General features: G+C 37.7%; 14 protein-coding genes across 17 annotated transcripts; 6 read left to right on the forward strand and 8 right to left on the reverse strand.

Annotated features, from left to right (window-relative positions):
* Positions 1-1,159: 1,159 nt before the first annotated feature.
* On the reverse strand, positions 1,160-11,241 carry LOC137953291 (ADP-ribosylation factor-like protein 8a). Its single transcript, XM_068800619.1, has 6 exons — positions 10,918-11,241; positions 10,329-10,410; positions 10,197-10,229; positions 9,958-10,079; positions 2,285-2,446; positions 1,160-1,592 (listed from the first exon to the last, which is right to left on the reverse strand). Exons 1-6 carry the CDS (start codon positions 10,953-10,955, stop codon positions 1,475-1,477), a joined length of 555 nt encoding a protein of 184 aa, XP_068656720.1. The 5' UTR covers positions 10,956-11,241; the 3' UTR covers positions 1,160-1,474.
* A 4,838-nt stretch (positions 11,242-16,079) lies between these two features.
* On the forward strand, positions 16,080-17,676 carry LOC137953617 (anaphase-promoting complex subunit 11). The gene is made up of 3 exons (XM_068801059.1): positions 16,080-16,105; positions 16,675-16,793; positions 17,418-17,676. The coding sequence occupies exons 1-3, from the start codon at positions 16,080-16,082 to the stop codon at positions 17,531-17,533; spliced, it is 261 nt and encodes an 86-aa protein (XP_068657160.1). The 3' UTR covers positions 17,534-17,676.
* A 1,182-nt stretch (positions 17,677-18,858) lies between these two features.
* On the forward strand, positions 18,859-20,120 carry LOC137953317 (uncharacterized). The gene has a single exon (XM_068800658.1). It carries the CDS (start codon positions 18,982-18,984, stop codon positions 19,867-19,869), a length of 888 nt encoding a protein of 295 aa, XP_068656759.1. The 5' UTR covers positions 18,859-18,981; the 3' UTR covers positions 19,870-20,120.
* Positions 20,121-26,682: 6,562 nt separating this feature from the next.
* LOC137953983 (uncharacterized) lies at positions 26,683-27,548 on the forward strand. Its single transcript, XM_068801558.1, has one exon. It carries the CDS (start codon positions 26,687-26,689, stop codon positions 27,443-27,445), a length of 759 nt encoding a protein of 252 aa, XP_068657659.1. The 5' UTR covers positions 26,683-26,686; the 3' UTR covers positions 27,446-27,548.
* A 1,549-nt stretch (positions 27,549-29,097) lies between these two features.
* On the reverse strand, positions 29,098-35,169 carry LOC137953364 (pentatricopeptide repeat-containing protein At5g67570, chloroplastic). Its single transcript, XM_068800733.1, has 9 exons — positions 34,578-35,169; positions 33,876-34,067; positions 32,836-32,917; positions 32,391-32,582; positions 32,195-32,308; positions 31,103-31,196; positions 30,855-31,012; positions 30,368-30,784; positions 29,098-30,193 (listed from the first exon to the last, which is right to left on the reverse strand). The coding sequence occupies exons 1-9, from the start codon at positions 35,135-35,137 to the stop codon at positions 29,414-29,416; spliced, it is 2,589 nt and encodes an 862-aa protein (XP_068656834.1). The 5' UTR covers positions 35,138-35,169; the 3' UTR covers positions 29,098-29,413.
* A 2,036-nt stretch (positions 35,170-37,205) lies between these two features.
* LOC137953082 (protein NPGR1-like) lies at positions 37,206-41,583 on the reverse strand. The gene is made up of 5 exons (XM_068800293.1): positions 40,339-41,583; positions 39,966-40,224; positions 38,601-39,817; positions 38,369-38,516; positions 37,206-37,788 (listed from the first exon to the last, which is right to left on the reverse strand). The coding sequence occupies exons 1-5, from the start codon at positions 40,534-40,536 to the stop codon at positions 37,478-37,480; spliced, it is 2,133 nt and encodes a 710-aa protein (XP_068656394.1). The 5' UTR covers positions 40,537-41,583; the 3' UTR covers positions 37,206-37,477.
* Positions 41,584-43,145: 1,562 nt separating this feature from the next.
* On the reverse strand, positions 43,146-45,792 carry LOC137953186 (small ribosomal subunit protein eS12-like). The gene is made up of 5 exons (XM_068800446.1): positions 45,728-45,792; positions 45,547-45,597; positions 43,759-44,044; positions 43,514-43,579; positions 43,146-43,400 (listed from the first exon to the last, which is right to left on the reverse strand). Exons 2-5 carry the CDS (start codon positions 45,552-45,554, stop codon positions 43,341-43,343), a joined length of 420 nt encoding a protein of 139 aa, XP_068656547.1. The 5' UTR covers positions 45,555-45,597; positions 45,728-45,792; the 3' UTR covers positions 43,146-43,340.
* Positions 45,793-49,701: 3,909 nt separating this feature from the next.
* LOC137953744 (surfeit locus protein 1) lies at positions 49,702-53,122 on the reverse strand. Of its 2 annotated transcripts, none has more exons than XM_068801240.1 (6): positions 52,933-53,122; positions 52,675-52,772; positions 52,238-52,476; positions 51,904-52,078; positions 51,522-51,805; positions 49,702-50,182 (listed from the first exon to the last, which is right to left on the reverse strand). In XM_068801240.1, exons 1-6 carry the CDS (start codon positions 53,081-53,083, stop codon positions 50,113-50,115), a joined length of 1,017 nt encoding a protein of 338 aa, XP_068657341.1. In that variant the 5' UTR covers positions 53,084-53,122; the 3' UTR covers positions 49,702-50,112. The 2 variants fall into 2 exon arrangements, with proteins under 2 accessions (XP_068657341.1, XP_068657339.1); XM_068801238.1 differs by having other exon boundaries at positions 52,675-52,781.
* Positions 53,123-60,819: 7,697 nt separating this feature from the next.
* On the forward strand, positions 60,820-62,357 carry LOC137953618 (galactomannan galactosyltransferase 1-like). Its single transcript, XM_068801060.1, has one exon. The coding sequence runs from the start codon at positions 60,820-60,822 to the stop codon at positions 62,212-62,214; it is 1,395 nt and encodes a 464-aa protein (XP_068657161.1). The 3' UTR covers positions 62,215-62,357.
* Positions 62,358-65,073: 2,716 nt separating this feature from the next.
* On the reverse strand, positions 65,074-76,171 carry LOC137953702 (UDP-glycosyltransferase TURAN-like). Its single transcript, XM_068801178.1, has 16 exons — positions 75,741-76,171; positions 75,586-75,619; positions 75,287-75,342; positions 75,053-75,187; positions 74,505-74,653; positions 74,281-74,370; positions 74,110-74,176; positions 73,972-74,035; positions 73,775-73,892; positions 71,998-72,164; positions 71,796-71,906; positions 71,643-71,704; positions 66,003-66,055; positions 65,837-65,912; positions 65,555-65,683; positions 65,074-65,373 (listed from the first exon to the last, which is right to left on the reverse strand). The coding sequence occupies exons 1-16, from the start codon at positions 75,906-75,908 to the stop codon at positions 65,350-65,352; spliced, it is 1,503 nt and encodes a 500-aa protein (XP_068657279.1). The 5' UTR covers positions 75,909-76,171; the 3' UTR covers positions 65,074-65,349.
* Positions 76,172-79,229: 3,058 nt separating this feature from the next.
* Positions 79,230-80,708, forward strand: LOC137953714 (cysteine-rich and transmembrane domain-containing protein WIH2-like). The gene is made up of 3 exons (XM_068801193.1): positions 79,230-79,537; positions 79,633-79,786; positions 80,451-80,708. Exons 1-3 carry the CDS (start codon positions 79,486-79,488, stop codon positions 80,494-80,496), a joined length of 252 nt encoding a protein of 83 aa, XP_068657294.1. The 5' UTR covers positions 79,230-79,485; the 3' UTR covers positions 80,497-80,708.
* Positions 80,709-81,323: 615 nt separating this feature from the next.
* On the reverse strand, positions 81,324-87,955 carry LOC137953057 (small ribosomal subunit protein uS8z/uS8w-like). Of its 3 annotated transcripts, XM_068800252.1 has the most exons (5): positions 87,846-87,953; positions 86,642-86,753; positions 82,173-82,310; positions 81,927-82,087; positions 81,324-81,761 (listed from the first exon to the last, which is right to left on the reverse strand). In XM_068800252.1, exons 3-5 carry the CDS (start codon positions 82,303-82,305, stop codon positions 81,663-81,665), a joined length of 393 nt encoding a protein of 130 aa, XP_068656353.1. In that variant the 5' UTR covers positions 82,306-82,310; positions 86,642-86,753; positions 87,846-87,953; the 3' UTR covers positions 81,324-81,662. The 3 variants fall into 3 exon arrangements, with proteins under 3 accessions (XP_068656353.1, XP_068656352.1, XP_068656354.1); XM_068800251.1 differs by lacking the exon at positions 86,642-86,753 and having other exon boundaries at positions 87,846-87,955; XM_068800253.1 differs by lacking the exons at positions 86,642-86,753; positions 87,846-87,953 and adding an exon at positions 86,549-86,636.
* An 812-nt stretch (positions 87,956-88,767) lies between these two features.
* On the reverse strand, positions 88,768-96,403 carry LOC137953191 (probable amino-acid acetyltransferase NAGS2, chloroplastic). The gene is made up of 10 exons (XM_068800457.1): positions 95,804-96,403; positions 95,152-95,239; positions 94,217-94,425; positions 93,625-93,776; positions 92,377-92,791; positions 91,176-91,273; positions 90,611-90,722; positions 90,250-90,409; positions 89,842-89,914; positions 88,768-89,098 (listed from the first exon to the last, which is right to left on the reverse strand). Exons 1-10 carry the CDS (start codon positions 96,182-96,184, stop codon positions 88,960-88,962), a joined length of 1,827 nt encoding a protein of 608 aa, XP_068656558.1. The 5' UTR covers positions 96,185-96,403; the 3' UTR covers positions 88,768-88,959.
* Positions 96,404-97,453: 1,050 nt separating this feature from the next.
* On the forward strand, positions 97,454-98,440 carry LOC137953619 (uncharacterized). Its single transcript, XM_068801061.1, has one exon. The coding sequence runs from the start codon at positions 97,454-97,456 to the stop codon at positions 98,438-98,440; it is 987 nt and encodes a 328-aa protein (XP_068657162.1).
* Positions 98,441-142,149: the final 43,709 nt, after the last annotated feature.

Consider the following 142,149-nt stretch of genomic DNA (forward strand, 5'->3'; position numbering starts at 1 on the left):
TGAACGTGGAATTTGTAACTGAAGGTGGTGCAGAAGACAGCAGGAAAACAAGAGCGAATTTTACTGGCTTCCTCAGAAAGTTAAGGATAGCTTGTGGCCGCGGCATGGGTTTCTCTTTTTTGTTTTATTTCTCTCAAATCGTACTCTTCCCGGTGGTGAAGATTCAGGACAGACCGAGTATTCAGCTTTGGAGGATGCTAATTCAGGTTTTCTGGCTACGAGAGGCTTTAAATTATGTCTATGGAACTCATCAAATTTTAACAACCATTGAATAGTACTTTGAGCTGGATTGAGAAATGGCCCATTCTCCTGAAGTTAGTTTTTTTCATTTCATGCTAGAAAAATGAGAAATCGGTAATTATTTTTCTCAAAAATAGTTAGTGAAAAAGATAATTCGATCGTTATTTATTTTTATTAATTATTTTTTATAATAATAATGATCAAATTCTTATTTTCTTTTTTTTCTAGGGTTCTAAATGACAGCCCCAATCCCCCACACAAAAGGAGGGGGGAGCCCTACCCACCCCCACATCTAGGCTTACATAAATGGACAATAGGCATGAGAAATGGATAGCATCATTGGGGACCAAATACCAGCCCCTACTCTCCTTTGTGCTACCTCTTACTTAATTTAAGAACCAAATTGGCCCAAATCTCTATACTAATTACCCAGTTTACTACCCTTACATATTAAATTATTAAACTGCTCTTGGAGATGGCTCATAACAAGTAGCTTCCTGTTAGTGAATGGGTGTATTGAAGGTAGTTTACAATTAATATATGTTAATTATTATGATTCAGACTTGCTCACTTGATTATGTTTTTACCTTTTCTCTGTAGATTTCAAACCTCTGTATCTTGAAATTCAACTTTACTTAACAATCTGGTTTGGCAATATTTCTTTCTGACAATAGGTTTGGCTCGATTTCGCTGAAATGATTCTGATGAGCACCCGATTCAGTTTGATCATTTAATCTATATCATTCAGGGATAAATTAAAACATCAATTCAAGTGACTCGATCTACAGTTCATCTTTTTGCTCATTTTATTACACCCTACCAAATCAATTTATTATCTTGGAAAGATTCAGAAAACTTGACACTATGAAAATCTCAAACTACACGACTGGATGAATAGAGAGAGAGAGAGACAAAATCATGACACAAATTTCACAACATGCACTATTAAAAATGTCATTACACAAAATCAGTGTGTAATATCATTGATACATAAACCCAAATCATCTTCAAGCTCCAATATAGAGCCAAACTGTACAGGCCCCCCACAGGTGTCTCCCTAATCCAAAGCTCAGAATTATTTCACAATAATAGGCCATGGACAAGCTAATCAGAGGAAATGAAGATAATCGATCAGAGAAACAAAGCAGACCAGTTAGCCAACGAGAGCAGCAGATTACAAACCACCAGCTAACATCACAGAACTCCTGAAGTTCTACCTAAGAAACTAAGCTGTTCAACTTTTTGACTTAGAATGCTTCACAAGCCAATCGATCACAGAGTCAATATTGGTTGAGTTCTTGCAAGAGATCATGAAGCAACATACTTCCCTATCTGTGATTGACTTGAGACCCCTGCAAAACCAAATCAGAATGGTTCAAAAAGGAAATCTGAAGATGACATTGCTGCTGAGAGGCTTACACTGAAATTTGAAGATGACACTTGCTCTAAACAATGAAATTTTGGTTTCCACTACCATGCAAATCGTGTACAAGGATTTAGATACAGACCCCCTTCAAGAGGGTCATCTATATACACCACCAAGAAAATCCTCATTGTAAGACCCTTCCCAACCATGTCAGGGTTTCATGCCTTAAAAAACTGTTAATCATCCTTTTTTAAGAAGGTGAACTGCTGCTAATCATCTTATCATCCCTAGGTTGGATGATGGGAAAAGACTCTTCTCAAAGTAAACCATTTCCATTTTCTAGATAACTTGATTATAAATGTTTGTTTTGACAGTTTGAACTGTGAAGGATGATTTACCATTCTCTAGTAAATGGTCCTTAGATAACAGGTTCATGTCAGTGTATCAGTTTCAGAAAAGGTATTTTGTAAATGGCTACATGAAGGATTTTTTTGTGAGGGGTGAGCATGACTTGTTTCATTTTCTGGGTTTTCTTTGTAAATGGATACATGAAGGATTACCAAAAATCTGCTACTTCCATGGTGGTGTCTAGGGTGGTGTATATAGATGCTACAAGTACGTAAACTAGTCATAGTTGAAAACAAGACTAGCGCTCAAGATGCAACTGTACTAACTTACATTTGATCCATCAACCCTTGTTTTGAAAGAGCTTCTGGCTTGTCTACTTTGTTTCCCAGTACCAGCAATGGGATTCCACTCAATGAGGGCTTGTTCAATAGGTCATGCAGCTCACTCTTGGAGATGGGAACGTTGTCACGATCTGCTGCATCAACGACATAACTACCAGAAGGGCAGGTAGTCAGACCATCTTTCTGCTAATGTAGACTAGATTAAGGTAATTGAACAGAACAGAACTCAAGAACCACTATCAGCACGAAATTATAAGTTACCATTATCATCATAACAGCATACTAGCATTGTATTCCATATAAACATTATGAAAGAAGTGAAGACAAGAATCACAATGCAGAATCATGTCATCCTCAATGAGCAGACCAAGTGCTGATCGTGAAGGCAAGATAATATGGGAAACACAAATTGCTGCACTTTACAGTCGATGTGCAATTTATTCAGAGTATATAGCAAGATTCAGTTATCCTAAATGGATCAATGTTCTAATAACCAAAGTTCCTATAACTCTAGCATGGAATTATGCTTGCTGTTCCTCATCAAATTGTATTAGGGGAGCACACATGGAAAAGAAAAACAAAGAAGAAGCTCTCGTCAGTGCCAACTAACATAATACCACTTTAGAAAACAACAACAAGATTTTTCACACAAGTTTGCAAGTTCCATCTTATATAGCACAAAAGAAAGAGTCTCACTCTTGAAATGAGAGTAAGAAACAGTAGACAGAGAGAATTGCAATATAAGTTATAAACTGCCTCATCCAACTCAACCAATTATCATTGAACATTCTGTTTTCGACTTTATGACAATAGTCCTCATGATTCTGGGGTTAATATTTATTCCTTTCTTTCTCCTTTTTATGAGGCAATTGTCCACACCTTTCTAGCCTAGTCCCCTGCTGCTTCCTCTACTGCTTCGTTGAAATAGTTTAGGCAGTATAACTAGATCTAGTGGACCCATAAGAACAATCCCACAAAACCAGGTTGTTTTTCAATAAACAAACAAGGTTTATAAGCCTTATAAGCTAAAAGAAAAAGAGGGATGGGCTGCACATCTTCGAGATGAGGAGCTTTATTTTCCATCCCATGCTGGAAAACACAATCTGTGGAAGAATTGGAGCAAGTTTATCAGTTTTGAAAGAGTATCCAAGTCTGTCACAGTTCCAAAAGATTTGACTCCAGACTAAGGTCCTGCATCAGATTCATTCTTAAATAGACGAAGGGGAGTAAGAAAAAGAAAAAGAAACAAAGAGGTTAATAAAATCGTGCATAGTATTCATACTGATCAAGATGACCATCTCATTTAATCAGTACATAGCCACGACTCTATAAAACAAATCATCATTGAGCACCATGGAAATTGAAATTCTAAAGAGACCATAGAATATAGCTTAAAACATTAGAGTTAGATATGATTACAAACCCATGAAACTAAAATAATTACAAGTAACCATTTAAAATATACAAAAAACGACACTTTATTTTCACAAACACAGAAGAACTGAAAATTGCCATTCATGAAAAGCAAGAAAAACACATACTGAAAATAAATGAGAATAATTTCAAAATTGAACGAAATAAGTAGAAAATTATGTGTGGTAAGAAAATAAGGAGAAAGCCAATAAAGCTCAATAGCAAAATGAAACTAGATATACATCAACCAAAAATTCAAAGATTGCTCAAGAAGACACGAATAAATTGAAAGTAAGACCTTTGGTACTAGTTTAAAGGGGGGCAAAAGAGGAAACAAGAACATCAGATGGTAGAATCTTTGGTTACGTCCTCCAAATAACTATCTGCACTTGACACTGCTAGATCATTTCCAAAATAGCGCTAGTGCCAGTTGAGAAAATCTAGGGCAAATCAGGAAAATAGGAAAGATAAACTAAAAATAATATAAAATAAAATAAATGGGATTATAAAAATAACTAATTTCAACAATAATTGGTGGGTCCATTGGAGCCAAATGGGTATACTGGTGTCTCCACCAAGTTTCATTATAGTAATTTCCTCTAAAGTGGCAGTCATAGAACACAATTCATTTTTATCAAGTGCTTAAACAAGAAGAATCAATGTTTGTTTATCAAAATTTAATGGTCAAGATGTAAGAGATCTCAAGGGAAAAGCAACTTCAACATTTTATCCACAATTCCCATCTCAACACTCTGAGATGGGTAAATTGCAACAAAAAAAAAGCAGTAATATTAGAAAATATTTTTATTTAAGAAAAGTATCAGAAAAAATATTTTTTTCTGAAAACCTATATCAGGAATATCTTATTTACCAACCTAAGGTTAAATTATTCAAAATAAATAAAAGAATAATTGGAAAACTGCACCAAGTATACAATGTGCTTAAAACCAATATCTCAGTTTCATCAGTTTCTAAACTGTTGAGTACTATGGAGTCTGGTCCACATCGCTCGAGTAGACGGGCCATTGTCAGAGAGGTGGGCCCAAGGGACCCGGAGGACATTCTTTCCTCGTTAGCGTGTGCTGAACTCAACCTCTCTCTCGATGATTTTTTTCTTCTCTCGGGACTTATAGAGAGGGGAACTTGCTCTCGGGATTTTGCATCTATGTCGTTGTGAGCTGCAGGAAGACGAAGGAGTGAAAAGCTTCGGTCTCGCCAGGAAGACGAAGCAGTGAAAAGCTTCGGTCTTGCCAGAAAGACGAAGCAATGAGAATCTTCGGTCTCGCCAGGAAGAAGAAGCAGTGAGAAGTTCGGTCACGCCAGGCCTCGACGCTGGCAGAGGAGCTCACGGTACTCATCATTGTTGTAACACAGAGACACTGTGTGACTTGTTGACGCTGTTGAACAGAGAGGGTTCGAGGCTCTCTCTATTGTATTGTGATTCTTCACAAAATAAAATCCTCTGCAGCTCCCGTGGACGTAGGCAATTTGCCGAACCACGTAAATCTTTTGTGTTTACCTTTTACATGATTGTCATCGTTTTCATAACAATTGTCCGAGCTGAGGTTCGGGTCTGAGGGAAAATGATGGCTGGAGACGAAGTGAAGGTATAGGGGATCGAGAAGTTCGATGGCACGGATTTTGGATACTGGAGGATGCAGATAGAGAACTACCTCTATGGGAAGAAACTCCATCTTCCACTGTTGGGGAAGAAATCGGAAAAAATGGAGGAGGCTGATTGGAATCTATGGGATCGACAGGTTCTAGGGATTATTTGGCTAACCCTGTCGAGATCCGTTGCACACAACAACAGCAAGGTGAAGACGACTGCGGATCTCATAGAGGCTTTGTCAGGTATGTATGAAAAGCCTTTAGCGAATAACAAGGTATATTTAATGAAAAAGTTATTCAATTTGAAGATGGCAGATGGTACGTCTATTGCACAACATCTGAATGATTTTAATACTATCACAAATCAATTGTCGTCTATTGAAATTGAATTTGATGATGAGACACGTGCACTGATACTATTGGCTTCATTGCCAAATAGTTGGGAAGCCATGAGAATGGCTGTCAGTAATTCTGTCGGTAAATCAAAGTTGAAATATGATGATATTCGTGATTTAATTTTGGTTGAAGAGGTGCGCACGAGGGATTCAGGCGAGACCTCGCATTCGAATTCAGCATTGAATGTTGATTCTCGGGGGAGATCACATGACAAGAACTCAAACAGAGACAGATCAAAATCAAAGAACAGGGGCAAGAACAAGTCAAGGCCTGGTCAGCAGGCAACTTGCTGGAATTGTGGCAAAGCTGGCCACATAAAGAACTGTAACAACCCTAAGAAGACTGAGAATTATAGTGCTAATGTGGTAACTGAAGAAGTACAGGATGCACTATTGTTTGCAGTTCATAGTCCAGTTGATGACTGGATACTGGATTCAGGGGCTTCCTTCCATACATCTTACCATCGGGAGATAGTGCAAAACTATGTTGCAGGTGACTTTGGGAAGGTGTACCTAGCTGATGGAGAGGCTGTGAACATGGTGGGGATGGGAGACATTGACATTGCACTCCCCAACAAGAACAAATGGACCTTGCAAAAGGTCAGGCACATTCCTGAGTTGAAGAAGAACCTCATTTCTGTTGGGCAACTTGATGATTGTAGTTATTCAGTGGTGTTCTCAAATAGCACCTGTAAGGTCACCAAAGGGGCATTGGTACTGGCTCGGGGTAAGAAAATTGGTACACTCTATTCGACTACTGGTTTGAATAACACTATTGCTACTACCATTGCAGAAAACACAACAAATTTGTGGCATTGCAGGCTTGGCCATATGAGTCAGAAGAGCATGAAAGTACTTCTGTCCAAAGGCAAGCTACCAGAACTGAAATCAGTTGATCTCAGTATATGTGAAAGTTGCATTCTAGGGAAACAAAAAGAAGGTCAGTTTCTTGAAAAGTGGCAAAACACTGAAGGCAGAAAAACTGGGCCTTGTGCACACAAATGTGTGGGGACCTTCCCCAGCATGCTAGAAGTATGAGGCTGCACTCTGAATTACCACCCACTTTCTGGGCAAATGCAGTCAGTACTGCAATCTATTTGATAAACAAAGGGTCATCAATTCCGTTGGATTGTGGATTGCATGAGGAGGCCTGGAGCGGGAAAGAGGTCAAATTTTCTCACCTTAAAACTTTTGGTTGTTTTTCTTATATTCTTGTTGATTCTGATGCTCGTAGTAAACTTGAGGCTAAGTCAAAGAAATGTTATTTCATTGGCTATGGAGACAAGGCATTTGGCTATCGTTTTTGGGATGATCAAGGTCAGAAGATTATAAGAAGTAGGAATGTGATTTTCAATGAGAAGATTGTGTACAAGGACAAATCCAATACAATTGCTAAAGCAGCTCCTCAGGAGTCCGAGTTCGCGAGATTGGATGACCTACCAGAGGCCACCGTGCAATGCAAAGATGCGAGTGACGGGGAGAGTGGGTCTAGTGTACCCATTCCTACGATTCCGCAGTCAGATCCAGAGTCGTCCACTTCTGCAGCTATAGTTCGCATGTCAGTTAGGACTATTTGGCCTCCACAACGTTTTTCACCTACTCTGAATTATATTCTGTTCACAGATGGTGGAGAACCGTAGAGTTACGAAGAAACCTTGCAAGATGAAAATTCTAGCAAGGGGAGCTGGCCATGAAGGATGAGATGGATTCCCTGTTAGGGAATCAGACATGGGAGTTGATAGAACTTCCACTAGGGAAGAAGGCATTGCACAACAAGTGGGTATACCGGGTGAAAACTATGCAAGATGGCAGTAAGAGGTACAAGGCTAGACTTGTTGTAAAGGGCTTTCAGCAGAAGCAGGGTATTGATTACTCTGAGATTTTCTCTCCTGTGGTGAAAATCACAACCATCAGGTTAGTACTGTCCATGGTTGCTACTGAAGATTTATTTCTTGAGCAGTTAGATGTGAAGACAACATTTCTTCATGGAGACCTTGAAGAAGACATCTACATGCACCAACCTGAGGGGTTTGCAGTACAGGGAAATGAAAGTTCAGTTTGCAGACTGAAGAAGAGCTTGTATGGCCTAAAGCAAGCTTCTAGACAGTGGTACAAGAAATTTGACAGCTTCATGTGCAGTGCTGGGTACATCAGATGTCAGGCAGATCACTGTTGCTATGTCAGGTATTTTGACAAGTCTTACATTATTCTATCGCTGTATGTGGATGACATGCTTATTGCAGGGGCTAGTAATGATGAGATCAATAATCTGAAGAAGCCGATGTCAGAGCACTTTGCAATGAAGGGTTTGGGAGTTGCGAAGCAAATTCTTGGTATGAGAATTGTCAGAGACAGAGTCAGAGGCGTTGAGACTCTCGTAGGCTGAGTATGTGAACAGGGTACTCAACAGGTTCAATATGGACAAGGCCAAACCGGTTGGCACACCCTTGGGCAGTCACTTCAGACTTAGCAAGGATCAGTCACCCAAGTCAGAGGAGGAACAAGATTACATGAGTAAGGTTCCTTATGCCTCAGCCATTGGTTTACTTATGTATGCTATGGTTTGCACTAGACCTGATATTGCCTATGCAATGGGAGTTGTGAGTAGATACATGAATAACCCAGGAAAACAATATTGGGAAGCAGTGAAGTGGATTCTGAGGTACTTAAAAGGCTCTTCAGAAACGTGCTTGTGTTTCTCAGGAGAGACCTTAGAGGTGAGGGGCTATGTTGATGCTGATCTAGCTGGAGATATTGTCTACAGAAAACAATTTCTTTGTCTACTACAGAAGCTGAGTACATTGCAGTATTAGAAGTTGCAAAGGAGATGATCTGGCTACAAGGTTTCTTGGAGGAATTGGGCAAAAAGAATCAGAAGGGCACTCTCTACAGCGATAGCCAGAGTGCCATATTCCTTGCCAAGAACCCAACATTTCATTCCAGAACTAAGCATATTCAGATCAGGTATCACTTTATACAATCATTGTTAGATGACGGACATTTGTTACTTGAGAAAATTTGTGGAAGTAAGAACCCTGCTGATATGTTAACAAAGGGTGTTACCTTTGAGAAACTGAAGTTGTGCGCAACTTCAGTTGGTCTTCTAGAATGAAGACAGGGGCAGTGAGTTGCAGAGGTGGAGGATATCATGTTTGAGGAAGAGGGCGATACAGTGGGTATACCAGTCTCCAAGTGGGAGAATTGTTGAGTACTGTGAAGTCTGGCCCACATCGCTCGAGTAGACGGGCCATTGTCAGAGAGGTGGGCCCAAGGGACCCGAAGGACATTCTTTCCTCATTAGCGTGTGCTGTACTCAAGCTCTCTCTTGAGGATTTTTTTCTTCTCTCAAGAGGGGAACTTTCTCTTGGGATTTTGCATCTGCATCGTTGTGAGCTGCAGGAAGACGAAGCTTCGGTCTCGCCAGGACTTGACGCTGGCAGAGGAGCTCTCTGTACTCGTCATTGCTGTAACACAGAGACACTGTGTGACTTGTTGACGCTGTTGAACAGAGAGGGTTTGAGGCTCTCTCTATTGTATTGTGATTCCTCACATAATAAAATCCTCTGCAGCTCCTGTGGATGTAGGCAATTTGCCGAACCACGTAAATCTTTTGTGTTTACCTTTTACATTATTGTCATCGTTTTCATAACACTAAACTTGACAGAATCAAGTCCTGGCCACAGAAGTAAAGAAAAAATTATACTTAAGCAAAAGAATATGGAGGAAAATGGACAGAAATGACATTATGAAGGCAATCTGCATTTTTAAGCAGAGGACTTTTATATGATGCTTCACACCATTCACTTCTCAACAGTGATGTAAATGACTGATGAGCAGTCAAATTCAGCCACTATAATGCAACCATATGGCAGAATTTTAATGTTGCTATATTACTTACTGATGCATGATTCAGAGAAGGCTAACTTAATGTTTTTATCACCCATAAAAGAATAAACCATATCATGCTGATATGATGTCAAGCATTCTTTTGCATAATTATTGAGGAACCAGTGCCCCATATCACATGAATTGACAATGGCTCAAAAAATGTAAATGTCTAGTTAACTTGGGCTCTATTAAGCCACAAGCACCTATTTCCGTTATTCTAATGTCGCTTAAACCAACTTCCGGGCCAACATTTAACATCTATCAATAAAAATAATTGATAACAGAAATACCATAAAAGGCAACACAGTTAAGAGTAATAAGCAAGTTTAGCAGAGTAAGGCATTATGGTGCATACACAATAGCCGACACCGCACGACAATATCGCTCCCACATGCTACGGAATCTGGGTTGACCACCAAGATCCCACAACTTTATTGTAACATTGCCTTTAGTTACCTTCCGCATATTGAAACCTACCTGCAGACCACCACCAGCATATCACATGAGCAATTTTCAGGTACTTTGTTAAGATAGGGTATCAATGGGAGTAAATACTAGTTCTAGCTAGAGATATAATGTAAAGAGATCACTCACTGTAGGAATCATGTCCTCACTATATCCACCAGTCTACATAGAAATTCAGAAGTAACGCTTTAGTATTTTGAGATTTTCAAATGGAATATAAAAATAACAATAATAGCTAAGACATAGGGAATTTGTACATACTGCAATGACATTAACCAGCGAGGTTTTCCCAGCATTCTGAAGTCCTATCAATGATAGTTCCATCTCTTGCTTGAAAAAGAGGCTGGTATGACAAAGGATATAATAAATTCACTGGTAAACATCACATCAACAAGAACGAGCAAAAGAGAAGAAATCAAACCAAAAGGGAGAAAATCTAGAATACGAGTGTATCTGGTTTGCCGACCACTCCATTGTGCACCAAATAAATTAATCACGATTTCACAACAATATAGAAGCAAATAACAAATCGGCACATGGCAAACTCTAGCTTCATAATGTCAAGTCACCTCTCACCAGCTTTGAATTTCGACAAAGTAAACAATCACAGGAGACAACGCCAGCTAATAACAAAACGCATGAATCCTCACAGCAATAAAAAAAAAAAAAAGTAGATTGTGAAGTTAACACAAATAAATTTACATATTTATGCTGAACATAAATAAATTTTCTTTCAAAGAAAAAAAGGAAACCCATCGAATTCCAAACTGCAAGCGAAACAACAACCCCCGCACGCAATTCGAACGAAAATACCAAAACACAGAGGGAGTAGCGACCATTGCGCTATTACCTTCGCAGCCAATTGAGAAAAGCCTCCCACAGCCCCATTGCAGAATCAGGATCGGAAGCAAAATCTGTAAGAAAAGACAAATTAGGAGCCGGAAGAGACAAAAAAACTGCAGAGGAGGAGGGAGAGCGGAAACGCAGGGTCGGGTGGATTCACGGATCCGCACAGCAATCCCCTCCCCCCTGTCACGAATTTGTGCGGCGAAGGCTGGCTTTGGATGCCGGCAATAATGACTCAAAAAATTTGTCCTTGTTTGTATAGGAAACTTCCACTACAAAACAGCCTGGTCTTAAATCTTAGAGAGAGAGAGCTGATACTGGAAAAGGAAAGCGGTAGGCATTGATTGATTGATGGGCTTGAATCGTGGGTGGAAAAGGTTACCTACGAACGTCAAAGAGCTCTTGCGGCTTCAGATTATTCCTAGCGGTGGGCCCTCAGTATTTTCAGAATAATTTGTTCTCAATTATTTTGAACTGGGATTAGGTATTGCCGTTTTTGGGTATCGCCAACTCAGACTTTGTAGAATTCTACTCCACCTGGCATCTTACGTGGAATCTTACGTGGATATTTTTCCTGGAACAATTAAAAATAGGTAAAATATATTCCATTATCCTACCTGATTGGAGTCATGGGCCAGTGATGCAACTGGCAAGGATTAGGGTCAGAGAAGCTTTCCGGTTCGACTATCAAGTCAGGGCAGGGTTAGGTTTTTAATAACCTCTCTCGAACCCAACCCAACCATTTTTTCACCTTCCTCCCTGATCTCGAGCACTCTCTGTCTCGGATCTCCATCTCATTTTCTCCGTCCTCGTTGTCGCCACTCTCTCCCTGCCCCTGCACTAGAAAGCGAATCATCCTCTCCTGAGTCTGATGCGTGGAGAAGAGATATTTTCAGGCAAGCTCTGCGCTCTCCCTGTGATTGCCTTGAAGGTACGCCTGATTCCCCCTTTTTAACCTTACTTCCTGTCATTCTTCCATAGGATATATTTCTCTCTTTCATCGCTTGAGTCGAATGATAATACTTAGATTTGATTATCGGCTTTATTTTACTTATCGTTTACAATATGACATTTTCCCCCCAGTGTTAGAAATACAGTATGATATTTCCGTTTATGTTTGGCCACTGCAACTTTAAAGGGGGCTTAAATAGTTTCATAATGTAATTGAGATGATCCAGTATGTTAGTCTGCATGTCAGTTAGTAATAACATTGTTCCAAGTCTACCGATAACATATTACATTATGATTATTTAACTTAAGTTTCTTGTATGCAAATAACATGGCAGCGTTCATGATTACTGTTAGCATAGGTCTAAGTTAAACAATAACACAGAAAATTGTCCCTTTGTAACCTACTTGTAATTTAGGTCTAGGTTAAATTATAACTTAGTTCATTACGACTCTTTAACCTTATACCATGTTTGTGAGTAACATAAACATACTAGTATGTGTTTAATCTGATGGCCATAGAGAGCATAACAGGGTTCATGATTACTGTTAGCATATGTCTAAGTTGAACAATTACACAGAAAATTGTCGCTTTGTAACCTAGTTGTAATTTAGGTCTAGGTTAAATTATAGTTTAGTTCATTACGACTCTTTAACCTAATACCATGTTTGTGAGTAACATAAACATACTAGTATATGTTTAATCAGACAGCCACACAGAACCCAGCGCATGGCAGCATACAATGGGGGTTGTTCTACTATTAACTAATGGTTTCGTAAAACCCTAAGTGTCATCCCTCTTTCTCTTCCCAGCGGCAACCTCTCCCCCTCCCCAGAGCTCGAGGTTTCTCTCTATTTCTTCCCTCCCCAGTGGTAAACCCCATTTCCTTCTTCCAAATCTTCCCATCCACAACTGTTTAATGGCTTTCCACACAGTCACAATCATCTTACAACTATTCTCTCATTTTCCCCCTTTTCTGATGGAGTCCTTCTCCCTTCATTTTAGTCCCTATCCTCCGACTTTCCTCACCATCACAGTCACCTCTGATCTTCTTTCTCTTCATCCACACAGTTTATTAGCACTACCTATTTCGGGATTCTGGACCACTTTGAAGGACTCTATGTATCTTAATCCCAAGAACACAAGATACTTTGAATATTAACTTACTCAAGAGGCAATCTTTGCCTGGGGATTTGCAATTTGGGCAACAACCATCAAAGGCTATATGGTATATTCCACATCTTTAATCTTATGCATCCCACTCCAAGAAGCCTCAACATGCCACCTAAAAATTTGTCACCAGAATTTAAAAAATGAAAGGAAAAGAAGTATAATTGTAATAAGAGATCGTATAAGAATAAATAATAAATCAAATTTTGAGTGAAAATTTTGACAACAATATGAGCTAACTGGAAATAATCTGTAACTGGAATTGAAGTTTAGAAAGATAGAGAGGTCCTATGCTCAAATTCCACAATGTATTTTGAAGAAAACTAGGATAAGAAAGACAAGTTCAGGATAGATGTTGTGACAATTTGGAGCTACTAAGTCATGCGGCCTTGAAGTACTAACGAATCATTAAGTACAAAAGAAGTAGGTATCATGTAACAACAGTAATTTCCACATCTACAAAAATGACAATGTAAATTAAAAAAATAATGGAAAGCCAATGGCAAGGATATAAAGAATTTTAATTTTTACCTTTCTTCCTGCACAAAAAATCTATATCCCTCGGTTCAATAATGGACCAACATCACTTAAAAATGCAAAGATTTGCTTTTTATTTCAAAAAAAGACATAGTCACATTCTGTCTAGATATATGCATTCAGATATGCTGCACTTGATTTTAAAGTAACCATTTTGCTTATGTATTTGCATACTACATAAAGCAAGCAAAATCTAATCAGCCTAGATTTTAATAGTTTATCTTCAAGTCCATATAATCCACAAGGATGGAAACAAGATTGCAATTGCAACTCATTATAATAAACTTGGAAAATTGATAAAAGAAGTGTGTATAGTTGGTTGTGGGTTGCCAACTTGAAAGAGATTCACAGTCCCCAATCAAGTGCGTGAGTTTAGTATTTATCTATATCAACTATTGCAACAGATGTTTCTCTACAAGTTCAATTTCAAGATGTTGAAATATACCTAATAATACCTATCTTCCCTATTGGCCAACTATATCAGTGTAACTATATAGCCATGAAATCCTTAAATCAAACCTTTGCAGACCTCACTGAATTAGACCATGATTCTATTCCATAATGGGAGATTTATGAACTTGTGGTTCACTCTGACACCTTCCGTCAGCAAATATCCTTATTTAGAATCAATATATTGACAGTGACATAAATTTCTACCATAATTCTTCTAGATAAATAAATAAAATAGTAATAAAAAAGAAGGAATAAGCCTAGACCATTAACAATAAAAAGATATTAACTATCTAACTTCAACATTGAAACTTGGTGGTCCATAAGAAGCTAGCAAAAAATGAATTAATGCAAACATAATTCAAGAGAAACAAATTGATTCATAATGTTTCGGATCTCTGCCATTTATCCATAAAAAAAAAAAAAGAGGAAGAAAGGAGGTCAAAAATGAAAATAGGTACCTCTGATCCTTTTCCTTGCTTTGTAGTGGTTTTCTTTAAAAAAAGATTTGTACCACTAGATTATTCTCCTTCTTGTTTTGTATGCAAATCAAATTTTGGGAGAGAAAGTATTAAGAAACCCTCTTCTATGTGGTCAAACAGAGTTACGTACTGTAATTGTCCAGGTTCAGTTTTCTTATAGGTGAGTTTGGCTTGAACTTGTGTCTAATTGGTTCTAACTGCAACCTTGATGAGTGTAGCATGGATTTTGTGATACACTACGTTGACCAAGATTCAGGTGGGTTGAGTCAGATCCTCCAATTTTCTGTAGTTCAGGTCACAGGAGCTCCTAAACAACATTCTTCATCATTGTTATTCGTCACAAAAATCATTGAGAAGCTGGTCAAAGAAGCTTCTTATATAAGTCAAAATTAAGAATTATAAGAACCAACTATTGTTTGCTTCCTCTTTAGACTACCAAAAAATAAAATTTAATTTTTTTAAGCAAGTTCTAAACTTCTCAACCATCACCTATACACCATGTTGTTCCAAGCTGGCAAGTTGACTCACAACTCGATTGGGTTGACTCAGTTTTTGGAAAGGGTGGGTTGAATTGGGGGGTTAAGACTCACGCCTTCTATTCTGGGCAAGTACTCCCTGACTCACCCTGAGTTTGCTCGAGTCTCATTTTGGTGTGGAATTTCAAGGATCTGAGTTTGGCTCTGGCTTGTAACACCATGATATATACATCAAGGATTTAGTGTGACACGGTTAGACACAAGTCCAAGCTAGTATAATCCATCATCAAAATTGAACTTGACCATTACCACAGGTATCTTTATTTGGCTCATAATCAATTGAGTCCAGAACATTGTTACATCACATTAGTCCAAGTTCGGGAATCTCAGGGCCAACACCACTTTTTGTCTTCTCATTTTCGTTTCTGTAAAAAGGGGTTTTTTCCCTCTCAAATTTTGATTTTCATACAAATGAGAAGGTTAAGGATCCTGAACTACTAATCTTGCTAAGAAAAGTGTTTCAGTGCCGGAGAAACAAATAGAGGTACCAGTTATTCTCTCTCTCTCTCTCTCTCTCTCTAATCAATCGCTATAGGTTAATAGCAGAGATTAGAGTTTTTGTGAATCTATCTGTTTCTCTTTAATTGTGTTTGCATTAGTTTTTTTTTCCAGATTTTTATGGACCAGCAAGTAGTGTTGAATTTAGACACTTACATATGGTAATCTTTATTGGTCTAGGTTTATTCCATCATTTATTTATTTTTGGATTGTTTCGAGTTTAGATACATTGGTGATTTACTGATGGAAGGTAAGGAAGTGAACTAGAACTAGAAGTTAATATATCTTCCATTCTGGAAGAGACCCATTGTGTAATTTAGTGACACCTACTGGGGCTTGATTTAAGGATTTCTCTGCTTTATCTTTCCACTGTATTGTTGGCCACAAGGGGATGATAGGTGTTGTTAGGGATACTTTGATATCCTGAAATTGAGTATAGAGAAAAATTTGGTGCAGTTATTGATATAGATAAATATTTCGAACTGATGTCACCATTTAATACATAGGCTTTTTTATACTGTTACTGACACAATATAATGTAGAGATGCCTTCTATGGAAATGCTTTTCATGTGTCTGTTGATTTTTGCTTGTTTTGTTTAGGATGTGAACATATGAGGAGAATGAGATACTTTGAAATTAGATGATGCATATCTGAATGCTTGTATTTTAACGTGCGAATGTCTATTCTATACATGAAGACCAAGTCTTTGCATTTTTTAGTAATACTATCCACCTGTTGAAACTAGATTTATTGATTTTTGTGCAGGAAAGAAGATGAAGGTTAAAATTCTCCGTATCCTTGCCATTATTTATCCACTTGTTTCTGTTAATTTTTGTAGCTTAGTAATCACTATTTGTGATGTTGTACCTTTTTTTTTGTACTAAATGATTCCTTAGTAACTTCAAGCAGAGACTTAGAAGTTCCAAATTTGTGACAACAATTATCTTGAACTTGTTTTTCTTAACCTAGTGGCCTTCAAAACACTTTATGGAATTTGAACAGAGTACGTCCTATCTCTCTCTCTCTCTCTCTCAACTTCAATTTTAATTACTGATTATTTCTTGCTAGGTTATATTGCTGTCAATTTTTTTTTTTTATTGTTTACAGTGTAACAAAATTTTGGTGACAATTGTCTAGGTGGCATGCTGTGGCTTCATGGACATGGGATGCACAAGATGAGACATGTGGAATTTGCAGAATGGCCTTTGATGGTTGTTGCCCAGATTGCAAATTCCCAGGCGACGATTGCCCTCTAAGTAAGTTAATATACTAAGTATCTTGTGCTTTATCTGGGCATATATACATTATCGTAAATTCTTTACTGAAAGTAGATCCCCATTGAGATCAATTTTGTTGGCCATTAGATTCCACTATTTAGATTCCAATTCTAAGCTATTTTTTTACCAGACAATATTGGGTGAAGTGTCAACAAAGTTTCATTTGCAAATTTATAGCTTGGTGTTTGAAGCAACCTAACAAGTTTAAAAAACTAGGCTCTATGTTTCTTTCAGTTGAAAATTTTCGTATTAGGAATCCGTTACTTCTAAAGCTTAAATGAATAAGGCAAACAAGATGTTATTTGATCTTTTTAGCTAACTCTTTCTCTTTCATTCCATAACCTGCTATCTCAATATGGTAATTGCACTTCTTTTAAATATTGAGCTTCCTAACAGCAGCAATAGTTTTGTCATTCTGTGTAAAAAATTTATTATCTTCATTTATTTAATTGTTTTTGGGAACAATCTCTAATGCACTCAGTTATACATATGCCTTGAGGACTCCTACTCAAATGCTATGATGTAACCATGTCTTTCATTTTTTATTTTTTCTTTTCTCATCCCAAGTTTTACAATAGTTGAACATGTCACTGCTTTTTGCAGTTTGGGGAGCTTGTAACCATGCATTCCATCTCCACTGCATACTGAAATGGGTTAATTCACAGACTCCACAGCCGCATTGCCCTATGTGTCGCAGAGAATGGCAATTCAAAGGATAAAGATTCCCGTTCTGTCTTAATGAATGTGTTGAATGCTAGATTATTACCGCAAAGGAGGCATATGAGATATGCATCCGCTGTGAGATATAAACCTATGAACTTGATGATCCTCTTGTTTGCTTTCTATTGCACTTTTAGATTCATTCTTCAGTGTCTTCCTAGACTATTTGCTTTTGCTGAAAACATCTCTTCAGATGAATAAAAGTAGGATAAGGATGATCTATAAGGGAGCGTAGAATGGCGATGGTTCGGCAGAGAGAGCCCGAAATAATAAGACAACCATGTAAAAACTAGCTTACGCTCAAAGCTTAGGAAGAGGAAATAACCTGTCATCTGTGGTATCTGCCATCAGACAATTTCTCTTCCAATAGGTCAAAAAGTTAGATAGCTACGTACAGAAAAGAAAAGAAATCGATTGTTGGTTATGTTTGCTTCAACGGTATCTCAGAAACAAAGTACGCATACTTGAATAGCATCGACGAATTTTCAGAAAAATCAAAACAAAGAAAATGAAAGCAATTAAGCACATATATTGAGAGGATCTATGATCTTTTGTTTCTACATTCCAACCAAACCTCAATAGAACTTCGAACTTCTTGTAACTGACGGAGAAAAAAATCTTTCGGAAACGAAGTACACTTTAAAGAAAAACATCGACGAATTTTCAAGAAATAGAAAACAAAAGAAATTACGCGCAGACATTGAAAGGATCTCAGCTTTCTGCAAATCCAACCAAACATCTACAGAACTTCAAATTTCTTGTAACCGACTTCCGCAGAAACTATGAACGCATCAAAGGAGGACATCGACGATCTTTCAGGAAAGACATATGAAAGCAACCAAGTACTCACACAGATGAAAAAAGAAAACAAGAACTAAAAAAGATAGCGTCTCGAGATAAAAAAAAAAATCTAACATGAACAGCAGTAGTACCTTGCGTCCAAACTTCAGAAACACTCCAAGAGGCGTGGAGGTCGCGATGCTGTCCGACATCTTTTCGAGAAATTGTTGACGAGCACCAAAAGAGCAATCCAGAAACAGAGAGACTAGAAGGACCACGATCGACGAGAAGGACGAGCCAGTGATCCGTTATATAGGAATGAAAGAGCCACGTGGCGGACTCCAGATGGCGCGATGCTTGTGGCGCTTTGACGTCGTGATCCTCGTAGACAAATTTTGCTTTTTAATGGAGACAGCTAGGACAGATAATGGATTCGTGCGACCCGTGTGAGCAACGCTAGAAGGATTTTCGCACGTGCAGACGATTCCTGTCAAATTGAAGAGTGCGGTCCGAATTCGGAGCTAGTTACAATTCCGAGGTTGGATATCAGAAAATTCCGAAGAAGAATTTAGGGTTCCAGCTGCTTGTGTGCCGCAGGTCTTAAGGGTTTTGGTTTTTTTCACAATTTCCTACTGCATTGAAGTTTCGGTTCAACCATCTAGCGAGGATGGCTCGAAACGAGGAGAAAGCTCAGTCCATGCTCAACAGATTCATCACTTTGAAGCAGGAAGAAAAGAAAAAACCCAAAGAACGCCGTCCCTTCCTAGCCTCTGAATGCCGAGATCTCGCCGAAGCCGACAAATGGAGGCAGCAAATAATGCGGGAGATTGGTCGGAAAGTGGCCGAAATCCAAAACGAAGGACTTGGGGAACATCGCCTCCGAGACCTCAACGATGAGATCAACAAATTGATCAGGGAAAAGGGCCATTGGGAGCGTCGTATCATCGAACTGGGTGGTCCGAATTACACAAAACATGGAGCCAAGATGACGGATCTGGAGGGGAATATCGTTGATGTCCCCAATCCCAGTGGCCGTGGCCCCGGCTACCGCTACTTCGGTGCCGCCAAAAAACTTCCGGGTGTCCGTGAATTGTTTGAGAAGCCGCCTGAGTTGAAGAAACGGCGGTCCCGATATGACATATTTAAACGAATAGATGCGAGCTATTACGGGTATAGAGATGATGAGGATGGGATACTGGAGAAAGTTGAGGGTCCCGCAGAACTGGAGATGCGGGAGCGGGCGGTGAAGGAGTGGGAGAGATTAGAGGAGATAAAGAGAGAGGCAAAGAAGTCTGTGAAAAGCGGGGACGTGGCACGTGCGACGTCCATACTGTACGAGGAAGAGGAGGATGTGGTTGCAGAGGAGAGGAGAGTGCAAGAGATGGAGAGTAAGATGGAAGAGGAATTTGTTGCGCATGTGCCACTTCCCGATGAGAAGGAAATTGAGAAGATGGTTGTGGAAAAGAAAAAGATGGAGCTTTTGAGTAAATACACAAGTGAAGACTTATTGCGAGAGCAGCTCGAAGCGAAGACCATGCTTAATGTTCAAAAATAGTCCAAATTATATCGGTATGCTTGATAAGCTTAAATTTGATTGGCATCTAGTTCTAATGCTTTAGATAGAGAAAAAAAAGTTCATAATCTTATTACAATTAGAATCATTTGCCACATGGGGTTCTAGTTCTTGGTTCATATATGTAAGAGGCTGCTTCTTGGGAGTTTAGGCTTGTAATGACACCGGTAGGGGCAATCTCTCTAAATTCATATGCAGTAAAGTATTTGTTTCCTGTTCTTGCAAAGTAACAATCCCATATCTTCACACTGTTTTTGACGGGAAACATTCTAGCTGATGAAAGTGTTGTTGATCGGAACTCAAAATTGTTTGTTGATGACATGTTAAAGTGAAGCCTTGGTTTTCTACTTGGCTTGTAGGACCCGACTCAGACCATGAAAATTTGAGTTGGGTCGGCCGAGTCAGATTAGTACTTGCAGATCTGGTGGCTGGACTTGGGGCAAGTTGGAGGGGACTCAGCCAAAAGAGAAGGGTGGACTCCAACCCCTAGATTTAGCTCGCCCAGTTCCAAATCTGATCCAACTCGGTTGAGTCACAAGTCCACTCGGGGATTTGGAAAACCACGAGGAAAGCTTGTGTCTAGTAATTTTCTGTCAGTTTAATAAATAAAACCATGAACCATCTATGGAAGATATCTCTTAAGTCTAGATCCTGCCTCTTTTTTATTTGTTTCTATGTGCAGCTTAACTTTACTTTGCAGCATTTGCTGGAATTTGGCAGTGTCTCCAAGGACATTTAACTCTGTCATGTATTATTTTCAGAAATTTATGTTAGCATTAATTTGTTGGAGGAAAGTTTCTTACACCAATGAAGCTGCAAAGATGAAAAGAAATCTTTAAGAATGAGCTGTAGAACAAGCAAACTTTGAATTTCCTTCTCTCATTTAGTGTGCAGCATACTATAGGTTTCCTTTGCAAATGACTGCTATTTTTCGGGTTCTGAACCTTGATATCCAGTGGATGCTGATTGGTGAGAGCATTATGATCTCCCTTGTTTATTGATTATGCTGTGTCTATTGTAGGATTTTTCTAGATTTGCTGTTCTTCCAAATATTCAGTTTTCCCCAGATCGTTAGCCTCCCGTTAAATTTATTAATGATTGATGCATCCATAATAGCATTTGCACTCCTCAATGTCATCAAGAAATTAGGTTTTCATCATTATTAATCTTTTTTTTTTCTTCTTTCTGATGTCTTTAAAAGTTGGCTCTTCCTTTTCTCAGCAAAATTTGTAGACACCAGCATACCTGAACAAATATAGGCTGCAAATTTTGAATTGTAACAAACTTAAACGATGTGCTGCATGACAGAGATTTAAGATGCTGGCGGCATTTTTATTTTTATTCTTTCTTCTCTGGCTACATTCTAACTAGAGACTTTTTGACCTATAAATTACTGAATTGAGTGGGAAAAGAGTCTTACAGTTGTGAAGCCATTGTGATGTGTTGTGAAACCTTAACAGTTGTGAAACCAATGTAATGTTTTGTGAAACCAATGTAATGTTTTGTGAAACCAAGTAGTCTTATGTGTCTGCTGCCACCAATGTTGTAAATGAGCAGGTCAGGGAAGAAGTGGAGTGTGCTTGTACTAAATTAGTCCATGCTCAGCTGATTGGAAGGTCTGCTACTATGACTCGCATTAATAAACTTGCCAATGATGTACATCGTGGTTTCTGATATTTGCCTGAGATGAAACTAAATGAGCTAGAAAACTGGAAAGTTGACTAATGGTTTGCTAATTTGCCCTTTTGCACTTGTAAATTTTATAAATTGTTTGCTCTCCTTCCACAGTACATATTTAGAGATTATATACCTGATTTGATGCACAAATAAGCGAGGTTTAGCAGTATTGGTTGAGGGACTGACAAGAAACACTGGGAGGCCAAAGTTGACATGGATTGAAGTGATGATGAAAAACTTACCCGGCTTGAAACTAGAGCAGAAGTGATAAGGAGGATTTGTGTACCTGATCTCAACATAGTTGGACAATGCTCCAATGCTGTGATCAATCTTCCATCAAGTCTTGATCACTTTCATCCATTCTGTTCTTTCTCTATCTCTTGTTAGGATTTCAGCTTGCCTCCGAAAGATCCTTCTCGCAGGTGAGCAACTTCCATGTAACATGGCAAAACATTCTTAGAAATTCTTGTTTTTTTTTTTATATTATCCTTCATTGATGATTAATTTGATCGCCACTATCTGACTTCGCTATTGAAGTCGAACTCCGCGGCACCACTCCTCGATCCCCGGGCTTGATTCTTCGCCCATTGTCGGTCATCGTTGTCTTTGCTCCCTATTGTCTGCAAGGACCATGCACCCCGTCCACGCCTGTATCTCCCTCCTCTTCGACTGTGTCTCTCGTCACCGATTTCCCGTCGTAATCACTCCACCTCAACGATCTCATGCTTGAATATCTCTCCAGAGTTACTTCCTCGTCCTTCTGTCGGTTGCACTCGTCTATCGCCTGTTGGTCTTAGTTTGTCGCTTCCCAAACATTCTACTCTCTACGCCGCGCAAGACTTTCCTCCATTCTATAGCCTTGACCGTCATGCCACGTTCCTGTCACTTACATGGAATCTCGATGGTCGTCCCTTCTGGTTATTCTTCCCCACCCACCTTCCACCCTTCTGGTTATTCTCCCTCACCCACCTTCCACAACTTTTCTTCAGACAATGTGATTTTGTCTGCCCTAGCCGCTACCAGTGCAAATACCCTTCCACTTCTCTTCTTTAGACAATGCAATTTTGTCCACCCCTAATGCTACCGGTATCGTTGATCTTTCATGTTTTCACTGGACAATGTGATTCTATTCGACCCAGCTGATACCAGTGCCACGTCTTTTCCATCTTTCACTAGATGATGTGATTTTGTCCACCCTAACCGCTACCAATGTCACTGCTCTTCCACATCTCTTCATTAGACGATGCATTGTCTCCAACTTTATCCGCCCCAAATGCTATTAGTGTCGTTGATCTTCCATCTTTTCACCGGACGATGCAATTTCGTCCACCCCAACCAATATCAATGCCATTACTCTTTTACATCTCTTCACCAAACGATGCGTTCTCTCTGACTCTATCCGCCCCAACCACTACCAGTGTCATTGATCTTCCATCTTTTCATCGGACAATGTGATTCCGTTCGCCCCAGCCGCTAATAGTGCCACTGTTTTTCCATCTCTTCACCGGATGATGCGATTCCGTCTACCCCTACAGTTACTAGTATTGTTGCTTTTCCACATCTCTTCACCAGACGATGCATTCTCTCCGATTATTCGTGCCAACTACCACCAGTGTTGTTGTTCTTCCTGTCCTTTAGCTTATACGAATACAGTTCATCTTCTTAAAGACCAAGATTGGATCTCCTCTCATAGCTTTATCTTACGAGGGCAAGATAGAGATAAGGATAATGATTGAAATACAAGTACCAAATAGATTCAAACTCAACCTCTAAAGACCTATAATCTCTATAGTCACGTTGTTATTCTATAAATATCTGTCTCCTCACCAATAAAAATCATTGCAAATATTATTTACAATTCCTAAATTGTAAATAATATTTGCAACAAAAGGAACTCCTACTAGTGATGGGAGGAGCCTCCCCTCCCCAAGCGCAAGACTTAAGAGGATAAGAGTGAAGAACACATTCCCTTTCTTGTCGAGAAAAAAAGCTCCATTTTTAAATTATCCCTAGTTTTAATTGACTACGTTCACTGGTACAAAAACAGAGTATCGGCTATTACCTCATGGCCGACATTTTCAATGAGCTAATCATTTTCAGCCAAAATTACTGCGTTTTGAACAGAAATCTTGTTTGAACTTGAATTCAATGTCTGCGTTTGGGGTTGGATTGGATGGAATAACGAAACCCCATTATCGCGTTTAGTGACAGAATCGTTTCACGCATCTCACTAATCCGCATTCGATAAACTTTCCAAATTCTACACGAAATCTCACGTCGTTAATGATCATGAACTTTGAAAATCTCACCACGATAATTTTTCAAACAATATCTATCACTAAGATGACTCTAATGGTTGATTAAAACGTTGGTTTTTGTCATCGTTATCGTAAACTACTTGGTTTAAGAGTCGTTCTTTCGACCGATTATTAAAATCTGTGTTTCAAACTTCTTTGTTCAGTTTTCCTGCACTCCATTGTTTTACTGGTTTCAAGAACTTGACATGATTACAGTTCATTAAGTTAAGCTCGAGTCCACCTCAAACAAGACTTGACTCTCACGATAAAACATGAGAAACGGAAGTCTGAACACGGCGATCAAATCCCAAATTTGGAATTTTTCGTGGAACACCCGTTTCAATGTCAGCCATGGAAATAAGAATATTAACATCTACTCGATTTTCAGCTCTTTATTTTATAATACTATATGAAAGACATTTGACACGCAAGATTATATTATCATAAGTAAATAAAAAATTATAATAATATCCTTAAATAATCACTAATTAAGTAAACGGGTATAGAATAGGTATTATTCGATTCTTTTTTCTTAATAAACGGGTAAATAAATAAAATTACCCGATTAAATATGCGAGTAAGATTTTTTATATATATATATATATATATATATATCTATTTTGTTTACTAAATGGCGAACGAAAAATCAGATATTTAGTCGTACTTTGAGACCGACTCGAAAAAACCACAACCCAAAAAAATACAAATGATTTAAGGTATGATCTACCCTAAGAATAATTGAAAGTTTGCATTGGTCAAGGTAGTGAATGTGATACGAAACTCATGGTCAATTTCTTCAACCAAACGAAACCTAAACCACCAAATTGTTTTAAAAAGGCGAAAATTTAATAATTATTCAAAAAGGTATGATAAATGTAAGTATAAAAAAAATAGGAAGTTGAATGTAATTTTCTTATTTTCTAAATTTTTCTCATATTTTAGTCATATAACAAAATTTGCTAAACCACTTATTTGGATCAACTTTTGAGTATTTATAATCGTTTTTCCGCTTTTTTTTTTAAATTCTCATTTAAAGAAGACCCTAATTTTTTTTTTGCATTTTTGTACTTAAATAATTATAATAATATCCTTAAATAATCACTAATTAAGTAAACGGGTATATAATAGGTATTACTCGATTCTTTTTTCTTAATAAACGGGTAAATAAATAAAATTACCTGATTACATATGCGAGTAAGATTTTTTTTATATATATATATCTATTTTGTTTACTAAATGGCGCACGAAAAATCAGATATTTAGTCGTATTTGAGACCGACTCGAAAAAACCACCACCCAAAAAAATACAAATGATTTAAGGTATGATATACCCTAAGAATGATTGAAAGTTTGCATTGGTCAAGGTAATGAATGTGATACGAAACTCATAGTCAATTTCTTCAACCAAACAAAACCTGAACCACCAAAATGTTTTAAAAAGGTGAAATTTTAATAATTATTAAAAAAGGTATGATAAATGTAAGCATAAGAAAACATTAGGAGGTTGAATGTAGTTTTCTTATTTTCTAAATTTTTCTCATATTTTAGTCATATAACTAACATTTGGCAGGGGATCGACAAAATTTGCTAAACCACTTATTTGGATCGACTTTTTAGTATTTATAATTTTTTTCCGCTTTTTTTAAAAAAATCTCATTTAAAGAAGACCCTAATTTTTTTTATTTTTTTTTTTGCATTTTTTTACAACGAATCGAGAATGTTTTACTCACAACTACATACCATATCATGTATGTATTGAATGACACATTTTAAATTTGGAGGTGGGTAATACTAATATATAATTTAACCATTTAATTTAAATTAAATTACTTTAAAATTAATTTCTTCATATTTTATATTTATTTCTTATCTCATATATTTATTATTAGCATTCATTTTAGATTTTTATTATTTTTTAAATAATAAAATTAAGATAAAAATATTGTTTTAAATAGTATGAATATTTATAAGAATTAGATAACTGACAGGATTTAAGGTGCCTGAAAATGACTCTAAAAATCAACAAAAAGGGGCCTCAGAAATCCTTAGAATTCATCCACTGTCTATAGAAAGACAAGTTTGAGCAGCAACTAGAAGTAATACTTTTCTTGGAGAAGAAATGACAAATCAGACAAGGACAATCTCTTAAATGAGGAATTAGGTAGTTGATAAGCCATTAATGTAAAGAGATTCGGTGCTCAAATTCAACGGTTAATCTTCAAACTTGTCTCTGTTGGATTGATATTGAGGACAGTGATGATAAGTACGAGTCATGAATTGCCTAATTTCTCCTGTCCGCCATAGAATTATTGATTATGTGACATCAACCGTCTAGAAGTTTTGACGGTAATGAGGAAACTGATCTTCATCTCTCTCATCGGACGAGTGTTTCTCTTTTTTTCGACTAGGAATCTGTCTGGTTCTGGAAAACTGGAAAAGAAGTTTTGGGTTTTCCAGAAGATGATAAACTACGTTTTGGCTTCCTAAGTTATTTCGACGATTTTAGAAAAAAAAAAAAAAACTCATAAACAATTTGCAGAATAGATTCGGAACACCGGTTCAAACTAAGGAGTTGCAGCCTCTTCTCCACGTTGATGCAGAGAGAGAAAGTTATGAATAGAGAAGACAAGTCAAAGCGTGTATAACATGATCAATGGAAGCTTCTCTTGTTGGATTGGTTCCCCAGCTGTCTCTCTCCCGACTTTGACTAAAACCATCCTTTTGATCAGGTCATGTGAGGTAAACCCCTTTATAAGCTTCTTAATCTGCTAAAATCGTCCACATATTCGAAGACCCATCTCTTTTCTGCTGCTCAAAATCCAGTTATGTTGTGTGGAAGTCGAAGCTTTTCTCATGTAGACGAAGGTCCCTGGTCGCCTGAAGCTCCAAGGAGGTCAAGGAAGAAAGGGAACCACAACCCGTACTCCAATCGGGGCCTCGACAAGTTTTCGATCGTTCTGGCGGAGCTCGAAAACAGACGAGAGAAGATCATGTCTCAGATGGGTCCCCATGAAGTCCCCCTGGTGAGGTTCGTCTACTCGAAATCGGAGGATTGGGTCCCCATCGTCGTGAAGCTGAGGCACCCGAAAGAGGAGAAGAAGAGTACTGGACCTGCCAAACCCAGAACCCAAGTTCGATCGGCTTCAGCTCGTTTTCTATCAAATTCAGAAGCTACCCAGAAATCTGTTAATGGGTTTTCAGACAAGAATGAAGCTGCTGCCCCACTGACGATGACGACGACGACGACGACAGCAGCGTCAGATCACAAAAAAATGAAGAAGTGCTTCTCATGGAGACTGAAACAGGGTGGGATGGGTATAACGAGATGGAGGTCTGCTTATTGCTGGCCTCTGATTTTGATACTGATTCTGCTCTGTTTGGCCATGTTTGGGCGCTCCTTCGCCATCATCTGCACTTCAGTTTGGTGGTACACCGTGCCCATTTTGAAAGGGGAGAATGAGGATTTCAGAAAGTCCCTGAAGAAGGATTACGGAAGAAGGATGAGTGGGCAGAAGCTCGCAGGCGACTCCAGAACTGCTCAATCCAAATCTTCTTCACCCAGATCCCATGTCAATGGAAGATGAACTCCTTTTTTTTTCTTCTGTTTTTGATCTTCTTTTTTCTAATTTATTTCTTGGGTCAAATTTGTGTTCATAGATGTACATTTGTTAATCGAGCCAGATTGGAAAAACCCATCTCTTGATCTGTGTTCAATAATGTAAATAGAGTGGATGCTTAGATTGAAAACAAGAAAAATCATCAAATCTTGATTGAAGGGAAAGAACATAACCTGCTGTTTCATTCAATTAAACTCTACTCTTCCTCGATGTCATCAAATGTAATAAATTGCATGACTTGATATTTCAGAAATGATCTCACATCCAAAAATATACTATTTCAAATTCCTAATTAACTAGGGCAGCTTGAAAGTACTTTTCAGAGTACCTTAATCCGCAAAACTTGGCGTATGAAAGTGCGTAATCGAAATCGAGAGGGAGAAGGAGAGGGTAAGGCAGCTGCTCGGAAGAGGTGGAATGGCGTCGTGCTTCGCCTGCTTTGGCGGAGAAGCCAAGAAGCAGAGAAGAGAAGAAGAGCGATTGGCATCCGAGGAAGCTCGTACGAAAGCTGCCCAGAGGAGGTCAACCCCTGCTTCTTACTTCAGTTATCTTTCATGTATACTACTGTTAGCATACTCGTTTCCCGGATTTGATTAAATGCGTAATCCGTCATCTATATTCGATATGAATGTAGATTTTTTTGTTTTTTGCTGTTGCATGCAAATTATTTGCTTTGCTGGATTAAGATTTGTCTAATTCGAGATAAACAAGCTGTCTAAAACATTACTTAGGCCATCGAAATTTAGATATATTGGAGCTGGTTCGTGCAAACAGGAGAATTCGATAAGGAAGAAGAAGCTTTATGTTGCTCTGAGTGATCTGTTTGTTTTGTGGAAAGAGTGGAATTAGTGAGGAGTACACTACTGTTCTCAAGCTCCAACTCAGAAAGGTGAGTGACACAAATGGTGAATTGTCTTAATTCCTGATGCCTGGGCAGTGCTCTCGTCTCGTGAAACTGGGCACCAAGAACTGAATGATTCTATCTACTTCTAGCCTGTCATCTGTTCAACTTGTCATAAGAAAGATGAAATTGCTAGTCTCAATAGTGAAACAAATGCAGGCAAAAAGAATTTGAGAAGTCTGTTGCACGTAGAGCTGCTCGCGCCCAGATAGCAGCTGCTGCAAAGCAATCGAAAGCTCCAAGCCAAGGTGAACCTGTTCTTAAGGTAATTCTTTCATCGCATTAAATTTATTTGGCTATTCTACTGAATTGACAAGTGCTGAACGTGGTTACTGAATTAGGTTATAAATTGTATTCCTGTTGATAAAATGTTTGGATGCAGCGGCAAATGAGGTGAAGCTTCCAAGACTTGAAGCCGTGCAGTTAAACTTAAACCAGTTTGGACCTTTTGGGGTGGTGGGATATGCTGAACTGTGTCAAAGTGTACATCTTTTGTCTATACTTGCAGTACAAAAAAAATTGCTCTCTTTTATCCTACATGATAGAGCAAATATGAATGTATTTTCTTTCTTCAACCACTTGGTTTCTCACAACAGTTGATTATCCTGATTGATTAGCTTTCTTCAATTTTTACCTTCTTTGTTAAAGACTGGACCATTCAAGATGAGGGATTGTTCAAGATGGAAAACGTCAAGTCCAATTCGTTTATTTGCAGCAAATACTTCGATATGTACATGGTTGCAACTATATTGAGATGTTACATATCTTATCCAAAGACAAGACTGATTAGTATGGATTTCCAGTTGAGGATATGTATCTTATATTTCTGCTCAACCATCTTTCCATAAATACAATAACTGTATCACACTATTTTATGAACATTCTTCTGAAAACATTTGGTTGTAACACAGAATTCGACACAAAGTCCCAGCCTGCATGAACAGGTGCCAAACTCTGCTCTACATTCTTGGGATAAGATGGAATGAAGTGGTTTACTTTTCACTGAGAAGGGAGATGAACAGAGATACTTGCATTCAGAGGAAAATCCCATCCTTATTCCTGTTTTCTTGCCAAGCCTTGAGAATCTCAGAGGCAGATGGCAGCGTAGACTCCTCAGAACCATAATCATGGGAATTCAGCAAACTGAAGATTATGTCAGTAGATTCCAACGTAGGTTTGACTATGGTGGAACCTGATCCTATCTGCTCATTGTCGCTGTTGCCTAAATAATCATCAGAACAAGTTCCCTGGTCTCTATTATTAAGAAAAGCCACTGAGTTATCAGCTCTCACATCAAATTTGTCTCCATCACCCTCATCACCCCAATGCAGAGAAAAAATATCCGATTGGTGGCCCTCAGTGTCATAAATTGAACATGTATCCCCATGAACATCCACATCACTTTCGTCGGTGTTATCATTCACGTACCCATCACTGTCACTTACGGTTGGCTCTGGCAGGAGCATATCGCTGTGAGTGGAATCCATGACTGATGGCAACCCACAAATGTAACGGAGTGATTTCAACAAGTTAGAAATGCTGATTTCTTCTGTCATAACTTCACTGTCACCAAGAACTCCCAAAAGTTTCTGTAGTTTGTTGTGGCTCACTCGATCTTTATTCATATTGAAGAGGCTGGTCCACTGTTTTTCACTGACATGTAGTGAGGCATGACCCATGCAATTGAGGAGGGTAACAAGTCGTTCACTATTATCTTGAGATATATTGTGGCAGATCATTTCGAAGAAAATCGATTTGTAAGGAATCTCTCCAGCTTCCAGTATCAAATCAAAGGCATGATCCAACAAATGCCACTGCAGATAAGGAAATATAACAGCAACATTAGTTTTCCAACTGTGGATGGTCCACATATATTAGAAGAGCAGTTAAAAGTTTGCAGGTAATCACTATGAAGAAGCACTATCAAATGCTTCAAAACTTGGGAACATGCTGCAACCTAGAAATTCAGACAACTTTGAAACACTCACCTTCCCAGCTTTAGAGGCTTCTACAAGCATCGAAGCATGTCTCTTCTGATCCAAGTGGTGATCATGTAGAACCATCTCTTTGTACACATGCTCAAAGTATTCCCATTGATGAGCACTGGCAGAAGCCTCAAGCATTGCATTGTATGAATATGCATCTGGACCAAGGAAGGTCTCTTCTCCTGTGCTTATGTTCCTAATCCCTTCAAACAATTCTTTGGCTCGAGCAAACATATCATTTTGGCCATAAACTTTCAACATGACATTAATGGTACCAACGTTTGGTGAACAGTGAATTTTCATTTGTTCAAAAACAGATAAACAGTCATGAATGTGCCCACCATCCATGCATGATAGAATCATGCCTGTAAAAGTCACCTCCAATGGTTTAGTGAAAGGGAGCTTTTTTAGCTTCACAACCTGCATGCATATAAAACATGTAAATGTGAAATATACAGGTTCTGACAAGAATCAACTTTCAGGTAGTCACCTCACGCATAGCTTCTTGCCATCTTCCGTGGTAGCAGAGGCAGCATGCCAGTTCATAATATACACTAGCTATCCCAACCACACCCCTCTGTTCCATTTCTCTGACTGCTTCAACAGCATCATTGACCTTACCTTCTTCCCAAAATGCCCTCACAAGAACTGCACAGTGTAAAACTTTAAGAGATCACAGACCTCATAAAATAGAATAGAACTGTTAGAAGAAAATGATAATGGCTTAATAAATAGTACTTTTGAATGTGAGGGCATTTGGAGCCAGTCCACTGCCTCTAGTTTTCTCAAAGAGCTTGTAGACAAGGTCATATTTTTTTGATTTCAGCATCACCTTACAAGAAGCACCTCCTGTAAGACTACAGTCCAAGTATATTCTGAGGACAAAATATACTCTATCCACGGATAAAATTAAGAAAGAAAATTTTGGTCCTGCTCACAGACAGACTGCCCCTAAAACACCCGTCTTATCCTCTCACGGGACATACCTTGTTTACGATTTAGATTTCTATGGACACGAGCCAGGTTTTGGATGATCCAGTAAAAACCTATTTTCCCCAGACATGTTAGGTATAGCATTTTTATTTGACTGGACCATTTCACATTACCCCAATATAAATATTTTTGAATGTATATTGATATGCTGTTTACGGGTGATTAAAAATGACATTATATGTTTTCACTCCACCTAGAATTTTGGTTTGCTACTAATAAAACCAAATCTGTATTGGTCGTATACAAATTATCATATATTGAAGCCAAACTATTGGGGATGATGATGATCATGACATGTACCTGCAGTCTGTTCATTTTTTGACTAAGTAATAAATATTTTATACATGTATTCTATATAAATCTTAAAAGCAACAGAAAAGAGATGCATTACTAATTTATAATTATTTAAAAGGTCAAACTTTCAAGCACAAAATGATAGAGTTGAATGGAGAATTCACATAATTGAGCCTGCAGCTGTTAGGACTCCCATAATAATGTTGACGATTACTAACTTACTAGTTGATAGATTTGGACAGGCACAGTCCAGATGTCCTGCCCTGTGTAACAAGATCAAGACACAGATCCTAAGACTCCAAGATGGAACATTCAAAATTCCAGGTACACACTCATAAGGCCTAAAAATATACTACCTACTTGAAATCCAAGTTTCAGGACTTCAGTCTTAAAACTTTATGGTTTAAAAGGAAAGGAACAGTTATAATAAAGTTGTATGCAGGAAGTTCAAACATTCTTAAATTTCAATAACCATGGCCCTCATATCACTGATATAGCCTAACCTCATATGGAGGATGAGCAGGAAATGAAGATATGCCTTACCTCCATAGCAAGTCCATATGAAGCAACAGTAGGTCTGATGCCATTTTGCCTCATCTGCCTGAAAACCCAAGACACTCCTTTCCATTGCCGAGATGAGACACAAGCATTCAGCAGCTGCCAAAATTTCAGAAGAAAACCTCTCAATAATAAAACAAAGTGAACAAAATAAACAAAAACTCAGTTTAAATCCACTTACAGCATTGAAGATGACAATATCCGGTTCCAAGCAGGGATCCCAGTTCCTACGGTGTAGATTTTTAGTTTTAGCAGTGGGCTTCCGCCTCATGCATTCAATAATGTTCCAAAGTTCATTGACAAGACCTGCCTGACCTAATGTAACAGCAATGCTACGGTATGCAGGCATGTCAGGATATATGTGACAGTCTTCCTGAAATTTTTTGAAGAAGTTAAGAAACACAAAAAAAAATCTTCCAAAGCTTCAAGATTCCCACACCCACAGAAACATGATCAAAGTCACCAACTGAATTTTCAATTCTGCTCAACTAACCCAATAGATTTTGTCATGCTGCACACTCACTCTAGGAATTAGAACAAGTTAGAACTAAGTAGATCTTGAAAATTAACCCGCAGTTACCTGACACATATTGAACAAGTAGAACTATGAAAAATAAGAGCCTCACCCGCATGTGATTGAAAATATGCAGAGCTTCACTAGGTCTCCTTGCCTTCCCAAGAACTGCTAGGAGTTTTGTATAGACATATCTGCATTAGAAGCAAACAAAAGAAAGCACTAAAAAGTTGAAAACTCTTAACACCAACAGACATCTGACTGTGAGAGATCCACTGAGACAGCAGATTTGACTCCACCACCAACTACATAGCATAAATAGAAATTGCTTACGACTAAACTACATATGAGTTTCACACAACAGGCCTCTTCAAATTGAATTTTCACGAGAAAAGTTGAGTTGTATGTCCTACCACTTGAACAGGTCTGAAACTGCTCCATACACATTTGCCCTAGTCACTGACAAGGACAGTGAAAATGCTGCATCCTAGTATGACACTTGAAGTCCTGCTACTCCTTCAAACCAAGGGCTAGGGTATTTGTAATTCATATTTTAAATAATTTGAGGCAAGACTTCTCCTGTTTATTTTTAACAGAGATCTTTCACAGTACCAATTCTATATTCTTACAATGACAGCATGGCATCTGAGCTTAAAAAAAACTCAATACTCTGATAAATCCCTTGTGACCTCTTATTATTATATAAGACCCCTAGCTTAGTCCCTAAACCTTTCATTCAACCAAACCATCTAGTTCCTAAAAACTTTGCATCCAAATTCCTAAGAACTTATTTTGCCTAGCTCCATGTTCAAGTCATAATACATCAAAACCTCATCTATTCAAGACCTTCTCCTGCATCATATCCATTAGTAGGAACAATCTCACATAGGTGAATATCAAGAAAAATTCTATTACTATTCAATGGGAAAAAAACCTCTTAACTCCAAGTATTCATTTTGGGATGGATCTGGACTCACTTTTTTTAGAACACCTGTTTCCCACCATTTGATGCATAAGGTTATATCAATGCTTGTAATTGAAAAAGATGCTTTCACTCCAGCAGGCATTCCATACAGTTTCTATGCATGTAAGACATATAAAAAACAAATTTTGAGGGATACAAGAGAAGAGAATAGAGAGAGATCAACTTACCTACTTTTGTAATGCATGTAATCCTTACAATTGTAAACCCATTCCACAACTGACATGGAATGCCTCCAATGGCCAAGTTCCCCAAGCTCCTCAACTAATTTAAGAAGATTGTGTTCTGTATAGATAAAACCTGGGTGTTTCATCAATCGACAGAACTTCCAGTCCTGGGAACTAAGGTTTGTAGCAGTTATCCTGTTCAATGAATTTACATGTAAAAGCTTAAATTTTGACAGGAATAAGAATGAATATAACAGGTGAAAACAAAATAAAAAGAAAAAGAAAGGATTAACCAAAGAGCCAATCTGAGATTTATTCATTAAAAGAAGATAAGACATCCTGAGACCAGCAGCATATTTTCTGAGTTTACAAGGCAATTGCAGCCTGCAGTTTTCCAAATTCTGAACATAACTACCCAATTGTAGCCGGCGGATTTCCATTCGTAACATTTATTATTAAATGTGCTAGTGACACAAATCCAGCTTATGATATCTCGTCCGAATGTGCATGTGAAACTTGTCAAAATGAAAGCCTATAACATTTTCGTATGTGAAATGAAACCCAGAAAGATCCACAAGAACTAAAATAAAAAATTTAACAGAACCAAAACCACGAAAAGGAAGCAAAAAGCAAAATCAGTGAGAAGGTTGAAGGAACTATGGAACGGATAAACGTGAAAGGATAGTCGTTCGCAGGCAATGCTACCTTTTAATGAGAAGCCGAATTGCATCCGATTCCATGAGAGGCTTCTTATACTTAAAACTAAGCGCCTCTTTTCCCTCGACTTCCCCGGGGCTGTCCTCCTCAAATTCGTCTTCCAAAAGCAAAAGAGCCGCCTGCCTACTACGCTCGGCCATCATCTTCTTCAACTCATCTAAACTCTCTTTCCTCAGTTTCTCCCCTCCATATTCCATCCTCTCTCTGGCGAACTCGCGCAAATCAACACTCATTTCTCTTTCCCATGGTTTACGAACGGTCATGTCCCCATTCTTCACCCTCAACATCTTCCTAAAAGTTCTATACTCACGAGCTATGGTCCGATACTGATCTTCAGCTTCCATTTCTTGCTTCTGTGATTCCGATGGAGGCTTCTCCAGTGTTTTCTCAGCGAGGCGCTTCGACCTTCGTAGGGATTTCTGAGTTTCCTTTTTCTGCAGTGTCCGAAGGATTTTCGGCGTGGGGATTGCCCCTTTCTTAAGGAGTCTGCGTTTTATTGTCTCGGTCGATGGAATTGAAGGAACTTGAGAGCAGAGAGTGGCGTCCATGGCGGGAGGAGAGTGAAGCAGAGTTGCAGCGACGTTTCCTTCTTTCAAATGATATGGAGCTCGTGTTCCAGACGCAATCCGCCTGTGCTTAGTCAGCGCGTATTAATCTGCTAGGGTTTTAAGTCCACTTGTACTTTTCACGAGTAAAATTCATATTATTGGGATAACGTTCGCGCTAAAAGTTGAACCAGCCAATTAAAATCAAACCCGTCCGAACCAGACCCGGCAATCCGTTTCGACCAATGAAAAAGATGGGGTCGCCTTTCGGCCCACTTCAAACTTCAACCCTATTAGCTATTGGGGTTAGTCCACAATGAACTTGAAATGAAGTGAAGAATTTTAATTCATCTTAAATGAATTGATTCAACTTCACCTCATCATTAGGTATTAGTGTAAACAAGTTCAAATACACTGAAAAATAGATTTCAAGTTAGTACCCCCAAATAAAAAGTATGATATAAACAAGAGAATGAGTAACCTTTTATAATATACTTAAATAGAACATATACCTAAACAAATAATTAACCAAAATAAACATGGTTACTACACTTATAAGTAATTTAACATGTAGTATTAAAATATATTAATAGCCTAATTAATGAAAAATTATATTATATTACTTAATGATTATAGTTTATTATAAATTAATACAATAATTACGTGTGACTAGAATAAATTATTAAAAATATAAATAAAAGTAGAAAATAACATAAGTGAATATAATAAATAAATAAATTATTTTTTAATAACATAAGATATATTTTAACATTAAAACCACTAATTTAATACACTAATAAAAACTAATATAATAAATAAATATATATATATATATATATATATTATTTTATCAATAACATAATATATATTTTTATGTATTATTAATTAATAATATATTGTCACAAAATTTAAAACCATTTGGTTAATTAATTATAGCAATGGGATAATTAAACCAAAATAATTTATCAAATATTTATTTTAATAATATTTTAATTATGACTATTAAATCACTAATTTAATACAGTAATTATAAAATAAATATATTGAATAAATAAAAATAATTATTTTATAAATAAAAAATATAGATTATTATATTTATGACGCTGGTTTAATTTTTTTTAACTTAGGAAAAATTAAACTTCGTCTTCCTCACGGCACACGTCATCACCAATAATGGTAGGAGACTACGGCAAGCCAGCGGGCAACGACGACGAAGGAGGCGCTTTGATGGTACGCCGAGAAGGAGAAGAGTCGCAGAGCCTCTCAGCCTCCCGTGCTCTGCGACAAAGGTCGAGAGGGAGAAGAGAAAAAAATTTGGGGGAGGAAATTTTTTTGCGGGGGAGGTGGGGGCAACGCGGGAAGCGCAATTCATGTTAATGAATCCCAAAATAGGTCTGAATCAATTTTTACCTGATTCAATTACCTGATGTGATTCAAAAGAAATAGAATTCATTCTACACTAACAACTTAATCTAATAAACTAAGTAATGCGGGAGTAATTCATTCTGGTTCATTTTGGACTATATGGCGTCGGGTACGAGTAGAATCTAATGAACAAATATTACTTTCATTCTAGTTAGATCATATTTGCTTCTAAAATATAAAATAGTTTCAAATGTCGGCACATAAGGACACTTCACTACTATTAATACCCAAATTAGTTTTACAATAAATACATTAAGCCTTTGTTGTACCGTCTAGAAGTGAGATTTCTTTGAATTCTAACCACATAGAGATTTTTTTTATCTTTTTGTACTTTGGATAAGAATCACTTCTTCTTCATTCGGGGTACTTTCATCTAGGCTTGCATAAGTAGTTTTAGGAGAACAAGAATGTGGTGGAGTTAAATCATTATCTATGGTCACACTAGAACTAATATTAGCTAAAATTTATATATAATTAATGAAATCTTACATAATTTAATATTAAATTATTATTTAAAAATATTAAAAAATGAGGAAAATAGTTCAATGAACACACAAGGGGAATTAGATGGGAAATAAATTTGAAATATAAGGCCAAATTTAAACTTATAACCATACTTGTAAATACTGCATTTAGAAGAGCCATTTCAAAATTATCTAATAAAAAAATACATTTAAGATATTGGTAGATGTTTTTTAAATCAACAGTTATTGAAGATAAATAGATCGAAAAATCTCATTTGTGAGTTTATCCCTCTGAGGGTCTGATGCTTGCGATCCAATTCCAGATACAGGAAGAACTTCGATGTTTTTACGGGAGTTTTTGTGAAGAAGCAAGGAGAGCATTCGAAGAAGAGGGAGAAGCCTTATCCCTTTCAATGGGTGGGTAACGAGTAATGGCCATAAGCATTAGACTCTTTCACACGAATTCATCTACAGGACATGACTGTTTTAGTTCAAACGCAGCCTGGAAACAATCTGCAGCTTGTTGTAATGATCCTTCCATCTTCAACACGAGCCCCAGGTTCGCCCATGCATCATGGCTCCTCGGTTTCAATCGTAACGCATTCATCAGAAAGCTTCTGGCTATTGGAAGTGATTTGCCCCCATATTTCCGTAGCAATGCTGCAGTTGAAACCATGCTTGGAACATAATCAGGTTCGATTGATAAAGAGACCGAGAATGCCATGAGTGCCTCCTTGTACAAGGACTGAGCTTCCAGCAGTCTTCCTGTAAAAGGTGTAAAACAAGTTTAGTTGCCATAAAAAAATGAACAGAAAAGCTTACAATTAACTAAAAGCTAATATCCTTATTCAACTTGCAGTCTTGTTTACCAACAAGTATGTCAACCAAAGACGCAGAGAAGTTCTTAAGACACTTTTGCAAGAACAGCTACAAGTTTGAGTTTCTTTTCCCTCACTTGCTTCACAAAGAAAAGCCAGTTTGAAACCATATGACAGAAAAGGGATGAATCCCCAAAGATCTTCAAATAAGTTAAAACATTTCAGAAAAGAAACCTAGTGCCAACCTATTAGTAACCCGTTTGATTGTACAAAAAGAACTAAAATGCAAGGGGCTTGGAGGATGATAATTAGGTGGTTCCTCAAATAAATAATTCATAGCATGCAGTTAGATTGCTAAACAATAGCCTTAACTGGAGAAGTCTGTTATCATAGTTCCAGCTTCATAACTCTTGCCCAATGAGGTGAATTTATTTTAGAATCCATAACTTTGCTATTAGTGTATAAGTCAATGCATAACAGAGTTATTCAATTCATATTAGTCCAGTTTCTGAAGATAATCACAACACCTGTCAAATGCCAACTCCGAGGCGAATAAAACTCGACCGCCTTTGCTTTATCCAGGCAAACTGTTGCATCAATGAACGACCCAAGTTTTGTGTAAATAGTGGCCAAATCCTGCCATGATTCCATTTCCATCTTCCTACATGCAAATGCCTGTTGGAAAGAATGGGTTAGTAATGACAACTAGTTTTTCACCAAATCACTGACCTAATTTATTGAGCTACAAATATTACACACCTCGGAGTCAAAGCACGCATTCTGGCAACCCCGGTGTGAATGTATTAAAGAGAGTAGAATTCTATAAGTCTCTATAGCTTCCTTCGGTTGTTCCTGAGCTGTTTGGAGTAAGCCCTTTAACCTCAAAAGTTCTAACTGATCGCTTTTCCCTGATTCATCCAATGCAAGATCGATGATGGATTCAGCATCATGGAAACATTGCTCTGCTGAAACTGTAAGAGCTAACAACTTCCAACCTTTCACTGAGCTCCCACCCACAACTTCAGAAAATAACTTTGCATTTTCCAAAGCCATATTCAGGTTTCTCTGCACCAGATTCTCTAAACCAATACCATATATTGCTTCTGGATTATCCCCTGCAATCTTGCAGGCATGGTTCAGTGACTTCAAAGACTGCTCTTCTAACCAAAGCCTCTCTGTATCAGAGACAGATAATCTAGCACAATTTCCATAAGAAATCCCAATCAGATGATACAAGTGACCCACAAAATGATTTCCTTGCTGAAAATTTGAGAATTCCATGGCCTTATGAGCAAAGTTAATCCCCTCATGTGCATGTCCTGGACTTTCTGAACCGAGTTTTGCTCCCAGAAGCAGTGATGGGAAATGTGGTTCAGATTCTTCTTCAGAATGAGATAAACCTTTCTTTAAAAGGTTTATGGCTGTCTCATTTTGACCCATTGCACTATAACAAAGAGCAAGAAGATACCATCTTTCCTTTCGATTATAAATCCCAGGAAGTATCTGTTCAACATGATTGGCCAGAATTTCAAACTGCCCTGATGTCGACAATGCAAAGGTCAAATGGTCCAGGATTTCTTGGTCCCATGGTACTTGATGAGAAGCCACCTTACGCATGAGTATAAACAATAACAAGATTGCTTCCTCTATGTTAGTCTTGGGGGTGGATGAGCCCCACAGTTGAAACTGAGGTGGAAGGCTTGCTTCAACACCACCATAAAGCAGAAGAGCAGCTAACTCCTTCTGAATAGCTGCTAATCTCTGTGGATCCAAATTCCAAGGCTTGACAAGGGCTCTCCGATATGAACCAATAGCTTCTTCCAAACAACCAGCTTGTTTCCACAGCCTTGGAAGCAACTCCAGTGCTTTGTGAAACATTTCTTGCATTTTGCAGTCATAACTGATGCCTTCAGGCATTCCATTTGGAAGTGCAGATTCTAGAGTGTCAAGAATAATTTTACATTCCTTTGCAGCCTCTGAAAATTAAAAAGTTCCAAGAGTGGAGACGATTCGGTAATTCAAAATTGGTACCCAGAATAAAAGAAAATTCCTAAATTATACTTAAGAAATTACAGGTAAGGCTCTTAACTCTAAGAATCAAACCTGCAAAAGAAAGGCATATACCTCTAGCTCGCCCAAGCTGCTCCAGTGATTTAGCTTTGAGTAAGATAGCTTCCAGAAGCAAACTCACAGAATGCATAGACATGGTGGGGAAGACTAATTTGTCAGCTTTAGAGCGCCCTTTCCTCTGACGCTTCCTCTCCGCAATAGCCTTACACATCTTCGTTGTCAAATTCCGAATATCAATTCCATGAAACACTTGAAGTGCTGCATCAAAATTCCCTCTCTGATACTCCAACCGACCCAAGAGAGCTCGGGCTTCCTAGAGAGAGAGAGAGAGAGAGAAAAAAGGTATCTAAAACTGGGATGAAGCATTAAATCAAGTTACGCAGAGAGTATGAAAGGGGGAGAGAGATTTTTCAAGAGGAAAGCTGACCTCGTAGTTAAGTGACAGAGCTTCTTTTAGAGTCGATTCGACATCCTCAACCTGGTTATCCTCGAATCTTGAATCCCAATCTCCGGTCCTTGAAGACAAACCGCTAGCAGAAAAATCCCTGGTAGCCAGAGATTCTGGTGATTGTGGGACTTCTTCGAATTTAAATTGTTCGCCCGAGCAAGCACACAACAATGCCATCCTTCTGAAGGAAACCGAGTATGCCAAGCTAAGGCCAAGTGATACAGAATGTAATTACTTCAATGGTAAGTCCTCCAATTGGTTCATCTGCCTTTTGATAGACAAAATCGACTAATTAAAATCCAGATGAAACTGGAAACAAGAGATCGTCCTCTCGCAGGAGAAAAGAAAATACGAAGGTCGTAAGAAAAAAAAGGTAGGGATGAAAAACGGCCAAACTTAATAGACGAACTTTCGGTTTCAAATTGCAGATCGAAGAAACTCGTTCATAACGAGTTCAACAACAAATGAGACCAAAAAAAAATCTGCTAAACTCAACTTTCTCCTAAAAAATCACGAGTTCCATCTCAATCACAGATCCCGCTGAAAGAAATCTCAAAGCAAACGAAAGCATCGAATAGTTCCATCACACACCACCGCACCGAATAAGACAAACTCCTGCATTAACTTACACCTCTGAAGTCTAGCAGAGCATCTTAAACGAATCCTCAGACGCACAGCACCAGGCAGCTATGAAATCCACCAGAGAAAATAAATGGCAAATTTAATGAAATCCCAGATAAATACATAAACGCAACTCAAGAGTCTACGAGTATGAACACTCAGAAGAAGATACGCAGCAATGAGTGAAGCGACAGCCTCCCAGACGAGGAAATTCAGGTTAAGACACGCAAAGTCGCTTATGTGACCCGAAAACAAAGTAGAGAAAGAAGGGATCTTTTTGAGATTGGAGAAAAAGGATTACTGAGACACAAAGGCTGTGTACAGAGGAAAATGACACAAATGACAGAGAGATGACAAGCGGATTAGGGGCGAGAGAAACAAGAACACAGCCGGAGTTTACCCATGCAACCAGGAAACACGATGCGAGTTTCTTGAAATGTTCGCTGGCCTCGTTTCCACTCAATGATGGGATTTTCTTGCTTCTTCAGACTTAAACCTTTCCATTTTACAGTCTAAGAGGGGATGTGACTGCGAGTTGTAGCCTGCAGGTGGTTGCTCCCCAGTTCCAGAACTACAGAGAGAGGCAGCTCCTCTTCCCACCAACTATTTAATTTTTTTTCCCATTTTAAACAATATTTTTTCCCGGAACCCAGAGTGAAATAAACAATCTTTGCTTAGATTTTAGAATAAATAAAAAATCAAAAGCAGGTTGCAGAGGGAAGAGAAGTTTGAAACACAGATTCCAGAGTAGGAAGTTTGAAACAAAAGCAGGTCGAGGCGGCAGCTTTTTCAAGCGACCTTTTGCTGTTCATTTTGACAATCCTCAGACATAAAAACAGTAGACTCATCGTTTGATTTCTGAAAAGGAAATCGTCTGCACATTCTTGCAGAGAGAAATTCAGAAATGTTGAAATATGGGATGGGAGGGTGCTCGAGGATTGTGACATTCACATGGAAGCATGGGCAATCGACCAAACCGTAACCCATCAATATAATTCAATTTGGCGGGTCCACTATGGTTCATTAAATTATTTCATCTCTGATCAACAGCAAAACGAGTGAGTTGACTCGGCTTTTTTAAGTGAGTATCAAATCGTTCTTGTATTTGATACGGGTGACTGTGAAGGGGGAAGAACTACCTAACGAATCTCACTTAAAACGTAAATTTCAACAAGGGATTCTCTGTCACTACCAAACTCGTTTTTATATATCAAGGTCAAAGCTCATGATCTACCTGTGTCTAAAAAACACTGAGTCTAAACCTGCTATAATTGCAGCTTATTATAATATTTGAAAATGGAGGTTTGAATTGAATATGATCTATTCCTGTAGTTGCTGAAATTTTCAGGCAAGACCCAGATTGAATCATGCATGCACACAGAGTGGATTGGAGAGACACCTGAATTATGTTCACATGTGGAGTCTCTTTGTCCAACTCTCCCCTGTATGAATCCCCTGAAGTCAAGATGCCATGATTGAACCTGCATGCAGCTCTCTCTCTCTCTCTCTTTCTTCATTATTATTAACTCTGGTACAACCTCTAGTAGATTCAAATTTCTTTAATTCATACAAGGACATTGACAGAAGATTAACTTGACCTTTGACTGAGTAAGAGTTGCAGAGTAGATCTCCTGGCAATCTCAGTTGAAAATTTGAATACATATTATCTCTGGTGAAGTAAGACAAGGTGGGATTAGCTTACTGCTATACCCGTTTAGAGGTATATTATGAAGAAATTCCAATCTGAAATGTATTTTTTTTGTTATAAATTGTGCTAATGATAAGAAAGTTCAAATTAGATAATAAAACGAGCTTTCTTTCTATCACTTTGATAAAAAAAAGATGAGAAAAAATAAAGAAGGTATACTGATTGTGAATATCTAACCTGAAAGGTGATGGATCTCTGTAAATAGGGGTGGCAACGAGTCACGCTATTAAAGGAGGGAGGGTTTGGATATCTTCCACAACCCTTATCCTCTCATCTGTTTATTTTTCTCTTTCTCACCTTTCGCTTCGTTTAAGTTGAAGATCTCAGTATTATGGAATCCGGAAATCAACCAGACGCCATTTCAGGTAAAGATGTCTTGCATAAGAGAAGTTGCAATGTGCAAATTCGCTATTAAGGGGCTCAATGCATCAGCTATTAAATTGCAGATACTCCGTCAAATTTAAAACTCATTCATCATCACCACTGATCAACAGATATAAACCAGCATTTTGAAGATTCCATGGACAGATGTTAAGACACCAAAAACTCAACCACTCAGGTTTGTATACCCTCAAATCCCTTCGCAGATGTCTAACTAGAACAACCTTAAAATTCGAAGAAATAACAAAAATTAGCTACAAATCACTCCAATCTAATGGGACTTCACATAATCCTGCACAATGTGAAGGCCCTCTGATTCCTCGCCGTAATCCTGCAAGACCAACGTAAGAAAGAACATAGAAATGAATAAACTAAGCTGGTAATATGAAAAGGAATTTTTTTTTTTTGAGAAAATAAGATGATAGTATCTAGCTTTTTCCTTACCTTGACAACAACACAAGAGCACCCGACTACTTTCCTTGCCTTCCCTTCAGAATCAATCTTGCAGAGCTGCGAGAAAGGATTGTACAAAATCATATATCATATGTTATCTAATCTATATAAAGAGACGATAAAGATAACATGAAGAGGCATCCTTTAGACATGAAAGGAAGAAAACGCACAAAGATAGAAAACAGAATAATATTAACATAAAACCAGGTAGAAATATCTTTTAAAATTTTACTAACCCCAGCCCACTCGCCAAGAGTTTTTGCACTTGGCACTGCAATCAAGCTAACATTGTGGTCAGCGCAAAGAGCCCTGACCAGCTTGACGTAATCTGGCTGGTTGCAATCCTCAGCTAGAACACACAGCTGAGCTGCATGCTTCTCTATCACCTTGGCACCTTCATGGAGCCCCCGAGCAAGCCCATCATGGGCAAGGGATTTCTTCAGGACAAGCTGCAAGGCAGTCATTATGTCCATTGGCTCCCCAAGAGTGGGGGCAGATGTTTCTGGTGCAACAACCTCTTCCCTGGAAAAGAAGAATAAGAATATCAGCATGAAATCATCTAAAACCTGCTCACATTACAAAAAAATAATAAAACCACCACACTCTGACAATTTCACCAAATAATATACACTTCAGTCAAGTCAACACAGGAACAATTTTCATCTCAGATGATCACATCAAAGCTTATATTTGCTGGTATTTGACGTCTAAAGCAAAATTTGACAAAGAGTTCAGGCAGGAGAGAAGTCACCTTTTTTTTCTGTTTTACAAGATAATAAATCATGACAAAATGTGAAAACTAGAGTGACAGATCGAAGTTGCTGTTCACCTTAAAATAAAATACCAGATAATATTCACAAAGAAAAGTTAAGAGTTCAAGCTAAGAAAAGTTCAAAGTTTGATAGGCAGTTGGCTTAATAAGAAAATAAAGAATCCTAGCTTCAGCCCAAAAGTGTATAAACAGTGTGTTTAAGGATAAAATGGTCCCAGCTTCTGGTATTCAATAATGCTATAGAAATTTTATGAAATTAGATACTTTATGGCCCATAAAGTTATATTTTTCTCAATAATTTCATTTAATTAGTAATGACATTAAGAAACCTGGTCATCTTAAAAACGGTTTGTCATCAAATCCAATTAACTCTCTCTTGTATCTAAGAAGTCCAGATTGTCTAAGATCTAAGATCTTGGATTGGAGAAACCAAATGCCCTGACCAACATCCACAAGTAGGAAGACCAATTGCAGTCAATTCACAGGAAATTTTGCCTCCAACAACAAAGATAGAAAGGATGCTACAGAAATGTTAACTTGAAATATCCTCAAAAAATTCTGCTTCATAGGAGTTTGAAACACTATACCCACGGGTGTTGGCAACTTCCATACACCATAACGCACTAATGAAATCTCTGAACATAATCTACACTAAGAAACCGCAAGTTCAGAAAATCAAAAGAATGGGCGAAGCAATAACTACTACAAACGCCAAGAATATTTGAACAGCAATTATTTTCAAGCTTAAGAAATCAGTTTAACAGAAGGGCGACGAATAATGGCCACACTGTCCAGATTAACCGCAAATATATCTTATAAACGACAGAGGCTTCCAACAGCAAATACGCCTCACAAGGTAGTATCCATGTAAGAGGACCCAAGTCAAGAAATACAACAAAGTTATTAAATTTCTAAAAGTACAACAATACTACTTTCAGGGAAAAAAGAAGAAGTAGAAAACGTTCATTGAGATTCCTCCAAATGAAAACTCATTGCTAAACAAGCAGAAGAATTTTCACAAACTCAGTAACAAAAAATATAACAGAAACAGAAAATAAAATCAAAGTGAGAAAACTACCGGAAAATGAACAGGAGCACATCACACCAATTAATGAGCAGGAAAAAATAATATATGTAGACTAAAAAACGAGTCTAATAGGAAGATTAGCTCAAAAAAAAAAAAAGAATAACAAGTCAGGTCGCTGCAATTACGAAGCACTTCAAAATTGTAAAGTGGAATGAAAACACATACCCAGACATGTTGAGATCGTACTAAATTAGATTCAAGGCCTTTCCCCAGGAGCTGAAACAAAAAAAAGCCACAATCAGAACAGGGAAGTTATAGAAGCCGGTTATGCCCTAGATAAGAAAATGAACACCATTATCGAAAATTTCTAGTCGAAGTCACTCAGAACTGCAGGCAAAGTAGCTACCTAGATGAGATGCCAGTAACAACACTAGCCTCCGCGCTTTGGAAAGAAAGGCGAAGGGGGAAAGAGAGGTTGACGAGGAGAAAAAACCCTAGGAAGGCTGCTGTCCAGTGAAATTACTGTGTTACCCTCGTTCGTTGTTCTCTTTGATCTGGTCGGCCCGGCGTGGTCTGATACCGTACGTCTTGATTTTAGAAATAATAATACGATGATATATATACGTTGAGTTTTTTATTTTTATTATTTAATTATTAGGTTAAACAGGATATTAGAGTTTAGTACATAATGTGTATAAAATTTAAGCGTCTTAAGACGAATCAAAATGTAGTAATAATCTTACTTCTCTACTACCATGTTAAGAGACACTCACGTGTATAGAGGTGATATAACTAGTAAATTAGGACAATTTTCATAGATGACATAGAATTGTAATTATGCAAGCTGGTGTATATATTTTATGTCCTTTTTCTTTTGAAACATGTAGCCTTAAGGGTATTATAGTCATTGTAAACACCTTCATACACCTTTCTAGTATTCAAACTTTTTATTCTTAGTTCAAATTCGTCCATACACCTCTCTCTCTTTTCTTGTTATTTCTCTCCCCTCTCTCAAGAGCTAGGGTTTCTCTCTCCTCTCTTTCCCTTGAGATATCTTGGGTTTATGTGTTGGCCGTAGAAATAAACATGGTATCGGAGTGGACAAAGATCTGAGATGGAAAAACAGAAAAGGATAGAGAAGAAAGGGAGGAAAAAAAAAAAGTGTTTCTCCTTTTTCCTTTAGTCTTCTTTCCCAATTCTAGTTTTTCATTAGATTTTTCACTCTCTTACTGTATGTTTCATATAGAAAATTATATGTCATTGGAAAAAAAAATTGTGTATAGTTTCCAACTAAAAAATAATCATTGAAATCAGATTTTTTTAAAAGAGAAATTGACATCTGAACTAGCAAAGGTCAAGTAACAGAAAAATTTTGTGTAGTAGTTGAAAGCCTCGATTTTCTGAATGGTTTGTACCAACATAAATGAGAGTTTTTATTGAGAATTATATTTCAAAATAAAGTTATGTGAGTCTACTTTCTAACCCAATAAATTGTTTCTAAATTTGATATTTTTAGAGAGATATATCTACATTGGAAGAATCAAAGGTCATTGTGGTAACCTGTTGCATACAAAGATCCGAATTTAAGTCGAATTTTTTGCTTCACTTTTTGAGTTGCTAGTGATGGTTGAATTTCCTTTTTTTTTCAAAATCTAGTCAAAATTTTACCAACTTGAGTATCTTTCCTACCTTAAAAGTTTTTTTTTTTTTTTTTTATCTCACATTACAACAGTTTCCTTAAGATAAGTCTTGCCTTATATGAGTTTAGTTTCCTTCACGACGAAACTAATTCTAGATTCCAAATATTAGTGTCCTAAATCTCCTCCCTAATTCCAGAATCTATCTTTTGAATATTTCTTTCCAAATTGGTCTAGTTGTGTTAAAAAGTAATTGCCTTGTATGAAAATTTTATGTTTAGAAAGTTTCTATTATTATGTTCCATTTCAAAACTTTCTTATTAGGGTTTTTTAAGTTTCCTTAATCATCATGTTCATATAGAAATCATTTTTTTACCTTCCTCTTGAGTAAAACCTGGTCACTCTTTTTCCATCTATTGGTCTAAAAGCGCCTGGTCACTTTTTATCCATCTATTGGTCTAAAAGCGCCTCCTTATTTGGAAGTATAAGTAGTTGCATTGTGTGACTCCTTTTTTAAGTATGAGAACTACTATTTTTTATTCACACCCTTAATTCCTCAAAGTACTTTCTTCAATTTTTTTATTTTTTTGGTTAAAATCACTTCAAAGCAATGCAGACACACTACCTAAAAGTACAAAGGTGCCCAACATCCAACTTGGGTCAAATCTTTTTATTCTTCACCTAAGAGGGGTTTTTTGTTTGAGATACCCTTAGAAAGTGAGTAGTCTCTTTTTTGTGTTTTAAAGTTGTGCTATTTTTTCTACCATCGAAATTGAGCGGAGTATATTTCAAATTATGACCATTTTGACTGGTGTATGGAGCTTTGTCATACGGCTAGGAGTGATTTTTTTTTTCTTACCATTATTTTGTGCAAGTTGAGTCTCTTGGCAAAGAACAAAGAGATCCCCAGCTTGGGGAGGAAAAGTAAAAGAACAAGGTAATCAACAATAAAGAATTCTACATGTTGTGGTAATCAAGTTTTGTGTGGCTAAAATATCCGAGTAAGGGGGAGATAAGATGAGAACAAGATGAAGACTACAAACATTATGTGGACAATAATAAGATGAGTCGAAGCAAGACAATCAAAAATTTTTTTTGTAAACACACAAGTTTCTTAACTAAGATTATTTACACGTGAAGTTATAAATACCAGATAGAGGGGAAGCGTTAAGAGACACCCACGTGTGTAGAGGTGGCATGGCTAATAAATAAGGACAACTTTCATAGAGATGACATAGAATTGTAATTATACAAACTAGTGTATGTCCTCTTATGTCTTTTTCCTTTTGAAACATATAACCCAACGGGCATTGCAGTCATTATAAACACTTTCACACAACTATAAATACAACCTCAAGGCATGGGATTGAGCATTCAACCCTTTCCTGTTGGCTCAAATTCGTCCATACACCTCTCTCTCTTTTAATGTTCTTTATCTGTCATGGTATCTTTGGTCCTCTCTCCAAAGAGTATGAGTTTCTCTCTTCTCTCATTCCCTTGAGATATCTTGTGTTTAATACGTTTTGGGTTTTGGAAGTGATGATATATAGATACATTAAGTTTACTATTTTTTATTTTTTAATTATTTTTTAATTATATAGATTTTATATAAATTTCAAGGGTCCTAATATGGTAATCATCCTACTATCTTACAAGTATAAATTATTTAATTATAATAGGATATAAAATTAATAATTAGGTTAATCAATATACATGATGGAAATATGATAATTAAAAATGTGAATTGTAATTAGTAAAAGAACATGTGGAATGGAATCGATGCAATTTGACTATAGAGTACAATTTGGCAGTTGAGACCCCTATGAGACCTTTGGTTTAGATTTCTTTATTCTCTTCTTCATCTTGTCTTGATCACCCGTATGAATCATCCACGGTGTATCTCGCCAAGAAAACTCGGTCTCATAAGTAAAAAATATAGAGACACTTTCGCAGAAGACATAATCCAAGTAAAAAACTTTATTTTAAATTTGACCTAGAGCCGAACTCAAGTAAAAACTAAACTGAGCCGAACTTGAACAGTTTGCAAGCCGATTTAACTTGGTACCACCCTTATGGGTGACTATTGAATAAAAAGCCCAATCCAAATAACACTAGCATGCAACCAACACTTTCGACCTCATCATATTAGAGCTTAAGGATCCTCAGATCAAATAGAGTCCCTGATCAAAGACTCATCAAGGTTTATTTCTTGAGTATCTTCTCTCTATTTTCTACAACAACAGTTGGAAGAAAGCTTCTAAAAGACATTGTATTTGAGCGTACATAACAAACACAGAAAACAGACTCCTGATTCAGCTTGCACTTAGAATTAGAAAATCTACCTGCAAGAGAGTTTCGATATACTAATGACCAGAGTCAAACTTTAATTATGCCAAAAGAGTGATGGGTCATCCCTGCTCTCTATGATATTATTTACAAGATATCTTTAAGAAGTGCATAAAAGTACAATTACACAAGTGGGTAATTTGCTAAACTTTGGATAAAAGTTCTCCTGAAAAAAGAACACTAGCTACAACCAGGAATTTTTTTTTTTTTTTTTTTTGACAAATCAGCCTCCATATGCATGTGAGAATTGTAAAAGCTTTCCAAATAGCAAAGACGATTTTAACTATATTAAGTTCCAATTAGGAAAAGACTCTCAATCTTGAATTTGAAACTTCATGAATTTGAAACTTCATAATAAATAGTACACCCCCCTAAAGTGCTAAAATCCATTAAAAGAAGAAAAGAGTGGGTGCAGACTACAAAAGCAAATGAACAAAATGCTTAATTTTCACCTAATGAAGAAACATTATCCAAATCCTTTTCTGAATTATCCACAGGGGTTCCTTTACAAGAAAAAAAGATTTTGGCAGAACCTACTCAAAGAAAGTATCTGAATAATACCGGGGAGTAAACACAGGAGAGAGTTGATTGCCATTCCAGAAAATTATAGTGTGACTTTATAACTCCCAGTCCACTGACAGAAAAGCTACTGGTGAAACAACTGAGTGCTCATAAAAATGATATGGTGGAATTGCAACTGAAAATAGAAATGCAAGAGCAAAGAGAAAATGATATACAGTTTCAAAAAATTTATTATCAGAGACTGCCTCCAGTTTCTCTAGACTGGTATCCCTCGTAACGAACCTACTTATCTCCGAGCTTTCCTTGGTTTCACTCTTTTTATTGCCATGAAAGTTACAGCTGCTGAAAGAGAATACCTGAAGAAAGATAGAACAATTCATTATGCATTCATATTATGAAATCTGGAAAATATAGGACAAAGTAAAGCAATCAGAAATGGAAGAAATGCATATTAAGCAATGAGATGTTATTCAACTACAATTGGATCAACTCTCTAAGCAATGACACTTTTTTTTTTAAAGGCAAGGAGAGCTAAGAAATCATGATTCAGCTTGAACATATTGCCAATAGACTCCCTGTTCTACAAGCAAATCAGCTATAGAGTTAGCTGATTTACGGCAATGGCTCCAAGTGACATGACTGTTGCTTAGAAAGATTAGAAGTTTCTTCAAGCGCTCAAATCTCCATGGGGCATCTTTTCCTTTCATCTGCATTCTTACAGCTGAAGAATCCGCCTGCTGCAAGAACTTACAAAAAGGTCTCTAAAAAGTTTGATTCCTTGAAGGAGGGAATGACCACTGTTGCATTTGAATCAGTAACCCTAAGAAGTTAAGATTTTTCTAAATTGATCTCCAACCACGGCTCCATAACCTGCCAACACTGGTTTTGTCTTTCAAGCTGCCATCAAAGCTTAGATTGAGGAAAAGAGTAAAGTAATCCTATGAGCAATGAGCTTTAAACTACTTGTCCCAGAGGAAAGAATTTAGTACCATATGGCACTGGTACGAGGACCTAGATCATTACTTTGCTCTATCAAAAAGAGAATCAAATGAATTATTTCTATAATGGATCCACTGGAGCTTGATTTGCCTTGAAAATAACACTGGCTCCTCTCTATCATATTCCAAGGAACTGCAAGTAGGGCACTTGTAGCTGTATGTAAAATTCACCATTGTAGACAGGTATCCAGCTCTGAACACATTTATCAACACTTCACGAGAGCTTTGATTAATCTTCTTGCTCCTCTCTATAATTTACTGGATTCTCTCCTGCACCAGCTTTTTCAAGTCTTTCTTCACTACTTCAACCAGTTTCAGCTTTGACTTTCCACTATTTCATGATGTTACGTCAACCAACATTAACAAAATCCTTCCATTACTAGGTCTCCATCAAACATTCTTAAGTGACCTAAATAGTAAGTTAAGTGACGATTCCTTAAGCTCAACTATTAACAGAAACAAACTATCTGAATGTGGAAGTTTTAAATTTATAAAAAAAATGCTAATGAGGAATAAAAATCTATGCTTTTGATATGAGAATTGGGAAATGAGAAAAAAAATAATGACGACATTGATCAGTATGAACAAAAGCTTGAAAACACAAGTTGGGAAATGAGAAAGAAATAATGATAACATTGATCAGTATGAATAAAAGCTTGAAAACCATACAACTGTTCCAAAAACTGCAAAGGCATACCAAGTCAAGGTATAATTCATATGGTCCTGTGGCATGACTGAGTAGCGAATTAAAGAGTTCACATCTTTTGGGACAGGATAAGGTAGACTTGGACTGGCATTTTCATTAATATCTTCAATATAGAGTGTATCCTCAGGAAGGCCACAAGCTCGTGCAATCCCAGGGACATCAACATAAAACCACTGACCCGAGCTTGGATCATTTGAAGGTACAAAGATGCTTGGTTTCTCACTGCCCCGGACCACACCCAAGACTTTCACAGGAGTAATGACAGGTTCTTGATTCTACAAAGTAACAATAAAACATAAATTTCAAATATAAAAATAGTTCAAACAGCTTGAAAACAAAATCTCATGTCAGAAACAAAGACATGAAATGAAACCTTAATAGGTTCAGGCTTCTTGGACCAGAACCACCACGAAGAGCTTCCACTTTCCTTTCCAACTTCTGTTGTCCTTATGTTCTCAGGTTTCTCAGCATCACCCAACTCTTCTAAGTGCTTGACCCGCCAACTACGTGGGACCCATCCTCTGTTAACAAGAACAGGTAACTGCACACTGACACAAGATTTCTTAGTAAATTGGTAGCTGGATGAGTGGAGATCCAGAAAATTCAGGTAGAACAACTTCTATGTCATTCCACACTCATAATAAATTTTCAACATCACACTAAACGAATGTAAAGCAACAAAGAGTTCCTTTCTCATCAGTAGTTACCTACGTGAATTGTTTGTTGTAGGTACTAATGGAGTAATGATGAAGTACCCATTTTCAGTCACTCCAGATATGCTTCTAGATCTTGGGCCCACGAAAACTGACCTACTCTCGTCAAATGTTCCTTCACAGAGTACCCTTCTGAATTCCAACGAGTTCAACTCTTCACCTGAAGAAGGTGATCCGGTCCAAGCAATAGGTTCCATATCTAATCTATTTTTTCTGTAGTCTAACATTTGCATCTGTATCACGCAATGACCCATTCAGAGTGTTTATCAAAATAAGAAAGATAAAAATAGTGTTTTCATGTGAAAGTGCAATTAATCAACCTAAATTTGTGGTTAACTATTGAACGGGTTGTAATTTATTCAAATTGTTTTTTCTTTCGAGTAAAAATCACATACATCCCAAAAAGGAAAAAACTTTCCAACAAAACATACCTTTTCGTTCCTTCTGAAAATCTGCCACGTTCCAAGACCGAAAGTAAAAACTCCAGGCGCGAACAGAAGCCATTTTGACCATCCGTCTCTCTCACTTCCTGAGTTCACTGAAGTAAATAACCCCGAGAACCGCAAAGAAACAATTGTCATTTATAAATCAGATTTTCCAGGGAAGGACAAACGGACAAGACGGTAAATGATCGATATTAAAATTGACACAAGTATAAACGGAAGTGAGCAGAAAGGAACGAACCAGACCTTGAGATTGAAACGAAGTTGCCCCTGTACAAAGAGTTCTTCCAAAAGTGGGGATTGGTTTCGAGATTGTCCCAGCCACCGTAGCCAAAGAAACGTTTTGGGGTTTTAGGGTTCTGGAAAGGATTTTAGAGACAGAAGCAGCCATTGGCATGGATCTGTGAGTTCCGCCCGCTAGAGTTGCAAGGGGGTCAGTGGGTCACTACATTTTTGTTAACGTAAAATATAATCACCCCTCCACTTATAGTTTCATTTAATAAAACGTTCACTATAACATTGGCCTCCCAATATATAAGAGTAGATTTATAGACCACCCTTCTCCTCACACTTGCTGACTTCATGCATGAATGGTTCATGACATGGGCACCAACATTCGTAACCTCATGGGCACATAAACACATTTTAAGCAATTGCCTTCAACTAATGTTGTTCATGACAAGTTTTAACTACCAATTCCATCGTGAGAAGCACTAATCAAAGTTCTTTCTTCTCCAAAGAAGTTAATCACAAAAGATGAACAAATCACGATTCTCAGTAACAATATGTCAACTACTACACTTTCATGCTTGTCGTGCATGTCCTTAAGGGAGGAAGACTAACAACTTAGGCCCAAAATCACATAATTGACCTTTTTTTTTTTTTTGTCTGGATACAAAGAGAGCATTCGGTAAACTTGATTCTCCTTGGTTGTGGTTCTAAATTCAACATTCTCTCCGTCCGAACCATGAACAATATTAAGGTTATAATTAATGAACTTGTCATGAGCTCATTGATGATCCCGAGTTTCAATTAAGAAGACCAAAGGGCTTTGGGATGATCTATCTTAAACTCCACAATAGGGAAATGGTTTCTAGCTCTCTATTCCATATAATTGATGCCAAAATGTCATATAACTTGATACTTGAGAGGTCCTAACTGCATGATAACCAGGTTATTCTTTCATCTTTCTACTAGTGTCTTAAGTATTGCAAAGATGGTAAAAGAAAACAGTTTTATTTTTATTTATGAATCTCCCTTTACCAAGGCCAAAGCTTCGTATGCAAATGCAAAGTTTTACTTATCATAAAAAAAGGGTAATTGGAGAAGGCACTCGTTCCTTGTTGAAATCAAAAGGCATAAAACTTGAAGGAGTAGGGTAACAACACCACTTCCAAAGCTTGAAAATCAAAATATTATTGTGCTTAAACAAAGTGATGTTAAACTATCGCAATCATTGCCTTCAACTCGAACAAAATAAGGATATGACCCTAATGCATATCAACTCATGGTGAAACTTGGATAAAAAATTGCTAGAGATAAGCTTCATGAAACAACCCCAATTGGTAAGTCCAATATTAAAACGAACTCAATAGAAGTTGAGAAAGAAGGGGTATGTCGTTCTACAAAATCGACATGGCATAGACTACCGAGAAGAAAAAATTGTTAAGTCTTGGAGCCTAATTAATGTTTTATGTTGAATTTGTACGTGATATATTAACTAATGTTTTATTAAGGGCAATTTGGGAATTTTAATCTTTTATAGTGGTTGTCCTAATTTTCTCTTTATATTTTGGGCGCCGCTATTAGGGTTTTATTATTCAAAGGAGCATCATCAATTGTGGTTGTGAGATGTTAGAGAAAAACACTTTCAGTTGTGTGATTTCTCTTGTAAACTATTTCATCTTCAAAGTGAATTACTACAACAGCGAAAGACAAGACATAGTCTCACCTTGAGGCAAACCTATATAAATCTTGTGTGTTTTTCCGTGCTTGCTTTTCCTTCTTCTGCGATTATTATTATTGATATCGTTAGTTTTAAATTAGGGCGCCTAATTCCTAACAAAACTCACCCAAATTTCTAGCGACTACACACCAAGTGTCATTAAAAGGCACACACATGGGAAAATGATGGTGACTCTGTTTTAAAGCCTTGACGTTCAACATTTGATAAGATTGGCAATCTAGAAGCACATCTTTTGATCTTTAAATGACTTATTGATGGAACTCACTCAAACAATTTTGCGGCCGTGAAAACTGTGCTCCAAATATTAGAAGGCTTGGAAAATTTTTGTCCATCTAGTAGTTGTTAAGAGAAGCAAGATGCTTCAAAGATCCAAAAGACCATTTTTCAACTATTTGCAAAAGAACAATTAGGTCAAGAGCAAGATAAGTCGATGATCAAGAAGGTTGTATTCCAAAGGCTAGGGAACTCAAGGGACTTTGACCTAGAGGAAGAAGCAAACATATGGAGAAGAAGGGACCTCGAAGTCTAGTGCAGTAGAGAATGAAATGGAGGATTAAGTTTCAAATAGATGTAAGTGGCCCTCTGTTAGGCAAACCGTGGACCTTGATCATCACCAACCCACCAAATGAAGAAGGAACAACTGAAGTAGGTTCCTCAGCTGACCATATTTCAAGTAAATCTTGGGCTAGAAGGTGTGCTTAAAATCTAAATTTTAAGCTTCAAGGAAAATTGGGGGCAAGTTTAGTTCACAATATTGCAAGCTTCTAGCAATTCCGATGATGGAAGTTGTCCTTCAAACCAAAGATACAAACAATTTGCAAGGTGACAATCATCTTCAAAACTCTAAGCTTCAAATGAATGGGGCAAAATTCTTCTATATATTGAGTTCACCCAAAGATTTGATCTTTGAATAAATTCATTGGCAAGAAACTCCTCAACTTTTTTCAACAAAATCCATCATGCTACTCAAGGATGCCTAGAACAAGTTTGAGCAAAATCTGTCATCCTACACAGTGGAAAAGCCTAAAATAATTTTTAGTTAAACCTCTTTGCACTTGGAAAAGCCCCAAACAAGTTTCTACTAAGTGTATCATGTTGTTTGTAAGCACCAACACAAGGTTTGGGGAAACTTCTTCATAACTAGAAAAACCTACAATGAGTTTTGGCAAAATCCGTCACGTTGTTCAATGGTGCCAAAAACAAATTTCAGTGGAACTTTCTCAAATCTAGAAAAACCTACAACAAGTTTTGGGAAAATTTGTCATGCTACTGAAGAATGCTCAAAATGTTTTTTGTCAAAATTCGTCGTGCTACTCAATGGAAATCATAAAACAAGTTTAAGCTAAAACTTCTTGTAGCTAGAAAAGCCTAAAACAAGTATCGGCTAAGTCTAGCACGCTGTTCAGTGGCCCCAAAATGAATTTCAGCTAAACCTCTTTGCAGTTGGAAAATTTTTAAATAAGTTTCAACAAAATTCATCATGCTACTAGGTGTCACAAAAAACAAACCTAGCTAATCCTCTTTGTCTATTCATACCCTGAAAAAAAAGGGTTTAGATCACCAGCTTTAGAATAGGAAGACCAACTCAAGAATATGAAAGGCCAACTTGGGAAAGTAACTCAATAGCACTATCAAGTTGAACCAAGGCATTTAGGATTGAGTCTTGAAAGGCTGACATGTAGACTTTTAGCCTTTTTCTAGTCATGCGACCAATGACTACCGCACTAGCTTGGGCCAAGGCCCATAGGATTGGGCCTCAAAAAGGCCGACTTGCAACTCACTTTGAGATTTGTTCCAGTCATGTGACCCATGATTACCACACCAGCTTAGGAAAGTAACTTAGCAGCACCATCAAGTTGATCCAAGGCCCGCAAGATTGGGTCTTGAAGGCTGATTTTCAACTCACTTTGCAACTTTTTCTCGCCATGCGGCCAATGAATACTGCACTAGATTTGGAAAGTAACTCAGAAACACCTTCAATTTAAGCCAAGGCCCACTGGATTGGGTCTCTAAAGGTCAATTTTTGACTCACTTTGAAACTTGTTCTAGTCATGCAACCAATAACTACCGCACCAACTTGCGAAAGTAACTCAACAACACTGTCAAGTTGAACCAAGGGCCATAGAATTGGGCCTCGAAAGGCCAATTTGTGACTCACTTTGAGACTTGTTATAGCTGTGCAACCAATGGCCATCACACCAACTTGGGAAAGTAACTCAATAGCACTGTTAAGTTGAGCACATGGCTGCATGATTGGGTCTCAAAAGGTCAATTTTTTTACTCACTTTGAGACTTGATCTAATCATGCGACCAATGACTATTGCTCCAACTTGGGAAAGTAACTCAACAACATCATCAAGTTGAACCAAGGCTTGTAGGATTGGGTCTTGAAAGGAAAATTTTGAACTCACTTTAAGAGTTGTTCAAGTTATGTGATCATTTGAGGCATAAAGTGTTCACCAATGACTATTGCACTAACTTGGAAAAGTAATTCAACAACAACATCAACTTGCTCATAGATTGCATATGCCACTAATAAGATCAAATCAAAAGCGAATTCCACCTAAGCATCATGTAAATGCCACAAAAGAAAGGAGTTAACAAATGGGTGACACATGGTGTCATAGGAAAGCTCAACTTAAGGGGGGGGTGGTGATTTTATGACATTTCAACATGGGTGAGATGTATTCTCTTAAGAGAAGAAAAATGAATCTTGTCAAATGGCTCTCTTCCCTTACATGTGTACCTAGTTAAGGGAAAGGGAGAAGACAAAGGAGAGAAAATAGTGGGGTGGATGAACCACCACCACTTGATAGAATACTCAATTTTCGTCAAAAGAACCTAAGACAAAAGGCAACCAAGACACAAGAAGGACATCACTTACAAGAGAAGAAGAAAGAAGGAAGGGTGTCACCTTGGAAATCAACAAGTGATTCACATGCACGAGAGACGTGAAGCTTGAAGGATAAAAAAGAGTTTTTATATGAGAAGATAGCTCAAGGGTAAATCTGGAATCTCAAGATGTCGGTCAAAGAAGTCTTACTTTCCTCTTCTTAAAAGATCTCCACAAGTTCTAATTTTCTCTCTTTGAAAGATCTCTGCATATAAGATTTTATTTGATGTAGTACTTTCCAATAACCTCTCCTTCATTATGTAATTTTCCCTTGATTTATGGAATTAGGGAATCCTAATTGATTAAGGAGTTTTTCAAATAATACAATGAGTAAAATATAAACAAGGGTGTTAGCTGAATAAAAAATCAGTCAACCATGTTACAAAATCTCTCTTGTCTCTCTTTCTCCTATCCATTTTGTGCCCTAGCACCTCTCATCTCTTTCTTCCTCTTCTTCTCTCTTTTCCTTCTAGCTTTCATTCTATCTCCCTCTCTTTCTTTACTTTACTTCTCTCTTCTTCCCTTTTCTCTTGTTGCAATTGTCTTAGCCTCTCTTTTGACTTTTCCTTACTCTTTGAACAAAAGATAAGAACCTTTTACAAGTGGGTTCTTATCAATTCCCACAACTTTATAAATAGAGGCATCCCTTGGGTGAAATGGGGAACTTTTGGAAAGACTTTTGGTGAACCTTGGCAGAGAAAAAAATTTTGGGTGAGAAATTTTTTGGAGAAGTTCTTCAAGTTCAACTATATTCGAAAGGAAAGAAAATCTTGAATTGTGCTCCCAACACCTAAAATCTCAAATCAACTTGAAGCTCCATCAAGTTCATAGCAACGAACAATCTTCTTTGATACTAATTTGTTACTATCCTCAAAGCTACTACACATAGTACGAGATCAAATCATCTCGTCAAACATTGAGTGGAGACTAGCTATAAAATCGAGGCTAGTCAACCAAGTAAATACCAGTACATCCATCAAATCAAGCAAATCTTGAATTAAGTATGTGTGTAGATATCAAATCAGAGAACTCTTTAGAGATGTGACCTTGAGTCACTTGAAACCTCGTAATTTTCTTTGTAATTCCAGCACATAGTCATGGTCATGACACTTTGTAGACCAGACACTGTTGTACGTAAAAAGTTATTGATAAACTCTCAAAGAGAAATTAATCTTACTTCAATTTCCTGTAGGATTAGGAGTGAGTCACAGAGATTTTTGTGGATGATAGCGTTATTCTTTACCCTTCAACAAGGTGACAAGTTATTATAAGGGTATTTTTATTAGATTTTCCTAGTTTAGAATTCTCAAATATCAAGATACTTTTGGAATACACTCCATGGGACTATTTTAAGGAGAAGGTATATCTGAGTTATATATTTTTCAAACAATCACATTTTTTTTAACTCTCATAGTATGACTCTCTCATATATAATACCAAAAGAGTTATGTATATCAAATGAACAATGAGTTTAATTCCAATGTCTCAAATATGTGAAGAACTTGTAGTTATGGATACTTGAGAATTACAAATGGTCCAGAGGGAAGACAAATGGACACAATGAGATTAATGTATTTCTATCTTCATGATGAGACTTTTCTCTTAACTTGTATGAGATTTGATCAAACCTCATATCTTGATTAGTCTATATTGTTTGTATCGACAACATATATAAGATTTTTTAAGTAGGCTAATACGTATGAATATTTAAAGACACTCACCCTTATGATTAATTATTATTAGGTGGTTCCTTAGCCATGCCATAGGAAGAAGTATTATAAGTTTATGAGACGCTTGAAAGGAATTACGATAGTTAGGCTCTATTGTTAGCTTCACCTTTTGTGAAAGGAAACTCTGACTTTGAATGATATGTGTTGGAAGATAGGCTCAAGCCCACATGACCAAGGAAGACCCACACATCTAAGAGTATTATAAGATGGGTCACACAACCAAGGAAGACCCACACATCTAAGAGTATTATAAGATAGGTCACACAACCAAGGAAGGCCCACAAGATGGGCCCAAGCACATAAGAAGTAGAATCCACCATGATTACCACAAATTGGCATCCTAATCACATAAGTTGGAAGATTAAGGACTCACAAATGCATCTTTATCTTATGGTCACATCCTAGAAGAGTTCTAGTTTTAGTTTTGTTTGTTTTTTTATCTATATTGAGTTATTTAATTATGCTAGGACTTATCTTTTAAGTGTTAGAGTTTGGGTATAATTGGGACAAAATTAGTTTTATTGTAATTGGACTCTATTACCTTACTCTTTCATAAATAAAGGTTCGCGTAATTTTATAATTTTATTTTACTTTTTATCCTTGACAAAGATGATGAGTTCAATCATTGGCTTCTTTTATGGCTTCTGGTTTAACCATTGCCTAGAACAATAGAAATCAAGAGATAGCCGAAAGAGGTGGATCTCACAGACTCTCAGGGTGTTTACAAGAGCATCTGGTCAAATCATTAGTGGCCCGAATCCATCCGTTTCTGTAAGGAGAGACATAAACACCCCCGCGAGATTGAGCTAATAAATCCATTCTTAATTGCATCTGTCACTGCGGATTAATATTGTGCTAACGAAGATCCGAAACTGACATTTTTTTCTGGAAACGGGAGTCACTCTGTACCAGATACAGTATTCTGGCAACGACGATAATTGTCAGAGCTGAATCTGTCTCAGTGAAAATCCTTTCCGGGTACATTGCAGGTACCAATCACCAAACAGAGAAGAAGCTATCGGAACGTCGGTGTTCTTCTCCCGAGAATGACATATTCAAGTTTAAGATTTCCCCTCGAAAATGGCTGAGAGAAAAGATGAAAAGGAAATCTGAAATTTTTGCTTCTCTGCATCGGCGGCCAAAGTACCCTTTAAGTGAGCAAAGTATGAAAACTATGAGGACTGTTACTGAAACCACTCCTCTCCCCCTGGCTTTCTCAACTCACCTTTGCCACTGATGCTGAAGTGACATCGTCGAACATCAGTCGCTCGTTAGACGCTTCACGAAGCCGTCAACGAAACCGATTGGCCAGATGACGCTTGTCGTGGACTTCTCACCCGAAGTCTACTTCGGCCCGCGAGGGATCCTTTATATACGAGCTTTTATGTCGAAGTCCTTCATCTTTCGTTTCTCAGTCAAGAAAAGCTGGTGGCTCGATTCAGTTTCAGTCCATCTGTAGCCAGCGGGAGGGAAACGCCAAAGGGATCCTCCACATGTCACCAAACTAAGATCTTAGTTACTCACCCACGTATCTGAAGAATAAAATGACGCACCCGAAGGAGAGCTTTCCTCTGCAACAGAGCTCTCCCATGGCAAAGCAGTCGATGGCAGCTCGTTGCAAGGCGTCGGGTATCACAGACGGATTCATATTCATCGGAGGAGCGGTTGTAGCCCTCCTCCTCGTCTGGTCTTGCTGGTCCTTCGTCAGTCCCGCCTCCGTTCCCTCCAATTTCCCTTCCATACTCTCCACAGACCTAAACGTCCGAGCCCTGAAAGACGATAAAAACGAACCCTTGCTGAAGTGCACCCGCTCTGAAGATGAAACCCATCGTGGGGAGCTGGAAACGCCAACGTTCTACGACGACCCGGCGCTGACATACATGGTGGAGCAGAAGCTCACCAACTGGGACGCCAAGCGACAGCAGTGGCTGCGAGATCACCCGTCGCTGACACGGGGCGCGGGGGAGAGGGTCCTCCTGGTGACGGGCTCCCAGCCCCGGCCATGCCAGAACCCGGTCGGCGATCATTTCCTCCTCCGATTCTTCAAGAACAAGGTCGACTACTGCCGCATCAACGGCTGCGATCTCTACTACAACAACGCCCTCCTCCACCCAAAGATGACCACCTTCTGGGCGAAGATCCCTCTGATTCGGGCAGCCATGGTCGCCCACCCGGAGGCCGAGTGGGTCTGGTGGGTCGACTCCGACGCCGCCTTCACCGACATGGAGTTCCGCCTCCCGCTCGACCGTTACCGAGCCCACAACTTCGTCGTCCACGCCTGGGCCCATCTCGTGTACGAGAAGAAAAGCTGGGTGAGTCTCAATGCCGGCGTCTTCCTCATCCGCAACTGCCAGTGGTCTCTCGACTTCATGGAACGGTGGGCCACGATGGGCCCGCAGACACCGGACTACGACAAATGGGGAAAGATCCAACGGGCTACCACCAAAGACAAGGTCGCCCCCGAATCGGACGATCAGTCGGGCCTCGTCTACCTGCTGTTAAAAGAGAAAGAGAAGTGGGCGGACAAGATCTACTTGGAAAGCGAGTACTACTTCGAGGGATACTGGCTCGACATCGTGGGCAAGCTGCAGAACATCACCGAGCGGTACGTGGCGATGGAGCGCGGGGTGGAGCGGCTGCGGCGACGGCATGCGGAGAAGGTGAACGGAGAGTACGCGGAGATTCGGGAGCCGTACCTGAGGGGCGCGGGGTACGGGAAGGACGGCTGGAGGAGGCCCTTCATCACGCATTTCACCGGGTGTCAGCCCTGCAGTGGCGACCACAACGTGATGTACTCCGGCGAGAGCTGCTCGGAGGGGATGCAGCGGGCGCTCAACTTCGCCGACAACCAGGTGCTCCGAAACTACGGGTTCGCCCGGCGGGGGCTGTTGGATTCCGACCACGTCGAACCGCTGCCTTACGGTTATCCAGCGGCGTGACTCTCGGTAGAAATCAATTTCGTCGGTCCGTCTTGTTTCGGTTTGAATACTGAGAGAAACGTTGTGAACTGTTAACTAAAAAACTATAAAAAAGAGACCCAAGAAGGGTGAAAGAAAGGGCTTGTTTCTCTGTAACTGGACGGTGGAGACCGGTGAATTGATTTAGATTTGAATAATTGAAGGATAGATTATGAGGATATCCAAAGGTGTCATAAGGACTATTATGTGTCGGATGCACCTAGATCTCTCTTTCTTAAAAGTAGGGTTGGCTTCGAATTTAGCTGGCTCGCGAGCGGCTCAAGTTTGGTTCGGTTTGATTTGTTATCTATCCAGCTCGAGTCGAGTTCGAGCACCGAAATCGGCTCGTTTACATTAATGAGTCGAGCTTGACCGAAACCAGGTTCGATTCGTCGGCTCGCGAGCCGGCTCGAGGTGATTCGGAATCGGTATTGGAATCGGGAGTGGGGGAACGGGAGCGGGATCGAGAGCGAGGGGGGGAAATTTTTTTCCTCCCCTCGTCACCACCGAGCCCCTCCCGTCGGTTGTTATTGCCGCCTCTACCGCCGTCGCAGCTGTTCGCCGGCTATCTCTACCACCGTCGCAGCTGCTCGTCGGCCGCCTCTGTGGCCGTCCGTTCAATTTCTTCCTCTCCTCGCCGTCGCCTCTGTTTTCGTCACCACCGCTTCCGTCGCAGCCGTCATCCCCGACGATAGGTCCTCCTCGGCCGTAACCCTTTTTCCTCCGTGTCGTCTCAGCGGAAAACCATAACCTAACTTCAGGGGAGAAATAATCTCCCCCCTCCCCCGTGTGAAGATGATCTTGCACGTGCGAGATCATAAAGTTAAAAAAAAAAAATTCCTCTCGAAAAAATTAAAAATAAATTTTATAGAAATAAGTTTCTATAAAATATTAGTGTCTCATTTTTTAAAAATATTTTTCTAATTGAAATTTTTTATTAAAAATCATATAATTTTCTAAGTAAGATTTTCATACCAAGATGGAGTAGAAAACTGTATAGAAAATTTTTGAATAAGTATTTAACAGTTGATGTTGTAATACTTTTAGCATGAAGCAATTTTCATTGTAATTTTGTGTTTGATATTTTATTTAATTAAAAATTTATTGATAAGTATAATAATATATTAGATTGATTATTAGTTTTTATTTATTTCCCTAGAAGAGACAATAAAAGGTCCATTTAACTTTCCTAAGAAAATTTTAAAATATTTCTTGTAATTTTCTAATAAGTCACTAATAGTAATAAGATTTTATTTAAAGGTTTTATTGGGAATATGTATCATAGGAAAAATATTTTTAGTTTTTTCTAGAATATAAATTTTCATCTAGGGGGATTCAAAAGTTACAAAACAAGCTAGACAATAATTGGAGTAAAAAAAAATTAATATTGGTGTATTTTAATCCATTACTGAAATTCAATCCTGAACCTCCCCTATCATTATATTTTTTAAAAATGTATGCATAATTTTATATATAATTTATTCAAAGCCACCCCTACGGGCGAGATCATAAACAAGGAAAAAAAAAACTCTTTGTCCCTTCCTCATGACTCTTAAAGAAATTGAAAAGATATTTTAGTAGAAATACGTTTCTAGAGACTATTAGTGGTTTTTTCAATAAATATTGAAAAAACATTTTTAGTAGAAATATAAGACCATTAGTGCCTCATGTTTTTTAAAAATATTTTTTTAATTATAAATTCTTTTTAAAAAATCATATAAATTTCTAAGTAAGATTTTCTTGCCAAGATGGGCTAGAAAACCATATAGAAAAATTTTGAATAAGTATTTGACAGTTGATAATATAATACTTTGAGCATGAGGCAATTTTCATAGCAATTTTGTGTTTGACATTTTATGTGATTAAAAATTTATCGATAATTATTAATTTTTATTTATTTCCTTAGAAAAGGAAATAAGAGGTCCATTTAATTTCCTAAGAAAAATTTAAAATATTTCTTGTATTTTTCTAGTAAGTCTCTAATAGTAATAGGATTTTATTTAAAGGATTTATAGTTTTTATTTAGGTGATTGTAAATTGATAGTGATATTTTATTTAATTTTATTGTGTTTGATTATTGTATGGAGTTTATTTATAATGTTATGCAGTGTATGGAGTGTTTATGGAGTGTTTATGCAGTTATTATGTATATTGATTATACCCAATTTTAAATAGAGGTCATACCGAATTTTATACAAGTATTATATATATAGATTATGCTCAATTTTAAGTAGAGGTTATGCCCAATCTTATACATGTATTATATATATAGATTATACCCAATTTTATATAAAGGTCATGCTTAATTTTATGTAAAATGTATGCATAATTTTATATATATTTTATTTAATATATATTTTTTGAAAAATTTTAAATATATGTTGAGACCGGAACTCGGCTTGAACTTGTTGTGCTCGAACTCGATAATAATTTTAGGCTCGAGACAAAGCTCGGCTAGCCAGTTCGGGATCGGGATCGGCTCTATTGGATGCAACCCCTTTTAAAAGCATTACTCTTTCTTCTCAGTCATTAATGTATGGGGAATCGTCTCCTCTCTCGAAGTGGGGCGACATTTGTGGACTATGTTGACCTATTTCTCAAATAAATGCAATCTTTTTGTACATCGTGTTAGGCTATTTGCCCATAAATAGATGTGTTAAAAAAAAATTAAAACCTCCCAGCAATACATGGTGTTCCGACCCTCAGACTCACTTTTCAACTACTGGGCCATTTAAAAATTACTCAACAATGATAGCTTTAGCTCAATGGTCAATCACGTTGGGGATTTCTACTCTGTTGTCTTCGGTTCAAGTTTCGTAAGGGATAAAAAAGGGTGTATGATTGTTTAATCAACATTTAAAAAGAAAAACAAAATCCCTGCATACGTACTGAAATTTGGAACATTTAATGCATGAAAGAGGCTAAATGCGAACAGAATTATATTTTACATTGGCAAATTACCTACGCCAACGTTCTGCAGTATACGGCCCTGAATGATAACAGTACAAGTTGACATTGGGTTCACCACAGCTCCCCAGGTGTGCAACCTCTGGAACCCGGTATTCACCCTTAAAAGGCGTGAAGAGAACAATACCAAAAATACTCTAATTTCCACAATCATCTGGTCTTCTCTGAAATGACCTGTGCATCAATAATCAAGATCAATAGTCTAACCAAAAGTTTACTTCAACTGGAAGATCCATCTGGTCATCTTCGAAGCAAACCGCATATCAACAATGGTGAATAACAGATAAAAAAAGAAACTCATAAATACAGTAGTAACAACAGGAACATATGGGAGGAAGAAGATGGAAGAACTTGCCTCAGTTATTAAGGGCAAGGCTTGCTGCTCCCACTCGTTAGCCCACCCTGTAGATGCCCCTTTAGTTAAAGCTCCATTTCTCAGGGACTTCAGAGTAGCACATCCATCAGGAAAACCTTTAAAGAGCATCTGCACCAATTATTGGCACAATTTAAAGAAGAAAACAACAAAACAGTGAAAATTTCACCAAGAGTCTTAAATGTAAAATTCTGTTTTGTTTGAGCTATCTAAATAAATGCTAAAAGGGTTGCATGATTGTATGAAATACTAAAACAGACGTACCAGGAGTTGGTCTGCTAAATCAGAAGATGAAGAAAAGAGGAGGCCATTTTTCTCAACCATAACAAGCTCCTCGATGCTTCATTACACCAAGCAATAGAAATATCATCAGCAACGAGTGGCAAAATAAAGAAGACAAGGTCATGAAACGCTTGGCAAACATAACTACCATGGAAAGGAGACCGCACAAACAGGAAGGCCACATCCAAACATATCCACAACCTGTAGTCAAAATCAGTGACCACGTAAGGACACAATGTTAACAGATTTCTTTTTTATTCAAGAGCAATTACTCTTCACCCAAACTTGGTCATGCTCAGAAAGAAACAAAGACCCATAATTCTGGTTCCAAGATCTAGTTATATACACAATCAAACTTTTTGTTGTTGGAAGTGTCATGGGTATTTTCGGTGTTTTATAGATTTGGTTTTCCCCTCTAAGGTTATGAGAGTATTCATCTATTTATGATATACACTGGATTTAATTTTCAGGTTTATATGATGTATGGAGGTATAAGTAATTGAGTATAGGGGAGTATTTATGTTATTATACTAAGTTTTCACTTAAGTGACCTATTTAATAAAGAGGGAGGTCAAATTTTGACCTCTGAGCAGAGTGCCACACACTACAGCACTTCTGAATTCTCTTCTTCCACTTCTCTCTTTCCTCTTTCTTCTCTATTCTATTTCTTCCACTCAATTTTACACGATATCTGAGGAAAAGATTCATCTGAAGTGATGTTTTATTTAAGTTGTCTTCACTTCTCAGCTTGTGTTCACTCTAGGAAGGGGGTTTCTCCAATTCTTTGTAGATTGGAGTGAAAGGTTAATTTTGTTTTACTTATTTTGTGTGATAACCCTAGGGTTGATGACTTGTGCTTTTTATAAAGCAGTTATCTATATTTTTTGTGCCCCTAGAAGGTTGTTTGTGGCTGCCTCCCGTTTTTGCCCTGTTTTGTGCCTGCGCAAACTCCCAAACTAGTACCTAAAATTGCATCATCTCCTGTTTTGCATGGAATTGATGATTTGAAGAGATTTCATGCTATTATAACCTCAATTGTGCCTTGATATGGTGTTGACGAGTCGATGCCCTAAATTTATCAATCCTGTGTGGGGTTTGCACAAGGAATTTGGTGTGTTTGAGTGATTCTGGTTGGAATTGTGTGGCTGAATTGCAATTTCTCATATTCTTTGAAGTATTTTAAGAAGTAGTTTTGTCTGATTTGGGACAGTTTATTTGTTCAGTAAAAGACATTGTCTAACTGATGTGATTGTACTTCTGAAAGGTTGAATGGCTCGAATTATTTGAGTTGGACAAATTGAATCAAAGTATACTTGAACGCAAAGAGAAAAGTAAAATATTTGAGAGAAGACCCTCCCCAACCACTTATAAATGATTGGGAGACTAAAGACAGTCAGGTTATAACTTGGCTGCTCAATAGTATAGAAATAAGGTTTAACAGACAGGTCACAAAGTGTGAGACTTCAAAACAAATTAGGACTATTCTTGAGTCATTATATGTTCAAGAGAAGAACTTATTCAGAGAATATCATCTTTATACTCAGTAGTTGCCTTAAAAAAGGGAGATAGATTTGAGATAGATTAATTTAGTGAGCTACAAGAGATTTTATAGGAGATTGAGATGTATCGCCCATTTACTACCTATGAAACAGATCTTCAGAAGCAACATAGTCAGTTGTATGTGGATAAGTTCATCGATGGTTTGGGATATGAGTATGATATAATTCGGGCTCAAATTCTTGCAGCAACAGATGTGGTATCTCTTAACAAAGTGTTTAATGGGGCTATTCAGGCCAAAATAGTTGTAATTCCACCTAGCAGAAAGAAGAATATAGACACAAAGGTTGCTGCCCTTGTTATTCAGCCAGCACAGAAGTGGTGAGAGGCTAGAGGTGGATGTGGTTGACAGTTTCCTAAGTTTCCTAGCTCAATTGACAGTTTCCTTCCCATCTATGAACCACACTGTTCCCACTGCTATAGTCACCATGACCAGGTCAGGTATGTTTGCATTTCACGCGGCTCCAATCTCGTCATGGCTCACTTATTCTAGTGCTCAAACACACATTTCATGTATGCCAAATGTGTTTTCTTCTCATAGACAATCATCTCTTTTTAAAAATGGTACACTAATAGATGGCTCTCTTTCTTTTGTTAGTGGTATTGGGACAATTAAGGCTACTTCATCTTTATCTCCAGATTCTATTTTAATTTTTCCTAAGTTTCCAGCCAATTTAATATTTGTGAGTCAACTTACAAAAGCTTTGCAATGTTCTATACCTTTCTTTCCTACTCAACGTGTATTTCAGGACCTTCAGACGGGTGTGAGTATGGTCTCTACTACTTGGAAGGTTTAATCAATCAACCACCATCAGCACTTCAGCCTACAAAATCCTCCTTCCAATGGCACTTAAGGTTTGGACATCCATCTCCAAAGAAGCTCCATCAATTGTTTTCAGAGTTGCCTTCTACTTTGTCTTTTCAATGTGACCCGTGTCAGCTAGGAAAACACAATAGATTGTCTTTTCATTCTCGTCCATTGTGCAATTATAGCTTGTATGAGGTTGTTCGCTCAGATGTGTGGGGTTCATATCGGATTCTGAGTCTTTTTGCTTATCAATGGTTTGTCTCATTTATAGTAGGACAATTTGGGAGTATCTCCTTTGGGAGAAATCTAAAGTTCTTTATGTATTCCTCAAATTTTACAGCGAAATAAAAACTCAATTTGATACTTCACCTGTCCTATGTAATGATAATGGGCTTCAGTACATGAACAATAAGTTTTGTTTCTTTTGCAGTGCCAATGGTGTTCTTCACGAGTCCTCACATATGTTTACACCCCTTAGCAGAATGGAGTTCATTGAGGGGAAGAATTACCACCTACTTGAAGTTGCTCACACGGTGATGTTTCAAATGAAAGTTCTTAAATATCATTAGGGTGATGTTATTCACTTAGCTTGTTTCTTGATTAATAAGATGTCATCCTTTGTACTTGGTAGACAAATACCATTATATATTTCCAAGCCCAACAGTGAATTATTTCCTCTTTTCCCATGTGTATTTGGGTTTGTTTGTTATTTTCAAGTACTTAGTTTCTCCATTGATAAATTGTCGTTAAAATTTTTAAATGTGTGTTTCTTGGGCATTCACATTCTCAAAAGGGTATAAATGTTATTTCCATCCACCAAGAAAACATATATCTCAGCAAAAGTTACTTTGTTTGAAATTGTTCCTTTCTTTTCTCAGTCAATTGAGTCCGTTACTCTAACTATACATGTTGATTTGTTGTTGCTACACTTCCTGGGACGATGTTCCAAAACTTGTGCCAATGCCTGCAGTAGTTCCAAAATCACCTAAACCATTGCAGGTATACAAGCGACAAATGCCTTCCAAGAGTACTTCTATGGTGCCTCCTCCACCCATGCCAATGCCTACGTCATGCATTGTTCCCAAGTCAAGTGATTTGGATCTTCCAAGTTCTCTTTACAACGGTATTCGTTTTTTTACCCAAAAAGGTACCAAACATCCTAATTCCAAATTTGTGTCCTTTGATAACTTATCAGACTCCTTTGAAACCTTTGCAATATCCTAGTCCATCTGCTCTATTCCTTCTCCAGTGCAAGAAACATCGATGTCACACCATTGAAAATAGCCATGGATACTGAGATGAAAGCTTTGACTGATAGGGGAACATGGACTTTGGGCAAGCCACCACCTGACGCGACAATAGTAGTACATCAATGGGTGTATACGGTCAAATATAAGGTTGATGATTCCATTGAAAAGTATTAGGTCAGACTTGTGGACAAAGGTTACACGCACACTGATAGTGTGGATGTCTTCGAGATCTTCTCTCTTGTTGCCAAGTTATCTTTTATTTGGATTTCATATGTATTACGGTTAATCAGGGTTGGTTGTTATGCCAACTTGAGATAAAAAATGCCTTATTTGTAAAGAGACTTGTCTAAGGAGGTGTATATAGAGCAACCTCTTAGGTATGTTACTCATGGGAGACTAGAAAAGCATGTTGATTGCATAAAGCTATCTATGACCTTAAGCAAAGTCCCAGAGTACGGTTTGATAAATTCAATCGTGTAATTTCAGAGAAGTCACTATGATCACTCATTGTTTATATTGAAGATGTCATCTGGAATTATGGTATTGATTGTGTAAGTTGATGCTATAGTGCTATCTGGCAGTGACAAAAAGGGTATCGACAAGGTAAAAGAACATTTAGCAAATCACTTTCAAACTGAAGATGTAGGAACACTCAAATATTTTCTCGGGATCGAAGCAAGGCAGGTGTTGTTCTAATTCAAAGAAAGTATGTGAAAAATGCTATGAGCTAAACTTGTGAAACTCCTATGAAAGTTAGCCATAATCTTCATGAAGAGAATGGTGATGAGCTCAGAGATAAGACTATGTACGAGAGGTTGGTAGATAAGTTTATTTATGTCATAGTGACCAGTCATGATATAACCTTTTTAGTGATCGAACACCCACGAAAGACTCAGCTAGAAGCTGCATTGAGAATATTGTGATACTTGAAGTGTGCGCCAGGAAAAGGGTCGTTATATAAGCCATATAGACATTTGTAGATTGTAGGATATTCTGATGCTAACATGCCGATTCTAAATTGGACAAATATTCTATTTCAGGATACTGAGTGTTTGTTGGAGGCAATTTAATAAACTTGAAAAGCAAAAAGCAAGTTGCATTTGTCCATTCCAGTGCAGAAGCTAAGTATAGAGTAGGCTCATACAGTTAGTAAGCTTTTGTGGGTGAAATTTGTGTTACAAGAATCAGACTTCCTTGTTAAAGAGGCTATGACTATATACTAAAACAATCAAGCTATCACATTCATTGCAAGTAGTCCAGTATTTCATAAAAGGACTAAACATGTGGAAGTTGATTATCACTTGATTAGAGATGTTGTCATGAGTAGAGTGGTGGTTACTCCCTCTGTTACATCTATTGATCAACTTGGTGATGTATTTACCAAAGCTCTAGGAAAATGAGATCATGGGATTTTTTGTAACAAGCTAGGGCTTCTAGATATATATTTTCCAACTTAAGGAGGTGTGGAAAATGAGATCATGGGATTTTTTGCAACAAGCTAGGGCTTCTAGATATATATTTGCCAGCTTACGGGGGTGTGTTAATAAAGAGGGATGTCGAATTTTGTCCTCTGAGATGAACAACTTTCTTACCAACACTAAACATTGATTTTAAACTATCTGAATTATTACAGTCAAAGATAAAGTTCCTATTCGACCAATTTATAAGACCTAGACCAGTTTGGAAGCGACCCCAAGGACTTTACCAGCAAACATGCCTAAAACCTGGGATTTAGAAGAACCAGTTATGTTAATGGATCAGCCAGGCAACCTTGTCAATGTGGCTGGTTAAATATGTGTTGTCCACCCAAACTTCATAAGCCTTACAAACCTAAAAATAAATCATGGTCTACATAGCCGATACATGACAGAAGCATCAACCAATATGAACAGCTCTATTGATCTGTATCAGCTGGCACAACCAATAAATAATTATATCAGCAGGTCCAAATAGGATATGTAACTATGACGTGATATATATTCCAACTTTGTTTATCACAGATTAACATAAAAGAGAACATGGAAGAAAGTGTTTTAAGGCCTACAACATGTCAGCTTTTCTCATAAAAAATAAATTTCCAGTATCATCAATCAAACATGCACCACGAAGTTGACAGATTCCTACAAAGTTATACTAAGTTCCAGCTTCTTAATCCATGGACCTACTAACAAACCTTCATAGGGAGGTCCAAGCCCGATGAAGAAGTGTGTAGACAGATTCCTAAATCCGCTGATCCTGTAAACACAAACATATAGATAAATGGTAAATGTTTACGAAGAAAAGGGGAAGAAAGAACAAAACCTAAATATGCAAACAAGAAACCTACCCAGCAACAATGGGTAATCTTCAGCTGGTAGCCACATTGTACGAAAGGCAACCCTTTTTAGATGTAACTTCTTCATTTGTTTTTCATACTTTTCTCTATCAGGTCCTTTGCCTTTCAACATGAAAGTTGAACATTTCAAGCAAAGAAATTATATTCGGCCAAAGATATCATCACATAAAAGGAACAAAATGAACTGGCTTACCAGTTACCACAAATAACAATCTCGGATATAAATATCGCTTCCCATTAGAAATATCCATCCAAAGCAATTCATCATCAATTGAGTCATCCTCATCTAGGATAGCAGAAACCCTTCTGTCATACATAACTGCTGCTTCAAGAAGCAAACCAAAATCTTCATCTGCTGTCCTGAAAAGCGAAGTTCATTTCTGATATGCTTTATTTTTCCATGCTAAGACCTTTGGGTCTGGATATTTCAAGCTTTTCCTCAATGCACTTTCTACTTCAAGATCAGAAAAGGTAAAACCATTCCCTATTCCCTTTTCAGAAACAACATCTATTTAAGGTGCAGAAGAATACAAAGTCAAAGCAAGACAAAGAAATTCTTAGCATCTTCCATAATGTACTTAGGACCGCAGTAATTATGTCCATTCACATCAAAATTTCACCTCACACAAGGATTAGAAGAGGTGACATGTTTCAAAACAAACCAATTTTTTTACTGAATAGAGGTACAAAACCGTGAGGAGAAAATCCCACCTTTCTTTGTGATTCCCTCTTTTGTCAACAACCCTTTTACTCTTTCCAAGCAAGCAAGGGATTTTCATTTTGATGGTAGCAATGTGCCCCTCATATGTGATGGCGATGAGTGGCTCTCCTTGATTGTGCATGTGGATACAAACATTGACTGGGTATCTTTTTGGGGAAATATGTTTAAATTTATTAGTGATAAACTTTAAAAATAAGTAAAACGGATATTTTTAGATTTTATTTAAGAAAAAAATAAAAAGGATATTTTCAGAATTTGACACAGCATATACGTAAAAAGAAAAATAAAGCATTTTCATCACTTAATAAAGAATAAACTAATACGTTTTTTCACTTCTATATGGCTTAAATGGAAGGAGCAAAAAAAGGGTACTTTTTCCAATTAATATAACATGTATAGAAGAAGTAGAGGAATTAGGGTATTTTTGTCATTTTATATTAGTAACTGTGGTATATAATGATTGAACACGTATATTCAGTATATCACACCAAAAGGTAAAAAAACTCCTTTAAGGGAGTTTTTATAACCTAAGATCTGTTTGTGGTTCTCAACAGATATCCAACAAGAACCCAACAAGCTTATTGGTTCTCCATTGGATATCCGATGGGTTTTTAAACAATTTGTTTAGTCAACCCAACCCTTTGATAGCCAAACCTGCAAAAGGGACTACATCCACCAAAACAAAAAAAATATTAAAAAAAAAGATAAATGGGAAGCATAAAAATAAGAAGAGAAGGAAATCGATCTACAAGGATAAGTGCTTCTCACAAGATGTTTGGGACTCAAAAGATAAACGGAAAAAAAAAAGGCACAGTATCCTCTTTCCTTTCCTTTCATTTCCTACAACTCTGAATGTGAATAAGGTAAAGGACATCATTTGGATAGATTTAGGGACTTTTACAAAGTTAACAGTTGATATCTTTCAGATTACCATTTGTGTATTTCATCTTAAAAATTTATTTTAGTACATCCTCTCCCTTGTATCAACAAACTCAATCAATAACTGCCCCAGCAGTGAGTTAAGGTTCTCATCAGAGCAAAAAGGTAAACTTGTGCAGTACCAGCTTTCTAGAACTGTCCCTCACTAACCTAATATCAAAAAGCAACATAAAGTGGTTCGTTGCATGTTGCCTCAGACACCCACGTTGTTATTTAAGTTTCTTGCGTGAACCTTGTCCAAGATCAACTATAATTTTGCAATCAAAGCAGGAAGTTTCCATTATACATTATCCTGGTGAAGCATGCATACCAGCTAGTACTGCTAACAATGAGAGCAGGTCTGTCCGGCTTCAAGAGAATTTCACCACCATCCTGAATGGTAAAGAGTGTGTTGCCAGCAAATGCGTCCCCTTCGCATATCCCTTTTCCTACAAAATTTCATGAAATATATTACAGAAACCTCTGCTAACAGAATTGACAATGTTCTCACCCATGTTTTATCATTACCACAGCTGATGCAGTCTTGGACACCACGAGAATGTATGAGATCTTCATGTAACCGGCAGAATAGCTAATCACAAAAAGCAAACGTGTCAAAATTTTGTAGGAATGAAGCCCTAAGGCAATTCAAACCACCAAGCTCACCTCATGTTTCTCCAGAAGTGATGCACAATGGAAGAACTCAGGAGACTGGTCATATAGAAGTGTCGCTCTAGTATAATGAGAAAGGATACCAGAAATTCCAAGCATAAGAATGCCATATCAATATCCAAACTTTTTGAACTCATTTAAGTTCCAGTCAGCCTACCTACTTACTTAATGCCCCAATTTTGTGCCAATTCCTGTTGCATTGCCTTTGTGACACAAAAGGAACCATTTGCTTTCCTCCCATAGTGCTTTTCAAACCTGAAATAGATAACAATGATAATAATAATGTAATAAACCTCATACCAACAACAACAAACCATTTCTTCTGTGATTCTCACAAAGAGATTCATCTAAGCAAATGATGAGGTCAAGTAAAATAAATCAGGAAATACCAATGATAGATCTTCACCAAGATATGATTTCTTCCAAGAGACAAAGCAAGCAGTGTATATCCAAAATTGTGCCAATCAACAATGACTTTGGAACTCCTCCACCAACTGGCCAATGTAACAGCAAATAAAGTTGGGACCGAAGGGGGGTTCTGCAAAATCCAAAAACAAAAATATGATTGAATATTGTCTAACAGATCAAGTAAGATTTTCCAATAGGAAGCTAAAAATGTAAATAGTCGTTTACAAAAGTTTTTGATTCTTGACCAAGAACAGTCTAAAAGAAATGAAAACATAAAAGGAATTTGAAAGGGTAATATAAAACTTTCTCACAAAACTTAGTACTCAAGTAAAACTGCAATTACAATAGCAAAAAGCTGCTGCTCACTCGAACTTTGCATAGGATGCTGATGAGTTTGCCCAAGGAATGGCAGCTTCATTTGAAAAATGTCATTTAGAAGTTTTTTTTTTTTTTTCTCCGAGAAAAGGCTCTATGGCTAAGCAAGAAATTTGGTTTCTCTGAAGTTATTCTCTTAAAACTTCGGTCTTACCTGAACAAGGAAAACATCCGGTGGAGGTATTTTCACACATATGAACCAAAGAAGCATAAAGAACTGAAGCAAACCCTTCAATGGAAGCAAGAAAATATTTACACTCTTTGGTAAGCTTCTGAAGACTATGGGCTTCTGTGAACAAGGGAAAAATAAATAAATGAGTGAAATATCTTTCTTACCTTCCGTCAATTCAGCTCGTGGCAAAAAAAAAAAAAAGAGGAAAGTGAATACCATTTTGTGAAGGTGAATACATGGATTTTCTAAAATTGCATTATGGGGATTTGTACCTGTTAAAAGAAATTCCATATAACCAGCACAATGAGTCATCGTGCTCCCTTAACAGATACAAAAATAAGAAGCATTAACTCAAAATTGAGAAACTGCTGCTTAGACTTCTCAGTAAGTAAATAACATTCAGCACCTACCATTTCCAATAAGAGTTTCAGAAATCTAATCATACAACTTAAAGTTAGTAGTTTTAGAAAGAAATATAATTAACCTGAAACTATCACACGGTAACTTCTGCTTACCTCCATATGCAACAACATCCACCTCTAACGATGCCTAAAAACAGAAGCAGAAAACTCTGTCAATTCACTGAGATTCGTGGAAGATAGTAACAAATGCATTTCAATTTTCAACAGAAACCCAACACCTCGAAAGATAAAAAAAGTTCATTCATTACCTGTCGTGCCAGAGAAAGTGCATGGTACTGCATGCGGGGACTGCGTCCTATATCACCAAGAACAACTACTGCTGCTCTGCCTCTTGTCGCCATTTGGTCGTTTATTTTCTCATCACCATGCAAAACTGCTAGGGATCTGAACGGCTTGAATACAATTGTGGATAGCATAAGCAGGGGGCTATTTACAATTACACTCACCACCGCAACTGAAAACGAACTATCAGATAACCATCTGGAGCCCTAGAAAGAGGAGTTATCATTGACTCGCGCTATCTTGGGAGTGAGGTCTGCACATGGGCTACATGTCAGAATTCAACATGAATCGTTTACAGGTGAGATCCGATTCGCTACTTGGAACAATCACAGGGGGGCTGAAAATGAGTGAAACTTGAACAGGAATGGAAAAAGCAGTAACCCTCTCCAACCCTGGACAAGAGACTCGGACTAGACATGTACAGAGTGTGGCATTTGGTTGCGTGTACAGACATATTCCATTTGTTCATTTGGTGCGTCGTTCAAATAGCTTTAGTGGACTTTGAAACGGCAGTTAATAAATATGGAAATAGAACCGTTAATATAGGTGGCATCGAGCTGACCCTCTAGCCCAAAAATTTTAGCCAGAGTTCGAGCCAAGCTTGAACTTCAATATATATTTAAAATTCTTCAAAAAATATATATCAAATAAATTATATATAAAATTATGTATACATTTTACATAAAATTAGGCATAACCTATATATATAATACATATATAAGATTAGACATGACCTCTACTTAAAATTAAGCATAATCTATATATATAATACCTATATAAAATTCGGCATGACCTCTACTTAAAATTGGGCATAATCTATATACATAATACCTGCATAAACATTCTATAAACATTCCATAAACACTCCATAAAATAGTCTAAACACTTCATACATTGCATAACATTATGAATAAACTCCATACAATAATTAAACACAACAAAATTAAATAAAATATCACTTTCAATTTACAATCACCCAAATAAAAACTATAAATCTATTATAAATTTACAAACTATAAAATTGTAATCGAGCTCGAGCCTAATAATTTTAACTGAGTTCGAGGTTAACCTACATTTAATACTCTATATAAAATATATGTCAAATAAATTATTTATAAAATTATGCATATATTTTAAAAAAAAATGATAGGGGAGGTTCGGGATTGAATCTCGATAATAGATTAGAACCCACCAACAATAATCTTTTTTACCCCAAATGTTGTCTAGCTTATTTTGTAATTTTTTAATATGGCCATAAATTTACTATGGCCTCCTTGGTGCCCTGATTGAAAATTTATATTCTAGGAAAAACTAGAAATGTTTTTTCCTAGGATACACATTTTCAAAAAAACCTTTAAATAAAATCATTTTACTATTAGAGACTTACTAGAAAATTACTAGAAATATTTTAAAATTTTCTTAGGAAAATTAAATGGACCTCTTATTGCCACTTTTAGGGAAATAAATAAAAATTAATAATCAATCTAATATATTATATACTTATTGATAAAATTTTAATCAAATAAAATGTCAAACACAAAATTGCTATGAAAATTGCCTAATGCTAAAAGTATTATAGCATCAACTGTCAAATACTTATTCAAAATTTTTCTATACGGTTTTTTGGCCCATCTTGGCAAAAAAATTTACTTAGAAAATGATATGATTTTTTAATAAAAATTTCTAATTAAAAAAATATTTCCAAAAAACATGAAACACTAATGGTCCCTATATTTCTACTAAAAATGTCTTTTCAATATTTATTGAAAAGACCACTAATAATCTCTAAAATCGTATTTCTACTAAAACATATTTTTTTAATTTTTTGAAGAGCAACGAGGAAGGGACAAAAGCGTTTGTTTTTTTTTTACTTGTTTATGATCTCACACATGCGAAATCGTCTCTTAGATCTCACACGTGCGAAATCGTTTGGTGGGAGGGGAGAAAAATTATTTCTCCCAACTTAGGTCGAGGAGGGAAATTATTTCTCTGTCGTCGACTCTCACTCTGGTTTTTCGCTGTGATGACGCAGAGCAAAGGCGCGGCGCCGGCGAGGACTTGTCGTCGGCAACGGAGGCGGTGGCGATGGAAGCGGCAATGACGAAAACATAGGAGGCGTGCGAAATCAGAGGGAAGGGGATGTAGTGGCCGGGGAGGAGTTGTCGACGGCGACAGTGGCGACCAGAGCGGCGAACGGGAGGGGCTCGGCATCCTCCCGCTCTCTCTCCCATGCTCTTGCTCCTGATCCCGATCCCACGACTCGCCCGTTAATGAGCCGGCTCGCGAACTTTCGAGCCGAACCTTGATTCGATCGAGTTCGGCTCGTTAACTCAAACGAGCCGATTTCGATTCTCGAGCTCGAGAGATACCGAATCGAATCGATCTGAACTCGAGCCGCTCGCGAGCCGGCTTGGTTAGAAGCCACCCCTACATAGGGGTGCCCCATAGCACAGCTCTAACCTGTATATGTTGGAGTTGAGCTAGAAGCCTAAAATTGGAATCAAGCTTGAGACCAAATATTTTAACAAAATTTGAGCTGGAGTTCGAGCTGGATTCAAACTCAAGTTCAATCTGGGTTCGAGCTCCAACTTACTTTTAAAATTATAAAAAAAATAAAAAAAATATTGTGATGAATTTAGTACCATTAAATTGCAAGCTATTAAAAAGGAGTTTAAGACTTTGCAACGGAGTATATTAATGTATAATAATAACCAATTTAATAGACCTAAAAGAAAGAGCAAACACCTCCATCAATAGTGTTTGTTCTATTGGTAAACAACAATATTAGATGTTGAGGGTCCCAAAAGGGTTGCTATCAACTAACTAAAGAGATAACTTACGAGAGCAATCAAAATAAAGTGTATTTTATTAAAAAATATATATTAATGAGTCGACGGATGAGCTAACAAACCGAGTTTGGAAAATCCCGAGTTTAACTTGTTATAATTAACAAGTTTTATTTCAAAATTGAGCTTGAATATAACTAAACCGAGTTTTTTTCGAGCCAAGCTCGAATAATTTGCAAGCCAATTTGGTTTGGTGCCACCCCTATGTACATATGTTGGACCGTAGGATTTCCAAGTGTGTATAAAAAGTATATACTCATTAAATACATATATGCATACTTTAAGTGGAACAAATATAAGATACTTAAATATCCATTAGTTAATAACACTAGAGTTAGTGGCAGAGCCACATTTTTTTTTTCGGGGGTGTATCTTAAATTTAGTCCCGAAACTCCGACTAGGGTCCGAAATTGACCCGACATTCATACTCGCCTAAGACCAACGAGACACCACGTGTCTCTTCATTGCCGTGAGATACGATGGTCCCACCAATCGGTGCCTGTGACCGGGACAGCATGGCGAAGTACGGTAGCACAAGTTCTTTCTTTCTACTCCGATAATCCGCGTTCTCACGGAACCTTCTCGGAGAGAGAGCATGGTTAACTCCTCGACTCTAACAGAGCAAGCAGCCGTCAGCAACGGAAGCCACGCCCCGCGGACCACGACCTTCCAAGCTCCGGCTTTCTCCTTACCCGGCACGGATATCGATCATATGCGCGTCTCGCACGTGGTCATTGGCGTCTTCTTTAGGTAGCCGTCTTTCCCCCTCTACTATAAATAGGCCAGCTTTCTTCGTCGCGGAACTCTTGTTCCCAGTACAGAAAAATATTCTCGCTTCGCAGTCTCTCATTGTCCTCATTTCGATATGAGTTATTACAACCAGCAGCAGCCGCCCGTCGGTGTTCCTCCTCCTCAAGGTGAATTCGATTTGGTTTCATTTGATTCGGTTTAATTTGGTTTGGTTCGGTGCAGATCTGATGAGGTTTTAGGGTTTTTGGTGTTTGGTTTTTAGGTTATCCGCCGGAAGGATATCCGAAGGATGCTTACCCGGCGCCGGGGTATCCGCCGCAGGGTTATCCTCCGCAGGGGTACCCTCCGCAGGGGTACCCTCCCCAGTACCAACAGCCTCCACCGCAGCAGTCTGGCCCTTCATTCATGGAAGGATGGTGAGTGATTCTCTTTCAGCTTCTCGAAGAAGGAAGAATTGTTTTTCGTTTTCGCCTGTAGATCGGTTCGAAGGCATTGGCTCTCAGTTGCCCCAATCGATCCGCCCGTCGCTACTAGAAGTTTTCCAAGGTGAAAGAGTGGTAACGTGCGCATTGTGCTGGCTGGCTGGGCTGGACTGAATTCTGCTTTCCATGACGGTTGTCGGCTGTACAGAATCGCCGACGTGGGAGATGCTGCACGTCGTAATCGTCAACCTTGCAGCGCACGATAGCATTGATGTTGCTTTCTACGCTAATTCGAACTTTATCGAAACCGCGGAACGTGCACGCTGCGCAAAAAGAAAGCTCTTAGCTTTTCTCCATAATTCGCGTGCGCACTGCACCGATAACGGAGCGGTTGTGGGGCCCCTGTGACGCATTTCGAAAGCGTGAAAATTGTTTTCTGACAGATATTGTGACAGCTTCGTCGCTGTACTCGTATTACCCTCGTTTTCATCGTCTTTTTTATTCCAGGGAAAATACGTTTTATCCTCTCGCCGGCGGCTGTCTTCAAAAAATTCTGTTTTCTTCCTCAATACAGAATCGTTCTAAAGATTCTTGCTCTTGATTGTTTTCGTCAATTATTTCAAAGTGTAATAATGTTTTTTCTCTTGGGTGGATGCAGTTTGGCGGCCCTGTGCTGTTGCTGCCTGTTAGATGCTTGCTTCTGAGATTGTTTTAGCGATGGGCACTGGACTCGATCTCTGCGGCTACAAATTTGCTTAAAACGAGTCTCAGATCAAAGTGTGTTCTTTGCCTTTGGAAATTTCGAACGGTGCTTTATAGATTCCATGTCATAAAAACGTAGCATTTAGTGTCTTAATGTTGGATAAACTTGAATTCCTCTCTGGTGAATGAAGGGGGTGATTGTTTGCTCTTTTTACTGTTTCGTTTGTTTGATTTCTACGAAACTGTACACAGGTTCTGATCATTATTTTCATACAATTATGGGTGATGCTGGAGAAACAAACTAGAAAAACAAACCCATCATACCTACAACTTTCGGTGCTCTTTTTTTTCATTTATTAGTATACAACAGTTCTTTTTCATATCTCAATACTAGTGGCAATTTTCCTATTTTTCCACTTTGACAGCTATGAATCGGCAAAAAGGCTTACTATGGATAGGGAAACAGGAATAAAACTGAGCAAACCCTTCTCACTTGTCACTTTTGTGCAGCCATTTTTCTCCCTTTGAACAGTTTAATAAGCGAAAGATAAGAAAGGAACGTCCCTACTAAGTTCAGATTTGCTCATATATATATATATATATATATATATATACACACACCAACCACAGAGAAGAAGAATGAACCCAATTTTTCATAAATGAGACCCACTTACCCTCTCCATGGTGCTAAATCGTGTTCCAAGAGTAGAACTCGTCCCCTCCAGAAATATAAATAAACCCTTTCTATGTGATCGGTGAAGACCAACCCTTGGCTACAACATGGTCTAGCAAAGATTTCTTTTTAAAGCAAACCAAATAGTTCATCACATGTGACTCGAACCAGGCTATTTCAACTGCATTCCCTCTATTAAAAAAGGTTGGCTGCTGTAGAACCCCCTTAGTACATGTGCATAGGCTCATAACCAATGGCATTACATTGATTAATCTGAGGTCCACCGATGAGCTTGTTCCATCAGGTTTAGGGGACTCATCAACCAGACAAAATCAAAGGTGGTTTTCTAAAGAAACTGTTTTCGCCAGAAATGACTATTTCATATGCTTCTTTCCAGCAAGAGAAACTAACAAACATCCTATTACTTTTCAATCCATTACTAGAATATAACAAACAAATCCCGCAGACATTCCAAAATCGGATAGAAGCCCCTTACTAGTAAAAGAAACCCAATACTTTGCCACCAACATTCTTCCTTCTGGCCTCTTCATGGTCCATAATACCCGCGGAGGTGGTCAGCACAATGTAGCCGAACTGCATATGTTAATAATGAGTCATTAACATTAGCAAGGACACTGGGAGTTTTTTTAACGGTGAGAGCAGTTTATTTGCAGAGAAAAGGGAGCAAATATAGGATACTGGGACTCTATAAAAACACAAATAAATTACAAAATAAAATGCCAAAAGCCATGGTATTACCTGTCTAGAGGGAAGCAACCGTGCTGTCCAGGACTCAATCTCCTTGACACCAACATCAAAGCGAGGACTAATAACCCCACATTTATTCAGTCTTCCATTCAATTCAACCACAATTTTGCCAGCTCTGTGATCATCAACCCATTCGAACTCTCCAATGTAACCTATATCAGTATAAAATTAAATGCCATAGGATATAGTCGCAACAAAATAAGTACATCACACACATAAAAGCAAAGTACTACAAACCATGCTTCTGCATGACCAGAAGAAATTTGATGATGACTTTGGAGGAAGGTCTAATCATGGCCTGCCGCTTTCCCCGTTTCTCAGCATTGTACATGCTTTTGAGAGCATCATTCAAAACACTGACCCTCACCATCCTTGCTGATGAAGACACAAGGCATCATATACATAAACTAATTTAGTTCTGCTAACATTATTAGAATCAGTAAATAAATATATAAGCAGTGAAAGTTTTAGAATGAACAAACGGAAGCACAGGATGCAATGTGTGAAAGCAATAATACATGCAACCTTCATGGACATCAGACAAGCTTCAGATAAAGCTATCTATGTTTGCAACTTTTACTTGAAAATTCAATCATTGCACAACAAGTTGAATCCGCCCAGCTTCAGTGTCATGCAAAGCAAGAAAACTTTGGTTGGCTTGTGCAATACAGACAAGCAAGAAAAGGATGAATCATATCAGGTTTACATATCATGCAATGCCTAGTCACAGTGGATACAGTCAATCAAGATTACAAACTCTTTCTCTTCTTTCTTGTTCAGGTGCATCCTATTTTTACATATACAACAATCTCTAGTCCCTGGCATGCAGAACCATAAAATTTTAGGCCCTTAAGAGCATCCACTCGGTTTCCTTCCCATCATTAAACAGACGCAGGAAAGCAAATGATCCTCTTCAGGACTAAAATAGGACTCCAGGACAATAACACAAATCCTAACAAACAATTGAAGACTGTTGAGCATATGGCTCATATAATAAGGTTGGGGGGGGGGGGGGGGGGGGGGGAGGGTATAATTGTACAGGGGTATTTGTGTCTTTTTGACACAAATACCTCTAGGGTTTATTATATAAGTGTATTATGAAACCTTGATTTAATTAGTGAAGATTAAACCCCGTCGCTCCAGTGGACGTAACCGTAAAAATATTCTGTATCCTCCATTCATTTTTTCGTTCTTCATTCAACAATTGGTATCAGAGCTTCAGAAGGGAGGAAAATTCGATTTCTTCCGTTCTATGAAAAAATCATCTCGAGAGTCGACCTTGCTCTTGGACGAGGTTCACAGAAACAGCGGGGCCGTAGTGAGACGAGGTTGCGGGACGACGGAATCGGGAGAGGGAACATCGCCGTCAACGGAGACGACGGAGGGGCCGCTGTGCAAAATCGTCGAAGAGGGGTCTCTGCCGGCTACGCGTTGCCGAAGATGACGCCGAAGAGGGAAGCGCCGTCCGAAAGCTGGTCTCTGCCGGCGATGCGTCGTCGAAGTTGACGTCAATCTCTCGGTTTTCCCGGCTTCATCCCGATGTTGTGAGATTTCGCCCGAGGAGGGAGAGCGTCGCGCGGGATGAACGAAAGAAAAAAAATAAAATTTTGGAGAAGAGGAGAAGAAGTCATGGCCGTCGTCGCAGCATAAGGTTGGTCCTCATCCCACGCCGTTTAAAACAGCGACGCGGGAAAGAAGAAGACGGGCCGGGTCGTCACTTAACTCGGTCCAATTCAATCCGACCCGATTTTTGTTCAACCCGGTCTGGGTTGATTAGTCTGGTTTTGTTGCCCGTGACAGTTCGTTTGACGTCTGATTAAAGTGATTTTGGAGGTGTTGGATTCTTCTCGTCGAGATGAATCGTAGAGAACCCAAGTTATGCTATGATGACTGGGGTTTCTTCTGCCAAATTTGATATGACGAATTTCGACAGAACAGGGAATTTCGGATTATGGTAGAGGAGGGTGAAAGACCGGTTACTGTAGCAGAGCATGTTAAAGACATTGCATGGAAAACAACCGGCAGGAATGGATGACATGGATTGTAAAGAAATGGAAGAGAAGGCTATGGCGACTATTAGGCTTTGTTTGGCTGGCGACAAATGGTTGAAACTAGAAAGTCGATATATGTCCAAGTCGTTGACGAACAAGCTCTATCTTAAGCAGAAATTGTATGGTCTTAAGATGACAGAGGAATCGGATCTAGGCCATCATATTAACGTTTTCAATCAGCTCATTAGCGATTTGATGCGGGTTGATGTAAAGTTTGAAGACGAAGACAAGGCGTTAATGTTGCTGAATTCCCTACCGAATTCTCCTACGTACAAAAATTTGGTTACGATTCTGATGTGGGGAAAAAAAAATCTCGAATAGGAGGAAATCACAAGTGTTCTATTAGGCTTCCATCAGAGGAAGACAGCCAGTGATGAGACTTCACAAGGTGAAGGGTAACCAAGAATGTGGAAGAAACAAGTCTCGGAGTGGATCGAGTAACAACAAATCTCGGTCTAAATTCAGGTAGAGGAAAGACATCACGTGTCATAAGTGCGGGAAAAAGGGACACATAAAACGGGATTGTCCAGAGAAAAGGAAAGGGAACGTAGAGAGGGTCCATCAAAGTCTACGAATGTAGTAGAAGAAGAAGACTCAAAGAGTGGTGACGGGGATATGCTTTCTGTCTCATCCAGTTCAAATCATCTCAAAGATTCTTGGATTCTGGATTCAGCATGCTCTTATCACATGACGCCAAATAAAGATTGGTTTCACACCTACAGGTTAGTAAACTCTGGTTCTGTTATGATGAGTAATGATGCTTCATGCAAAGTTGTTGGAATAGGGAGTATACCAATTAAAATGTTTGATGGTGTGATTAGAACATTGTGTGATATTAGACACATACCTGATTGAAGAAAGAATCTGATTTCATTGGGCACTTTAGACTGTAATGGATATAGTTACAAGTTTGCAAATGGAATAATGAAAGTTAGTAAAGGTGTCTTAAAAGTGATGAAGGGACATAAAATATCTGGCAATATCTATACACTTCAAGGTACCACAGTTGTAGGTGGAGTTACAGTTGTAGAGTTTGAGTCAGACTGTACAGTCTTGTGGCATATGCGGTTAGGTCATATGGGAGTGCGTGAGATGATAGAGCTTCATAAGAGAAATCTATTGAAGGGTATCAAAACATTCAAGCTTGATTTTTGTAAGTTTTGTGTCCTTGGAAAATACAATAAGGTACAGTTCAAGGCAACCACACACAAGACAGAGGGGATTCTTGACTATGTTCACTCAAATGTTTGGGGGCCAGTAAGAGTAGCATCCCAAGGAGGACACATATATTTTGCGACCTTTATTGATGACTACTCACGAAAAGTTTGGGTGTACTTCATGCAGCACAAGTCAAAAACGTTTGCCAAGTTTAAACTGTGGAAAACTGAAGTAGAGAACCAGACAGGGAGGAATATTAAATGCCTCCGATCAGACAATGGTACTGAGTACACAAACTCAAAGTTCAAGGAGTTGTGTGAGCAGCATGGAATTAAAAGATACTTCACAATACGCAAGACACCACAACAAAACGGTATGGTGGAAAAGATGAACAAAACTATAGCTGAAAAAGCTCGATGTCTCAGGTTAAATGCAGGGCTTGCAAAGAACTTCTGGGCAGAAGCAGTAAATATGACATGTTTCTTGATTAACAAATCACCTAGAGCAACACTAGATGGGAAAGTATCATAGGAGGTGTGGACAGGTAGTGAGGTAGACTACTCTGGCTTGAGAGTGTTTGGTTGTCTAGCCTATGTACATGTTTCTAGTGAGGAGAGGTCGACGTTTGATGCGAAATCTAGACAATGTATCTTTCTGGACTATCAGAAAGGGTGAAAGGCTTCATGCTCTGGGATCCAAAGGCAAACAAGACGGTAATCAATAGAAATGTGGTTTTTGATGAAAAAGTTATGCTGCAACGTACTCAGGAAGAAGAGAAATAGATGCCAGAAAATTGCAGCACCAATGAGCATGTGGTGCAGGTGGAGCCAAAGAACCATGGTAGAGAAAAGGATACTCAACATGTAGAGAGTTCTAGCTCAGGTGAACAGCAACATCACTGTATAGCCACAGACAGACCCAAACGCACTATCAAGCCACCTACCAGGTATGGTTTTGAATATTTGGTTTCTTATGCGCTTATTACTAGTAGTGGGGATTCCTACTACTTTTCAGGAGGTAGTACAAAGCCAGGAGAAAAGTAGATGGATGGGTGCTATGGTGGAGGAGATGGAGTCTCTGCATAAAAACTAGACATGGGAATTGGTGGAGCTTCCCAAAGGGAAGAGAGCGATAGGGTGCAAGTGGGTTTATAGAAGAAAGAAGCAATATCAGAAAAAGAGGGGGAAAAATACAAGGCTCGTCTGGTAGCAAAAGGTTAGTCACAAAGGGGTTGACTATGATGAGGTCTTCTCCCCTGTGGTCAGACACACCTCCATCAGGGCAGTGTTGGCATTAGTAGCACATTCGGACATGCAGTTGGAGCAGATGGATGTAAAGACAACTTTCCTTCATGGTGACTTGGAGGAACAAATTTACATGGTACAACCAGAAGATTTTAGTTACCTTGGAGAGGAACATTTGGTGTGTAATTTGAAAAAATCACTTTATGGGCTTAAGCAATCTCCGAGGCAGTGGTACAAGCGATTTGATTCTTACATGATCCGGATTGGCTACAAAAGATGTTTGTATGATTGATATGTTTATGTAAAAAGCCTTGATGATGATTCTTTTATTTTTCTGCTACTTTATGTGGATGATATGCTGATTCCTGCAAAGAAAATGAGTGAGGTCAACAAGTTGAAGACTTTGCTGAACAAATAATTTGACATGAAAGATTTGGGTGCGGCCAAGAAGATTCTTGGGATGGAGATTCGTAGGGATAGAGCTTCCAGGAGATTATGGTTATCTCAGCATAGCTATGTTGAGAAGGTGTTGGACAGGTTCAGCATGGGTAATGCAAAACCAGTAAGTACACCTTTGGCGAATCATTTTAGATTGTCTACCGTTCAGTGCCCAAAGATAGATGATGAAATTCATGACATGTCAAAGATCCCATATGCCAGTGCAGTGGGGTGTTTGATATGCTATGGTTTGTACGAGACCAAATTTGGCACAAGCTGTCAGCGTGGTTAGCAAGTTTCTTTCAAATCTGGGTCGACAGCATTGGGATGCAGTCAAGTGGATCTTCAGATACTTGAGGGGTACTACAAACTATGGCATCATGTTCAGCAGACAACAGAGTGTTCCTTCAGTTATGGGATATGTGGATGCAGACCATGCAGGGGACTTGGATGACAGGAGGTCTACCACAGGTTATGTATTTACTTTGGCCACTCAACATAACTTCATGTTAGGATACTAGATGTTACAACCACACTTTAACAGAAGGCAAAACACGTTTAATTAGCAAGTACTACCTATAACATGTAAAAACAAAATATGCAAGAATGAAGCTAGACAAAAGACAAATTTTTTCTTTTTTTTGGCCGAATTGGGGGGGGGAGGGGGGACTCGAAAGTTACATGATGTAGACTTTAAGAACAGCCCAAGCCAAAATCGCAAAGCTTCGTAAAAGCGTTAAGGGTTCCAAAGTAACCTATCCCAATTCTAAACCTAATCCTAATCCTAATCCTAATCCGAGTCAAATGTGATTGCCTAACCGAATCAAATGTAGCCCAATATTGACGATAGACAGCGGTGCATGGAACACATTGCTGAACAGCATGATAGATAAATGATCATCAACAACGATAAACAAATAATGCTTCACAGTACCAAAACAAGCAGATGAAATAAATACACGAGATCTCAAATACAAAGCAGAGGAAAACAACGATTGAACAAGATGGGCGAGACGAACCTTCGAATCGGTGCCGCTGAGAGAATCCTTGCTCGGTGTCCCCCGCTTCGGTTTTTTTATTGAAGGCGTGATACGTCAAAGGAGGTTTAGGGTTTTTGCGAACGCGAGCTAGCCTGCATTACGGTGGTGTTAGCTACTTTCTTGTGTTAATATGTATAATGAAAATATAGTAGAAAGAATGAGTTTTTAATAAAATACTTTGATGGATTTAACTTTATTAAAATATTTTATTTATCTTTTTAATTAACAAAATAAATTAAATAATTTCAAATTTTAAAATAAATATAAATTTATTTAAATATAAAAAATAATATACCCAAACAAATATGGTTATTTTATGTCTAGATACTTAATCAATTTCTTGTTGTTATAATATCTAAATTATCATTATTAAATTAAAAATTTAATATAATATTAAAAGCCACGAATAATTAAATAATTAAACAAGGTATTTTATTAATAAACTAATATAGATTTTAGTTTAGTATAATTTAATATAATAATAAAAACAAAATACTTAAACAAAAATATTTATTTTTATAATATCTAGATATTTGATCAAATTCTTACATTTAAAATATCCTATACATAAATATATTATTTTAGTTTATTAAAATAATTTTGTTAAACTGAGATATATTTTTAAAAATACCTAATACTTAATATATATTAATTTAATTTAATAGAATAAAAATATTCTTTTTGTTAAACTAAGATATATTTTAAAAAATATATCGTACAAATAAATTTTAGGAGTTGGGTTCAGAAGAAGACGGGAAAAACCTGCCCGTCTCATATTTGCATTGGATTTTTTTTCAACCCTATTTCATATTTTAGCCTGATATCCTTCCTAATCTCTGCTAAAATCAGGCTGGGTCATCTCCCTTATTTAATCATGTAGGAATTTAGAATCACGACCCTGTGCTTTTCCATATGTATCATCAGAAAGCTCCCTCAGGACAGAGATGCCCCCAAAGTTTTAAATGCTTCAGGAGAACTAAAACCTGAAGAAAATTTTAACTTTCTTTGAAAGAAACAACTATATAGATTTTGCAGTTCCGATACGGGAGATCAGTCACATATCGTAGAGAGATCGCTGATGTCTCAAGTAGAATCAAGTTAGTAAAATGCCCCCAAGTTCAGGCTGCAGCTTCTTTATATAATATTTGGATCCCCTAGACAGATTGATCTTTTTCCTCTTTGCTTCTGGAATGGCCTCAATAGAACAGGCAGTAAAGCCCCGCCTCACAAACCTGCACACAGGTGAGCAAAAATAAATTCAACTCACTTTGAGCAATAAAAGTTGATCCTTTGCAAATAGGGTCTTCATGTTCCTGCCCTCCTTGATTTCTTCTCACTTTTTAGGTTCATCTGTAATTGAAAATAGGTAAAACATGTGCAACTCCCTATACTTGGGCCTGTATTGCTTGTCATAAGCACTGTTGATGTGTATGGCCTGTATTTAGGTCACAAATCTGACAGGAAGTGGGTGTTAAGCAAATGAGCTGATAAGGTGTACTTTTAGCCTTTTCCATCCCATCTAAACACCAAGAAACGTGAAGGGTCTGTTTAGGACCCCATGGAAAAGAAAAGTGGCCATTATTATTTTAAAAAATAGTTAGTGAAAAAAAGAATTTGATCATTATATCATTTTTACTAACTATTTTTGGGAATAATAATGATTAAATTCTCATTTTTTTTCTTTTCTTTTCTAGGCGTTCCCAACAACCCGAAAAGAAGGACAAGAAATCTCACCAAGTATTTTACAGGAACCACATGTAGTACAATGGGAAAAAGGAGCAGTAAAGCATTATACTTACTATTGAGCGTCCTATTGTCATAATGAAGAGTAACAACAAAAGCAACACTAGTTCAAATTATCATGCAGCAGAAAACCAACTTGCAGGAAAGAACCAGCATAAACGGTTTATACAAGAAAAAGTTTAATCTTACAGAAAAATACAGGCAATTTAGGATCCATGGTTTATGGAATTACCAATCTGCAGTGCGAGTAGTAAGCAAGAATAGTTTCTCCAGCCCCATGGATGACGCTTTCTTTTCAATGTAATCTGAGGAATTTTCATGAAAAGACCAAAATACTCATTTAAAGTTAGATAATAACAACAATGAAAAATGCAAATATAAAATATTTGAGATTATTAAAAGGTCTTAACTCATTAACCGAATACATATTTATTCATAGCAATGTCCAGATACATTGCCCTCAAGGATACCTCAAAATATGAAAGGATCAAATATTTGTGTTCCATCCATTAACAATGACTACATCCACCCTTGTGTGTTCCTCCAAATGTGACATGTAGGTGTGTGTGCAATGACTTTCAGTTGCGCTTCTATTTGAGTTCTTTCACATGTATGTTTATGACCAGTCAAAAAATGTCACCTAGTAATTTATCCCCCTGTCCATGTCCACGGCATTCTGGAGACACAGCAATACCAGCAACCTCCCCACATTTTGCCTCGAAGTATGGGAAAAGAGCAGCACATGCAATAATTGAACCATCTCGTTCCACAACGCTAAATGAATCCAATGCTTCTAACAACTGAGAAGAAAAGAAAGGAAAAAAAAAGAACAAATAACAGATACTACACTTAGCTTCTTCTGAAGAAATTGACTACATTTAATTACAGTTTGCTCAAATCCATGGACTGAAAACTAGATAAATTTAAACATCAAGTACCAAAATGAAAGTTCCAGTAAATAAGAGGGCTGAATTTGAGAACAAGCAGAGAAGAGTATAAACCTCTTCATCAGTTCTTTCAACCAGAACACCCGATTCTTCTAAAGGTTGTATTAGCTGTTTTATTCCAGTGAGATCTGTAACCTTAGCGGCTCGCGTCCCTTCATAAACATCACTAGAAACAAGTGACATGAAATGACTGCATGAGATCATTTTTAATCTGAAATTGAAATTTCATAAATAAACTTTTTAAAATATGTGTTAGACTTCCAATTTTAAAAAAATACATGTCAGATTTCAAACTTCAAAAGATATGGGAACGATACTCTCACCAAAATAAATAGACACAAGCAGATGTTTGCTCTTTTTAAAGACTTTGGTTCCAGATAAGACAAGGGACCCAAAGGACATGATTCCTGGGATCAGCATACTTGTCTCATTCTTTTAAAAAACATGTACTCATTCTAAATATAGGGGCTCCATTGTATCAGGCACAGAACCAATTAGTATAGTCGTTCATGAGTTAGTAAAAAAAAGTGCCTTAACCATTGTAGCAATAACCTAATACACAAGACTTCAAATAAATGAACTGAAGATATGGAAAAGGTTCAGAAGTGAAGATATCCACCTTGCAACCATGGTCCCCACTCCATCTCTCGTAAACAACTCGAGTAACAAAGCTCCACCGAGGGTTCCATCCAGCACATGAACTCTTTGAACACCTCCCTGAACAAGTAGGCAAAATGGAACCATTTTACGAACTTGTCATCAACCACAAAGGCCAAGACTCACAGTTTTCTATGTGTAAGGACATTAATCCTGTTGAGCAGTTTTCCGTGAATTAGCAATTTAAGAATCTCACTACAGGAGCCGGATTACAGCAGTGTCTAGTCTCTGACTTTTATAATACAGGAACATAAATAAAATAGCCAACCGTAACCTCAACCAACAAGATAAGCTATGCATGAAGAGATGGTAAGCTAAAAGTCTTGCTTTGATATAACAACAGCAAACAGTAAACCTAAAAGCAGTTAAAACTAATCAAAGAATTAATTTTCTATGAAAGAAACATATCCATTGTATTGGATCAAAAAGCATTTGAATGTTAGTAGATAAAAACAATGTCTGGGAGAAATTAAGACAGAATAATAAAAAAACCTATTCAAGGGATGAGACCAAGAAAAAGTGGGAAAGGAGATCAAAAGGATATGAAAGGCAGACAGTGGACTATTTTAACTGTACCTCATATTTGAGCACTTCCACTCTAGCTGATTGTACCATGGCAACATTTGAAAACTAAATTTATAAGTCACTGACTGCAAGTATGAAGTTACAATTAAAAGCTAAAGGATCTATCTCTGTTGCAGAACGAAGTTTCGAAATGCGAATTAACTTCCTATGGTCTCCATCAAGAAGGGGCATAAATAATAACCAACTTGAAACAATTGAACTAAGTGATGCTCATACTAGAACTTATATATATCTCTGTTGCGCAGTGAATTAAGTCTTAGAAATGGAAAATCACAAAAAAACAAGATGGCAAATGTGCAACAGATCACTGTCTGGTATATCAGGGCCCCAGCAAATGGACAATGTTGAAGTTGTATTGCCGCATTAATGGCACCTACCAACAAACAATAAGAAGAATACAACAAGTGCCTCATTCAGAGAAACAAGGGTAATTAACTCAATTGCCTGCATAATAAATATACATGTACTATACATTTTTGAAGGTATATCACACTCATTGAAGAAAATGCAAGTGATAGGTGAGAAGCACTTGGCTTATTAGATAACAAAACAAAATAAAAAAAGCTAATGGGACTTACTCTGCAGACAAAAGCTGCAGCAGCCAATTCCGAAAGGTACCCATTCAACCTGCTCAGACGCTCCTCACCTCCTATAGCAAATCCTTGTTCACCAGACCACATCCCATTCCCGTTATCAAAACCCACACCATTCTGGAATGTTGCACTGTACTTGCCAGTCAGAATTTTGCCGTTTTGAGAAATGTTTGCATTTGAATCTATATATCCTGCACCGATATCTTCTTTTCCAACTGCTTTCACATAGTTTGCAGCAACTTCACTTTGTTTAGCTCTCTGTCTTATTAACAAGTCTGCATCTTGAAGAGTCAAGAAACGAATAAGCCGGCCACTTTCATCAAGGATTGAACCATCTACTATGCAGATGAGTTTGTCGGCACCAATAGCTAAGGCACAAGCTGTGGCAACTTCATAAGTGCTGCAATATAGTGAGTGCAGTTCATCAGATGCAACTAGAAAAAAAATTAAAATTTGAATCTAAGCAAGAAAATTACATCAGAAACATTATTCACTTATACATAGGCTAATTACTGTATCCAAAATCAAATATGATCTTACAAGTCGCAGCATAAAATAAAAATGATGGAACATTGTAAGTGCAGCTCATAACATGCAGCAGAAAAAAAATAAAATTGAGCAAAAACACGAAAATCACGTTCATGTAACATGAAAGATTAACATAGTAGCTATCCAATAGGCCCAAAATCAAGTATGATTTTTGAAGTGAGACAGAAATGTTAAAGAAAAAATAACACATAATCACAAGCATGGAGCAGAAAATAACATAACCTTGATTTTCCAATATTCTTAAAAAAATTCGTTTTAGGAGTAGTTTCTCTATATTTAAATAATGTAAAAAACATATTTTTTTCTAATTGGTACAGTGCCAACAAACAAAATATACAAGGAGAACAGGGAAAATTGTAGTTCAATCATGCATGCTTTGAGTGGTGTGAAAGACAAAGTTGAGGCCTTTGTTATTTGTGTCTCATCCAATCTGGTGGTACTCTTGCTTGTGCAAAAATAAATTGGACCATTGAACTCCTTGGAATATGTGCAGTTAGCAAAAAGCTAAAAGCAATACTCAGTTAAATTAAAGATTACGAAACTCAAGCAGGTCATAACAGAGTGAGGAGGAACAGTGATACATATCTTTGTTTTCACACATATGATATGGCAACAACTTAATCAATTACACTCGAACCAACATACTTTCAAATAAGCCCACAAAGAAAGACATATGCAGCATACTTGCAATTTAAAACTTCCCCAGAGCTGGAACAGCCTAAGTTCCTCAATATGACTATACAACCTCTGTCGAGCCTCTCACATATTCGTGAAACATCAACCTTCTTTACATCACCTGTTGCTCCATAGTCCCTGCCATCAACAACACCTCTTCTCTGGAGAAAATAATGCAAAAAATATAAGATACAAGACAATTGTTAACTGATAATTCGCTATATATGAGAAACACAGTCTAGTCATTTTGTTTGAAACAAATAAAAGTACCCATAAACTTAGACTTCACCTAATATAGAGTATGCTGAGAGAGGGATGACGCATGCATGCCTACAATTAAGACAGGCTATCTATTCAAAGCATCCTCCTTTCATGCATATAATCAAGACAAGCTATCTATCCAATGCATCCTCAGGAAAGCTACAGAAACTCATCATCAGAACCTAAAATCACAATTATGAATCCGCTGAGTTGATTCTTTTACTACTTCTGTGCCTAATTTCATGCATGATAAGCCAGGACTGTGCAGCATACAGAAGAAAACCTTCATGAGCTTCTATTATCGGCTAACAGTTTTAAACAAATATAAAAACTTGGTTACCTTGGCAGCCAGAAAATTACCACTTGCAACACTGACACCAACATCATGCCACCGACTATTTTCACCATGGCGACGCAGGTTCAGTAATGGAGGTCCTGGAGACAGCTTTGTTTCTATCGTAATCTGAATTTTGCCAGCTGCTTCCATTGCAGCCTCCAGTGCATCAGTATCTGTTATCCGGTATCGACCAAAATACTCGGGCTTGCTACCTGCAGAGAGAAGACTATTTTTCCATTTTTCACACATATCACATATGATTGAAATGTAAATCAGTATTCATTTATTTTAATAACTAAGAGAACCATCAAAAGAGGAGAAGAAAAACTAATACACAATAAAAATTCCATGATTGAACCCCAAACAATAAATAGTTTGTCTTTGTTCATTTTGTTGAGTTAGAAAGCACAGATTCAAAACCCTCAAATTGTACAAGAGTGCTCCCCACATTATTTACAAAGAGGGTTTTTCAAAACTATTAATAATTTTCCGTGATTTTTTAATGCTTTTATGCATCAAAACATGATTAGAAGTTCAAACAATAGAAATATATAGCAAGCTAAGGAAAAAGAGAAATATTTGAAGTAGAAGCGTAACTTAGAAACAGATTCATTAGTGCTTTCACAAGGTTCCTTTTTCTTATTTTAGTGCAATATGGACTTTTCAGTCATTTCAAGTTTATTTATCCTAAGTTCAAATAAAAAGGAGAATTTTTCTGTCATTTGAAGTTTCTTTACCCAAAGTTCTAGTACATGGAGGCTATCTTAGAACTGAAAACTTCTTAATTGATACTAACCATTATTTTCAATCACCTTCAAACAGAGAAGTGCAGTAAGCTTAGTTAGCACATATGTTTTGACTGCAATTATAAAATATGAATTCATATTTCTAAAAACCACACTGAATCTGTCCCTTTAACATTGACATGTTTGACTTACCTCTCTCAGCCAAAAGCTTGTCAATTTGCACATGAGTACCAGGAACAAGGACAAACTTAATTCCTAGTCCATGAAGAAGTGATATATCCTGTGAAGCAGGCCCATCTCTCAATCATCAGCCAATATTCAGTTCATACTTATACTTCTAAACCTAGAAATAAAAGCAAAAGAGAAACCACAACTGGAATTCTGAATGCAAGAGATTTACATTGAAAAAAATACATATTGCACTCAAATATACTCACTAAAATATCCCCATGCGGTGGAAGGGACCAGAACTACTGCTAGTCTAGTTCATGGAATAGCAGATCTGAACCCTTCCCTTTTTTATACGTGTGCCTAGTCACAAGGTCTCCATGATATGTACTAGTTACAGCACGAGACAAGTTTGATTTAGCAACCCATTCAAAAGAAACTTAGAACAATTCAATGACAAATCTAACCAACAAGAAAATGAATAGCTGTCCAAAATAATAGTAAAGTTTCGATATAACAGATGAGAACAACTGATTTTTCAGCTGTTCCATACGAATCCGAAAGACCAATTTTGAGAGGGATAAATCAAACGAACTAAAATCAGTAACTACGTATAAAACTAATGCGCTAGAACCAAATAAAGAGAAGCTAACAGTCAAGCAGAGAAAGAGGTTACCTGTAAAATACCATCCAAATACTTGCTCGCCACGATTTCACCCGAAATGACCACCACAAAGGTACTTCCTCTGTGACCCCGTATGTAAGGCCAAGCTTGCCGAAACCACCCTACGAATTGTTCATGTTCGCCACTAGAATTGCAGTCTCTACCATTGTCGTCCTCCGCTTCTCTGACAGCTCCATCCAAAAGACACTTGGAGGAAAGTACTCTCCTTTCTACGACTCCACTGCATTTCTTGAGTGTACAAAACGTCCTATTTCCCCTCCAAGAAGCGCTTAACAAATGGGAAAATCCGGAAGCTGGTTTTCCCACCGGTGGAGACGATGGCTGAGAAAGCCTTTGCGTAGAAATCCAAGCCTGCGTGGATGACGCAGCCATTAACGAATTTCACGGAAAACCAGAGCTGGAAGGACCCGGAATCAGAAACGGTTGTTCTTGGCGGATTTCCAAAGAGAAAGAGAACCGGTTACAAGGAGATGCTTTGCGGAAGCCCGGGTGGCTGGCAATCATCCAGAGGTGAAATGTGTTCCTGGCTTCCCGCAGTCCTCAAAGCATGACTGCCTTTGCAGAAAGCGAAGCAAGGAGATGGACCAACACCGCCAATGAGGACGGAAAGAGAAACCGGAGAAGTATTACTTTTGTCCTGAAAGCACGGTTTTGCGACTCGCTACGAGTCGACCCGGATTTTAGAAGGGCCAAGTCTGCTCGTCCGAACCACTCCTAAAACCTGACCCGCCCTGGATTGTGGGAATCAGGCAGATTGGATATGGAACCAGGGTTAATCGCGAGTCGCCAACCCGATCCGATGATCCGACTCACAAGCCCCCACTGAGAAAAACTCGAACTCAGTGTTTTTTCACTGTTTCTTCCTCACTCATCCCCGTCCTCCCCTTCCCTGCTCATTTTCGCTCTGGAGTCTATCTGGCTTTTGACAACGTCCATTGATTTCTTCCTTCCCTATCCTATTTTTACATGACAATGTGAGTTTTCAGGTTCACTCGGTGTCGTACCACTATCACCGGCGCTGTCTGATCACTAGCCTGCATATCCAACATAGAGTGGCCGGATCTCCCCTCTTCTCCCTCGGTCTACCTTCTTCCTCCTCTTCCTTCCGCCGTTCCTCCCCCTCTATAATTTTTTTATTTGATTTCCTAACTTCAAATTTAGGAAAAGTGTATATTTTTAATAGTAATTATTAAGTATAATCATTAATATTAAGAGTAAATTAATTTATTAATATATTACTAGTAAATAATATTTAAAATAATAATAATAATAGTAATTCTTTAATCTTTCTCCGGCCCAAATAAAGCAACCAATGAAAACGCTGTATACTCTGGAGCGCCCATGCAAAGGACATCTGGCACACGTATTGGCCCTCCTGTTGGGTCCCCTACCCTAAATCGTGTCAACAAAGTCCTGACCAGTAAATGGTTCGGAGGTCCTATTCCAACGCCTCCATCACGTCCACCACCGCCTTCCACGTACACCCACACGTGCACGCCTGTCTTCGCCTTTCGGCTCCCCTCTGCCGTTTTCCTATTTCCCCTCTTTTAAAGCCCACTCTTCTCCCCTCGCAGTAAAAACACCAAACATGCTCTCTGTGGGGCCTATGAAGGAGAGGAAAGATTAAAGAATTTTGCCGCCATGATCAGATCCAATGTGCTTACCGCTTCCAGGACTGAGCAAATCCTCTCCAGGTACAGACCCATCGCGCCGAAGCCGCAGTTTTTCCCTTCCAATCTCCCGTTTGAGAGAACTCCGCCTCCTGCCAATCCCCCCGCCGCTGCTCCCTTTGTCGCCGACTTCTCTAACCTCCTACAGAAGCCTTCCAAGACCAGGAAGAGGAGTAGAGGACGCGCTTCTTTCTCTGAGCAGAAGAGGGCCAAGAGTATACACGTTGGCGACCTCGCTTATGCTGCCAATACCCAACTGGGTCTCTCCCTGCCTGGTTTTAACCGTGACGGCTTCCGCTCAGAGAAGCCAACTTCAAGCTGCGGCGAATTGGTCACCCTTCCTCTCCTTCCATGCAGCAACGAAACGGAGACACTACTGAAGCTCTATTCGCAGGTTGAGGAGGTCGGGGACTTGAAGGGGAACGCAGAAGCGGCGGAGAAGAATCTTCTGTGCGAATTGAACGCGCCGCCCTTGGGCGGTGCCAACACTATGGGGTGCGGAAACGTTATTACTCCTCAGCCGGTGAGACCGGTGGGTTCGAGCATCAGTATTGGCTGCGTCACTGAAGCAACCCAGTCGAACTTGCCTCCCGTGCCGAAGAAACCGGAGGAGGTCGAAGAAGAAGTTGAAACGGGGGTGTTGCCGTCCGTTGTTTCCGACTCCCACAACAGGGTGAGGCTTGCAAATTCTGCTTACAAGGAGATGGTTGGTCAACCTGAGTGTCCATGGCTACATTCTGTGGCGGCTTCGAGGAGGCTCAGTGGTGGGGTGATGCTGGACCTTTCAGACGCTTCTGTACCCGTTTCATCGAACAGTTTTTCCTGCCGGGTAAGAATAGAGTGGGCGAGTAATGGCCGGAAGATCTTCATCAATGCTCCCTGTGATGTGATTAGACTCTCCTGTAAGTCCAAGGATTACCAGTATACGTGGAGGTTTCACACTAATGAAGCCTTCTGAGACGAAGAGCTTAGATACGAGATTACTGAACTTTGTAATATAAACTCCTCGTTGTCTGTTTATGTGCATAATACAATAGTTGAAGAATATAATAGTAGATACAGTCGCATTTATATGTGATTCTCTTCCTCCAGAGCCTTTGTATTTTCTCCATTAATGCCGGAAAGGTTCGAGTTGAAAACTCGAACAGAGGTTTAAAGAAATCGACTTTCCATTACTGTAGACAATTACCACATATAAAAAAAAAGCAATGTATCAGGAAATTGTCTCTCTGAATTATTATCTTAAAGGGAAGTTCTGGGTCTAGATTCTGCAAAAACAGAAATAGGAGTAAAAAGATCAATCTTCAATTTCAGTTTTGGGAGGGTCCTTTCCACTTGAAGTTGTCAGAGTAAGACTACAGCTGGAAAATTGGAACCACAGAAGCAACGATTTTTTCACACAAATGAAAAATATCCAAATTTAAGAAAAAAATGTAAATTCCAGAGATGGGTAACCCAGTGGACTTACCTTCTCAAGTGTCTGTCTTCTTGTGGAGAGACTCCATATTTTGGTTAGAAAGTGGAGAATAACTCCAGCGATGCAATTACTTGCTGCATTGTAACTCCATGAAGTTTTTCTTTTAGCTGTGTTTTTTTCCTGTGGACATATCTAAGGTTGACTTCGAACGTGAACAGATGCATTTAAGCACTGTTATGCATTTGGTGCTTCTACATATCCAACATCCAAGTGTTTCATTTCCTTTCCGTTTTCTTGTTTTCTTATGTAAGCAACATAATCATGTAGCATTAGACATTTACCTACTACTACTTCCACTTGATCATCCAAAAACTACCAAACAAGCTCTACTCTCAAGTAACCATGATGAAGAGCCTAGTCCATGACAATATTTTCCGAAGCATATTTTGATTTTCCGAAACAAGAGATCGTTTTTTTGATTTTCTGTTCGATACATAGATATAGAGGTTTAAAATATAAATTACAATAATGCCCTTATAAGATACAAATTTACAAGAAGGCCCTTATATACAATAACATCCCCCCTCAAATTGATGTTGAGAAGTCAACCAACAACAATTTATCAACCAAAAATTGATGCCGTTGCTGAGGCATTGCTTTGGTGAAGACATCGGCCACTTAGAGATCCGACGAAATATAAGGAAGAGAGATCACCCGACTATCCAAGCTATAGCAGATAGAATGACAATCAACCTCAATGTGCTAGGTGCGTTCATAGAAAACAGGATTGGTGGCAATTTGAATAGCACTAGTGTTGTCAGCACGAAGAAAGGTAGAAGTAGTCTGAGGGAATTCAAGCTCCGCAAGAAGACCGCGTAGCCATACAATCTCAGAACAAGCAGTAGACATGGCACGATACTTAGTTTCAGTAGAAGATTTAGAAACACGATCTTGTTTCTTACATCTCCAAGAAATTAAAGCACCACCTAAAAACATACACCAACCCGTAGTAAAGCGACGGGTTTTCGGACACCCAACCCAATCAACATCACTATAAGCAATAAGTTGAAGAGAGGAGTCTGGAGGAAAAAATAACCCACGAGTAGGAGAACCTCAAAGATAGCGGATGATGCGTCGAATTGCAACAATATGGAGATGACGAGGAGAGGACTGACCTGATGAACGACATAGGAGATGTTGGGGCGAGTAGTGGTCAAGTAGATGAGACTCTCAACCAAGCGTCGATAGATAGTAGGGTCATCTAGAAGGTCCCTTTCATCTTTCTTTTATTTGACATTAACTTCCATAGGAGTATCAACAAAAGAAGTGTCCTCCAAACCAGCCAAGGTAATAATATCTTGAAGATACTTATGCTAGTTTAAGAAAATACCATTGGCCCGATGATGGACTTCCAGGCCTAAGAAGTACGTGAGCTGGCCAAGATCTTTCATATGGAAAGTGACATGTAACACCTACTGCAGCTTGGTAATCAGTCCAGAGTCAGTGCCAGTAATAATGATGTCATCCATAGAAACCAGGAGAATGACCATGCCCTCAACAGACTTATGACAGAATAAAGATGAATCATATTGATTCTGTGTAAACCGGTGGAGAATCAGGGTGCCACGAAATTTCTCAAACCAAGCCTGGGGGGACTTGCTTAAGCCCATACAAAGGACGACGAAGCTTGCAAACTTGATCAGGAGAGGAGGTAGGCATACCCGAGGGAAGCTTCATGTATACATCTTCCTGGAGGTCACCGTGGAGAAATGCATTATTCACATCCATCTGATGCAGCGACCAGGACTGAGAGGCTGCAATCGCGAATATAATACGAACCGTGGTCATCTTGGCAACCGGCGCAAATGTCTCCTCATAATCAATCCCATATTCCTGTTTGTTGCCTAGAGCTACTAGGCGAGCTTTGTACCGATCCAAAGAGCCATCAGAGCGAAGTTTGACAGAGAAAACCCATTTACTCCCAAGAGGCTTAATTGGAGAAGGGCAAAGAATAATATCCCAAGTGTGATTCTCCTCAAGGGCTTTAAGTTTTGTTTGCATTGCATGCTGCCAATACTCATGTGTCATAGCCTGAACCGTGGTCATCTTGGAAACCGGCGCAAATGTCTCCTCATAATCAATCCCATATTCCTGTTTGTTGCCTAGAGCTACTAGGCGAGCTTTGTACCGATCCAAAGAGCCATCAGAGCGAAGTTTGACAGAGAAAACCATTTACTCCCAAGAGGCTTAATTGGAGGAGGGCAAAGAATAATATCCCAAGTGTGATTCTCCTCAAGGGCTTTAAGTTCTGTTTGCATTGCATGCTACCAATACTCATGTGTCATAGCCTGTTTGTAACAAGTGGGAATGGAAATAGAGGATAAAGTAGCGACAGGAGAGACAGTGAAATAAAAACCATACCAATGAGGAGGCCTGGAAGAGCGAGTAGATTGGCGAAGAGTGGTGGAAGCTGGAGCAGGAGTAGGATCAAATGCCAGGACAAGATCGGGAGGGGGCATAGAGGAAGTAGAACCAAACTCATGTCCACTACGTCTGCCATACACAAAACCAGGTTTGAACCTTTCCATAATTGACGGAGAATCATCAAAGCAAGGTAGAAGAGATAAAGAGGCAGAGGGCTACACAACATGAAATGGAAAAAAATATTGATTTTCAAAGAAAACCACATTCTGAGAAACATGTATACGACAAGCAAGTGGATCATAAAAAACATAACCCTTTTGAGGGATAACATAACCAAGAAAATCATACTTAACTGATTGGGCTATAAGTTTATGTCGTTCATGAGCAGGGAGATGCACAAAGCAAACACAACCAAATGGCCGAAGATCAGAATATGAAGGAGAAAGGTCAAACAACTTAAAGAAGGGAGAAACATGATATAATGTAGGAGAAGGTAAACAATTGATCAAATGAACCAAAGTAGAAAGCGCTTCACACCAAAAACGAGAAGGAACAGAGGATTCAAGTAAAAGGGTTTGTACCACATCAAGAAGATGACGATTTTTCCTCTCAGCAACACCATTTTGTTGCGGTGTCGAAGGACAAGAGCACTAAGAGACGATCCCTTTGCTTTGAAGAAAGTCTTGAAACTCATGAGACATGTATTCGCCGCGAGAATCAGAGCGCAAGACCTTGATTCTGGCAGAGAATTGAGTCTCTAGAAGCGCAAGAAAACGCTGGAATGCTAAAAAAACTTTGGCCTTAGCCCGTAGAAAGTAAACCCAAGTAAACCGACTACAGTCATCAATAAAGGTGACAAAGTACTTGTAATGCGCATGAGAAACAACATAAGCAATTCCCCAAACATCAGTATGAATAAGATCGAAACATTGTAAGGCATGAGAGGCATTATGAGGAAAAGGTAAAACTTTACTTTTTCCAAGTTTGCATATGGACATTTAAAAGAAAGATCAAGAGAAGAACACACTTTATGTCCCAAAACACCTGAATTAAATAATTTTTGAAGTACGTCAGAGTTGGGGTGACCTAGACGTTTATGCCACATCTTAGGTCCAAAATTAACAATATTACATGCAAAGGAAAGGAAAGGAAAGGAAAACGAGGACTAATGGTGGGCGGAAAAACATAAAGAGGAAAAAGTCATTCCACTTTAGGCCCCTTAGCGATTATCGTCCCGGACACTTGATCCTGCACAACACAACCAGATCGAGAGAAATGGACATTACAATTATTATCGACCAATTGATCAACAGAAATAAGATATGAGAGGTCAGGAGACACAAAAACATCAGTGAAACAAGAGGAAAGATCACCAATAGCACTGATAGGCAGAGCCAAGGATCCAGGTCATGATTCTAGCATCCTGGATGGTCCACTTGGACAAAGCCTCAGCCGCTCGAGGTGCCGGATCAATCCCATCGATATGACACCATAACCCCTTTCCCATAAAAAGAAACGAAACTGAAATTCCCAGGCAGTGTAATTTTTACCCATGAAATGGATAGGGAACGAGTCTAACCTATCATATGACATGATAAAATCAGTGAGAAAAGTCTGCGAACACCTAAACTGCACTGTTAAAGCACCGTACAGGTTCTCACTACGAGCCAGAGATGAGTCCACTGACCTTCCTCTTCCGGTCGGCTCTGTAGTGAAATATTTTCGTGGCAGAGAGTCTCAGGCCGCCACAAAAGCACACCAAACGTCATCTACTACTGGTGGAAGTGCCAGTCGAACACCAAAATCGACAATTCGAACCCCAAACCCTCTCTGGATGTTCCCGTCAAACACCACAAAACCCTCCTCGATGACGCAAATGACTCCGTGAGAGTCCACCGAAACCAAATCAAGACCTAGATCCAAGATACCACGAACTGAGAAAGAGGGAAATAGAACTCACCCGAACGAGCAGTCATTGAGGACCTCCAATGTCGAACTGAGACCACTAAGGGCGCTGAACAAGCTTTGAACAAAAATTCAAGGCTCGAAACGAAGCTCTGATACCATGACAATATTTTCCAAAGCTTATTTTGATTTTTCGAAACAAGAGATTGAAAAACGATCTCTGATTTTCTATTCGATACATAGATATAGAGGTTTAAAACATAAATTGCAATAATACCCTTATAAGATACAAATTTACAAGAAGGCCCTTATATACGATAACAGTCCTAATGTCCACCATCTCACAAACTTGAAAAAGAGAAGCAACACTTACTGGATCAACCAATTTCAAGCTACAAGCTACAAGTAAATTGACAAGACAATCACTCAGATCCATTCCACAGAAAGTAATGATCATTGAGGTAGGTTTATACAGGGAATTAAAAATGAATTTGCAATCAGATAGATGACCAGATTGTCCAGAGATCCAAAATGAGGACCATTATGATGCTTGCCAAGTCTCAAACACTTTTAGCCCCTTTGCAACTCCAAAGCTTCGAATGCTAGCCAACACTGTGGATGCCTTCAAAGTACCAAACCTCTTTCTTTCTTTTTTTTTTTTTTTTTTTCTTTCTCCCTTGAGAAAGACTAAGAATCTTTTTGTGCAATGAAGACCTGAATGTCCTGGTTTTTTAAAAATATTTTGCTGATCTAAGAGTGTGGTTCCAATAGACAGTGAGTGAAGTGAGATATCCTCATTGACATCAAGAATGTGAAGGTGGCCAGGCAAGGGGACCTGTCAGAGGCTCAGCTGATGACAGTAGAACAAATTGCCTTCAATGACAACATGATCTGAAAAATGAGTAGCAGAACTCCATTGCACCCTAAAGGAGGGTTCTTTCTTCTGCTTTTATGGACTTGCAACTACTAAAAGGAGCATAGAAGACCTAGATGCTGCACTCAAGAGTCATAAACAAAATTGCCAACCCCACTGGGCCAGTCTAGAATCAGATAGTTGAACAAAGTGATGCAGATTGCAGCTATGGAGATAAGCCAAAGTTTCTTTGCCAATATTTTGGAGGAGAGAAAATCGACCAGCGCTAAAGTTGGGAAAGAGGGTTGAGGAGGCATAATAATTAAAAACCAAACATGCAGAAAAAGTAAACCCACACCTGAAATGTGAAGTTACAATGTTGGAAGGGGTGGTCTCTTCCACTCAATAACGGAGCTTAAAGGTCTGGTTTGCAATCACAAACCCCCATCAAATCAATTGATTGATAGTGAGAACTTTACTCTTCGTGGCCCATCAAAGAAAGTGAATGATTTTGGGTGAGGTGAGAGCTGCCGTGGCCTTACAATCAGGTCAAAGCCAATAAGATAACTATAATGGATACAAACATTGGAGTTTTGCAAGGAAAATCCCTTCCACACCAAAAGGTTGTCGCCTCTGCTGTGTAAGTAGACACCAAAAGGAGGTTGGTCACATCCTTAGCCTCAGCCTCACTCAAGTCGGACCTCAAATTAAGGTACCAGGATGTGGAATGGGGTTCTTGCCGAAAACAGTCACAGACCTTGACTCGTGGGTCTCGGTGAATCTTCGTCTTTCTCGCCTTGTGCTTGATGCAATTCTGAATGAAACTCTAACGGCCTGAGGCCCTGAAGGTTTGAAGCTTTCCTGGAACAACTAGGAGATGAGTTTATATGTAGAATGGGAATCAGTCCATTCTTAACTTCACTGCAAATTGTAAAGAAGCAAGCATCATCAAATCCGATGGACAAAGGAGACGATGAGCACACTAATACGTACTAGAAGGATCAATGGGAGCTCATGGTGTTGCCGTTGATGAAGAGACTGACGTTTGACATCATCTGCTCCCTTAGTCCGACTCTGGATTCGAAACCGGATCCGATGATCCAACTTCAGATCCGAGTAAAAGTTTACAAAATTCAAATAAATTACAGAACAGGTTCAACCAAGATCATTATGTAATTTCAATTTCGATATAGTTATTATTTTTGGTCTAAGGGGAGATCGCAAGAGAAAAATTCAAAACATATTCTCAACAAGAGATAATTATTGATCCAAAACCCAGCTGAAGAAAACAAATCGACCCTTCACTCAAGAGAAGAACTTGCAGAGGCATCATAATATCTAAATGCAAAAGAAAGGTAAAGATGGAAAGGAAATCGGGGAGATGTTCCTCAGGGATGTCGAAGACTATTCCCACCTTTCCGGGTTTGATTTCGACTAAAGCTTCGGAGGCGAAGGATCGACGAGCCAGGGTCGGGAACGTGGAGCGGAGAAGACGACCCGAGCGATTCAGTGAAGCAGCCATCTTCTCTGCGGAAATGAAGACCGGGGTCGAGAGAGAGAGAAGCACAAGACAACTCTCATGGATTCTCTTTCATGGCTTCCCCAATTTGTCCATTTCAAAATGGTAGGTGCGGAAGCCATTGAGGGAGAAAAAAAGAATAATTACAATGACTAGAGCTTGAGTCTTGATCAGCTCCTTCATGGCTAAGAGCCATGTTTTTTTTACATTTTCAATTCTCTTTTGTTCTTCCTAGACTTTAATTAAGTCTGAAACTGTTATTGATCAGAAGTGAAGTTGTTGGGTAGGTGAGAACGCCTCAATATGTATACATGTTGATGTACAAAAGAGTTGGTCCACAAAATAGACTGATCGTGAGCACAAGAAGAAAAATTACAAATTTTCAAAGTGATGTAGGATCCAATTTTAATTTGGTCCTCTGATTCGATCTTCATATGCAAACTTAATTTATGTTTTGCTTAACTTGATGAATAAACTGCAATCTCATTAATCGACTAACTTCAGTGTTGGTTCTAGTTTCCACCTAGTGCTTGATGAGAAAGTTTGATCCCGTATTGCAATAGTGGATCTAATATGGTGACAAAGTAGAGACAAAAATGATCATTTGTTGCTACTTCAGTTGCGAAAATTCGAGAAAGGCTTGAATTAAATTTGAAGATTTGATGTCTCAATAAGACCTTTCCCTTGAAGACTTTAAAAATCTTACAGAGGACAAGATCACAACAGAACAAATTATAAATCGTCCCTTTATTTTCTAAAACGAATAGGCTTTGCCATTAATAAAAGGAAAAAGGAAACAAAGAGAAAGAAGACTATCCATTACGGAGAAAGTGATTAATTATAAGTAGGAATATTTGCCTATTACTTGTAAGTTGCTCTTCGTAAAATAAACAAGCTACTCCTGAAACCTGATCGTTTATCATGACAGAATTCAGCATTGGAAGGAGCCTGTAAAATTTGTTTTACCCAGAAGAAACCGAGACGACGAAACTGGTTTGCACTAGACGAAACATAAACTCCAAGCCAGTAAGGTTATATATAAGAAGATCAAGGCAAGTTTCATGCACTCCACAACATGGGCTTCAACCTCCGCCAAAAATGCATGGCAGCCGTGGAAGCCCTTGAGGGAGAGTGAATGATGAATGCCCTGGGCAGAACTCTGAACTCTTCCCATCTCCACCTCTCTGGTCTGTTCTCAAGCAACACAACTGGCTTATATAGAGACAGGCCGGGGATCTCTTGACAGTTCTTCCTTGTTTAGATAAGATAAAGAATAAATTCTTGGTTCTTCTTTAGCCCAGTTGAGTCCACCAGATGTCTGTTAACGATGAACAAGTTCAGATTTAGCCACCTGAGTGAATATTTGATGGGTCCGGGGTGCTTCATGCTTGGCTCTTAACCTGCTTTGAGAGGTAACTTGTGGCTTTAGGAAGGGAATAAAGTTGATGAAGATGAGGATCGATAATTGTGTACTGAAGACTGTTTTGACATTCCTCCTAGACACAGAGTGGAAAGACCACAACCCAATTCTTGTTCCTTTTGCTTTTGCTCATCGTGGGTAATATATTAGTTCTCTCGTACATGAAGATCTGGGTTTTCTGCACGTTCCTGTAGATAACCTGTTTCTTTCGTCTTTCTTTGTGAACAAAAGAAAAGGTCTACGCATAAACCAAGTTTGCTAGAATCGACTGTGTTGGTTGACTCTAGAAAGTGGCCAAGTGGGATTCAATTGTTTCAATTACTAGTTTTGAAAAAGCTTAAAGAAAATTAAATTCCCTCCCCTTTGTGTCCAAAAAAGAATGAGAGGGTTATAACTCCGTTCTTCCCTGATCTTTCAGCATGTAGGCAAAGGAACCCCCCCTTCCCCTATTTGTGAGCAAAAATAAGAAGAATGAGTGCCTAAGGGTAGTGAATCTGCTCTACCCTACCCTAATAAATTCATGCAGGGATGAGGTTGCTTTTTAGTCCCAATGTTGGAGATGGATGAAGTCCAAAACCTTGAGTAGGTTTAGGGTGAAGATAGTTTTTTTACGTGTTGTGGAAGCTTCATAGCAAAACAGATTGGGTTATTGCCAACCAGGCCTCAGTTAATAGAAATGAGAAAAATGAAGAAAACATCGAGTTACATAAAGACAAGAAGACTGTTTCACATGATGATTATGAGTTATTACAAAGAATGAAGACTTTGATGTACTATTGCTATTGCCACCATCGTATTAGGTATGATCTTTACCACTTCCTCCTCTTCGTCCTAGTTCATTGACTCAAGGGCCTCCGAGCATATCATAGATAATAAGAGTTTATTACATTCCATGTCTCTATATTTTCCAAACCAAAGTTCTTGGGAATGGATCTTCCTCTGTTACACCTTCATTTAAACTTACCAATGTCCCGTTTATTCCCAAATTCCTAATAATTTTGTTGTCTGTCAGTGAATTAACAAAACAATTTAACTGCTCTATCACATTCTCACCTTCTTATTGTATTTTCCAAGATCTAACAACGGAGTAGATGATTGGTGGAGGCCATGAACATGGGGGCCTTTATTACTTTGACTTGCCTCCTGTAACTGCAATTTCCACTTCTCAAATAGATGCTAGATTATGGCAAAACCGATTTGGACATCCATCAGCAGCATCACTTCAACACTTATTTCTATTTTTGAAAACCTTGTCTAGTTTAAATTGTGAAGTATATCAATTGAGCAAACACTAGAGAACAACATATTCTCCTCGAGTTGAACTTAAAGGTGTTGCTTCGTTTTCCTTAATTCACTCAGATGTATGAAGACCCTTAAGTGTCTCAAACATATATCAAGTTATGTATTTTGTTATTTTTTTTGTGACTTCACTTGAGTCACATGGCTATTTTTGTTCAAAGAACGATTTGAATTTTTTCAATATTTAAGTCCTTTTATGCCGTGATGCACATGTAGTTTGAAAAAAAATACAAGTGTTTCATTTAGATAATGCCAGAGAGTACCTATCTAGTGAATTTCAATCATTTTGTAAGGATAATGGCATTATCCATCAAACATTTGTGCTGACATCTCTCAACGAAATGGTGTAGTTGAAAGAAAAAACTGACATCTCTATGAGGTTGACCAAGGACTACTATACACTGTGAAGTAGCCCTATTTTTACTTGCCTCATGCCATACTTACAATCTGTTTTCTTATTAATAGGCTACCATCGTCAATACTTAGCCGTAAATCTCCATACTCATTATTATTTTCGAATGAAGACAATTTCTCACTTCCTTTGAAGGTATTTTGGTTGCACATGTTTTGCTAATCTCACATCCCCTCGAAAGAGTAAGCTTGACCTTAAGTCTCTTAAGTGTATTTTTTTGGGTTACTCTCATACCGAAAAGGGTTATGTCTACTACAACCATTCTCTTCGAAAGTTTATTGTCTCTAGGATGTCACCTTCTTTGAAGACACATCTTTCATCAGTTCAGGCAGCTCCGAAGCCTGTTGTACCACTTGATGTGGATCTACTTCTACCCCCTGAAGCATCGACCGATACCAAAATTGTAGAGTTTTTGGGTCACTTTAAGGTAAGCCCATCTTCCCCTGTTGTATTTGGCCCATAATTTGATACTTGACCCATAGTTCTACGAAAGGAGCCAAAGACTTGCACCAGGCCTTCCACTTCTCATTCTATATCCAATTTTGTTTCTCACCATCATTTATTTTCTTCATGTTGTCAATTTCTTACATTTATTTCTTCCATATTTATTCCACAGTCGTATCAGGAGGTTCTAAGACATCTAGGATAGAAGACAACATTGGGAGAAGAGATGCATACTATATATGAGAATCATACTAGGGCCCTAGTTCCTCTTCCTCCTAGTAAGAAACTTGTGGGCTGTAAATGAGTTTTCAATTTCAAGCACAATCACAATAGATCTGTTGCTCGCCTCAAAGCCCGACTCATTGTAAAGGGGTACACTTAGTGTTATGGAGTGGATTATGAGGAAACATTCTCCATAGTGGCTAAATTAAACTTGGTACATATCTTATTATCTCTTGCTGCTAAGTCCGCTTGGCCGATATATTAGTTGGATGTAAAAAATATTTTTTTGAATGAGGACAGTAAACATGAGAAATATATGGATCAACCACCTGGTTTTTTGGTTGAGGTGGAGTCAGTATGTAGATTGAGAAAGTCTTTATATGGGATTAAATTGTCTGCTCATGCTTGGTTTGACCAATTTAGCCAAACAATGTTGCATTTCGGATTTAGTTGATGCTCAGTAGATCATCCTATCTTTGTCAAGAATACTTTAAAGGAAAAAGTTTTACTAGCAGTTTATGTGGATGACATTATCTTAACTGGCAGTGATTAGGGGTGGCATCGAGCCGAGCCGAGCCCGAACTTGCTTATGTTCGAGCCGAGCCCGAACCTACTTATGTTCGAGCCGAGCCCGAACCTGCTTATGTTCGAGCCGAGCTTGATTTAAATATTTCGAGCCGAGATTCGAACCGAGCCTTGTCTCGAGCCTAAAATTTTTTTCGAGCTTGAGCCAAAAAATTTTAACCTAGTTCGAGCCGAGCTCGAGCTTCAACATACATTTAAAACTTTTCAAAAAATATATATCAAATAAATTGTATATAAAATTATGCATACATTTTACATAAAATTTGGCATAACCTATATATATATATATATAATACATGTATAAGTTTGGGCATGACCTCTACTTAAAATTGAGCATAATCTATATATATAATACCTGTATAAAATTCGACATGACCTCTACTTAAAGTTGGGCATAATCAATATACATAATACCTGCATAAACACTCCATAAATACTCCATAAAATTGTTTATACATTCCATAAACACTTCATGAAATTGTTTATACACTCCATACACTCCATAAAATAGTCTAAACACTCCATACACTGCATAACATTATGAATAAACTCCATATAATAATCAAACAAAAAAAATTAAATGAATTATTACTATCAATTTACAATCACCCAAATAAAAACTATAAATCCATTATAAATTTACAAACTATAGTTGTTTCTCTTCATGCTAGAAAATAATATATGTCCCTGCATAAGCAAAATCTCCACCTATGACGAAAAAAATAAAAATAAAATTAGTTATTGTCAGATAAAAAAATACTCTTCCATTACTAGTTACTTAATGTCGTTAAATCTATTAAAATTACCATGATGAGAAAAACATGAAAAATCATTTAGCTGCATTATCTCTACACTCTTCTTCTCATGCTGTAATCACAAAACAAAATTTTAATAAATAAAACTAAAAAATATACTAAATAATATCATAATAAATAATTAATCAAAGAAATTCACCTTTTGATTTTTCTTTACACTGTGAAGAATCCGAACCCAATAACCACCACAAATCAAAGCTTGAACTGTATTTAGTGCCAAGGAAGAACGATATGAGTCTATTACTCTACCACCAACACTAAATGTAGACTTTGAAGCTACTGTGGATATGAGAATTACAAGGATGTCTACCCATCTTAGATAATACCCAAAATTTTATATGATTCACTTTCCACCATTCTAAAACATCAAAATCATATTGTGAAGTTCATTCACAACTATATACACCTTCTTCAAGATAAATTTCCAATTCTAACCTTGGTGAATTAACTACAACCACTTGTTTCATATAATTCATTAACTTTGACCAACTAGAACTTGATGAAGGCCTACGACTTGTGGAAACACCCATAGAGCTAGTACTTGAAACAATCTGTTTATTTCTAATATCCACATTATATAAGGATACATATTCATCGTAGATCTCATATAAGGTGTGTCGAACTAAATTTATATTCATTGTAGCTTCCTCCTTAGAATATATCCCTGAAAAGCACATTTCGATCAACCATAATTTGACCCTTGGATCCAAAACTGAAGCAACAACCATCAATAAATTGCATTCACCCTAGTACTTCTCAAATTTCTCTTTCATTCTACTAACCATTGTCTTAATGAAAACATTTTTATTTGTAGAATAAAAATTTAGAACATCTTTTACCCTATATACATCCCTTAGGTACAAATTAGAAGTAGGGTAGTCACTCCCAGAAATTATATTAGTAACTGCATTAAAAATTTCTAGAATCTTACACACCAAGTCAACATTTTCCCATTCATCAAGACTTGGCAAACAATCATAACTTGGTTCTCTAACTTTAAATCTAGATAATGCATCTTTGAATTTTAATGCAGAAGACAACATGTCATAAGTGGAGTTCCAATGAGTTGGAAAATCAATAACCAACCTCTTTTCACCAAGTTCTAGTTATTGTACAATTTTAGAAAAAATGCGAAGTCTAGCCTCAGACAGATTTATGAATTTGACACTCTCACGCACATTATCAATAATATCCTTAATCTGAACAAGACCATCATGGATTAATAAGTTCAAAATATGACCACAACAGCGCACATGAAACAACTTTCTATCACAAACCAAATTTTTTTTCCTTGAAAAATCTTCTTTCAAAACTCTCATACAAACATCATTATATGCAACATTATCAACTGAAATACTAAAAAAATTATTTTCGATCTCCCACTCCTTCAAACACTTGTAAATAGCATATGCTATATCAACGCCACAAGGAGGAGGAGCATGCACAAAACTCTAAACTCGTTTTTGTAGCTTCCAATTACTGTCAATAAAATACCCAGTAATAGCCATGTATTCAATCTTTTGATTTTGGGACTTCCAAAGATCCGTGGTAAGACTAATCTAGTTAATCTCTTTTAAAAAAAATTTTAATTTTTTTTCTCTGCCTCATACACCTCCATACACTCCTTCTTAATGGTCTTACAGGATATTTTCTCATAATTCATATTTGCCATCTTCATTACAAAATTAAATCCCTCTTCTACTATCATGAATGGATGCTTATGCATAAGAATCCAATGAACAATGACTACTCTCATTTTAGCTTGATCATATTTTCCTCCAAAATCCATAAAAAGAAGTCCAGATAGACTCTGATCAACATTAGACCCCACTCCCATCGGTTGAAAGTTTAAGGTTTTTTGTTTTCTCATTGCCACTTTTCTACTAGTGCAACATTTCAAATGTCAACTCATATGTGTGGTCACTCCATAACTAATAACACTCAAATTAATTTTATAATGAACACACTGAGCCTTTTTGTACCATTAAGTGATACTTCTTTGAATTCCAACCACACATGAGACTTTTTATGTCAGAGGGTAGTGACTCTGGTGGAGTTGAGTAACTATTTATGGTCACACTAGAACTAGTCACAATAGAAGCTATAGGAAAAAGATAAAGACTAATCATTGCATTTTGGATTAAAAAGTCCACTACCAAATAAAATATAATTAATATGGACACAATCTATATGAACAAAGATCAATATAAGTAGTGAACTAGAAAAAGTAGATGTGCACTGTACATTGAAAATGTTGATAACCCACATATTGTGACTAGAAGAAGGGCTTTGAGACTTTGTCCACAGGAAAATCGTATAGGATACCAAATGTAGGACAACATATGAATGACGATAGTACAAAATGCAATGCCGAGCAAAGGATGAATGATCCTTTTCAGTTTAAACAGATTCTTAAGAGAGAGTAGAAGTTTTATGCATTTAAAACCAATACCGTTGATAGCAATATAGGTGGAAATTGGAAGGTCAAAGTTCAGGTGTGTGAGTAATAAGATAATAATCAACTACATGGTCTGCTAAATTCTCTTCATGCTTAAAAAAACCCACATGATAGAAAATGGATACGAGATAAACTTATTGATCAAGGAAAAAAAGGTAAAAAAATGATTAAAATGATGTATTTAACTTTATCTAGAACATATACAACGAATCCCAGAGTCCTGTCAACCAAAGGCTAACTAGACTTACGGTAGATAAAAATGAAAAAAAAAATCAACACCGAAATCACAGAGGAAGAAAACGTACAAAAGATAAAAATGAAAAACAAAAATCAACACCGAAATCACAGAGGAAGAAAACGTACAGAAGATAAAAATGAAAAAAAAAATCAACACTTACAAAAACAGAGTGTGTTCGCCGTTCGGGGATATCTCCAAAAAATTTCCAAGAATGAAGGAGCACTACTGAAACGAAGCAAGAGTTAGAGATTTAATAGGGTCAGGTCAATGATGCAAAAAAAAAACATTAAATAAAAATCTTACCTCCCGTCGGACCGTTGCTTTCATTCGTCGGTGAGGAAGAACTTTGGATGAAGAAATCGAAGAGGAAGAAGATAGAAGAGGAAGAAATCGTAGACGAAAAAATTGAAGTTTGGATAGAGATTGAGGAATTAAATAGGGAGAGGGAGAACGAGGGATTTGAAGGCCAAAATCCCCCGTTTCCCATGAATACCCATCGACGGACAGATATTCCGCGAGGAAATCATGCTGAAACAACATGAAAATGGCAGAGAAGTATGGGTTTCGCAGGCGCAAGACAGAATGGAAGAGACGAGAGTTGGGACTCTCTCTTTCCAAAATATTTTCCTAACTCCCCCTCGCTGCTCGTTAAATTAACGAGTCGGCTCGCTAGCCGGCGAGCCAAACTTGAGCTCGAGATATAACGAATCGAACCAAGCTAGCACTGAGCCAAACTTGAGCCGCTCGCCAGCCGGCTCGGTTCGAAGCCACCCCTACAAACCATAACTTACCCATTGGCAAGTTTTGGAGAGGACACTGAAATATTTAAAAGAAGCTCGGGGGAAAAATACATCTCTATAAGAATCATGGCCACTTCAACACACAAGGTTTTTCGGATGCATATTGGGCTGGATCACTTGATGACAGGAAGTCCACTTTAGGGTACTATACCTTAGTTGGAGGTAACATGGTTACATGGAGAAGCAAAAAAGCAAAATATTGTTTCAAGATCTAATGCAGAAGCAGAGTAAAAAGTTATGGCCCACATAGTCACTGAGCTTTTATGGATTAGATCCATTCTCATTGAATTGGGATTTTATAAAGGAGCATATATGGAATTATATAGTGGTCACATTCAAGATCTTAACCACTGTATGTTGTAAGCTGGGTATCTATGATGTTTTCTCTCCCCAAGCTTTAGGGGGTGGGGGGTTTGGAACACATCTTGAAGTGGCATCAAAGTAAATACCTCCCCTACACAAGGTGGTGGCAAAGGAGGTAATTAAAAGCTTTGCCTATAAGGATGACACAAGGGTGTAATTAAAAAAGATGATGTATGTCTATTTATGTCTTTTCTTTTATAAAAGCCCCAAGGGCATCATATTCTAAATCCAACAAAGTCCAATAGGAAAAACTCTTCCAAACTTCTTAATGTAAATTTATGAAATTTATCTAGTTCAATTGAAGTTGAAGTGATTGAGAGAAAAAATACTAGTTGGGCCATCAAGATTTTTCTTATCCTCAAGGAGTTTAAAACCTAGAAAGGGAGCATGGTTTTGACTAGTCCTACCCTGCAAGTTTGAGAATATTACTTATACGAGTGTGTCTCAATTGCATATGTACCAAGAGTATAAGGAAGATGATACAAGAAATATAGGGTTGTGTTTGGATCGTAGATATTAGAATGGAAATGAAATAAATGATAAAAATAGTAAAGTTAATGAGAAAATTTAGGAAAAGTACTAAAGATCAGAAACAAATAGGAAATTTATGGAGCATCAAAGAAAAGACATAAGTAGACATACATCATCTTTTTTAATTACACCTTTCTCTCAAATTCATTTCTAGCCTTTCTGTCTTCTCCCAAGCTTTCTCTCCCCATCTCTCTCCAGTCGTCTCTCTTTTCTCTCATTTTTCCTTTCTTCCTGTCATTTCTTCTCTTTTTCTTCTTCCTCTCCTCTCTCACCACCTTGGTTGAGGACTTTGTCATGAGATTCTAAATCCAACAACGTTGAATAGGAAAAACTCATCCAAACTTCTTAACGTAATTTTAGGAAATTTATCCAGTTCAATTTTCTTAGAAGTTAAAGTAATTGAGCGCAAAAAACTGGTTGGGCCATCAAGATTTTTCTTATCCTCAAGGTTCTAGAGTTTAAAACCTAGAAAGGGAACAAGGTTTTGGCCAGTCTTATTTTGGCTAGTTTGAGAGTATTACTTATACGAGTGTGTCTCAATTGCATATGTACCAAGAGTATAAGGAAGATGATACAAGAAATATAGGGTTGTGTTTGGATCGTAGATATTAGAATGGAAAAAAGAAGAATGGAAATGAAATAAATGATAAAAATAGTAAAGTTAATGAGAAAATTTAGGAAAAGTACTAAAGATCATAAACAAATAGGAAATTTATGGAGCATCAAGGAAAAGACATAAATAGACATACATCATCTTCTTTAATTACACCTTTCTCTCAAATTCATTTCTAGCCTTTCTCTCTTCTCCCAAGCTCTCTCTCCCCATCTCTCTCCAGTCGTCTCTCTTTTCTCTCATTTTCCTTTCGTCTTGTCATTTCTTCTCTTTTTCTTCTTCCTCTCCTCTCTCACCACGTTGGTTGAGGACCTTGTCATGAGATTCTAAATCCAACAACGTTGAATAGGAAGAACTCATCCAAACTTCTTAACGTAATTTTAGGAAATTTATCCAGTTCAATTTTCTTAGAAGTTGAGTGCAAAAAACTGGTTGGGCCATCAAGATTTTTCTTATCCTCAAGGTTCTAGAGTTTAAAACCTAGAAAGGGAACAAGGTTTTGACCAGTCTTATTTTGGCTAGTTTGAGAGTATTACTTATACGAGTGTGTCTCAATTGCATATGTACCAAGAGTATAAGGAAGATGATACAAGAAATATATGGATATGTTTGGATCGTAGAAATTAGAATGTGAAAAAAGAAGAAGGAAAATGACATAAATGATAAAAATAGTAAAGCTAATGAGAAAATTTAGGAAAAGTACTCAAGATCAGAAACAAATAGGAAATTTATGGAGCATTAAGGGTCTGTTTGGAACCCTAGAGAAGAAAAAAAAATGAGAATTTGACCATTATTATTCCCAAAACTAGTTAGTGAAAATGAGATAAAGATCAAATTCTCCTTTTTCACTAACTTTTTTTGGGAATAATAATCGTCAAAATAACTAGTCCACAAAATAGACTGATAGTGAGCACAAGAAAAAAAATTACAAATTTTCAAAGTGATGTAGGATCCAACATTTAATTTGATCCTCTGATTCGATCTCCACATGCAAACTTAATTTATGTTTTGCTTAACTTGATGAATAAACTGCAATCTCATTAATCGACTAACTGCAGTGTTGGTGCTAGTTTCCACCTAGTACTGGATGAGAAAGTTTGATCCCGTATTGGAATAGTGGCTCCAAGATGGTGACAAAGTAGCGACAAAAATGATCACTTGTTGCTACTTCAACTGCGGAAATTCGAGAAAGGCTTGAATTAAATTTGAAGATTTGATCTCTCATTACGACCTTTCTCACTTGACGTCTATTTATAGGGGGGTGGGGGATGTTGACTACCCCTCCCTTTTTTCTCTCTTATCTTCTCTTTCTCCCCAAGGTTATGAAAGTAAAATTATTGGGTAATGATTTTATATTTAATTTCCAAAGTGCACTAAGCAGCTAGCCACTTAATAGTTAATGAGTGTTGCAAATTAGAGCCTTCTCTCAAGTAATGACACTTCTTATTTTCCTCATTTCGACCTTTTGGCAAAATTCCGTTGTTTTGAACCTATGGGCTTCTTATAGAGTGACATTTCCATTTCTTAAATTCCAAGTTTTGTTTAGTTTTTTACTAAAATAATAAATTATCAAAATTTTATTAAAAACTCCATCATTTGGACTTTATTTAGGGCAAGGATTTAATGGTGGAACCACTGACATTATTCATCATCATTTGGACTTTGCTTCCTTTGCCTGTTTTACTTTTCTTATTAATACTTTTTTTTACCAAGATCACAACAGAACAAATTATAAATCGTCCCTTTATTTTCTAAAGCGAATAGGCTTTGCCATTAATAAAAAGAAAAAGGAAACAAAGAGAAAGACGACTATCCATTCTGAAGAAAGTGATTATTATAGAGACAGGCTTATATAGGGACAGGTCGGGGATTTCTTGACAGTTCTTCCTTGTCTAGATAAGATAAAGATAAATTCTTGGTTCCTCTTTAGCCCAGTTGAGTCCACCAGATATCTGTTAACGATGAACAAGTTCAGATTTAGCCACCTGAGTGAATATTTGATGGGTCCGGGGTGCTTCATGCTTGGCTCTTAACCTGCTTTGAGAGGTAACCGGTGGCTTTAGGAAGGGAATAAAGTTGATGAAGATGAAGATCAATAATTGTGTATTGAAGACTGTTTTGACATTCCTCCGAGACACAGAGTGGAAAGACCACAACCCTATTCTTGTTCCTTTTGCTTTTGCTCATCGTGGGTAATATATTAGTTCTCTCGTACATGAAGGTCTGGGTTTTCTGTAAGTTCCTGTAGATAACCTGTTTCTTTCGTCTTTCTTTGTGAACAAAAGAAAAGGTCTACGCATAAACCAAGTTTGCTAGAATCGATTGTGTTGGTTGACTCTAGAAAGTGGGCAAGTGGGATTCAATTGTTTCAATTATTAGTTTTGAAAAAGCTAAAAGAAAATTAAATTCCCTCCCCTTTGTGTCCAAAAAAGAATGAGAGGGTTATAACTCCGTTCTTCCCTGATCTTTCAGCATGTAGGCAAAGGAACACCCCCCCCCCCCCCCCCCCCCCCCCCCCCCCCCCCCCCCCTATTTGTGAGCAAAAATAAGAAGAATGAGTGCCTAAGGATAGTGAATCTGCTCTACCCTACCCTAATAAATTAATACAGGGATGAGGTTGCTTTTTAGTCCCAATGTTGGAGATGGATGAAGTCCAAAACCTTGAGTAGGTTTAGGGTGAAGATAGATTTTTTATGTGTTGTGGAAGCTTCATAGCAAACCAGATTGGGTTATTGCCAACCAGGCCTCAGTTAATAGTAATGAGAAAAATGAAGAAAACATCGAGTTACAAAAAGACAAGAAGACTGTTTCATATGATGATTATGAGTTATTACAAAGAATGAAAACTTTGATGATATCTTCTTCCACATCTACTATTGCTATTGCCACCACCGTATTAGGTATGATCTTTACCACTTCTTCCTCTTCATCCTGGTTCATTGATTCAGAGGCCTCCAAGCATATCACAGATAATAAGAGTTTATTACATTCCATGTCTCCATGTTTTTCAAACAAGTTTGTCAACATAACTGATGGATCCCAAACCAAAGTTCTTGGGAAGGGATCTTCCTCTGCTACACCTTCACTTCAACTTACTGATGTCCTGTTTATTCCCAAATTCATATTAATTTTGTTGTGTGTCAGTGAATTGACAAAACAATTTAATTGTTCTATCGCATTCTCACCTTCTTATTGTATTTTTTAGGATCTAAAAACAAAGTAGATAATTGGTGGAGGCCATGAACAGGGGGGGCTTTATTACTTGGACTTGCCTCCAGTAACTACAATTTCCACTTCTCAAATAGAGGCTAGATTATAGCACAACCGATTTGGACATCCATCAGTAGCATCACTTCAATGCTTATTTTCATTTTTGAAAACCTTGTCTAGTTTAAATTGTGAAGTCTGTCAGTTGAGCAAACACTAGAGGATAACATATTCTCCTCAAATTGAACTTAAAGGTGTTGCTCCATTTTCCTTAATTTACTTAGATGTATGAGGACCCTTAAGTGTCTCAAACATATCTCAAGTTAAGTATTTTGTTACTTTTATTGATGACTTCACTTGAGTCAGATGGTTATTTTGTTCAATGATCGATTTGATTTTTTTTCAATATTTAAGTCCTTTTATGCCATGATGCACACTTAGTTTGAACAAAAAAATACAAGTGTTTCAGTCAGATAATGCCAGAGAGTACTTATCTTGTGAATTTCAATCCTTTTGTCAGGATAATGGCATTATCCATCGAATATTTGTGCTGACATCCCTTAACAAAAATGGTGTAGCTGAAAGAAAAAACTAACATCTCCATGAGGTCAACCTGGGACTACTATTCTCTATGAAGGTGCCCTATTTTTATTAGCCTCATGCCAAACTTACAATCTGTTTTCTTATTAATAGGCTACCATCTTCAATACATAGCCGTAAATCTCCATACTCATTCTTATTTTACGATGAAGACCATTTCTCACTTCCTTTGAAGGTCTTTGGTTGCACATGTTTTGTTCATCTCACATCCCCTCAGAAGAGTAAACTTGACCTTAAGTCTCTTAAGTGTATTTTTTTGGGTTACTTTCATACCGAAAGGGGTTATGTCTGCTACAATCATTCTCTTCGAAAGTTAATTGTCTCTAGGATATCACCTTCTTTGAGGACACATCTTTTTATTCTTCGAAAAATGCTCCTTTGGGTCTTTCATCAGTTCAAGCAGCTCCGAAGCCTGTTGTACCACTTGATGTGGATCTACTTCTGCCTCTTGAAGCATTAACCGATACCAAACTTGTAGAGTTTACGGATCCCTCTAAGGTAAGCTCATCTTCCCCTGTTGTATTTGGCCCATAATTTGATACTCAGACCTATAGTTCTACGAAAGGAGCCAAAGACTTGCACCAAGCCCTTCCACTTCTCATCCTATATCCAGTTTCGTTTCTCACAATCGTTTGTCTTCTTCATGTTGTCAATTTCTTACATCTATTTCTTTCATCCTTGTTCCACATTCGTATCAGGAGTCGATGAGGCATCTAGGATGGAAGACGAGAATGGGAGAAGAGATTCATGCTATATATGAGAATCATACTTGGACCCTAGTTCCTCTTCCTCTCAGTAAGAAACCTGTGGTTGTAAATGAGTTTTACTATCAAGCACAATCACGATAAATCTATTGCTCGCCTCAAAGCCCGACTCATTGTAAAGGGGTACACTTAGTGTTATGGAGTGGATTATGATGAAACATTCTCCCTTGTGGCTAAATTAAACTTGGTACTTATCATTTAATCTCTAACCGCTAAGTCTTCTTGACCGATATATCAGTTGGATGTAAAAAATATTTTTTTGAATGGGGAGACTACCTGGTTTTGTGGTTGAGGGGGACTCGATATGCAGATTGAGGAAGTTTTTATATGGGCTTAAATAGTCTCCTCAGGGTTGGTTTGACCAATTTAGCCAAACAATGTTGCATTTTGGATTTAGTTGATGCTCGGTAGATCATTCTGTCTTTCTCAAGAATACCTTAAAGGGAAAAGTATTACTAATATTTTATGTAGAAGAGATCGTCTTAACTGGCAGTGATGTGAACAATATAAAAGAAGTCAAAGAGAAGATATCAAAAAAATTTAAGCATCTTGGACTTCTAAAATATTTTCTGGGTATTGGGGGTATACAAATCAAAACATGAGATTGTATTATCTTTGAGGAAGTATGTTTTGGAGCTACTAGACAACACAAGGATGATGGGGTGTCGACCAGCTAACACTCCTATGGATGCAAATACAAAGTTATGTGCAAGTTTTGGAGAAGATGTTGATATAGGTAAATATCAATGACTTTTGGGAAAACTTATTTACCTTATAGTGACAAGAGCGGATATATCATATGTAATAAGTATGATGAGTTAGTATATGTACAAACCACAACTTACCCATTGGCAAGTCTTGGAGAGGATAGTGAAATATTTAAAAGGAGCTTAAGAGAAAAAAAGTTTCTCTATAAGAATCATGGCCATTTCAACACACAAGGTTTTTCGGATGCAGATTGGGCTGGATCACTTTATGACAGGAAGTCCACTTCAGGGTACTGCACCTTAGTTGGAGGTAACATGGTTACATGGAAAAGTAAAAAGCAGAATGTTGTTGTAAGGTCTAATGCAGAAGCAAAGTAAAAAGTTATGGCCCACATAGTCAGTGATCTTTTATGGATCAGATCCATTCTCATTGAATTGGAATTCTATAAAGGAGCTTCTAGGGAATTATATTGCGATCACATTCAAGATCTTAACTACTATATGCGGTAAGTTGGGTATCTATGATGTTTTCTCTCCCCCAACTTGACGGGGGTGTTTTAACACATCTTGAAGTGGCATCAAAGTAAATACCTCCCTTGCGTCAAGAAGGTGGCAAAGGAGGTAATTAAAAGGTCTTCCCATAAGGATGACACAAGGGTGTAATTAAAGAAGATGATGTATGCCTACTTATGTCTTTTCTTTTATAAAACTTCTTATCGTAAATTGATGAAATTTATCTAGTTCAATTGTCTCAGAAGTCGAAGTGATTGAGCACAAAAAAACTAGTTGGGCCATCAAGATTTTTTTTATCCTCAAGGTTCTAGAGTTTAAAACCTAGAAAGGAAGCATGGTTTTGACTAGTCCTACCTTGTGGGTTTGAGAATATTACTTATATGAGTGTGTCTCAATTGCTTATGTACCAAGAGTATAAGGAAGATGATACAAGAAATATAGGGATGTGTTTGGATCATAGATATTAGAATGGGAAAAAAATGGAAATGAAATAAATGATAAAAATAGTAAAGTTAATGAGAAAATTTAGGAAAAAGTACTAAAGATAATAAACAAATAGAAAATTTATGGAGCATCAAGGAAAAGACATAAATAGACATACATCATCTTCTTTAATTACACATTTCTCTCAAATTCGTTTCTAGCCTTTCTCTCTTCTCCCAAGCTGTCTCCCCATCTCTCTCTAATCTTCTCTCTTTTCTCTCTTTTGTTCTTTCTTCCTGCCATTTTTTCTCTTCTTCTTTTTCCTCTCCACTCTCCCACCTTGGTTGAGGACCTTGTCATGAGATTCTAAATCCAACGTCTAATAGGAAAAACTCATCCACACTTCTTAACGTAATTTTATAAAATTTATGTAGTTGAATTTTCTTAGAAGTTAAAGTGATTGAGAGCAAAAAACTGGTTGGGCCATCGAGATTTTTTTTTATCCTCAAGGTTCTAGAGTTTAAAACCTAGAAAGGGAACAAGGTTTTGACCTGTCTTATTTTGGCTAGTTTGAGAGTATTACTTATACGAGTGTCTCAATTGCATATGTACCATGAGTATAAGGAAGATGATACAAGACATATACAGATGTGTTTGGATAGTAGATATTAGAATGGGAAAAAGAAGAAGGGAAATGACATAAATGATAAAAATAGTAAAGTTAATGAGAAAATTTAGGAAAAATACTCAAGATCAGAAACAAATAGGAAATTTATGGAGCATTAAGGGTATGTTTGGAACCCCTAGAAAAGAAAAAAAAGAAAAAAAAATAAGAGTTTGACCATTATTATTCCCAAAATTTGTTTGTGAAAATGAGATAAAGATAAAATTCTCCTTTTTCTCTAACTATATTTGGGAATAATAATGGTCAAAATAACTGGTCCACAAAATAGACTGATCGTGAGCACAATAACAAAAATTAAAAATTTTCAAAGTGATGTAGGATCCAACCTTTAATTTGATCCTTTGATTCGATCTCCACATTTCAAAGTGATGTAGGATCCAACCTTTAATTTGATCATTTGATTCGATCTCCACATGCAAACTGAATTTATGTTTTGATTAACTTGATGAATAAACTGCAATCTCATTCAACCTTTCTCCCCAATCTTCTCTGTCTCCCCAAGGTGATTATTTTCCTCATTTCGACCTTTTGACAAAATTCTTTTGTTTTGAAAGTATTTATGTTCGTATGGGCTTCTTATAGAGTGACATTTTCATTTCTTAAATTCCAAGTTTTGTTTATGTTTAGGGCAAGGATTTAACAGTGGAACCACTCACCTTATTTATCATTATTTGGACTTTGCTTCCTTTGCTTGTTTTACTTTTCTTATTAATACCTTTTTTTACCAAGATCACAACAGAACAAATTATAAATCGTCCCTTTATTTTCTAAAAAGAATAGGCTTTGCCATTAATAAAAAAAAAAGGAAACAAAGAGAAAGAAGACTATCCATTATGGAGAAAGTGATTAATCATAAGTAGAAATTTTTGCCTATTACTTTTAAGTTGCTCTTCGTAAAATAAACAAACTACTCCTGAAACATTGATCGTTTATCATGACTGAATTCACCATTGGAAGGAGCCTGCAAAATTTGTTTTACCCAGAAGAAACCGAGACGACGAAACTGGTTTGCACCAGACGAAACGTAAACTCCAAGCCAGTAGGTTATATATTAGAAGATCAAGGCAAGTTTCATGCACTCCACTGCAATGGCAGCCGTAGAAGCCCTTGAGGGAGTGAATGATGAATGCCCTGGGGAGCAGAACTCAGAACTCTTCCCATCTCCATATCTCTGGGCTGTTCGCAAGCAACATAACAGGTTTATATAGAGACAGGCCAGGGATCTCTTGACAGTTCTTCCTTGTCTAGATAAGATAAAGAATAAATTATCGGTTCTTTAACCCAGTTGAGTCCACCAGATGTCTGTAAACGATGAACAAGTTCAGATTTAGCCACCTGAGTGAATATTTGATGGGTCCAGGGTGCTTCATGCTTGGCTCTTAACCTGCTTTGAGAGGTAACTGGTGGCCTTAGGAGGGGAATAAAGTTGATGAAGATGAAGATCAATAATTGTGTTCTGAAGACTGTTTTGACATTCCTCCGAGACACAGAGTGGAAGGACCGCAACCCTATTCTTGTTACTTTTGCTTTTGCTCATCGTGGGTAAATATATTAGTTCTCTCGTGCATGAAGATCTGGGTTATCTGCACGTTCCTTTAGGGGGGGTTAGTCGAAGTGGAAATGAAGTGGAAAATTGAATTGAAGTGAGATGAATTGCTTCCACTTCAACTCATATTTGGGTGTTAGTCCAGGCCAGTTGAAGTGGCTGGAAAACAGATTCCAGTGTTAGTGCTTGAAAAACAGATTTCAGTGTCCTTTCCTAAATAAATGATTATAGTTTATTATAAATTAAAACAATAATTACGTGTGACTACAATAAATTATATAAAATTAATAAAAAATTTAAAAATAACATAAGAAAATATAATAAATAAACATAATGGTTTAATTAATTATAACAATTGGATAGTTAAACCAATTAATGATTATAGCTTATTATAAATTAAAACAATAATTACGTGTGACATGAATAAATTATATAAAATTAAAAAAAAACATAAGGGAATATAATAAATAAACCTAATGGTTTAATTAATTATAGCAATTGGATAATTAACCAATTAACGATTATAATTCATTATAAATTAATATACTAATTACGTGACTATAATATATTATATAAAATTATTAAAAATGACAAAATAGCATAAGGGAATATAATAAATAAACCTAATGGTTTAATTAACTTTAGAAATTGGATAATTAACCAATTAATGATTAAAATTCAATATAAATTAACATACTAATTACGTGTGACTAGAATAAATTATATAAAATTAATAAAAATTAAAAAATAACATAAGGGAATATAATAAATAAACCTAATTGTTTAATTAATTATATCAATTGGATAATTAACCAATTAATGATTAAAATTCATTATAAATTAATATACATACTAATTACGTGACTAGAATATATTATTCAAAATTAATAAAAATTAAAAAATAGCATAAGGGAATATAATAAATAAAAATAATGGTTTAATTAATTTTAGAAATTGGATAATAACCAATTAATGATTAAAATTCATTATAAATTAACATACTAATTACGTGTGACTAGAATAAATTATTTAAAATTAATTAAAATTAAAAAATAACATAAGGGAATATAATAAATAAACCTAAGTGTTTAATTAATTATAGAAATTGCATAATTAAACCAATTAATGATTACAGTTTATTATAAATTATTATACTAATTACGTGTGATTAGAATAAATTATTTAAAATTAATAAAAATTTAAAAATAACATAAGGGAATATAATAAATAAACCTAATTGTTTAATTAATTATAGAAATTGCATAATTAAACCAATTAATGATTAAAGTTTATTATTAATTATTAAACTAATTACGTGTGAGTAGAATAAATTATTTAAATTACATAAAATAATTAAAAATAACATAAATGAATATAATTAATAAATAAATTATTTTTTAATAACATAATATATAGTATAAAAATACTTAGTAAATAAAATTAAAACAAAAAGGTATAAAATGACAACAACGAATATAATTAGAGTAAATTATTTCTATCAACGAATTTGTGTGTTTAACATTATTAACTTACTAGTTTAGTATATACGAACGACAACATACATGTTCAAATGCAATAAAGTACAACCACTAATAATCACTCTACATGCTAGTTGCTATGGCATCTCGAAATTGTGCAGCTCTAGTGGATTCTAATGCACGACGCCTCCGCATTGTTGTTGATAGGTTGCCTTCATCCCCAAGATCATCGCTATCATCGCTATCTCCATCCAAATTTTCACCTGCTAATCGGACCTCATCAACTCCTCCACCTACCTCATCATCGGAATCATCATCTTCCAATTCAAACATATCATTGTAATCCTCTTTACGTATATAATTGTGTAATATGCAACAAGCTATTACAATTTTCATCTAGATCTTATAAGAAAACGGAGGAGCGACTTTCAACATTTGGAATCGAGATTTTAAAGCACCAAAAGTTCGTTCAATAGTATTTCTCAAAGATGAGTGCCTTCGGTTGAATAGTTCTTTATCATTTCTAGGAAGGTTGTCACCAAATTCTTGTAGATGATAACAAGTTCCTCGATATGGAGCCAAAAATCCTGACATATTTGCATAACCAGCATCGACTAGATAATATTTACCTACAATACAAAATATTTTTCACATAAGATAATTGAAGATAAAATAAAAAAAATACTACATAACAATATATTATTTACCTTCAGGTACATAGATTCTATTTTGGCGAGTCAATGCGTCCTTCAATACACGGGAATCAGCTACTGATCCCTCCCATCCAACAAGTACATAAGTGAATTGCATATCAAATGTACATGCTACCATCACATTTTGTGAGAGATAGCCTTTTCTGTTCCAGAACCTTTGTTGTTCTTCAAGTGGGATGTTTGCTTTGATATGAGTTCCATCAATAGCCCCAATACAATCTTAATTATATCATTTCAATTAATACAAGTAACTCTTAATATTAATCTAAAATTGTTCATTATATGTCAAGTGATGTTACCTTAAAATACGGATTAAACATTGGATTGTTTAAAATCTGCGAGTGAGTCCGTTCTGAAGGCCGTTTGATGTAATCAGGCCGAAGTTTGATAATAGCATTCAACACCTTATTGAAATACCTACTTATAGTCCAGTTTGATCTATTAAACATCTCTGCTGTGACACTATACGCTTGTCCTTGACCAACAGTTAGGAGAAAATATGCAAGTTGTTCTTCCACTGAGATGATCTTTGTAGGTGATAAAAATCCTTTACTATAAAGTATCTCTGCCATTTTTTTAAACACAATTTGATTCATCCTGTAAATTTTTTGAAATTTAACAGGTGATTTCGCTAATGCCTTTTGCAAATAAATAGGACCACCAATCCCACGAGGACGTAATGTACGTCTATACCTATGGTTCATATAGTATATACCCATCATGTACATAAGACATGTCAATAAAATCATTCTTGTATTCTTATTTTCGTCTTCCATGGAAACCTACAAATACAATCATCACAACCATAATAACGACTACAACAACAATTCATGTTTCTTCCTAATATCATAAACACAAAAATATACCATGTTCTTCAATCATAACCTATTTTTAATCACACCTATATAAAACCATCTTCAATCACACACCCACAACATTCATCCACACAATAAGAACACGACAATCATGAAAACCCAAATCTTAACCATAATAAAATTCATAATCTATCAATGATACGTCTTATAAAGTCATAATTAAAAAAACATAATTAAACTTCAAAACAATCGTCCCAAAATACATAGTGTACTTCAAACTATTGACTACATTTCGCCAGCACAATATTTAAGCCAATTAATTCGCTCTTCCACTTGCAGCTTCGTAAACATGTCCTTCTTCATTGGTGTATCTAACAATAGAGAAGCGCGAAACTTCATCTCTACCGACAGGTCCGGGATTTCTGTGAGTGCTTCATACCAATTCTCTCCGGTGGTTTTATCATTTTTAGATTGTAGAGATTGCAGTAGGGTGACAATTCTTGTCATTGTATCAGCGAACATAATACTATCATCGGTGGCCATTTGTGGTCTCTTTCTATGACGACTTGAACTTGACAGGTTAGTACGTGGAGACTTATCAGGTGCCAACTCATTTTCTGTAAAGAATGGCGAAGGAGTCTCTCTACCTAAATCGACATCCTCGAGCATGTCCACGCGCTCATTTTCTTCCTGATGTTGAACATCATTGCACATGTCTTCGTCAGTTTGACTTGTTCTCCCCATGGCTATTGAGTTTCCCACTACCAAAGCCAATTTTTCATAAAGAGAGCAGCCTTGTTGTCTATACTTTTCAACTTCTTTATGCTCCTACAAGGATAAAACATCATTTAGATGACTTGGTATAGCATTCTAGTAATGCGGAAAACATACAAAATGTTTTACAGTCAATCATAATTTACTGACCTTGATATAGTCTTGCCATACAGAATGACATGCAGTAACTCAATGTGTGGTTGCATCCCAACCGAACCCACTAGTGTTGAGACAACTTGTTACTGCTTGGTAAGTTTTCTTTCATGATTTTGTTCGATTTTTGAGCTGCTCAACAGTTTTTTTATTAGCTGTGTCTTCATTGAACCTATTGACATAGTCCAAATATACTTCATGCTTCCAAACCCCATTAGGCATCCTATTCCCCATATTGACTTGCTCAACCAACAGATCGAGCATTTTGTTGTCATCATCGAAGGTCCAAATGTCATATGATTGAGGAGTTTGTTGTCTTCTTCCAGCCATTTATAATCTAAATCCGAGATGGTCGTCATGGAAATTTTTTTTATCAGTCAACCATTACTCGTCGTAGTAACTAGGGACACACAGAAACACAACCAACAAATAACAAAATACCATGTGGTGGATATTTATAACTCCAAAATCTCCCCACCACATGACATAAACATTCCATAGCACTTCAAACATATTCAACAACATTCTAACACATTTCAAAATTAATCTAACTAATTTCATTGCAGATGACTAGAACAATGCAAAAACAAACTCATGAAGTCCAAATTCACCGAACACCCCTGGTAGAGCCCCATATGACTTCGCAGTCACTACGAACCGTACATCGTCATTGATGGGGGTCGGGTTTCGTTGGCTAATGGACGCCCGTGTAGGCGACTCAGCCTTGTTTGAATTGGACCATGTGGTGGATATTTATAACTCCAAAATCTCCTCACCACATGACATAAACATTCTATAACACTTCAAACATATTCAACAACATTCTAAAATATTTCAAAATTAATCTAACTAATTTCATTGCAGATGACTAGAATAAATTTGTTAAAGGCAGTGAATTTACAGCTGATATGTTTGTTAATACGGCTCTTATTGACATGTATGCAAAGTGTGGAAGCTTGGAGCATGCTCATTCTGTGTTTAAGATCTTGTGGAAGAAGGATGAAAATATTTTAATTTCATGAAGAGAGACCATGGCATAGAACCTCGTCAACAACATTATGATTGTGTGGTAGTTCTTCTAGGCCAAGCTGGGTACTTGACAGATGGTTATCAGTTTGTTGAAAGTATGCTAATAAAACCATAAGTAACAATGTGGTGGGCACTGTTAAGTGCCTGCAAATTCCTTAAGAATATAAAGTTAGGACAATATGCAGCAAAACAGATTTCTGCTCTTGATCCATCAAGTGCTGGCCACTATTATGTGCAACTCTCAAATCTTAGAAAAGAAGAAAAGAATTTTTTTTGAGTATTATCTTCATAGCACATCTCTCTGCAGGGCATTTTACTTTCCAGATCTTTAATTCCCCCTTTTCAATACTCTCAGATTTTAAAGGTTCATACCAAGGGTAGTAGCTGAACCTGCTACATATATATCATCATCAGATTTACTCTCCTGAGTATGTACCTATCGACATACTCTTTCTTACATCCCCATGTTATCTCCAAGATATATGCCCATTCGTATATAAATCTCAGATTTTAGAGCCCGGCCAATTTTCTTTTTACCAACTCTGGTTTTAAGATAGGGGTTGCAGCAACCATCTTTGAGCATTTTTTAAATTTTTTAAAAGCAAACGGGGAAACGTTACAGTTCTCTTAGTCAATACTCTTCCAAATTATTTATTGGGGCACAATCAAATCTGTAACAAACCAACTAATAAAAGGGGAGTTATGTTTAGAGTCGGAACAAGTCACTTCTGTGACGATTGTAGAGTTATTGTTGATAAACAGTATAAGAAATAAATGCTCACAAGTTTATGAAAGATAAAAACAGCTTCAATGAATGTGATATTATTGGAATTAATTTGGCCACAATCAAGATAAATTACGCACAAAAATTAAAATTAACTCAAACACAAAACTAAATTAGTTGAAAAAAAAATTAGGGTTTCTGATTACCTTATGAAATTTGGGGGAAATCACCGCCGAATGGGGAAATGTAAGCCCAATGGAAGAAATCGACGCCTAACTGTCAAAAATCGAAGAAGATTGAAGGAAATAGAAGGATATCGAAACTGGAATAGGTTAAATCAAAGGAAATCGGGGGTGGAGGAAAGAGAAGAGTGAGAATGAGAAGGAAGAGGGAGGCTGAGAGTGAAAAGAGATGGAGGCCTAGAGGGAAAAGAGAGAGTGAGACGAGAGAGGGAGAGGGAAGAGAAAGGCCGAGAGAGAAAGAGACGAGAGAGGGAGATAGGGTGAAAACGAGAGATAACAAGAGAGAGGGAGCAGAGAACGAAGACGAGCACCGAGCGAGAGGAGCAGACGAGAGCAGAGACAGCAAAAAAGAGAGAAAAAATTTGGCCAAAAACTTCGTCGGGAGACGAAGGCTGAGCGAGAGGAGAGGAGAAGAGGAAATGAGCGGGGTTTTTAGTTTCGGGGGGGGGGGGGAAGAAGCGACACCGTTGCTCGCGGTAAGTGGATGACTTGAAAAAAAGGGCGGAATCAGATTTCCGTCGTTTTTGCCTGAGGAGATGAAATTGTGTTATCTCACTTCAATTCAAGTCATTCTGGACTAACGCCATAAGTGGGATGAACTAGGTAATGCGGGGGGAATTCATTCCACTTCATTGTGGACTAACCCCCCCTTAGATAACCTATTTCTTTGGTCTTTCTTTCTACACATAAACCAAGGTTGCTAGAATCGGCTGGGTTGGTTGACTCCAGAAAGTGGCCAAGTGGGATTCAATTGTTTCAATTGCTAGTTTTGAAAAAGCTAAAAGAAAATTAAATTCCCCTCTTCTCTTTGCATTAGGAGGATGTGCTCTCCGCACCCCTGTGTTTTAGAACACTGGATAGATAGTGTTGATAGAGATAAAGATAATAATAAAGATAATGATAGAGATAAATATAACTAGTGATTGAATTAGAGACAGACTCAAATTGTAGAGTTGTAATCAATAATAATCACGATAATATTATTCTATATTCCTATATTCTACAAGTATGTCCAAAAAAATAAAAAATGAGAGAGTTATAACTCTGTTCTTCCTTGATCTTTCAGCATGTAGGCAAAGGAGCCCCTATTTGTGAGAAAAAAGTAAGAAGGACGAGTGCCTAGGTTTAGTGAATCTGCTCTACCCCAATAAATTAATGTGAGGATGAGGTTGCTTTTTAATCCCAAGGTGAAGATAGGTTTTTCATGCTTTAGAAAATATAATCTTTAAATTTTATTTAATTAAATATTTTAAAATTTTTCTATTTAAATTTTTTATTTTAGTTTATTTGTATACCATAATATGAAGATCAATAATTGTGTTCTGAAGACTGTTTTTGACAAGATTGAACATTAACCTCGTTCAGAATAGGTGGAGTTCCAAGGTGAGACAGGGTTGAAAAAGTAACTCCATTACAAGGTGGAGCAAGAACAAGACTACAAAGGCCAGAGATGGGATTCTGAACCAACCCTGTCACAGGGAGGATCAAAGACAATTATGAAGATTATGGAGTATTAATGAAAATAACTATTAAGCATTTTTAAGCTTGTAACACATAATCGGACACTTAATATTTTGGACAACTATCGGTTTGACGTTTCAAAACCTTAACTTCTACTTCTCAAAAAGTATTTTCCCGATTCATAAAAAATGCTTTTTTACATTTTAAAAAATGTTCTGCATTTTTTTAAAGAAACTTAGTCTCATGGAAAGTTTCTTACTTAAACCAAGCAAATAAATTATTTTGTGTAAGTTTGTGTTCTTAATCAGTTTCTTATTTTATTTAGCATTTAACAAAAATAAAAGCTTATTCATCATCAAACCAAAGACGGAAGCTTCTGCTAATGTGGGTTTACAATCTTAACTTTCTTGGCTCATCTTCAAGTAGCTTTTAGTGTTTTTCCTCCTATATATATATATAGTTTCGGAGTTTTTCCGTTAAATGAAAAATTAAAAAAAATACAAGCGAGATGACCCAAAAACTGTGGAAATTTTGATTAGCTTAATAGCTTTTTTCTTCATTAATTATCTCTGAAACAGCTCCAACACCTTGGAAACAAGTACAGTAACACTTGAAGAATTAAATCCCTGAAACAATTGGTTCATTCCTTTAAAGTAGATACAAGGTGCGACAATAGAACATAATCAGGATTCCACCGGGTGCAGTTTGAATGGATGAAGGCCCAGAAGCTGGAATCGACTGTATCTGGCTGCTCAGAAACTGCTGTGCTTGTTCAATCGTGATGTTCAAAACAACGGTTTCCTTCTAGATAAGAGCTTTACACTCCGTCTCCTCCATCATATATAGGCTTCTGCTCATCCTTCCAAACAGCTTCCTGAGTGCAAGATCAGGGAAAGAATTTTCACTGAGAGATTAACAAAGAACTAATGGTTAACAATTCCCAGTTTAGTACTTACCCAGCATGATTCATCTGCCGCTTATTGAGTTCTTCTAGAGTGCGAGGGAGCAAGGTAGCTGTCATGGACGCTCCCCCAAGGACCTTCGCTACAACCTGAACATGGTGGTTTGCAGCTAGCAGTGGAAGCCCTTGAGGGAGAGTCAATGCCATATCCCTTGAGTACTATAAGCCATTGCAAAAACGAAGACCAATACACCTTTTATAGCTCTTTTATTGTATCTCCAGAGAAGAGAGAAGAGAGAAAAAGCAAGGAAGTTTTCATGGATTCTCCCCCAAGGACCTCCACCGCACCCCAGCCAGCAGCTGTGGAAGCCCCTGAGGGAAAAAGAAGTTCCATTTGTGGTTGCCTACACAAACAAGTCAAGCTCTTCTATATATAGACCAACAGAATAGATGTGTGTAGGGAACCCTCAGATCTCTTTTTCCTTTGCTTCACATAGCAGATATGATCAAAAGAATAAATGCCTCTTGTTGACAAATTGTAATCTTTCACAGCAGCGCGCGTCCTAAGAGATCTTCTCAGTGATAAAGACTTGCAATTTCTGGGATTTGCATGACTTTCCAGGGAGATTTCCTGGACCACACCCAGTTGACCCCTAGAGGTTTTTAAGACGTATAAGACCATATGGCTTACGGCTTTTAGAAAGAATAAAGTAGCTTGCTGTCGGGGATCACTGTAATACATGGAGATTTTCATGAAGCACGTTTCAGAATGAGATGTTAACTTTACAATATCTGAAAGTTAGGGTTAGGTTTTCATAAAATAAAGCGGATACTTTTTCAGATCTTTTTTTTTTTCATTTAGTTTAAACTTGTTGGAGGAAGGAATACCTGTAGCCTGATGGGTTTTGAAATTTATTCTTGAACATGAGAGATTACATGCTTAGTGTGGTAAGTGGATATCGGGGGAGACAACTGCCACCAACACATTGGCTTTGTATTGCTTGCCTTCTAGAAGCACGGTTTGTAAACTTAGGGTCTGTTGTGCCTACGGGTGGGTGACATCGTGCCGAGCCTAACTCGAACCTGCATATATTTGAGCTTGGATTCATCTGAATACTTCGAACTTGGAATCAAGTTGTGCTCGAGCTCGAAAACATATATATATATATGTATATATATATATATGTATATATATATATATATGTATATATATATATATGTATATATATATATATGTATATATATATATATGTATATATATATATATGTATATATATATATATATATATATGTATACCGTTATCTAAGAGAAGAAATTTGAAAAAGAAGAAATTAAGAAGAATGTTTTCACACAGCCTTTGAATGATCCAGAATGCAGTGAAAGACTCTGCAAAAAGTTTTCTCATAATGGTAGAGACCGGAGCAAGATTCTGCAACTATGCATTCTTGTTCCAAAACCAAACCCAGAAAGACATGGCGGTCGTTGTATCCTGTGTTGTTCTTGATATATACGACGTTGCTCGTGTAAGTTTAATTATTAATTTTCAGTCATATATCTAGGTGGACTTGATTGCTTCTAAGTTTAATGAAACCAATTATTAATCCTGTTGATTTAATTTATGGCTGGTTGACGGTTACTGATATGATCATCAGGACCTAATTAATCGAGAGGGTAGCTAACAACTTAATGGTGACCTGCTGGAATGTGTTGAGATTTCACGCTCAACCCGGTCCTGTGGTTAAGTGTGCTAGTCTTCCGCTCCTAATAGGTCGGTCTTTTGGGATGTATTGGTTATGTACTTCAACATTTGGTATCAGAGCTGGGCACGTCACGCCTTCGAATCCCGCCAGAGGCAAAGTGGGTGCTCCGCGGCAGGGTAGAGGACGCGGGCATGGAGGACGGGCCCGGAGCCTCGCGTGAGGGGGCGTGTTGAGATTTCACGCTCGGCCCGGTCCTGTGGTTAAGTACGCTAGTCTTCCGCTCCTAACAGGCCGGTCTTTTGGGATGTATTGGCTAGGTACTTCAATATTTGGTATCAGATCTGGGCACGTCAAGTCTTCGAATCCTGCCAGAGGCAAAGTGGGCGCTCTGCGAGAGGGTAGAGGAGGCGGGCGTGGAGGACGGCCCGACGCCTCGCGTGAGGGGGCGTGTTGAGATTTCACGCTTGGCCTGGTCCTGTGGTTAAGTACACTAGTCTTCCGCTCCTAAAAGGCAAGTCTTTTGGGATGTATTGGCAATGTACTTCAATATTGACGTACCCAACTCTGATACCAAATGTTGAATTACCTAGCCAATACATCCAAAAAGACCGGCCTATTAGGAGTGGAAGACTAGCGTACTTAACCACAGGACCGGGGCGAGCGTCAAATCTCAACATAATGTTGTAGTACCTAGCCAATACATCCCAAAAGACCGGCCTTTTAGGAGCGGAAGACTAGCGTACTTAACCACAGGACCGGGCCGAGCGTGAAATCTCAACAGAATGTTCCCATCAGATGCATGGCTAGCTGCATGACAACCTTCCTCAGCCCCAGTCCATCTGATTACGATGAGAGACGATGCCTCAAAGCCTGGAATGAGTTTGTGAAAGAGTATCAGAACCAACGACTGAAAGTATGGGCAATTCCCTATTGTTAACAAACAGCATGCGGATTACTACAGAGCTGCATTGGATGTTATTGATAACGCCCAACAAAGATATGCGTACTTAAACGAGAATTCTTGGACTTGAATTCAAATTTGCTTCTAGTATTGGATTAGAATCGGCGGGATTCAAGGCGTTGGTAGCTTGCTGGTGGTGGTGTTGGTGGGTGGATATTGGAGATGAGACGAGGAAGAAAAAAGTCTATCCCTCGGAGAGGAAGTTAACCTCTTCTTCGGATGAAATCCATCCCATAAGATACTCTTGGGAAGGATGAAATCCATCCATAAGATACTCTTGGGAAGGATGAAATCCAGTTCTAAATTATTATTTCTTTTAAATTTAAAAATAAATGAGAATTTCAACATTATGTAAATATTACACTAATGTTGTATATTATATTTAACTTAAAAATTATGTATTATGTATTAAGTATTACAAAAATTCCTTAATTTGAGACAAATTTTGTATTATTCTATTTTATCATATTTATAATAGAAATTATTGTCAGAATGGTTTCGTCCACTCTTGTAAGCGGTAGCTTTCTGCACCTAATAGATTGGTCTGTTGGGTTATATTGGCTAGCTGCTCATAGTATTAGAGTTGGGCACACCACGTCCAGCGTTCAAATACTGTGAGAGGAGTTCAAGAATGGGCGAGGTGGGTGTTAAAGTGGTTTCATTCAATCTTATAGGCGGTAGCTTTCCGCACCTAACAGATCAGTCTGTTGGGTTGTATTGGCTAACCTCTGTCATGGTATCAGAGCTGGGCACGCCACGTCCCGCGTTCGAATCCCGTGAGAAGCGATCAAGAATGGGTAGGGTGGGTGTCAGAGTTTTTTTGTCCACTCTTGTAGGCGGTAACTTTCTGCACCTAACAGATCGATCTTTTGGGTGTATTGGCTAGCCCCTGTCAATTATATTATGATAAAATTTATAAAATGTCTCATAATTTATAAAATTATATTATTTCATATTATAAACTTTTATAAATTAGAAATTTATATTATTTATAATTATATTATGTTAATAGAATTAAAAAATATATTATCACCTCTCTTCCTTCTTTTCTCTTTCTTTTTCTTTCTCCCTTGGCTTCAATCGATTCGGAACCTCGTTATTGCACCAACATTGCCATGGCTTCTACTCATCCAGACCCATTTTTCTCTAACCTCCATCTTGCTACAACCATCCTTCACAATCTCCTCTGAGCTTCTTTCGGAAAACGATCTAGCAAAGATGGACAAACAGTTCCGAGTCCTCCTCGATACCCTTTGTGCAACTTCTTGATAAATGGTTCCTTTGCTATCTCTCGCCATGGCTAACAAAGCTTTCGACTTCAGGATCACGTCTCCATGACGCTGAAGCTCTTGCAGAACTCCAGCAGAAGCTCATTGTTCTCTCCAACAAATTAGCCAACAAGACCGTCCCGGACAAGAGATTGACTCACCTGGTCAAGAACATCGACTGTGCCATCCGGTTTAGCTCCGGCATTGACACAGTGATGAAGGAGAGTGAACCAGCCATGCAGAAACTCTAGCAGGTTGTTGAGTTCTTTAGTCGGACCAAGGCTTGGTTACCTTGAAAACTATGCATGGGATGGAGGTTGACGCATGAGGGGCTTCTCGACAAAGCCATTAAAAGAAATTTTATTCTGCTAGTGAAAATTTTGGCAGGCTAGTTTCTACTCGAAGAACTTTGGCCAACAAATTATATACTTTAGGAACAACCTTCTAAGAGCGATGAACCAAATTTGCTGGGAATACATACTTCCTGCAAATTTTGGAATTGGCTAGACTTTTATTCTTCTAGCAATCTCTATTTTTTACTGAGTGATTCTTCTACCTACGAAACTCAAAAGGGAATTTATTTCTATAAATTCATTGGCAGTTTTTATTCTATCCTTGTGAATTCATTAACAAATAAAAATAATCAAATATAAAAAAATTATAGATAACAAAACATATATAATAAAATCTCAAAAAAATATATAGAATTATACAATTTTTTTATAAAAATAGATAATGTATAAATTATATAAAAATAAAATAATTATACACCATTAACAGGAGGATTTGGGGTGGTACTAAAAAAACAATTGCATTTGCATCTCTAAGTTCTTTATCTTACACTCTTGCACCTCAGAACGATGATCACACTCCTTAGCATGAGGTTGTATAGTTCTCAACTACTCCTAAGTCTGGGATAATGCCTCTTTAGTTTTCCACAACTCATTTATACATGTAATTGACTGAGAGGAAGATGGTTGGACATTCCTAGGTAGAGGCGATTGAGACAAACCCAACCCCTTAATGTACCCAGATTGAGCTGTACTAACCCATCATATGATGGCACTCTCATCAACTATCTCACCAGCTTCTTGTGCCTCTCGTACTAGACGTTGCATTTCCTCACATGAAAAATAGCATAACTAAAAAAATTAACTTGCTAAAAATAAAATATTATATTTATAAGAAAATTATACTTACATATTAATCTTTGGATTCATCGGTCCTCATGTAATTGGACCAATGAGTAATCCAAATTTTCTTAATATCTGAGTAATTTTTACCTTACACACCTAGCAGGACAAGTGCATGTAAGTATATTATATTAGTAGTATATTTGAAAGAAAATATAATGCAAGTTAAATACATTACCACCTCCTCTTGGATACCCATAAAAGACTTCGACCCAATGGTATGCCGAACATTTTTTTACATTTACTAGGGAATGTCTCTGCAAATAAAAATTTGTTGATTAATAAAATAAACAATAATTGACATTTTAAAACACAATCCTTAATAATTTAATCACCTCAAACTTCGCCCCCTCAAACATGTTCATGCACAACTACTCTTAGTCCTCAACAGAGACCCCTTTATAGGGAGTAGACAAGGCTTTTGGGTAACCCCTCCAAACTCCTTTAATAAGATGATGGGCTCGGCGAGGTGCCAGAGTTTCTCGTAATACTCCTATAATAAGATGACGGGCTCGGCGAGGAAAGACGGTTTTGATCAGCCCTACTTTGCTAATTTGAGAGTATTACTAATACGAGTGTGTCTCAATTGCATTAGTACCAAGAGTATAAGGAAGATACAAGAAATATAGGGATGTGTTTGGATCGTAGATATTAGAATGGGAAAAAGAAGAAGGGAAATGAAATAAATGATAAAAGTAGCAAAGTTAATGACAAAATTTAGGAAAAGTTCTCAAGATCAGAAACAAATAAGAAATTTATGGAGCATTAATGAAAATAACTATTAAGCATTTTTAAGATTGTAACAGATGATCAGACACAATATTTTGGACAACTATCGGTTTGACGTTTCAAAACCTTGACTTCTCCTTTTCAAAAAGTATTTTCCTAATTCATAAAAATTGCTTTTTACATTTCAAAAACGTTCTGCATTTTTTAAAACAAATTGAAAAATCATTACTTTCTTTTCACGAGGAGAAACTTACTCTCGTCGAAAGTTTCTTACTTAATCCAAGCAAATAAATTATTTTGTGTATGTTTGTGTTCTTAATCAGTTTCTTACTTTCTTTAGCATTTAACAAAAATAAAAGCTTATTCATCATCAAACCAAAGACGGAAGCTTCTGCTAATGTGGGTTTACAATCTTAACTCTCTTGGCTCATCTTCAACTAGCTTTTAGTGTTTTTCCTCCTATATATATATTGTTTTGGAGTTTTTCAGTTAAATGAAAAAAAAAACAAGCGAGATGACCCAAAAACTGTGGAAATTTTGATTAGCTTAATAGCTTTCTTCTTCATTAATTATCAATCTCTGAAACAGCTCCAATACCTTGAAAACAAGGAAGTACAGTAACACTTAAGAATTAAATCCCAGAAACAATTGCTTCATTCCTTTAAAGTAGATACAAGGTGCGAGAACAGAACTTAATCAGGATTCCACCGGGTGCAGTTTGAATGGATGAAGGCCCAGAAGCTGGAATCGACTGTATCTGGCTGCTCAGAAACCGCTCTGGTTGTTCAATCGTGATGTTCAAAACAACGGTTTCCTTCTAGCTAAGAGCTTTACACTTCGTCTCCTCCATGGTATATAGGCTTCTGCTCATCCTTCCAAACAGCTTCCTGAGTGCAAGATCAGGAAAAGAATTTTCACTGAGACAATAATAAAGAGCTAATGGTTAACAATTCCCAGTTTAGTACTTACGCAGCAAGATCCATCTGCCGCTTATTGAGTTCTTCTAGAGTGCGAGGGAGCAAGGTAACTGTCATGGGCTCTCCCCCAAGGGCCTTCGCTACAACCTGAACATGGTGGTTTGCGGCTAGCAGTGGAAGCCCTTGAGGGAGAGTCAATGCCATATCCCTTGAGTACTATAAGCCGTTGCCAAAACGAAGACTAATACATCATTTACAGCTCATTTACAGTATCTCCAGAGAAGAGAGAAGAGAGAAAAAGCAAGGAAGTTTTCATGGATTCTCCCCCAAGGACCTCCACCGCACCCCAGCCAGCAGCTGTGGAAGCCCCTGAGAGAAGAAGAAGTTCCATTTGTGGCTGCCTACACAAACAACAAGTCACGCACTTCTATATATAGACCAACAGAATAGATGTGTGTAGGGAACCCTCAGATCTCTTTTTCCTTTGCTTCACATAGCAGATATGATCAAAAGAATAAATGCCTCTTGTTGACAAATTGTAATCTTTCACAGCAGCGCGCGTCCTAAGAGATCTTCTCAGTGATAAAGACTTGCAATTTCTGGGATTTGCATGACTTTCCAGGGAGATTTCCTGGACCACACCCAGTTGACCCCTAGAGGTTTTTAAGACGTATAAGACCATATGGCTTACGGCTTTTAGAAAGAATAAAGTAGCTTGCTGTCGGGGATCACTGTAATACATGGAGATTTTCATGAAGCACGTTTCAGAATGAGATGTTAACTTTACAATATCTGAAAGTTAGGGTTAGGTTTTCATAAAATAAAGCGGATACTTTTTCAGATCTTTTTTTTTTTTCATTTAGTTTAAACTTGTTGGAGGAAGGAATACCTGTAGCCTGATGGGTTTTGGAATTTATTCTTGAACATGAGAGATTACATGCTTAGTGTGGTAAGTGGATATCGGGGGAGACTACTGCCACCAACACATTGGCTTTGTATTGCTTGCCTTCTAGAAGCACGGTTTGTAAACTTAGGGTCTGTTGTGCTACGGGTGGGTGGCATCGTGCCGAGCCAAACTCGAACCTGCATATATTTGAGCTTGGATTCATCTGAATACTTCGAACTTGGAATCAAGTTGTGCTCGAGCTCGAAAACATATATATATATATATTTACCGTTATCTAAGAGAAGAAATTTGAAAAAGAAGAAATTAAGAAGAATGTTTTCACACAGCCTTTGAATGACCCAGAATGCAGTGAAAGACTCAGCAAAAAGTCTTCTCATAATGGTAGAGACCGGAGCAAGATTCTGCAACTATGCTTTCTTGTTCCAAAACCAAACCCAGAAAGACATGGCGGTCGTTGTATCCAGTGTTGTTCTTGATATATACGACGTTGCTCGTGTAAGTTTAATTATTATTTTTCAGTCATATATCTAGGTGGACTTGATTGCTTCTAAGTTTAATGAAACCAATTATTAATCCTGTTGATTTAATTTATAGCTGGTTGACGGTTACTGATATGATCATCAGGAACTAATTAATCGAGAGGGTAGCTAACAACTTAATGGTGACCTGCTGGAATGTGTTGAGATTTCACGCTCAACCCGGTCCTGTGGTTAAGTACGCTAGTCTTCCGCTCCTAATAGGTCGGTCTTTTGGGATGTATTGGTTATGTACTTCAACATTTGGTATCAGAGCTGGGCACGTCACGCCTTCGAATCCCGCCAGAGGCAAAGTGGGTGCTCCGCAGGAGGGTAGAGGACGCGGGCATGGAGGAGGGGCCCGGAGCCTCGCGTAAGGGGGCGTGTTGAGATTTCACGCTCGGCCCGGTCCTGTGGTTAAGTACGCTAGTCTTTCGCTCCTAACAAGCCGGTCTTTTGGGATGTATTGGCTAGGTACTTCAATATTTGGTATCAGATCTGGGCACGTCAAGTCTTTGAATCCTGCCAGAGGCAAAGTGGGCGCTCCGCGAGAGGGTAGAGGAGGCGGGCGTGGAGGACGGCCCGACGCCTCGCGTGAGGGGGCGTGTTGAGATTTCATGCTCGGCCTGGTCCTGTGGTTAAGTACACTAGTCTTCCGCTCCTAAAAGGCAAGTCTTTTGGGATGTATTGGCAGTGTACTTCAACATTGACGTACCCAACTCTGATACCAAATGTTGAATTACCTAGCCAATACATCCAAAAAGACCGGCCTATTAGGAGTGGAAGACTAGCGTACTTAACCACAGGACCGGGGCGAGCGTCAAATCTCAACACAATGTTGTAGAACCTAGCCAATACATCCCAAAAGACCGGCCTTTTAGGAGCAGAAGACTAGCGTACTTAACCACAGGACCGGGCCAAGCGTGAAATCTCAACAGAATGTTCCCATCAGATGCATGGCTAGCTACATGACAACCTTCCTCATCCCCAGTCCATCTGATTACGATGAGAGACGATGCCTCAAAACCTGGAATGAGTTTGCGAAAGAGTATCAGAACCAACGACTGAAAGTATGGGCAATTCCCTGTTGTTAACAAACAGCGTGCGGATTACTACAGAGCTGCATTGGATGTTATTGATAACGCCCAACAAAGATATGCGTACTTAAACGAGAATTCTTGGACTTGAATTCAAATTTGCTTCCAGTATTGGATTAGAAACGGCGGGATTCAAGGCGTTGGTAGCTTGCTGGTGGTGGTGCTGGTGGGTGGGTATTGGAGATGAGACGAGGAAGAAAAAAGTCTATCCCTCGGAGAGGAAGTTAACCTCTTCTTCGGATGAAATCCATCCCATAAGATACTCTTGGGAAGGATGAAATCCAGTTCTAAATTATTTATTTCTTTTAAATTTAAAAATAAATGAG

Source organism: Aristolochia californica, unplaced genomic scaffold (assembly GCF_029961685.1).
Source record: "Aristolochia californica isolate CCGP_79_NKW_82.1479 unplaced genomic scaffold, dmAriCali1.0.hap1 SCAF_16, whole genome shotgun sequence".
NCBI lineage: Eukaryota > Viridiplantae > Streptophyta > Magnoliopsida > Piperales > Aristolochiaceae > Aristolochia > Aristolochia californica.

Excerpts from the sequence above, each read along its gene's own strand:
- LOC137953618 (XM_068801060.1), top strand. The coding sequence starts at position 60,820 with ATGACGCACCCGAAGGAGAGCTTTCCTCTGCAACAGAGCTCTCCCATG.
- LOC137953617 (XM_068801059.1), top strand. The coding sequence starts at position 16,080 with ATGCCTTCTATGGAAATGCTTTTCAT. Across the intron at positions 16,106-16,674 it reads TCTATGGAAATGCTTTTCAT|GTGGCATGCTGTGGCTTCAT; the intron begins GTGTCTGTTGAT and ends ACAATTGTCTAG. Across the intron at positions 16,794-17,417 it reads AGGCGACGATTGCCCTCTAA|TTTGGGGAGCTTGTAACCAT; the intron begins GTAAGTTAATAT and ends TGCTTTTTGCAG.
- LOC137953619 (XM_068801061.1), top strand. The coding sequence starts at position 97,454 with ATGATCAGATCCAATGTGCTTACCGCTTCCAGGACTGAGCAAATCCTC.
- LOC137953057 (XM_068800251.1), bottom strand. The coding sequence starts at position 82,305 with ATGGTGAGGGTCAGTGTTTTGAATGATGCTCTCAAAAGCATGTACAAT. Across the intron at positions 82,088-82,172 it reads TCTGGTCATGCAGAAGCATG|GTTACATTGGAGAGTTCGAA; the intron begins GTTTGTAGTACT and ends ATACTGATATAG. Across the intron at positions 81,762-81,926 it reads GGTTGCTTCCCTCTAGACAG|TTCGGCTACATTGTGCTGAC; the intron begins GTAATACCATGG and ends TAACATATGCAG.
- LOC137953191 (XM_068800457.1), bottom strand. The coding sequence starts at position 96,184 with ATGGCTGCGTCATCCACGCAGGCTTGGATTTCTACGCAAAGGCTTTCT. Across the intron at positions 94,426-95,151 it reads CAAGCTTTTGGCTGAGAGAG|GTAGCAAGCCCGAGTATTTT; the intron begins GTAAGTCAAACA and ends TTCTCTCTGCAG. Across the intron at positions 93,777-94,216 it reads GTAATTTTCTGGCTGCCAAG|AGAAGAGGTGTTGTTGATGG; the intron begins GTAACCAAGTTT and ends TATTTTCTCCAG.
- LOC137953744 (XM_068801238.1), bottom strand. The coding sequence starts at position 53,083 with ATGCCAATGGCTGCTTCTGTCTCTAAAATCCTTTCCAGAACCCTAAAA. Across the intron at positions 52,782-52,932 it reads AACTTCGTTTCAATCTCAAG|TGAACTCAGGAAGTGAGAGA; the intron begins GTCTGGTTCGTT and ends TATTTACTTCAG. Across the intron at positions 52,477-52,674 it reads TTTTCAGAAGGAACGAAAAG|ATGCAAATGTTAGACTACAG; the intron begins GTATGTTTTGTT and ends TGCGTGATACAG.
- LOC137953291 (XM_068800619.1), bottom strand. The coding sequence starts at position 10,955 with ATGGGGCTGTGGGAGGCTTTTCTCAATTGGCTGCGAAG. Across the intron at positions 2,447-9,957 it reads CGTGCGGTGTCGGCTATTGT|TTATGTCGTTGATGCAGCAG; the intron begins GTATGCACCATA and ends CCCTTCTGGTAG. Across the intron at positions 1,593-2,284 it reads CAAGGGTTGATGGATCAAAT|GGGTCTCAAGTCAATCACAG; the intron begins GTAAGTTAGTAC and ends TTGGTTTTGCAG.
- LOC137953186 (XM_068800446.1), bottom strand. Across the intron at positions 43,580-43,758 it reads CTCTTGGCGAGTGGGCTGGG|CTCTGCAAGATTGATTCTGA; the intron begins GTTAGTAAAATT and ends CCTTTCTCGCAG. Across the intron at positions 43,401-43,513 it reads GCTCTTGTGTTGTTGTCAAG|GATTACGGCGAGGAATCAGA; the intron begins GTAAGGAAAAAG and ends TTGGTCTTGCAG.
- LOC137953364 (XM_068800733.1), bottom strand. The coding sequence starts at position 35,137 with ATGGACGCCACTCTCTGCTCTCAAGTTCCTTCAATTCCATCGACCGAG. Across the intron at positions 34,068-34,577 it reads ATTCGGCTTCTCATTAAAAG|GATAACTGCTACAAACCTTA; the intron begins GTAGCATTGCCT and ends TTCATTGAACAG. Across the intron at positions 32,583-32,835 it reads ATATTTTCAATCACATGCGG|GAAGACTGTCACATATATCC; the intron begins GTGAGGCTCTTA and ends AAAAAATTTCAG.
- LOC137953702 (XM_068801178.1), bottom strand. The coding sequence starts at position 75,908 with ATGCTATCCACAATTGTATTCAAGCCGTTCAGATCCCTAGCAGTTTTG. Across the intron at positions 75,188-75,286 it reads GTATTCACCTTCACAAAATG|AAGCCCATAGTCTTCAGAAG; the intron begins GTATTCACTTTC and ends CCTTGTTCACAG. Across the intron at positions 74,654-75,052 it reads CGGATGTTTTCCTTGTTCAG|AACCCCCCTTCGGTCCCAAC; the intron begins GTAAGACCGAAG and ends TGGATTTTGCAG.
- LOC137953983 (XM_068801558.1), top strand. The coding sequence starts at position 26,687 with ATGTTGTGTGGAAGTCGAAGCTTTTCTCATGTAGACGAAGGTCCCTGG.
- LOC137953714 (XM_068801193.1), top strand. The coding sequence starts at position 79,486 with ATGAGTTATTACAACCAGCAGCAGCCGCCCGTCGGTGTTCCTCCTCCT. Across the intron at positions 79,538-79,632 it reads CGGTGTTCCTCCTCCTCAAG|GTTATCCGCCGGAAGGATAT; the intron begins GTGAATTCGATT and ends TTTGGTTTTTAG. Across the intron at positions 79,787-80,450 it reads CCTTCATTCATGGAAGGATG|TTTGGCGGCCCTGTGCTGTT; the intron begins GTGAGTGATTCT and ends GGGTGGATGCAG.
- LOC137953082 (XM_068800293.1), bottom strand. The coding sequence starts at position 40,536 with ATGGCATTGTTGTGTGCTTGCTCGGGCGAACAATTTAAATTCGAAGAA. Across the intron at positions 38,517-38,600 it reads ATGCGTGCTTTGACTCCGAG|GCATTTGCATGTAGGAAGAT; the intron begins GTGTGTAATATT and ends TCTTTCCAACAG. Across the intron at positions 37,789-38,368 it reads TCGGAGTTGGCATTTGACAG|GAAGACTGCTGGAAGCTCAG; the intron begins GTGTTGTGATTA and ends CACCTTTTACAG.
- LOC137953317 (XM_068800658.1), top strand. The coding sequence starts at position 18,982 with ATGGCTCGAAACGAGGAGAAAGCTCAGTCCATGCTCAACAGATTCATC.